Here is a 120,515-nt window from a genome sequence, read left to right as displayed (position 1 = left end):
ACTTTTTTTTTCTTTTCCTTTTTGAGACAAGATTTCACTACATAGCCATGGCCGTCCTATAACCCTCTATTCTATATAGAGCATGCTAGCCTGGAAATTATACCTGCCTGCCTCCATCTCCCAAGTGCTGGGATTAAAGATGTGTGCCCAAAATGTAACTCATACAAATACAAAGTGAGCACCTGCCAAAAATTGTATCCATCATCCAAGCCACATACATATCTGTCATTATCTTAAAAGATTAAAATAATGCCCTTTAAAACAAGATTTATTTATTTATTGTATGTGAGTACTCAGTACACTGTCACTTTCTTCAGCCATACCAAAAGAGGGTGTCGGATCCCGTTACAGATGGTTTTGAGCCACCATGTGGTTGCTGGGAATTGAACTCAAAACCTCTGAAAGAGCAGTCAGTGCTCTTAACCACTGAACCATCTCTCCAGCCCCAAGTACATTTTTTTTTTTTTAACATTGCTAAAGAATTCAGAGATCTGCTTTCCTCTGCTAAGCACACTCAATAAAATAGTTGGGTGGGACCCAACCCTGAAATTACCATCTCTATCACACCTGGGCTAGGACAAGTAGCATGCCAAGCTGGATCTTGAACTTAGGAATCTGCCTGCTTTTGTATCTTTCTGACAAGCTGACTCATTAATGTAGCTGCCTTTGTTCCTTTAGATTTGTGAAGACCCTCGAATAATTCATATTGAATCCTATTTTTGGAGAAATTGTGTACTTTTGAACCCATGTTTTTAGAGTTCTTTTCCATCAGGTTCATTTCAGTTCCTACAAAGACATCAGATATGAGCTGGAGAGATTCAGTGGTTAAGACTTGTTGCAGAGGTGGGCGGTGGTGGCGCATGCCTTTAATCCCAGCACTTGGGAGGCAGAGGCAGGCAGATTTCTGAGTTCCAGGACAGCCAGGGCTACACAGAGAAACCCTGTCTCGAAAAAAAACAAACAAAAAAAAACAAAAAAAAAAAAAACAAAACAAAACAAAAAAATTGTTGCAGGCTGGAGAGATGGCTCAGTGGTTAAGAGCACTGATTGCCCTTCCAGAGATCCTGAATTCAATTCCCATCAACCACATGGTGGCTCAAAACCATCTGCAATGGGGTCTGATGCCCTCTCTGGTGTGTCTGAAGAGAGCAATGGCAAATAAATAATTTTTTTTTGTTTGTTTTGTTTTTCAAGACAGGGTTTCTCTGTGTAGTCCTGGCTGTCCTGGAACTCACTCTGTAGACCAGGCTGGCCTCAAACTCAGAAATCTGCCTGCCTCTGCCTCCCAAGTGCTGGGATTAAAGGCGTGTGCCACCATCGCCTGGCAAATAAAATTTTAAAAAAGAGTACTTGTTGCTATTGCAGAGGACCCAGATTCAATTCCCAGGCTCACAACCATCTTTAATTCCAGTTCTAAATGTGATGCCTTCTGACATCTGCAGTTATCAGGCACTCACATGGCATATAAACATAGATACATGCAAGCAAAACATTCACACACAAACCCTTTGAAAGAACATAACAAAAATAGCCTGCTCCATAAAAAATATACCAGAGGTGTAACCTGGCACTACAATAAACAGTCTTTGCAATCTTCATCTGCTTATTTATAAGCTTTGGACAATTTTTCCAGATATATCTTACCTCAATAGAATGGTTAGAGTTATTATTATGTACTTGTTTTACAATGGGGTTTAGCTATGTAACCCCAGCTGGCTTAAAATTCAGTGTGTAGACAGTCTGGCTCCAACTCACAACAATCTTCCTGTTTTAGCCTTCTGAATGCTCCAAGGGTGATGATGTGGGCCTCATAAAATGGCTCAGTGTGTTTTTACACCTGACAGTCTGAGTGTAAGCCCCAGGACCCACATTGTAGGAGAAAAATAATTCCCAAAGTTGTCCTCTGACCTCCACAGGAATTGCCATGGCCTGAGCCCCTTCCAAAATGCCACCCCCATATTTTTTTTTTTAATTTTAAAAATTAAATGGGAAAGCCAAAGAAGGTTGAACTGCATTCTTGTGGTTTTGGGATCTTTTTGTTAGCTTGTTCTCTCCTGCTGAGCTATATTCAATCTCCTTCCTTCATCCTCTGAATTACTGAAAACTCTCCAAAAGCTTGTCTACTAAAGTGTGATAGACTAGAGGCTGACAAAATTTTGTCATCATATTCATTCATTCATTCATTCATTCATTCATTTGGTTTTACAATACAAGGTTTCTCTGTGTAGCCCTGGCCATCCCAGAACTCATTCTGTAGACCAGGCTGACCTCAAACTCAGAGACTCACCTGCCCTCTATCTCCTGGGAGCTGGTATTAAGGTGTGAGTCACCCCTGCCCAGCTGTTGTTTTATTTTTCATTTTATTTTACTAAGACCCAGTCTCACTTAAATGCTCACTTAGAACTGGGGAGATGGCTCAGTAAAGTGCATACTATGCAATTATGAGACCTGGGTTCTGATCCCAGCACCTTATAAAAAGTATGGTACTTCCAACCTCAGGGCATGTGGAAGCATGTCCTTGGGACATGCTGGTCCGCCAGTCTAGCCAATCAGCATGCTCTAAGTTCACTGAGAGATTCTGTCTGGAAAAAAATAAGATAGAGAGCAACTGAAACAGACACCTAATATGAACCATTAGCCTCATGCACACCTGTATACACAGGCACACATACATAAATAAAATAATTAGTCCATAATGTATTAAGTATTTTTATGAAAAATTGCCAAATTTTCCAAAATTTTGGAAATTTTATATTGAGTAGTGGTTTTTGGCTTTGTGGTTTTTGTTCACAAGTCTTTTGCTAACGGAAGTGGGGAAATGCCTTATCGCTTAGTAGTGCCTTTTATTCCTACAGAGAAACTGATTTTAGTCCCCAACACCCACCATAGGTAGAATACAACCACCTGTAACTCTGGCTCCAGAGGATGAGACATGGCTCATCTGACCTCTCTAGATACTACACACATGCCCCTATACATATTCTTAAAAAACAAAAAATAGACTGTTAAAAAGAAACAATTTTTTTTTGCTGTTTAATAGAGGACAGAGTAACATGCTTGCTTCTTAAATCTGTTGAGGTATTAATACCTAAATTTTATTCTGTTTCCTCAAAGGTTAGTGACAGAAGATTCTGAGTTATATCAAGAAATTTCATTAAAATTGAGTTAGCCCGTACTTGGAATAAATCTCTTGCCTATACAGTGGGTTATTTGTAAAATACTGGCACATTGAACTATGCAGATCTTCCAAATGCTTCACATTCGTTAGATCAAAAACAAATTAATGGGACATGTATTGTGAGACTTTTCCTAGGGAGATATAAGAATCTGTTTGCTCCACACAGGGCACCAATAAAAGGTCAGAATAATTCCACACAAGTCTAGCTTGGTGAGCCAATGGTTTAGTTAGGCTACTTGCAAGAGCATGAATAAAGGACTAGTGACAGGCCAATGAACAAATTAAAGGCCATTCATATTGAATTGGTATTATTTCTTATTCCTTGTGTGTGTAGTCTATGTGCATTCCAAAGGCCAGGAGAGGACAGCTAGTGTCCTGTTCTGTCATGCTCTATGTCACAGGATCTCTCACTGAGCCTGGAGCTACTTGCTCATATGTCACCCTATTATGGTTTTTGAAGCAGGGTCTTGCTTTGTAACCCACCTTGGCCTCAAATCCCTAATCTTCCTGCTTTTAAGCCTGTTTAGAAGTCAGATTACAAAATGCAACACTACACCCTACATGGTTTTTGTTGTTTTGTTTTGTCTGAATCAGGACTTCTCTATAACAGCCAGCTCTGATAGTCCAAGAGCTGACTGTAGACCAGGCTGGCCTCGAACTTAGAGATCTACCTGCCTCTGTCTTCCAAGTGCTGAGACTTAAAGGCGTGCGCCACCACGTCCTACAACTAGTGGTTCTTAATTAGAGGTGATTTTGTCTACCCATCAGGGAACATTTGGTAACATCTGAAGACAGTTTAGATTGCTACAACTTCTTCTGTTTCTTTTATCTCGTAAAGGGATGTTGCTAAGCACATGGGTAACAAGACAGCCTTTCCCAACCATAAAAGAATTATCAGATCCAAAATACCAATGATGCTGAGACTGAGAAATAATATGGATAAACTGGAGAAATGTCTCAGAAATTAAGAATATGAAGTATTGTTCAAAGACTTTGAATTCACTCCCTAGCACCTACATCAGGCAGATCAAAAACCTCTTGTAACACCTCCTCCAGAGAGACTTCGATCAATGCCTTGTGTGTGTAGCGTATGGACACATTTCTGCAGGCACCTGCAATAATATGCACATACCACATAAAGTACAAATTAACTAAGATAATTTAAAAATGAATTATGTTTGGCATGGTGATGTACACCTTTAATTCTAGCACTTTGGAGATAAAGCAGAAAGAGATGGATCTCTGAGTGAGGCCAGCCTGGTCCACAAAGAGAGTTCCAGGATATAATGAGATCCTGTCTTAAATTAGATAATCAATCCTAAGGAAAATGGGGGGGCTATTTGAATGTTCTGATACTTCCACCAGCCTTATTGGTTTGTTTTTGCTTTTTAAAATTCAAGTTATTATTTAGGTGAATATGGGTACATACATGTATAGTAAGTAGTCTCCAGTGGGTTCTGGAGATTGAACTTGGGTCACCAGGCATGGGTGACCTCTACCCACGAAGCCATTTCATAGGCCCTACTTTTGGTTTTATGAGGCAGGATCTTGTGTAGTTCAGGCTGGCCTCAAATGCACTATGTAACTCAGCAAGACCTGATCCCCCTTCACATTCCACGTACTAGGGTTACAAGCATGAGCTACCATGTCTGGCTTCCTGGAATATTGTTGAGTCCTTTAAAGAACTGGTGAGAACCACCAGGTACACAGGATACAGCAAAATAGAGAAATCAATGGGTTCCAGATGCTATGTGATAACATTCTCAGTTTTTAAATTGGTGGAAGCTAAGGGTCTGTGAAGACCTCCCAAAAGGCTTTACATATACTCACAGGAATGTGAGGTGTTACAGAAGTGGGCAGTGAATGACTATTGAAGGGACTAAAGATGGCCCAAAGTCATCTGTCTCTAGATGGGCAACATTATGACTCTTTAATCGGTCTAGCCTTATAGAATCTTTAAATGGGACATGTTTCTTGTTTGTTTTCTGGGAACTTTTTAATCACAGCATAAAGTTCAACAAGAGTGTTTCACAAGACTCGACTACAACTCAAATATGCCCAGTCCTGCTAAGTGTAGGAACTGTTCAGTTTACAGCTGTCCAGCAGTGCCCAGTCCTGCTAAGTGTAAGAACTGTTCAGTTTACAGCTGTCCAGCAGTTTTTGCCTCGCTTCAGGGAGCTTTGCCGTACTCATCTGTAGTTTTGAATTTAGCAAGACTCAAGTACCCTCTAAGCAAAAGTCTGGGTAGTTTCCTCCTTTGAATAACACAAGTATAATAGTTTAATAATACTAAAATCTGGGTGATGGCATAGGGGGAGTGAAGTGTTAACTTAAGGGTTTTTTAGAAAGTTATGTTGGATGATGTTTTGCTGGGGCCAACAAGTGAAGGAGTGTTTTCCCAAAGTGGACACATGTGCAAAGACTAAGGCAGATTCATGAAGGAACATTTTACTGCTTGCTGAAACAGACACAGGAGAGAGGATGTTCAGCTAAAATAAGCATGAGAGGACCCGTGATGAAAGTCTTTGCTAACAACACACTTACATTGGTCCGCCTTACATTGAGTGGCTGAGCTCCATTTGTCAGGACTCCATAGGGAAAAACGCAACAAAACCTTCTGGTGGTGTGCTGCAGTTTCTTGCCACTTCCTAGGACTTGGACAGAGTGATGTCAGCTGAGACAGATGCGAGTGCTGAGACCCGTAGAGAGAAAGTATAAAGTCCCACAGGCAGTGACAGGCTGAGCTTGGCTTGCTTATAGAGCTGCTGCTTTGGCATCTTTGCTGATCTTCTGCTTGGCTGAGAGGAGTACAGCTGAGAACGTCTCCTGGCATTCTCACTGGTCCCTCCTGCTGACTCGTGCTGAGGCTGAGGCCTGGTTGTCTCTACTGGATAATATCTCTGCTGCTGATTCGTGTGTACTATCCCGACTCTACCAAACTAGACAACTGATTTATCCATAAAATATTTATGAGTAAATCAAGCTGCCACTACTGACTCTTATAAACTAAACTACAGATTCCTGACAACACAGATGAGAGTTGCTCCAAAGAACCATTTCTACACAGGTCCACTTTTCCTGTTATCCTTTCTTTCCCACTACTTCTAGTAGGTGTTGGACTAAGAGGTTAAAATGTTTAAAAACCATCATTAAGAATAGGTTTTAGGGCTGGTGAGATGGCTCAGTGGTTAAGAGCACTGACTGCTCTTCCAGAAGTCAGGAGTTCAATTCCCAGCAACCACATGGTGGTTCACACTATCCGTAATGAGATCTGATGCCCTCTTATGGGGTGTCTGACGATAGCTACAGTGTACTTACATATAATAAATAAATTTTTAAAACTTAAAAAAATAGGTTTAAAAGAAATTAAAGTTACAGGGGAGGTACACTATAAGGTTCCAACTTTGCTGTACATTTGAATTCTTTTAATTTATTTTATGTGTATGAGTACACCATTACTCTCTTCAGACACACCAGAAGAGGGCATCAGATCCCATTACAGATGGTTATGAGCCACCATGTGGTTGCTGGGAATTGAACTCAATCAAGTCCTCTGGAAGAATAGCCAGTGCTCTTAACCACTAGAGAGATGCTCCAGCCCCAAATTTAAATACTCTTAAACAAAGACCATGAAAGGGGTCTTGGTTTTGGTCGAAGCGCTGGCTGGAAAGCCTGGAGACCCAACAGGTGTCCATTGCCTAAAACACAAAATCCCAACCAAACAAAAAAAGACAAAAGATATTTTTGAGATGAGAAACTAGGTATTAAGCAATTACTTTTACCTTTATGTATAATTATATATACATATACAAATATATACACTCATCCTATTACTAGAGATTATTTACTTGCTAGGTAACAGGAATTAGTTACATTCTATCCTTTACATGTTTGAAAAATAACATTTTCTGGGAGGTGGGATAGGGATTGTTAAGAATTCGGTTAAGGGCTGGAGAGATGGCTCAGCCTTTAAGAGCACTCACTGACTGCTCTTCCAGAGGTCCCAAGTTCAGTTCCTAGCAACCACATGGTGGATCACAACCATTTGTAATGGGATCCGATGCACTTTTCTGGTGTGGTCCGAAGACAGCTGCAGTGTACTCATATAAATAAAATAAATAAATCTTTAAAATGAATTCAGTTAAACTTAAAAATTAACTGCCCCAGGAGACATCCTGGGAGGAGCACATTCCTTAGTTCAAGAACACCTGCTGGATTAACATTCAGAGGAAGAAGGGATGAACATTCCTCAGAACACAGGGAAGAGAACCCACCTGTGTGTGAGGATTGCCCAGAGCAGGTAGATACATTCTGCAGGACGGACCAACCCTTGACACTTACAGACAAGGGAGGTCCTTGCTACCTCATTCCCCAAAGACCAGGACCAACCCTTGACACTTACAGACAAGGGAGGTCCTTGCTACCTCATTCCCCAAAGACCAATCAGTTTAAAAGTCACACTGTTCTGCCAATCATATTGTGCCTAGTCACTGTTTCTGTAGTACAACCCTTAAACTGTACAAAAACTGCTCTTAACCTCAACTCGGGGTTCTCTTGCCTACAATGCAAGGGAGCCCTGGTGCACCAGAATCATTAAACCTCATGTTGTTACAGCAAATCCTGTCCGTGAGTTTCTGGGGGAGCGCATCCTCTGGTTTTGGATTTTACAGTCCAACAGGATGGGTCTCTTCATATAGCTTAGGTGGGCTTTGAACTCATCCTACTCCAGGATCCCTATTGCTGAGGAGATTACAGACATGCATAATCACACCCTGTACAAAGTTCAACCCTGGATCCAATTCCTATAACAAAAAAAAAGAAAGAAAGAAAGAAAAATAAACAAAAAGAAAGAAAGAAAGAAAGAAAGAAAGAAAGAAACAAAGAAACAAAGAAAGAAAGAGAGAGAAGAAAAACAGAGGGGAGGGGTTAGGGAGGAATCTCAAAGGAACAGAGTTTGTGTTACCTACCTTTAATATGAAAATCAGGAGGCTGAGGCAGAAGGATTAAAAATTTGAGACCCAGCAAGTGCAATAATTTTGCAAGACTTACAAATAAAACAAGGGTGAGATGCAGTTTAGTAGTAAGGTACTTACATACCATGTACAATACTGTGTGTTCAATTTTATGGAGAAAAAAATTTTTCAACATTTAAAATATAATAAAATAATAAAGTAAGGGCATGACAAGGGAAGGACAAATAGCAAGTCTGTAGATCAGTTTATTAAGATAGAATCACTGCTAATTACACAGAAGAGAAGCTTCTTGCCAAAATCAATGAGATTCTCAAGAACTTACTGAACACATTAGAAACAAATGTTCAAAACCACATCAAGGACTGTTCCTGATTCCCAGTGACAAGGCTGAGGCAAACAAATCTGCACATTTACTTCAAGTTTTTAAAGAGTTTGTGGGCCACCTAGACAAGAAAAAGAAAATAACATTATCACTTAGCTTTAATGTCACAGCTCACAGGTCCTTCATGGCCTGAACAGTAGAGCTCCTGTCTTGACACTCATTCTCATCACCCCATCCATATGCAGGCCCTAGGAACTCCTTCAGGAACCTGACTGTCTTGTCTGAAACTCTGAAGTTTTTATCTTTTACTTCTTTTAGAAGTTGCATGTAGGGGCTGGAGAGATGGCTCAGAGGTTAAGAGCGCCAATTGCTCTTTCAGAGGTCCTGAGTTCAATTCCCAAGCAACTATACGGTGGCTCACAACCATCTATAATGAGATCTGGTGCCCTCTTCTGGCCTGCAGGCATATAAGCAGGCAGACCACTGTATACATAATAAATAAATCTTAAAAAAAAGTTGGGAGTTTTGTGGGTGGGTGAGCACCCTCATAGAGGCAGGAGGAGAGGGGATGGAATGGGGGGGGGGGGTTCTGGAGGGGAGACCTATAAAGAAAATATCCAATAAAAGAAAACAAAGTTGCATATAATCTCTTGCAAGCTTCTACTACATCATCACACAAATCTGTTTTTGCAATTACGTTAGCAGGAATGTGCCACCATCCTACTAGAAATCTAAAACTTTTTGTATTTCTCTTGATATGTATGTAGGAATGGAATTGCTGCTCAGTGTTAACTATGGTCATATGGTAGAGCCCTGCTTAATGTTTACCCTAAAAAGAAAGATCTCCCTGGTTAGACCAGGCTTGGTTCAAATAACTGGCCTCCTGTGACCCTCCTGCCTCAGACTCATAAGTAGTTGGGACTACAAATGTGCGTTACCACAGTCACTCTATGTTTGCCTTTCTAAGGAACTGCCAAGCTATTTAACATATTGGCTGAGCCAATATGAATATAAAATATAAATATGAATATAAAATCTGAGCCTAGAAAGATGATCACTCAGTGGTTAAGAACACTAGCTGCTGCAGGGCAGTGTTGGCGCATGCCTTTAATCCCAGCACTTGGGAGGCAGAAGCAGGTGGATTTCTGAGTTCGAGGTCAGCCTGGTCTACAGAGTGAGTTCCAGGACAGCCAGGGCTATACAAAGAAACCCTGTCTTGAAAAACAAAAACAAACAACAACAAAGAAAGAACACTAGGTGCTCTTACAGAGGACCTGGGTTCAGTTTCCAGCACCCATATATCAAGTCAGAACTGTCCACAAATCCAGTTACAGACATCTCTGACTCTCAGTACATACATGATAACTAATTTTAAAATAACAACTTCTTTTTAAGTTAGTAGTTTGTTTGTTTGTTTGTTTTTTAAATATACAACCCAGGGCTGGGCGTGCATCTCAGTGGATAGAGCCTTTGCCTAGCATGCATAAGGCCTGTGCTTTATCTCCAGTACTAAAAGAAAACAATGTATAAAATCCAGCTTCCTTAGTATTTAACAGTGCATGTTAGAAGGTCATTTTCTCCCGTCTCAGTCTGTTTCAATTTGTACAATGGAGACAGTGATACCTACCTCCAGCATATGCAGTAAGGACTAGGGATACCTATGTATATAAAATGCTTGTCACAAAACCCAACATAAAGCATCAAGGGCCTATAGTAAATGGTTAGATGTGTCTACTTGGAGCATACAGACCATTCAAACTGATAGCTACTGCTTATCTTTGTCCTTCCTATTTTCAGACTGACTTACACAGTGGTCCCGTGCATGTAAGAAGTCAAAGAGCTCCTCTGTACAATCCTCTTCTGTCTGTGATCGGGAAGACACGCGCTTATCACACAACTCTAGTCGTTCCCGGGCTTTTACGCACTTCTCCAACTGCTCACAGTGCTCTCTCACTGTTGTTAGGGGGTCCTGATGAAGAATTGGGGGGGGGGGATCAAAATGGAAGCTTCAGGAAACATCTACCAAATATAAACACTTTGGTCTTTGGGCAATATAATCAACAAATAAAGGTGCTATCTCTGAGTTAGCACACAGGCCAGCAGGCAGAGCCATACAATAGCCAGAAATGGCACCTATTTAACCCTTTAATGCTTAAGCAGCAGGGAAGCTTCAAATGTCTGCCTTCCAAGGTTGCCAGTATACACCAAAAGCCTCAGTCCTATCTGAGAAACAAGACAGTAAAGGAAACCTTGTCCAACAGGAAGTAGATCTACCAGAGGCATTATTTGTTAACCCAGCATTTAGGATTCACTTTCTCTTATGTAAGAATCAGGCCTAGCTCCCTACTTGCAAAGTCAGAAAAATGCAAACATGGAGAACTAAGAAAATTTCCTCCTAGAGTTCTTTATTAAACACAAACAGCAGATGAATGCCAGGCCTTCAGGATGCTGTCTGATTCCTGAAAGGACCAAAGAAGCCCCAGACCGAGAAGAGGCAGATTTCTAAGACATACTCCCACATACTCCACTGCACAGGAGGTGGTAAAAGCTTACTTATCCATCATTTCCCAAGCTGTCACAGATTCCTTAAAATACCCTGAAGTTTCAATACAGCTCAACCTTCCAATTCTAAGTAAGGTAGTCCCAAACTGGAGGCCGCTCTTACCACTAATTCTTCCTCCTCTTCTTCCTACAAAAGGGAAAGAAAATTAAGTCAGCAGCAGTCTTACAACATGCATTTCCCCAATCACACTTATACCATAATTATAAAGAAGAGACTGAATCAGTCATATTATTTTACGATGATGTTTTTTTAATCCTAGCTTCAATCTCAGTGCTAAATCTTGCCTTCCCAGAACTAGCTAATTTTTAGAGATAAAATACAGTTTGCCTGGGAACACACCTTTCATGCACCAATCTAAAACCCATATACCCAATCACTTTCTTAGGCAAATCTCACACACCAACGTTGTATTGCCCCTATCCAGAGCCAAAGGTCAACAAGGGATCAGCGCCATAGTTTAGAACTCACCAAAATTATTCAAAACTATCCAATCCTTAATTTGAGCCTTGTTTATCTTGCCTCTATCATTCCTCCCCATAGGAACCAAGGCTCTGAACCTTGTTTTCCTGTGATTCTTTATTTGTGCTTGATAAGGTCTCACTGTAGCCCAGAGTTGCTCCCTACCTCTCCTTCCCAAGTATTGAAATCATATACATGAGTCACCATATCCAGTTCCCTTCCCAAAATTTATAAAAATACTTTCTGTGTGTGTGTGTGTGTAGCATCTGCACATGTGTGTGCAGGTGTAAGTGTATATATCATTGTGCATGGAGGCCAATAGTGGGTGGGACATCAGGCATCTGTCTACAAAACAACAATAACCTGCCTTCATTTGACCAGGTGTGGGGTCCTCTCCTGTAAACCCAGCACTTAAAAAGGCAGAGACCAGGAGTCCAAGTTTGAGTCCAGCCTGGATGATATAAGACCCTGTCTCAAAACCATAGAAACTAAAAATTAGCTAAACTTTGTTTTATATCCCAAATCAAGTTTAGAGAAAAACCAACTTAAAAATATTTTCACTATTTTTTTTAACTACAGGTACGTGTGTGTGCACGCGTGCGTGCGTGTGCACACATGAGAGTGCAGGTGCCTGTAGAAGCCAAAGACATAAGATTCCTTGGAACCAAAGTTACAGGCAATTGTGAGCCACCTGGTGTAAGTGCTGGGAATTCCACTCAGATTCTCTGCAAGAGCAGCACTGGAGCTTCACCACTGCACTATATATCGCTCCAGCACTTTAGACTAGACTAAAACTTGACTCTTAACTTGAATTTGGAATATAAATATGGCCAAACCTAAATCCTTCTTTAGCCAACTTAAAGTTACAATCACTGCTTTTTAACTTGCAAATAAATATAACAGGAGGGAACACCTTAGAAACACCAGGCCCCCACATTACCAATTTCTGATTCCAGTGTATAACTTTTAATTAGTTTCCTTTCTTTCCCTAATTGTAAAAATTACCTATTGGTGCACAGGTACTAAATCTGGCGCAGCATGGCACCATGATTTGCCTGCCTATATATACAGGTATCCACATTTGGGAGAAGATAAAGGAAAGGCACACAGGGAAATAAAAAGATGGGCTCAACAATTAGGTTTCCCAAATCCTAACACAAGACAGTACCTAGAAGTGGAGGACAGGAGGTCCAACTGTAACCTCTGTTCTTTACTCTTTACATGATTGGCAAGGTTTCTCCTAAATGTAAAGATGTTATGTAGAATGTAAATTCTAGTTTTTCATCAAGTAAAGTTTCTTAAAAAGCCTTTCAAAAATTTATTTAAGGGCTGGAGAGATGGCTTTGTAGCTAAGAGAACTTGCTGTTCTTGCAAAAGAGCCAGGTTTGACTCTCTTTTTAAAAGATTTATTTACTTTATGTATATAAGTGCTTTATCTGCATGTACACCTGCATGCCAGACAGAAGGCATTAGATCACATTATAGATGGTTGTGAGCCACCATGTGCTTGCTGGGAATTGAAGAACAGCCAGTGCTCTTTACCACTGAGCCATCACTCCAGCCCCAGCAGATTTGACTCTTAACACCCACATGTCATCTCAAGACCATCTCTCATTCCAGTCCAAGGGGATCCAACACTATCTTCCAGTCACATATATGTAGGTAAAACAGTAGTATGCATAAAAATAAATTATTTTTAAAAATTCATAAAGAAAGAGTATCCCCCCTAAAAAGAGCCCTTGACTTCAGAGCTCAGTGGTAAAGAGCATGCTTAGAAAACTCGAGGCCCTGGGTCCAAGCCCTAAAACCATCAGAGAAAACTGCCTGCTACCAAGCCTGACAAGCTGAGTTTGATCCCAGGAGCCCATGTGAAAGAACCTACAGACAGATGCATACACACACCCACATCTATACATGCTCACAAAGGAGACTCAGCAGTTAAGAGCACCTGTCTCTCTTCCAAAGAACCCTGGCTCTTCCCACCATCTACATGGTTGCTCACAAACATAACTCCAGTTCCAGAGGATCTAGTGCCCTCTTATGGTCTCAGAGGGCACCAGGCATGCAAGTGGTGCAAAGGTATACATGTAAGTAAAACACAAATATTCACTTAAAGTAAAAATAAAATTGGGGGGGAAACCCCTGAAATTAGCATTCTAGAAGCAAGACAGCTTATCATTTCCCAAATAGCATCACTCCAACACCAATGTGTTAAAAATACCATTAAACAAATCGAAATGCAGGACTAATTATGGACTGTTTCCACCAATGAGAAAAACCAAAGTCACACTGAATAAAAGGATTTAATCTCCATTCATTATGGATCGTTCATAAAATTAATTCAACTTTCTTCATTTTATTATTTAATTGGTTTGTTGATTTATTGGCTTTTTGAGACAGGATCTCTATAGTTCTGGCTGTCATGGAGCTTGATATGAAGACCAGGATGGCTTTGAACTCACAGAGACCCTCCTGCCTTTGCCTCCAGAGTGCTGGGATTAAAGGCATGAACCATCACGCCCAACTTTCTTCATTTTAAAATTTACATTCTGCTGGGGTGTCCTGTTAAATTTTCTGAGCCTGGCTCCAGCACTTTCTGAAAATTAAAACTAGAAAAAATTAAGGAATAAACAATTTTCCAACTAATTCCAAATCCATTAGCCCCGATGGCTTGTCCTGAAGTAGACAGAGGACAAAAGCACAGGAAATGGAAGCAAAGTGAGTCGCTGGTTAGAACTCTGACTCTCAAGCCAGGACGTCTGGGTTGTCGTCCCAGTTGCATTGTCTTGCTAGTTGTGTGCCCTCAGACAAGATAATTTCCTTGCTTGCTGCCTCATCTAATAAAAATGACAAAAATAATGTACCTGATATTTACCTCACGGGAGACTGTGCAAGCCTTAGTACATATAAAGCACTCAGAACATAAGCAGTCAATATTTATCACATTGATACTCAATGTGGGAAAGAGCTCCCTCTTTCACCACAGAATTACACTACACCTTCTTACACTGCCCCCAAAGACACAAGTCCTCGGTCATCTCCATCCCAAAAGATAAAGAACCGCTTTTGGTTGGAGATGCTGGGGAGTGAACACGGGGCTTCTTTATGCTAGGTGAGCGTTTTATTGTCAAATTACACCCCAACTCCTGAAACCACTTTTCACAATGTGTTAGTATTACTGAGACTAGGGTCCCCAAAACCTCCATAAATAGAAATTCCTGACCTAAGCTAGGTTAAAGACTAACGCTGGTCTTTTGCTTCACACACTTCTCAAATGAGAACCTCAAAAAAAGGTGTTTTTTTTTTGTTGTTGTTGTTTCCTTACACAAGTTTAATAGCACAGCATTATAAACTCCAGTTACAACTTCACATTCGTGGGATAGGGAAGCCAGCCCCGAGAAACACTAGCTATTAATTTATCCAAGATCAATCAAAGAATTCTGAAGTAGCGGAAACCATCTCTCTGGACCTCACAAACCCTAGGACATAAACCCGGACTAAGAGAGCCTCGGAAGGTGCTTTGATGAGCTAGGACCCGGGCCTCCCAACCTCAGCCTTACCTCTTTGGGGTCTCCGGACCCAGTGAGCATCTTTCGTTCGTCCTCTAGTCCCATGTCGAGAGGCGTTTTGTGATTCAACACCAAGAGCAACAAGGGTAGCTACTCCACTTCAGGTTTAAGAAGGACTTGCAAGGGTCACTCGACGGATATCCGGCGACCTGGCCGGAAGTGCGGCATACTCATCGTAGTCTCGAACACACGCACAAATTGGCCTGTACTACTCGCTAGCTGCAAGACATAGGGGGAGCTGGTATATATGCTTGCAAAGAATTTGCTAAGAAACATTATTTTGGTCACTTCCTACCCAAATGTATTGATCTACAATAGTTTCCCAAGTACTGCTTCCTAAGATACTTGAAATATCTGTTAATTTGTTTGACAGTTTTTTAATGTAGTTCCTACTCTTACCCATATCACTTATGGAGCTGTCCTAAAAGCTGACCTCTTCAAGATGGCGGTCTGCGGGTGTCATTCTCGGGCTCGCGCACCTCCCCAAGATGGCGGCGCCCGAGGCCTGGCGCGCCCGGAGTTGCTGGTTCTGTGAGGTAGCGGCAGCAACGACCATGGAGGCCACGTCCCGGGAGGCGGCGCCAGCGAAGAGCTCGGCCTCGGGCCCCAGCGCTCCCCCCGCCCTGTTCGAGCTGTGCGGGCGGGCAGTGAGCGCCCATATGGGGGTTCTGGAGAGCGGGGTGTGGGGTAAGTCGCGGAGTGAGGGGCTACCTCCAGCAACGAGCGGGGGCGGCCCAGCGGCTAGGGGGCGCGGGGGGCGAGGCCGAGAGGCCCGGGGCAAGGCCCAGCCCGGAGCCCCGGGAGTTAGATTATTGAGTCGGAACATGAATTCCGTGACTGACAGGGCTGGACAGAGTGAAGACTGAGACCAGATTAGCCAGTGGACCCGAACCATGGCTTGCCCGGGGGGCGCAGGGGGCGAGGCCAGAAGGCCCGGTGTGGGGCAGAGCTGGCAGGGCCCTAGCGACGGGGGCTGGAGTGACAGGCCAGAGCCACAGGCTCGGAACTGACACTGTGCTGGACCGGACTGCACTGAGGAGTCTCGGATATCGAACCGACGGGCAGGGATGGCCGGGCTGCCTCGGGGCAGGGGCCGAAATTGGCAGGCCCGACATAAGGCGAGGAGGCCAGGCCCGGAGCCACCTGTACTGACGGCCCAGGGCCTCCGCTGTCTGCCGGGCACACCACCGGTAGCTAGACTCCCGAAGCCCAGCGGATGGGCGGGGTGAGACAGCCGAGCGGAGGGGAGCGAGGGACTGGAGTTGGGGGAGAAGCCGAAAGGCTGGGGGCGCCGTGGCCTGTTTGACGGCCCGAGGGCTGAAAGGAGCTCACGGACGCCCTAGACCTCACTGCTAAACCGAGCTGCTGATCCGCCCCCAGAGCAGGTAGCGCCGGAGGCCTCTTGGATGGGCCAGGGTGGTGAAGAAGGGTGGAAAGTGAGCGGAGGGGTCCGGGAGAGGTTCTGTAAGCACGGACAGGCTCCAAAGACCGGCCGGCGGGAAGGGCCGAGGAGGCCTCAGGCGGGGCAGGGGCCAGTGTATTCCGGGCTTCGGAGCCGGAGTGGGATAAGACGCGTCAAGGGGAAGAGGCCTTGGTCGGAATAGGAGGGAACCGAGGCCTCAGGTCTGAGAGCGGCCGGTACCAAAGGGCTGGACCCGTCTGGACGGTCCGACCTGAGCTAAGGCCTGCAGCGCCCGGGCCAGATGGTCTCTGGAAGGCCCTGCTGTAGGAGGACACCGCAGGCCAGCAGCCTGGCAACTTAAGAGGGGAAAGGGCCCACTATGTGAAAAGTGATAGTAGAGAGTTAAAGAAAGTTAGAGCCTTCTGAGGCAGTCCGGGCTTCAGGAGAGACAAGGGAGGCCATGGGCCTGACAGAATGGTGGTGGTGGAGTCTCTACTCTGAAGTTGGAGAAAATCACAGGTCATGCCAAATGGAAGGTGGAGGAGGAGAGGGTAACATCAGAGGAGGCTCCTGGCCTTGGAGTGTACAGGGGATGTTCCACCAGGAGGCCCCAGGGTGGTGGTGATATCTTTGCCAGAAGGAAGGCCCTGGTCAGTTAAGAAGTGAGAGTGCGGGTTTTGTTAAACCATGAGGAGGTGGGTTTGAAGGGTTGCTGCTGCTCCAGAATATGCTGTAAGGCCCTAGAGTGGCCAGGTAGGCCTTTGTGGTTGGAGTTGGCCACCACTGCTGAAAAGGCCCAAGCGCCTTCCTATAGGTGGGGGTTGGGGAGAAGAGAGGAGTAAGAAGTCCTCAGGCCCTGTGTGAGCAGAGGAGATTGTGGAGGCCCTGTGCCAAGCTGAGCAGATAAAGGTCAGGCTGACCCTATGGTGAATGGGAGAAAGGCCTCAGTGGAGCTAAGCAGGGGCTCAAAGAAGTCCTGGAAATGTGGCAGCCTGTTATCAGCCTGGAGATTCTTTAGGTGCTAATCTTGGCTAGAAGAGGAGGTGAGTATTAATGGAGGCCCTGGCTTTCAAAGAGGAAGCATTTAAAAGAAAAAAAAAGTATGGCTAGAAGGAAGCTACGAACCTGTCTTAAGAATAGAGAGGAACAGTAGAGTTTGTAGACAGAAGAGATGAGAATTCCTGTGAGAGGTGTGAGGGGACTGCTAAGCAGAAGGGAGCAGAGTCCAAAGGGAATGGGGGAAGCTCTGAAGGCAAGGCTTTTCTGTGTCCTCATCACTACTTCATTATTCCCACTTGACAAGAGACAGGAGAGCCTGTGGTAGGCTAGATCCAGTAAGAACTTTTAGAAGTGCCAAGAAAAAGGCCTGTCAAGCGCTGCTATTTTGGAGGGAAGTCTCAGGGTGAGCTAGGAAACAGTCAGGAAAGGTTTCTTGGAGTTAGTGGACTAGCAGTGATGAGAGGGGAAGTAAATAGAGGCAACACAAGAGTGTAGTGAAAAACAAAAACAAACAATGGGCCAGTGAGATGGCTCAGCAGGTCAGACACTGCTGTCAACCCTGACAACGATGTAAAGTCAGTTTCTGGGACCCAACTAGGAGAACTGACTCCTGCAGGTTGTCCTCTGACCTCATACCTGCTGTGTGTGCCACATCTCTTAAGAGTATGATGAGACAAGTTCAGTAGAGTAAGGTATGTGAGATTTGAAGTTTATCTTGAATGCAGTGGAGAGCTTTTGAAAGGGTTTGAGCAGAGTATGTCATCAGGAAGAGCAAGATTGAGAGAAAAAATATAAAGACCTACATAACTGTAATAACACAGGGAGTCAGTGTTCTCATTCAACAGGCACAGTGAACAGTAATGAGTACTTAATAGATACAAAAGAGTACACTAGGTTCTTGGACCTCATTCAGTGATTTCTCAAGTAAAGAAAAACATACACTGAGGAAAAGCTGTGTGTGCTGATTCACACCTGTAATCCTAGTTCTCAGGAGGCTAAGACAGAAGGATTGCCTCAAGTTACAAGGCAGCTAGGAGTAAGACCCTGTCTTTTAAAAACAGGGGTGTCCTTTTACACAGGACAGGACAGTTCAGTTCCTAGCACCCATATCAGATCAAAACTGTGTATAACAACTCCAGTTCCAGTGGATCCAGCACCTTTCGTCGGCCCCTACAGGCACCTGTGCTTTCTGCACATACCTCCACATACATACACACACAATTTTAAAATAAAATATTTTTTAAAAAGTAGATTAAGGAATGAAAGTTTTGGTATACTACAAGATCTTAAGCTTAATAGAACATCGATGCAAAGACAGAATGTATACAATATAGCCAGTGTTCAGTGATCTCATTATGGGCAGGTATTGTGTTAAACAAATTACAAGCATGATCTCTCATGTTTTGAGGTAGTCATTTCTAATCTATTCCCTCTTCACACAACCCCCAGTACACACATCCCTATTTTGTTTTATTGAGTCAGGATTTTGCTGTATTATCCCTGGTTGTCCTAGTACTCATTATGTAGCTCCAGCTAGCTTGAACTTGGAACATTTCTCTTGCCTCAGCTTCCTAAATGCGGGAGTAAAAATTTTCCCAACTTCTCTCTCTCTCTTTTTTTTTTTTTTAAGATTAGCACTACTTGTAATGAGGCCAAGGGAGAAGAATAAAAGGCAACTCAAAAGACTAGAATTAGGAAACTTTCATAATCAGGGTTAGCCTTGAATTCCTGATCCTCTTGCTTCCAGGGAAACACTGTTTTTTTTGTTTTTTTTTTTTTTTTTGGTTTTTTTTTGTTTTGTTTTGTTTTTTTAGGTATAATGAATTTAGAGAACAGTTATCTTTAATTTTCATAGGTATTTATTACCTTCATAAAAAGGTAGTAGCTCAGAGTATACTCATAGCCCAATGTTCCTTGGGCAGAAGTATACTGACCTCAGTGAGCAAGCAGGTCAGTTTGTTTAACTCATCCTTTCCTCTGAATTTCCAGCTGCCTTAAGATAGATAATGTTTAGAACCCAAAAAGGGAAAAAGTAAACTTTGTGTTTTGGTTTTTGTAGCCCTCCCAGGCCCAATACTTCAAAGCATCTTACCTCTGCTCAATATATATTACTTGGAGAGGATTGAGGAGACTGCTCTCAAGAAAGGTAAGTGTTATTCTTACTCTGTCAGTCAGTGATTGTGAACAAGGCACCATGGTATTCCTCAGGTAACTGATAAGCAATGAGAACTTCATGCTTTTCAAAAAAGTACCTTAGCTGGGTGTGGTCATACTTTTTTTTTTTTTTTTCCCCATTAAACTTGGGCAGAGTCACACGGGAAAGCAGGGCTTGAACCCGCCCTCTGCAGGCAGTTACCTTAGCCACTGCGCCACCGCTGGCTTGCTGGTGTTACATACCTTTAATCCCAGAATTTAGGAGGCAGAGGCAGGTTTATCTCTATGAGTTTGAGGCTAGCCTGGTCTATAGACTCAATTCTAGGCCAGCCAAGGCTACATAGTGAGATCCTGTCTCAACAAAAGATAGAAACACCTACATAGTACTGGAGAGAAGGCTTAGTGTTTTAAGGGCACTTGCTGCTTTTAGGAAGAACCTGGATTTGGGTACCACCACCATATGGCAGCTGACAACTACACAACTCCTGTTGCAGCAATCTCACATCCTCTCTGGCCTCTGTGGGCATCAGACATGTAATATACAATATACTTGAAGGTAAAACATACCACACAAATAAAAGAAATACATTTCTTATAAAAAGTAACTTCACATCTATTTTTCTTATATGTTTTCCTATAGTGTCCTATAACACATGTATACCATCACTTTTGTGCTGATAAAACACAAACAAGCTATAACTAGCACTTTTGGACATTAGTTTTTCTATTTTAACAAGCTGTTTCTCATTGGCTAATATTCATGTAATCTTGATTGGCAAGCAGTTCTAGGTACTTAATCCAGAGAAATTCATTTACTCACTTGATTCTTTTTCAACAGCCCTATGAAATATAATTGTATTTTATAGATGAGGAAATAAGTAGCTTTCCCATGATCATATAGCTTTAGAATACTTTATTAATATTCAAGCCTCTATCATCTGTCCTTAGAGTCAGTCTTAGCTACTCAGGTAGTTATATTGCTCCTCTATAGTCAGAGAACAATATGAAAGGCTGATATACTTCATTCATGGTTGGGCAGCAGGCAGCCAACTGTTAATAACTCTTTCTACAGGTCTCTCTACTCAAGCCATCTGGCGCCGACTCTGGGATGAGCTGATGAAGACAAGGCCTTCCAGTTTGGAGGTAAGTTCAGGTACCAGGAAGAACTCCAGCCTAACCTTGCATAGTAAGAGCAAGTAGAACATACGTACACAAACTGGAAACTACTGAAGTACAGGGAGTGGGTTTGGGAGCTGAGCTCAGGTGATTGTCACACGGGGTTTGGCTCATTCGGCTTTTAGCATTTACTTGTTCACCATGATTACAAGGTGCACAAAACAGAAAAGGAACCCCATGGAATGCAGACCCATGATTCCTTGAGCTTTTGACAGAGTTAATGCAAAAAACTAGCAAAGAACTAAAATAACAGAACAAACCAACTCATCTTTGCTAAGTCCAAAAATTCAGTTTGCAAGACCCTGGCACATTCATCTAGCTTAGGAGAAGCTATATAAAAAGGATTAAATGGGGATTGTCTGGAGAGACGTGGTTCAGCAGTCAAGAGCATTGGCTGCTTTTACAGATATCCTAGGTGCAGTTCCCAGCACCTTCATGGCACCTCACAACTGTCTATAACTTTACTTCCAAGAAGTCCAGTGCCCTTTTCTGGTCTCACTGAGTACCAGGCTTGTACATGATACATAGATATACATGTAGGCAAAACAACCATACATATAAAATTAAAATCAGTGGTTAAAGCTACTCATTGTGTAGTGTACCCTGATCTGTGTGAACTTTGGTGAGTGTATAGGACAAGAGAAAGGATAGTCCTGTCTGGTTTTGTGGTAGTCAGCCTGTCTGTTCCTAGAATATGGAGAAGAAAAGTTGATCAGAAGTTCAAGATTATCCTTAGCTACATATTAAGTTTCAAGCCTTCACTGTGTAAGACTGAGACGCTGACTTTAAAAAAACTTCTGTGAAGTAAAAAACATTCAATGTCATAATAATATGTGGAAAAGTAGAATTTTACCTCATGTTAGTAAACCTTCTTTTGGTTACAGAATGTCATTCAGATATCAAACAGATGCCTGAAACTTGTGCCTTAATGCTTTATTGATTGGAACAAATTGTCACAATATTTATTATTCATTCATCCATCCATCCATTTATTTATCTGTTGAGGCAGGATCTTAACTATATAGTACTGGACCAGGCTGGCCCCACCAGGCTTGCAGAGATCCTGTCTCTGCTTCCCACGTTGTGGGATTAAAGGTTTGTTCCAGCACACCTGGCTCCATTATAACTCTTTAGTAGGCAGTCTAGTTATGCAAGTCAGGAACCTTCGAAATATTCAGGAGCAGCTAGATCTCTGAATTCAAGGCCAGCCTGGTTCACAAGGCTAGTTGTGGGATAGCCAAGGCTATACAGAGATGCCCTGTCTCAAGAAGAGACAGAAGAAAAGAAAGAAAAAAATTGTTCCCTTCAGAGCTTGTTTTTCTGAGACAGGGTAAATATTGGGTGGGCATGACACCTGCCTATAATTCCAACACAGAAACAGCATTCCCAAATTAAGGTGGCTAAAGTAGTCAAATCAGCTCTGGGTTTAAGTGAGACCCTACCTTAAAAAAAGTGAAGGAAGCAAAGTGTCAAAGGCACCCAGTACTGACTTTGGCAGCCACAGGGACACATATGTATGAACACATACATGCACACAAAGATAGCTCCTTGGAACCAGATTTCTTGGGTCCAAGTCTTGATTGCTAACTTTCCTGCACAGTAACTGGTAATAACTTCTGCACTCTCTCCAGGTTTAGGTTTTTATTTCAGCTGGGGAAAGTCAGTAGTACAGTAAGGAACTGGCATGTGCAGATCCCTGGGTTTGGTTCCCAGCACTGCCTCCTAAAAAAGCTCACAGACCCTAACTCCCTCTTTGGAACTGTCCAGACACTCATTCTAACCTGTATATAAACATTAGAAGTGTCCTATAGCAAGTTTTACTTAATATGTATACAATAGACAAAGAAAACTGATAAGCTTAGGGGATACCTTAATCAGTAGTGTCTGATTCCCTGAGCTCCCTTAAAAGTGTGTGCTCACTAAATAAGTCTGATGGCCTGTTTGGATCCCCAGAACCCACATAAAGGCCAAACAACATAGCTGTTATACTAGGGGTCCCAGTACACGCCTAGTGAGAGTCTCATAGGACAGCTACCCTCAAATAATTAGTCCTTTGACATCAGTGTACATGAACACAAAAGCTAGGTATAGCGGTGCCCTTAAAAAGTTTGACTGTTTTACTTGCATGTATTTATTATGTATGTGTACATGAGCCTTGTTTCCACAGGAATCTTGGATCCCCTGAAACAGCAGTCATAGATGCTTCGAGCTAATATGTAGGTGCTGGGAACTGAATCTGAGTCCTCTGCAGGAGCCAGCTAAATGTTCCCAACTGCTCAACCACTCAACCATCCCTCTGCTTTTTTTTTTTTTTTTTTTTTTAAGGCAGTGTTTCTCTACAGTCCTGCAACTATGTAGATCAGGCTTTCTGGCTCACAACTGTGACCATTAAAGGCATTAGCCACCTTTTCCCAAGGCAATGTTTTTCTATGTGGCCCTGGCTGTCCTCAAACTCAGATCTGCCTTCTTCTGCCTCCCAAGTGGTGAATACTTTTAATCCCAGCGGTAGATCCTTTCAGCTTGCTGGCCTGGTAGCCTAACATATTTGCCAAGTCTCAACCCAGTAAGAACGTCTTACCCAAAAAATGTGGACAGCACCTGAGGAGCAGTGCTGGACGGCTGGCTACCTCTGGCCTCTCTACCTGTATATACAGCCACAAGTGACAAAAATTATCACTTGTCAGACAAGGAAAACATACATTCGCCCTACAGAAAGAACCAAACTATGTTCCTTCCTCTGTTTATAGCCCTTGCTTATAGGTAAACTGGGGCCACTAGTAATGCACCTCAAAGGTGTGAACACTAAACCAATTTGTAAATTTGTGTTACTTAGACTGAAGCCTGTCTCAGTGAGTACTCAGAAATGTTTGCTACAGGAAAGAAACTTAGAGGGCATTTGACAAATTTTTGGTGTTTTCTTTGCTCTTTAGAGTGTGACTTGCTGGCGAGCCAAGTTTATGGAGGCCTTTTTTTCCCATGTTCTACGTGGAACTATTGACGTGTCTTCTGATAAGCGTCTTTGTGATCAACGCTTCTCACCTCTCCTGCATAGCTCCCGTCATGTCCGACAGCTAACCATCTGTAATATGCTGCAGGGAGCAACTGAGCTAGTGGCAGAGCCCAACCGCAGGGTTCTGGAGACCCTGGCCAGTTCTCTGCACACCCTCAAGTTCCGCCACCTGCTGTTCTCTGATGTGGCTGCTCAGCAGTCACTTCGACAGCTGTTGCATCAGCTCATCCACCATGGGGCAGTTAGTCAAGTGTCGCTGTACTCCTGGCCTGTGCCCGAGTCAGCCCTTTTCATCCTTATCCTTACCATGAGTGCTGGCTTTTGGCAGCCAGGCCCTGGTAGCTTGCCTTGCCGCCTCTGTGGTGAAGCCTCCCGAGGCCGGGCCCCATCTAGAGATGAAGGGTCTTTATTGCTAGGCTCTCGCCGGCCTCGGCGTGATGCGGCAGAGCGATGTGCTGCAGCACTAATGGCCACCCGGCGGAAGAGTGAAGTCAAGCAGATGCCTAGGGCTGCACCTACCACTCGTGTAACACGCCGCAGCACACAAGAGAGCCTGACAATAGGTGGAACAGACTCTAAGTTTTACCTCCCAGCCACCTCTTATGAGGCTTCTGGCACTAAGCAGCCATCCTCTGCTCCAGCTGCAGCCTCCTCTGCCTCCTCTTCCACATCATCCAAACGGGCTCCAGCTAGCTCAGCCTCACAGCCTAAGCCCTTAAAGCGTTTCAAACGAGCTGCAGGGAAGAAAGGTCCCCGCACCCGTCAGGGGTCTGGTGCAGAGTCTGAAGACCTGTATGACTTTGTTTTTATTGTGGCTGGTGAGAAAGAGGATGGTGAAGAGATGGAGATTGGGGAAGTAGCTTGCAGAGCTCTAGATGGATCAGATCCCAGCTGCTTGGGGCTCCCAGCACTAGAGGCATCCCAGCGATTCCGCAGCATTTCCACCTTGGAGCTGTTCACAGTGCCTCTCTCCACAGAGGCAGCTCTAACATTGTGCCATCTGCTGAGTTCCTGGGTATCACTGGAGAGCCTTACACTTTCCTACAATGGTGAGCACCTGAAGGAACAGGGTTGGGCTTGCATCTCTCAAAAGCACTGTGCCTAATCAATAGTGGGGAGTATGATCAAGGAGGTGGAAATGTGGTTCTTTGTGTCTTGTGGAGGCAAAGAGAAACACAAAAGACACTGGCACACAGTGTTAGGAAAGGGAAATGAGTCTGTAGTCTGGACTTACCATTAGAAGAAAGGCTGAGGGGCTGAGGAGTCAGAGACAGAGGGCAGGCAATCTAAACACAGACGGGGCTCTGGATTTGTATCACGCCAGTCAAATTAAAGCAACTGACCAAGGTTTTTTTTGTTTTGTTTTGTTTTTTCTTTTTTTTTTAAGGAAGGAAAAAGACAAAGAACCAGATCAACCACCTATAAGATATGATAGTCTTCTGTCCTTATCCACTTAATAAGACACTGTCAGCAAAATTTACAATGACTAAAACTACCTAAATTGCTAAATACTACTACAGAAACCACATGATGTGCCATTCATGCCTAATATCCGTCATTGTATCTGCAACATTCTCCATTCCAGTCTGCCAGTTCCAAACTGGCACAAGTCATACATGCATCTCTTTAACTAGCCTACTTCTGAGTTCCTCCTTTTCTTCTTCACCACAGTGAAAGACACCTTATCTGAAGCTAATTCCTCATATTCTAGATCTATATTTCCTCCTCCTCTAGAGAGGCATGCTTCTCAAATGCTTTAGCAGTTTTCATATACTTGGGCTCTATCTAACATTAAATATTCTCAAAATACTAACTAATCTAATTTTTAACATTGACCTTATGAAGTGGCTTGCCCCAATAACCCTGCTTAGCAAACTGTAGAGCCAGTATTCAAGCCCAGATAACTTGACTTCAAAATCCATTCTGTTAAATCACGATATTCCCTTCTTTCTACTGCTTCTTCCACCACCAGAACATTAAGTCCTGGTCTCCACCAACATTCTATTTCCTTCCCTTCCTTCTTCAAGAAGTAGTTTTCTCTACTATCTGCACCTTCACCAGCACACAAAGTAAGGTGTCCTTCTTGCTGCTAGATTTCACATGCACTGATGTAGTGGTACATGTTTATTACAAACTTGGAAGGCTGAGGTAGACAGATCTCTGTGAATTCAAGGCCAGCTTGATCTACATGGTGAGTTTAGTGACAGCCAGAGCTACAGAGATAATCCCCCTAAAACAACAAAGCCCTATTTTTTTCCTGAAATATTTCCATTATCTCAATGGTTCTCCTCCTAATTATCAGTTTCTCAGAACTCTCCCACTTTATCTCCTTTTCTAAACAATTGTATCCATTCCCGTAGCTTCAACGGCCACTGATACTAATTCCCTTCACGTAGCTGAAGACATTAGCCCTGTCTTTTTTCCTGAACGTCCAGATCCATTTACTCAGCTTACTAACAGGGATCACCCTTCCAACTCACTTCCAACCTGGATATACTATCATTATCCTCCTTCATACAATCCATTGTTTATACTGTACAAGTATTTTTTTAAACACATAGTTTGACCCATTTATTCCTTCACAGGCCAAGCATGGTAGTACTAGGAAAGTGGAGGCAGGAAGATAATGGAGGTAAGGCTATCATTGGCAACATATTTAGTTTGGAAAAACATGAGACACACATTGTCTTCTATATAATGTAGGCTGCCATTAAACTCAATCCTTCTGCCTCCATCTCACACATGGAATTACAGGCATGCACCACCTCCAGATTTTATTGGATTGTTTTGCTCATGTTCACTCCTGCTTGCTCTTCATGCTTTACATACTGGTGTATTCCAGATTACAACCTGTTGCTCAGACAATGTCAAGTTTTTTCTACTGACACTTTCTTTTCCCTTGTAGTTTATTTAAAGCTGAATTGGGAAGCCTTCCTGAGAAACCCCAGTGTTCAGTATGCATCCTTCACACATTCACTGTGCTCCTTCTTACCAGGCTATATGGACAAGAGGAACACTATGTACTCCTTGTGTCTAGGAGAGGGGAAAAAAATGCTGGTTAAAGTTTACCTCAATGAGTACATTAATAGCAGCATACAATATAAAGAAAGAGGCACTGGCTTCCAAAGTTACTTTAGATTATTAAGCATGCTACCATACCTTTGAAAATTCTTGGTATTCATTCTTTGGAAGATGCTTTGGTTCTTTCTTTTTTTTCCTTTTCTGTTATATCAAACCCAACAACTCATGCATATTAGGCATATACTCTACCACTGACCTAATGTGTATCCAGTCTACAAATTTTTTTCCTGCCATTCCTATAGTTCACTGAGTTGGACCATCATTACTTCTCAGTTTACAAGTATATTCTATGACCTATGAGATCAAGTTCTTTACAGCTTAGCTTTCGAGACTTTCCACAGAGTTGGATCCAGTACCTCATTCTGTAGAGCTGTGTCTAGACACCCAATCTAGTATCCCTCTCATAACTTGCTTACTCCTGGATAGGACCTGATTACCCAAAATCCTCTCCCCGTTCAAGGCCATGCATCTTTATCCAGCTTAGAGTCTATACATCTACATACCTGTACAGCTCTCAGGATCTACTATTACTGGCACAACCATATCCTGATGTTTCTAGAGTATAGTATAGCCGATAGTAGTTTGCTAGTTACCCGAGGAAAAGGTAAGAATGGATGAATAATTTAGAATTTCTTAAAGATATGACGTACAGCCAGGCATGGTGGTGCATACCTATGATCATAGCCCTGGAGAAGCAAAGGGAGGAAGTGTTAAGGTCTGGAGCTTTGTTTTAAAACTAAAAACATGGCATCTTATTAAAAGCTCAAGATTTGGTAGTACTCAATAGAAATATTTATGGACTTCTCACTGAATATTCTGCTTAAATTTCCCACAGCTGTAACCTAATCTCTTTTGCCATAGGTCTGGGCTCCAATATCTTCCGCCTCTTGGACAGCCTACGGGCCCTATCAGGCCAGGCTGGATGTCGCCTCCGTGCCCTGCATCTCAGTGACCTTTTCTCACCACTGCCCATCCTGGAATTGACCCGTGCCATTGTGCGAGCCTTGCCCCTGTTGCGGGTCCTGTCTATTCGTGTTGACCACCCAAGCCAGAGGGACAACCCTGCTGTACCAGAAAATGCTGGGCCCCCTGGACACATAATTGGGGATGAAGAAATACCAGGTGAAGCAGTGTGTATGCACATACACATATCTCTAGTTATATGTACAGCTGCATTTGGGTGGGTAGATGAAGGGAACCTCAACTGCACATCCATTTCCTCTTAACCCTGCCGTCATGTTGTTTCCCACTTTACAAGACGCCATTCCTTAAAATAATCTGTTAGGTTAAGCAGATACTGAGACTGCTGTGAGCATGACCAGGACAGCTATCTCTAGACAGGGGATCTAAACTGATAACTCTTAATCTAGATTTGGTGGTCCTTCATTATTATTCATTTCTATTTCCTTTTATGTCTCCTCTTGTGTACTATGCATTTGCTATCTGTATGTATGTGTGTGCATGTGTCTGTATGGGGAGGGGTCTTCCTCTAGTTTTTCGTTGTTATTGTGTGTGCGCACATATATACTACTACAGAAATCAGGGGACAACTTTTGGGTTTCAGGACTGTGCTCCACTGTGGAATGCAGAGACTAAATCTAGAATTGTGTAGCAAACACTTTTGCCTCCTGAATTTTTGGAGGTTTTGTTTGTAATTCTGGGAATTGAACTTAGGACTTCACACATGCTAGGCAAACATCTTACAGTTAAGCTATATTTCTAGTCCTCTATTTTATGCTTTTGAAAATGTGTCTCTTTCTGAACCTGGGAGCTCACAATTTTGGGTAGACGAGCTCACCAGTCAATCCAAGACCTGCCTTACTCCACTTTTCCAGTGCTGGAATTTCAGGTGTAGGCCACAACAGGCCTGCCATTTATGTAAGTTCTAAAAATCCAAACTCAGGGATTCACACTTAACTTACACAGCAAACAACCCCTGAGGTGTCCATCCAAGTCCCTGCATATTCTATAGTTCCATCTCTGAATACAAAGACAAGATTTTATGTTTAGTGGTCCATTTCTAGAACTTACATACAATAACATATGACACATAGCAGGAGTAGGATAAGATAATAATAGATAAACCATTTTTTTATGAGTCTACTACATGTAGTCCAGGGCTAGTGAGAGAACTCAGCATGAAGAGGCGAAAACGCACCTGCACAAGCGACACTCGCAAGTTGTTCTCTGAACCCCCGCATGAGCGCTGTAGTACACACATGCCACACGTAAAATACATGGTTTGGTTTTTTTTATTTTTTTGGAGATAGGCTTTCTGTGTAGCCCTGGCTGTCTTAGAACTTACTCTGTAGACTAGGCCAGCCTTGAACTCATATAGATCTACCCATCTCTGCCTCTTGAGTTCTGGAACCAAAGGTGTGTTACCACACCTAAAACATGTGTATTTTTAAGTGAAGTAGAGAAAGCTAACTGGAATGTCCTCTTCCTCTCACATACAGAAAACTGCCTAGAGCAGTTGGAAATGGGATTTCCACGCGGAGCCCAGCCAGCCCCACTGCTCTGCTCTGTTCTCAAGGCCTCAGGTTCTCTACAGCAACTCTCACTGGACAGTGCCACCTTTGCCTCTCCTCAAGACTTTGGGCTTGTGTTGCAAACACTCAAAGGTAGGAATGGTGCAGATGGGTAGGTAGTGACCTAACATTGTTCCCTGGGAAAACTAGGCCCCATCACCCATGGCTTATGTCTCCTATCCAGAATACAACCTATCCCTGAAGAGGCTGAGTTTCCATGATATGAATCTTGCAGACTGTCAGAGTGAGGTGCTCTTTTTGCTAAAGAATCTGACCCTTCAAGGTAAGATCCTAACCCAGAAACTGAGCATCCTGCATTCTCATTGTAGCTTTGTCATTATCTTAGTCTGCAAACCACTGTTCTCCTAGTCGTTTATCTTCCTTGACTATAAAGGATATAGAACCTGCATGACCTTCCTCCTAACATCGCAGATTTTACTACCTCACCCAGTTTAGTTTTTTGTTTTTAAAGGGGCTGTCAGAAATGGTGATAGCACCTGGGTGGGTTCAATTAAAAAAAATAAGATAATGGAGAGAAATAAACATGCCACTGTGTGTGGATATTCCCTTCAGATAATCTCCACCCCTGCAAATGCATCAGTTACTATAGAGGGGGAAGTGGATTAAAAAATTATCCATGCAGAGATGTTCCTCAGACAGGCTCAATATCCTATTTGAATTGAGTTCCAATATTGCTCAAATCATTATAGATTATCAGGCCAAGCTGGGACAGGAGGGACAGCACCACCCCCCGTTTCAGTCATCTGAATATTCTACTTTCTCTTGACAGAGATTACCTTCTCCTTCTGTCGGCTGTTTGAGAAGTGCCCAGCCCAATTTCTTCCCGAGATGGTTGCTGCTATGAAGGGCAACTCTACACTGAAGGGCCTTCGACTACCAGGGAACCGCCTGGGTAGGGACCATACCCTGGAGAGAAGGGAAGGAGGAAGGGAAGAAAGAACTAGGCCAAAGGACCTAGAAACTTTTGGGGTAAAGGAACTGACCAGTCCACTGAGAAGGCTGAGGTTGCAATTTGAGTACTAGGTCATCAGAACTGTTAGGACTAGGGTTCTCCCACGTGGGAGCTGAGATAGGATCCCCCATTTTCCTGCCCGTGGATAGAGTAATGAGCACTCCTCCCTCTCTCCAGGGAACGCCGGCCTGTTAGCCCTAGCAGACGTTTTCTCAGAGGATTCTTCCTCTTCTCTCTGTCAGCTGGACATCAGGTATTCTAGGGACAGGGAGAAAGGGGTTTACTATGGACAAAAGCCTAGTTGCTTCCTGGATATCTAATTCATCTCATCCCTACCAGTTCCAACTGCATCAAGCCAGATGGGCTTTTGGAGTTTGCTAAACGACTGGAGCGCTGGGGCCGAGGAGCCTTTGGTCACCTACGCCTCTTCCAGAACTGGCTGGACCAGGATGCAGTCACAGCAAGAGAAGCAATCCGGCGACTCCGGGCTACCTGCCACGTGGTTAGCGACTCATGGGACTCAACCCAGGCCTTTGCAGATTATGTCAGCACTATGTGATGGGGCCCATACCTCACAGGCCCACCCTCAGTACCATCAGCTTGCAGGGACTGAGCCATGGGCTGCCCAGAATCCCCAACCACTGATTCTGTCATCCTCCTTCTGCCACTCTATTTCTGTTTTGTTTTCATCTTTCCTTGCACTGAGGTCCTGGAGGCCTTGATGAGTCCCAACAAAGGCATTCCTACAGCTGAGTTCAGAGGCTTTGGGCCACTTACTCATTTCTCTGGGAACCCCAGGCCAGGAGGTTATGGGTCTCTGTCTTCACTGAGGAAAGAGCCCCCTACCCTGCTCTGAGGTTTCCTGCTTTATTCCTTGAGCAGGCACCCAGGCTTTAGAGAAGTATAGGAATGCCTACCACCAGGACTCTTCCCTCTTGGGCTTACCAATCTGTTCCCAGGCCTCAGTCCCTTTCATGCCTTTATTCCTTTCTTTTTTTTTTTTTTTTAAACCAAAAAAGTTTTTCTTATAAAATAAATTTTGGGCAAACATCATGCAGCCCTTCTTGATGATTTTCTCCCAGAGAACAAAACTGGGCAGAACCTCATGAGGCAGACAACCCCCTTTTCCCTGTATCCTTTCCCAAACTACTACATCCAGACCAGCTGGTTATCAGTGAAGACCCCGCTGCTCCTCATGAGAACGCTGGTGGAAGACGAAGGTGATGGCTGTAGATGAAGCATCCCAGGCAGCTTGGAGTACCTCATCCTGGAGCCCTCGTTTATCTGTACTGTGGTTCCACTGAGCCAGGTCTGAAGTGCAGTCAGAACCATCAGGGGGTGGCCAGACCTGGCGGCTGTTTACACAACGGCGGCAATGCAGTCTAGGGTCAGGGGACAGAGTTGTGGTCACTACAGATTCTGTGCTGTTCAGGTAGCAAAGAGGTAATGACAAGGCACTCCACATACCTGTCATGTGTGTCACTGAGGCTGGCTTCATCAAGGGTAAACAGCTCTTTGAGCTCACCAAGAGAGAAGTGGCGCTCCACATCCTGCTCTTCATCTACCACACAGCTGCTTAGAGCCTTCTTGTGGCTCTGCCTCTGAAAGATCTTCTCCTCAATTGTTCCTGCCTAGAAATGGGATGAAATGTAGGACTCAACTGTTCCTGAGGGAGCAGGAAAACCCAGGAGTTAAAAACATCTTGAGAAAGGGCAATTATCTGTCTCAGCAGAGATCCATTTTCCTAGTTCTAGAGTCAAATCTGTCCTGGCCATTTGCTGCATCAGTGGAGAGTGTCAGGGCCTGGCTAAATCCGTTTAGGGTAAACAGGTTATCTGTATCAAAGTGCCCTTCACACCAAGCCCAACTCTCATTATTCAGTATCATTTGAATATTTTATGTCATATACTAGTAATAGGATGCAAGAAAGAATGAACTATGATTGCCATCAGAGGTCACAGAACACTTCGATAGACAGGCTCTATAAACAGACTTGTACAATGGCAGAAAGCTGTAATACTCAGGGTCTCATGAAAGGAATGATCAAAGAGTCAAGAAGTTCAGAAAACGATGAAAACAGATTCTCTTCAAGCTGACTCCAAGAAAAAAAAAAAAAAAAAAAAAAGGTAGATCAGAACCCAAGAGCAAAGTCAAATCGGGCACAATGGGGTGAGAAATAAAGAAGGTCAGTTGTTCAGGAGGCTGAGGACAGGAAGATTTCTTGGACAAGGTGGAAGGTTCTAGAAACATTAGGGTAAAGTAAATATGTGAGTATAAGAAAGCTAGAAAGGATGAAAGAGTAAGATGATCTCTATTAAAGCCTTGAAAACCAGCTGAAGAGATGGCTCAGCAGTTAAAGAACACTGACTGTTCTTCCAGAGGTCCTGAGTTCAATTCCCAGCAACCACATGGTAGCTCACAACCATCTGTAATGAGATCTGATATCCTCTTCTGGTGTGTCTGAAGACAGCAACAATGTACTCATATACATAAAATAAAAAAAAAAGCTTTGAAAACAAATAAGGACCACACCTTAAGAGTAAGTAGAACATCATCTACCACTTCTTAGCCCAATTGGACATGGAATATGAGACAATTTTAAAGCAAATCACACAGTATGAAAGAAAATAGTGCCCTATGAAAAATATGTACTGACCAAGCATCCAAAGAATACAGCAAGAAGCATCTGGAGGATAGGGAGAGAAAAGAGAAGGGAAGAGAACAGAAGAATAAAGGTGTCAGGGTTAGGTCCATAGGGTAGCCAGAAAAAGGCAAGAGGACTAAAAAGAGACACTGATAAACAGTTAAGATGGTCTTGTTTCATGATCCACCCCTACACTGACCACCATCACCATTCTTACAGATAGCAGTCGGTAGATATAGCAGATCTTCTTTTGACCATCACGCCAGACTCGGGCCATAGCTTGTTCATCATTGGCTGGATTCCAGTCAGGATCAAACATGACCAGCCGGTTAGCACCAATGAGGTTAAGACCACAGCCCCCAGCTTTGCTGCTCAGCATGAAAACAAAATCAGGGCTCTGGGAAGAAAAGAGGGGGTAGGGTGCACACACTTGGAACCTAAGCTAGGATCTTTCTCAGCTCAGCCAACTTGTCTCCCACTCTTCTATACTCACACTTAGGACCACAGGTTGGTCTGCCTACCATTCAATTCCCCAACTCACAAAATCAGTTTCTAAGCCAGTCATCAACGATCAGCTTCATCTTACCACACCCACCAGAACACAAAACAAAACTAAAACAGTGAAGCACAACCACCACACAGCTTCTCTGTCAATACTTTATCACTGTTACTGCACAGCTGTACTTACTGATGGGTTATTGAAGCGCTCCACAACCTTGGCTCGCTTCTTAATGGACATCGTGCCATCCAGGCGAACATACAAGTACCTTGAGGGAGATCCAAGACCCAAGAAGCATAAATCAATTGGAACTATGGTTACCAAGAGGACTAGATTAACCATACTTGAGGCTGTTCGTGCATAGTCTGGGGCTTCCCTAAGAGAAGGACACAGAAGGGCAGGAATTCTCATCTGTGGGAGTACTTGAAGGACTCCTTGTGTAAAGATGGAACTACTGCCATCACAGCCAAAAGGTAAGAGAAAAGCCTCATATAGCCACACCTTAATAAACATCCAATAATCAGAAACTCTTGTCCTCCTAGAGTGTCAGTGAGAAGACACATCCCTTTGCTAGCTGACCTGATTAAGCTCTTCCCTACCTTCGAACCCGGCACAGCTTTTCAAAGAGATCCAATGTCTGAGTATAATTAGACACCAGCACGACTTTGTCACTGCTACGGCTTCGAGTCATGGCCAGAATGTAGTCAAGGACCAGCATCTTACCTGGAAGAGTAGCTATTATCAGTCCTCACAGTTGATCATCCAGTGCCACAGGGCTGTTATACTTGATATCCTGCCTTCAGATAGGCAAGCTTCAGCACAGAGGGAATTTCCTAGCCTTCTCATATAGTTCCTCCTCCAAGGAAACTGGCTGCTGATTGGGAGGGCTCACCTGACAACTGTGGCTCTACAGCTTTAGAATTATAACCAGGTGGGAAGATACCCAAAGCGCCTTCAAAGCCATCCTCCTCTGCCACACACTTGTCATAGATTAGAGCTGGATCTGGAAAAAAAAAAATCCATATAAAACTGCTAGCCGGGACTAGAGAGTTGCCTCAGTGGTTAAGAGCACTGGCTCTTTTTCCAGAGGTCCTGAGTTCAATTCCCAGCAACCACATGATGGCTTACAACCATCTGCAATGGGATCCTATGCCTTCTTCTAGTGTGAAGACAGGTACAGTTTACTCATATAAAAAAAAAATGCTAGCACCTCTGATTGAAGCTTGTACTTCGGTGCTCACCTTCTGGATATCTGGCGCTGACATAAGGCCTCATTTACACTAGACTAGCTTGGTGTACACTCTCCCAAGTTCCCACGGGGTGTAGCCAGTATCATCTGAAAGCCTCTCCATCACTCACTTATATGTGCTCCCAAAAACAAAAGAAGCATCATGTTGTTCAAGAGAATGAGTGCATACAAGCACTCACATACACAGCCCAGCACATCTCAAGCTTCAAGGATCGACTGGGCAGAAGACAATGGAAAGGTCTCAAAGTAAAGGTGTAACTCAGAAGAGTCCAGATGTGGCCTCCATGGGGTCTCTAGAGAAGTTTTGGTGAAGGTCACTAGCCTAGTCACAGAAACTTCCACTCCCCTGCTCACTCACAGAGAAGATACTGGGTATGGATGCACTCACGATTACACAGCTTCTTTAGAGAGGTGATAGAAGACAAGGAAGACACACTCATCTTGCCCTCACGCAATTCTTCTTCAGGCTTAGCCTGTCTCAGAAATCTCTTGTATAACTCAGTTTGAAGAGGTGTCAGCCTGAAAATAAAAGGGTGGGTAGCTTAATAGAAAAGCCTGGAGCACACACACAGCTACCCAGAGAACACTGAAATTCAACCACACTTCAGAAGCTAAGCTTTAACCCACTTTTAACCCATTCACCATCTACCTTTCAAGCAAGTTCAGTACCTACAACAAACCACCTGCTCAATCTTCACTGGCAGATACTTAGAGAGGATATCAGATGTTCTCCGTATCAGGCACCTAGGGGAGGGGAAAAGGCGAGAGGAGGTGAAACTGGTGCACTGGAATAAGAGCTAAAGGACAAAAGACTCACTATCTTGTAGTAGGTCAGACCTATCATTTCTGAGATATATCAGCCTCATCATTTCACAAGAGATTTATTCATTTGTTTATTTCAGGGTTTCAATCTTGGGAACAAAGACCTTTAAAATTGCCTAGCTTAAACAGACAATGCCTTTTGTTTCTTCCATTCAGCTTGTTGGCTGGTCTTTAAAAGTAAACTAGGGTTTCACATTCACTATGCAACTGTCAAAAAAAGTGGATCACAAACTTTGCCCCACCCCCCCTCTTTTTTTATGTGCATGAGTATTCACTCTGCATGTATGTCTATGCACTATGTTCATCTTTGGTGCCCTCAGATAGAGGAAGAGGGTACCAGTTCTCCTGGAACAGGAGTTACAGATGCTACCATGTAGGTGTTGGAAATCCTCTGCAAGAACAACCCTTGTACTTAACCACTAAGCCAACTCAACTCTCCAGTGCCTAAATTATAGGTCTTTATTGGGAGGCTTCTATCTGTATCTGCACAGGCATCAGCTGTCACATAACTCCAGAGTCAGCAAGCCCTTATTTCCTGAGCAGACTAGGAAGAATAGAAAGGCATCTTCTGTGCACCTACCTGGTCAGACACACTAACGCATGCCTATAATCCCATATCTGGGAGGTAGCCTGGGATGCATGAAATACAATCACAAAAAAAGAGACAGGGGGAAAGGGGGATAGCAGCTTGATAGGACACAATAACTCTGCTATCTAAAATTGGTAGAAAGAGGTAGCCATGAAGTTGGGAGGGCAGAACATTCATAATAAAATTTATCAGCAGTTCATACCAATAACAGGAGTCCAGAAAGTACCTGCCCTTGGTTCATTTGAAACCCACTGGGAAAAAAATAAGCACTCTTCGCCTAGGAGCCACACAAAAATTCTTCAGCTCTTTAACCCAACACACAACTAGTCTACACATAAAAAGCCTGGTGCTTTGGGCTAAAGCAACTGTCAAGAAGCTTCTGAAGCCCTAACAAGGATACTTGTTCAGGAAGGCTGACTGAACCACAGAAGAGCTTCTTCAGGAAGTTGACAGAACAAAACCAGGCCACAGGGAGAACTCTACTCAAAGAAGAACTTACCCTGTACAACTATGTTATTTATACAGTGACAATTTGTGGCACAGATCCCATTCCTACCCTCAAACACCAGTCCTTAAAGGCTCCAGACAGCAGTTCTCAGATGGCATGGAAGGCAATTTGGACAGCCAGAGTTGAGGCTAGTACCTATTCACAATACTGATGAGCTCCCGCAAACGTTCCTCACCAAGCTGCCTATCTGCCTCACTGGCAGCTGCATCTCGACTCTTCAAAATTGGCAACTCAAAATGCTTCTTGAATTCATGGGCAGTTCCTAAACAGAGAAGAGAATTGAATATTAAAACATGTAAAAGTAGAATGATTTTCTCACTGCTAATGGCAGACCACCTTGTTAGTCACCTTCCCCGCTGAGAACAAAGCTGAACAAAATGCAGGCAATTTTGATTCAATGAATCAGGCAGTAAAGCAGGGAAGACTTGAGTAGTTAAATATAATTGGATGGGAATGCTCCAATAAAAAACCTTATAGTAACTGTAAATGGACTAAAATTCCAACAATAAGATAAAGACACAGGCTGAGGATATGGTCCAGTGGGTAAAAAGCTCTAGCAGCACAAATTGCACAATCTAAATTCCATCTCTAGAACCCATGACAAAAGCTACATGTACTGACACACATCTGTAATTCCAGCATTGCTAAGGGGAGCTGGGAGGCAGGAGAAAGGAGAATCACCTAAAAGCTTGAGAACACAGGAACACCAGAAACAAGGAAGTCCTTGCCTTAACAAGAATCAATCCCTAAAAGTTGTCCTTTGACCTCCAGATGCGTGATATGATACACTCATCCATATACAATCACATCCATACACACATACTATACATTTAAAAAACAGCCAGGCAGTGGTGGCACATCTCTTTAATCCCAGCACTCAGGAGGCAGAGGCAGGAAGATCTCTGTGAAATAAAAGCCAGCCTGCTCTACGGATTGAGTTCCAGGATGGCCAGGGCTACACACAGAAACCATGTATTAAAAAAAATAAATACAAAACAAACAAGAAACCCAAAGAAGCTGGGTGTGGTGGTACTTAGTTAATCCCAACAGAGGCAGGTGGATCTCTGTTTAGTTCAAAGCCATCTTGGTCAACATAGGAGAACCCTAGCCAACCAGGGCTACAGAGTGAGACCATGTAATGTTATGTCATAAAATAAGATAAAATATGCTGGCAGTATGGGGTACAAAGAGAGCACTCAGTAGCCACTCTCCCAGAGAACCCCAGGATCAATTCTCAGCACTCACAGGGTGGCTCATAACTATCTGTAACTCTAACCCTAAGAGATCATATGCCGTCTTCTGCCTCTGTGGGTAACAGGCACACACATGGTATATAGCCATACATGTAAGCAAAGCATATATATAAATATAAAATAAACATAGTTGTTTTTTAAAAAAAGATATTGGCCATATTACATATCTGTCAGTCTAGAAATCAGGAAAGCAAGACCCTATCTCAAAAAAGTAGGTTATCTGGCAAGATGGTTCAGTGGCGCTTGCTGCTAACCTGACTACCTGAGTTTGATCCATAGGACCTACATGACGAATGGAGGGAACTGACTTCCTATAAGCAAGCAGCTCTCTGATATCCTACACAGTTAGTTTAAAATGGAAAACAAAAAAAAAGTTTAGAGCCAGGAGTGGTGGAGTACTTGGGAGGCAGAGGCAGTCAGATCTCTGTGAGTTCAAGGCCAGCCTAGTCTACAGAGAGAGTTCCAGGACAGCCAGAGCTACACAGAAAAACTCTGTCTCAACAAAACAAAACAAAACAAAACAAAACAAAAAACATTTTAAAACTTTTTTTTTTTTTTTTTTTTTTTTTAGTTTTAGTTTTAAGAAAAGGTTAGGTCAGGCACATAGTAACACTTATTGTTTAAATTCAGAAATCTGGAGTCTGAGGCAAGATCTCAAGTTAGTTCACCTGAGCTACATAGCAAGACCCGGTAGGCAGATTTTGTCATTTTTGAGACAGGAAATTGTTATGGAAGCTTTGAACAAGTTACCTGCCTCAGCACTTATAGTAACTGGGCTTAAATCTCTAGGTTACTGTGTATGATACATAAATTCTGAAGAACAATTATAATTGTCCCAATATGACTTTAAGGAAAACTAAAAAAAAAAAAAATTTGTCTGCTGTTTTGTTGAAATAAAATACTTAAGAAAAGGTAGAAAGGACTGGTGAGATGGCTCAGCGGTTAAGAGCACACTGGTTGTTGCCCCAGGGTCTTGAATTCAATTCCCAACAACCACTTAGTGGTTCATAACCATCTGTAAGGGCATCTGTTGCCCTCTTCTGGCATGTAGATATACCATACCACATAATAAATAAATAAACAAATGAACAAATAAAGGGAAATATTTTTAAAAAGGTAAAAAGAAAGAGCTAGAGAGATGGCTTAGCAGTTAAGAGCACTTGTTATTCTAGATTCAGTTCCCAGCACCCACACAGTTGCTCTAATTCCATAAAATCTGATGCTGTCTTATGATCTCCACAAGCACTACAGACATGTAGTTCATGTGCATATACAAAGACAAAACACTCATACACACGCCTTTAATCTCAGCACTCAGGAGGCAGAGACAAGCAGATCTCTGTGAGTCTGATGCCAGTCTACAGAGTGAGTAGCAGGACAGCCAGGGCTACACAAAGAAACCCCGTCTCAAAAACAAAACAAAACAAAACAAATGAACAACAACAACAACAAAAAAGGTAGAAAGAAAAGACAAAGTCCTGAACCTTTCAAAGTGAAGCTTAATTAGAACTTAGATATACTCCTATTACCTATTGCTGACACACTTTGTATTAATGAACAAAGCCACTTTTTTATGCAAAAGAAAAAATAAATAGTATTTATACAGGAATGCAAAGAGCTAAGAGTATTAATGACAATGGGTGGGAATTTTGGAAGATTCACCTTCATATCAGGACATATTATTAAACTGAATATGATAGTACACGCCTCAAGTTCCACTTAGCTCGGTCTGCCAATTACTATGATTGCAGGTGTAACATGAAGTCGCCATGCCTGGCCTTTCCCTTTTCTTTCTCATTTTATCTGCTCATTTGTTTATGGGTAAGCGTTCCCTGTGTAGCCCTGCTACCTCTTGAGTGTCTGGATTACAGATATGTCCCAACATACTTGACCTCTGACAAGAGAAGCCTTTCTACAAGAGTGTCTAGTGATTCACACCTAATTGATAATGCCTCCTTAATCTTCTTAGCTGAATTACATCTTCAAAGATGTAAGGACAAAGCAGACAGAGTTGCTTACCCAAAATGCCTGAATTAACAAAGTGCACCAAGCTGAAATATTCAAGCAAATCATTTTGGATGGGGGTACCAGAGATGAGAACCCGCCGGCTGGTATTCAAGCTGTCCAGAGCCTGATAAGTCTGATTCTCAGAGTTCTTTAGCCTGTGGCCCTGCAAGATAATTAATTCTCACTTAGGATGATTTCATATTCTTAAATGATAAAATTAAATGATAACAAAGTCTGCAGATAGAGTCACAAACATTACAGGTCTTAAAGTTGCAGGAACTAAGCATGCCAGCATAAGGTTCTTCACCTAATGAGTTAAAGAGAGGCATTAGGCTCACAACGTAGACCAATGCTACATCCAAAAGAGCAAGGATTCGCTCTATCCCCTCCTATTCTTCCATGTCCAAACTACTACTCACCCAATCTCTCATGGACATTCAGGGAATCTTACCCCTCCCCACCAGTCCAACTAACCCAGAGCTTTCAGAGTCATGTGACTAAATGTCTTGTTTGAGCCACGGATGCTAAGAGAACTCAGGGGCACTCCACCTTCAGGCAGAGTTCAAATAACTCATATATATCTATTTTAATATATTATAACATATTAATATATACAATATTTATATAACTATTATATATAATTATATAATTATATATTATATAATATATATTTATATAATTATTATATATAATATACTTATATAATATATATAATTATTATATACTATATTATATGTAATATATAAGTATATTATATATAATAATTATATACTATATTATATGTAATTAATACATTATATAATAACTACATAATATACATGTTATCTAATATCTAATATACTAATAGTATACTATATGTGTGTGTGCATATATATACACATAAAGAGCTTCCCTTCACAGTTCTACAGCTATTTCCTAACCTGTCCCCCCTGCAGCCATCTCTAACTTCTCTTGAAACCACTTATTTTCAAGAAGATAAAAAGACTTTTTTTTCTCAGAACCATGTGGCCAAGAGCAAGCCAATGGTCTCTGTAAACACAGCCTCCTCTCAGTTCCATGCTGGGAAAGTCGCACACTCCCACACACACTCACTCACAAAACAAAAACAAGATAAAAACAACCTCAACTACCAGTGAAAAATTAAATGAACAATTTAGACATGTTCTATTCAGTCTGCCTTTGATGATGGTATTAAACGACTCTTCCCTGACTCCCTCATAATCCATACAACAAATGAAAATTATACAGTTTAAAAATGAAAAAAATTCAAGTTCAGTTTTTAGGTAAACAGTCCCCTCCCCTCCAAATCACACTATGGAAGTTAACAAAACTAAAACTGAAACCCAAGTCTGTTAACTCCAAAGTCTGTGCACTGTGTATTCTGCCTTTCAACCACTGTCATGTACAAAGCCTCAACTAGACATAAACTTCTTCTTTTTTTTTCAAAAAAATTTATTTATTTTATGTATATGAGTACACTGTAGCTGTCTTCAGACACACCAGAAGAGGGCATCTGATCTCATTACAAATGGTAATGAGCCATCATGTGGTTGCTGGGAACTGAACTCAGGACCTCAGGAAGAACAAGCCAGTGTGCTCTTAACCACTGAGCCATCTCTCCAGCCTCTGACATGAACTTCTTAAAGCAGATCCACATATTTGATTTTACAATATTTTCACTGCACAGAATACAGTGATGCACAAAATACTACTCAGCAACTATTAGTTGAATGTAAGATAAATTAAGGTTCTTCTAAGAAATAATTAAACATAAAATTTTAACTTTTAGCAGGCATCAACAATTTAGCTTTCTCAAAAAAAATGGCATCATAGAATCCCAAGGGCTTGGCCCATACCAGGTACTTAGATGAAATCTAATGAATGGACACTAGTCTGTGGGTCTCTGTGGAAGAAACAGACAACTCTAGCTCCTACTGGACTAGCCACTGAGGCTCCAGATAGGCACTATCATTAGCATCAGATTAAAAAGGGAAAAAAAAAGAGAGAGAGAGAGAGAGAAAAAGAGAAGAGGAATAAAAACAAAAACAAACAAAACAAAAAAAAAAACAGCTTCTGAGTTTGGTGACCCCAGCATTTCAGAGGCTGAGGAAAGAAGACTGCTCCAAGTATGAGCCCAGCCTGGACTAAATGAGGCCCTATCTATGGGAAAATAATTAAACCTAGAGACTCCCAGGGAACAAGGGTTTCAGTTTGCTTTCTCTAATACAATCCTTTGACCTAGACCAGGACCCCAGCAGTCGCCCTACGTGGTGACAAAGCAGCTTACTTTTGTACTTTTGTACTTTTGGAGACCATGCTTGCTAGTTGTGAGCTATTATTACCCAGTTGGCCTTTTATCTTTATGAAAAGACTATTATTGATTTTCTGGTGAGTTTTCGGATACCCTGATAGGCAGTCCCTCCTAATAAAGTATATAGCAGCTAAGGTAGGAGATACGTGACTGCTGTGTATACCTGACCCTGAGCACACAACAGTCATTCGGAGTGAGCACTCCGCTCCTGAGCATCTCCCAAGCCCCTGACATGAACTCTTGATCCTCCCCCTCAACCTCTTGAGTTTCTAGAACTCTAGGCTTGCCACCATACTATGTAAAACATCAGACTTTCTTTTCTGTGCTTCTAATCATCCAAACATTCTAATCTACAATAAAGACCAGCTTTACTAAGGCTTAGAAGACACTGGGCACTGGGATGAGAGTTTCCCCAATCAATTTACTAAATCCCCACAATAATCCTATGAGGCAGGTATAATCACTATTTTCCTGATGCAGAAAAAGCATCTCACATAGTTAAATGACTTGAGTATAAGGTCACACTACTGTTAAGTGACAGAGGCAGGATATGAATAAAAGATAACTCTGTTCCCTTAAACACTGTGCCATCCATCTCTTACATCTTAATCCCTCCCAATCTTCCCAAAGTCCTTCTTTAGTTTAATATCACTATTTAGACGGAGAAAAATACCAATTGGCCCACAGTACCTAAACTCTCCTTAGTGTTTTGTTTGTCTGAGATAGGGTCAGGTTAGACTTGGCTAGCCTAGAACTCACTACAGTAAACCAAGCCACAAAATCAGAGATCCAGCTGTCTCTGCTACCGAGTGCTGGAATTCGAAGGGATACACTGTCTCATCCCTCTTTTGGCAAACTGGTGTCACAGACTCTCCACTCACTTGTCCCCTCCAGTGCGGCATAACTGGTGGAGTCCTGGGACAATAATAGTCAAGACTGGCATCCTGATTGTCTCCCACCCAGACTATAAAGTGTTAAGTACCTCGTCACATATGACCAGTCCAACATTTCCTTTTTTAAGAACTCCAACATGCAGGCGGAAAGTCTCATAGGAAATGATGAGGATGGGGGAAGGCACTCTAGCTCCACGCTGGTTCATGAATCCTTCTACAACAGAGAGGTAGCAGAGAACACATCAGAGGATCTCAAAGAAAAACAGACTGATGGCTGTTTAACACAGCCTAGAGAGAACTGTCCTTTATCTGTTTTCCAATGGCAATTTCCCCACTTGTCCCCACACTGCCATCAATGCTGCCAGCAAGTGAACACACCAGTAAAAAGCCCAGGTGGAAGAGCACAGCCATGCACGTTAAGGTTCCATACCCAGTTTTTGGTCTATCTCGTCCTTCGAGCCACCATCAATGGCCAGAGGTTGGATCCTCCCTCCAAGCCATTTCTCAACCTCATTGTACCAGTTCTTCACCAGGCTGGAAGGTGACACCACCACTGCTTTCTCGATTTCTGGCTTGCACTCTGGGCTCTGGCGTAAAAGTGTCCACATCAGTGTGATGCACTGTAGTGTCTTTCCCAGGCCCATCTCGTCGGCCATGATGCAGCCGTGGCTTCCAGGAATTCGACGACTGGTGACACACTCCCATAGGAACTTCACCCCCTGATGAGTAACACCATTAGTCCACATTGGCACCTACTTACTCCCCAGCCCCCCAACATCTGTCCTCTGACTTTCATTTACCTCTCTCTGATGAGGCCGCAACACCTTACTGAGAATAGGATCAACAACTACATGAACAGGGAGTTTTTCCCTGAGAAATGCAGCAGAAAAAAAAAAAAATGTTGATCAGACCCAGGCAAGGTCAACCCTCAGTAAGCAGTATCCTCTACTGACCCAGAGAGCCCAGATAGCACCTCTCCATCAGGTGATAAACCACAGTGAGGTCCTGCTCTAGGAGTCAGGAAGTTCAGAACGGGTGAGACTCCTGCCCTTACCTCATCACTTGCTCCTCCCAGTGAGCATGACAGAAGGTAGTGAGGAACCCCATAAGCTGACGACAACCACACACTCTCCTACAGACAACTGCCTTCCCAGTCACTTGCTCTCAGTATAGTGCGTTGTCATGGGAGCCCTGACAATCTATGTCAATCTCGAAGGAAAAATAAATCAAGCCATCCTCCTAGGCACAGACACTTACAGTGGGCCAGAACTACTCAAAAAATACCAATGTGCATACTTGTCAAGCTTCAGTTGGTCATGGACGCTTAGTGGGGGTGGCTCATAGAGAACCAAGGCACCTTCTTCCAGAGGGTCATGAAGGGCACGACGAACTCCAGCCCTTTTCAGGCCCAATGCACGAGAGCCCAGGGGACCTAGAAATCAGCAACAACCCGTAAGGCAACCTTTTCTATTCAGCCTCCCTAGCAGGACCAACTCAAAGGTGAACCCTCCTTCATGTACCTTTTCAGGATACCCCACCTCTTTCCCAGAGCTTCTTCACACTATGCAGACACCTTTATCTAAGCATTATTTCTTCAACCCTCAAGCGCTTTTCCCACTTTATTTCTCCCAATCAACTACTAACTTGTGTGGAGGGATTTATCAAGTTCATCGAAAGCCAAAAGTATAAAACTCAACAGAGACTTTTCATGTATGAAAGCTGGTCATCCCTCCCCAGTCCCAGTTCAGGCACAATGCAACCTCTTAAACAAGACAAAGGAAAACTGTGGGAAGGAGACCTCCCACAGTCAATGTTATAAAGGAGCTAACACTGAACATGCTCAATTGAATGAAGGACCATTAGCCACTGGGCCCACCAAAAGCCTTCTGAGCAATGACATGCCCCCGCTAAGAAAATAAAGGGCAATTAGTCTTGGCAGTCCTGGCCAAATGCAGTATAGCCTTCACACAGGCCTCAAGAGGCAGACATCAAACACATTCACCAATGGACTGACATCTTTAATTCCCAAACTAGTGTGTGTGTGTGTGTGTGTGTGTGTGTGTGTGTGTGTGTGTGTGTGTGTGATGTGTGTGTGTGTGAGAGAGAGAGAGAGAGAGAGAGAGAGAGAGAGAGAGAGAGAGAGAGAATAAAATCTTCAATCTATTCAGGCACAAATGACCAAAAAACAAAAACAACCCCCCCAAAAAAAACCAAACTAAACAAACAAAAAAACAGATAAACAAAACACAAACAAACAAACAATCCCTGAACCTGAAATGGTGATGTGCCAGGCACAGTGGTGCATACTTGTAATCCCATTACTTAGAATCCTGAGGCAGAAGAATTGCAGTGATTGAGGCCACTCTGGGTTATATAATAAAAGCCTGCATTAAACAAATGGATGCTAGGGATGTCTCAGCAATTAAGAGCATGCATTGCTCTTACAAAGAATCTTTGTGTAATTCCCAGAACCCAAGTCAGTCACAATTTCATGTAACTCCAGCTTCAGGGATCCAATGCCTTGGACCTCAGGTGGAGAGACAAACAGACAAATCACACACACACACACACACACACACACACACACACACACACACCCAATGCCTTGGACCTCAGGTGGAGAGACAAACAGACAAATGACACACACATACACGGCCACATGACATATACTCACACTTAGCAGGCAGATCTCTTTAAGTTCAAAGCCAGTCAGCCTAGTCTACAAAGCAAGTTCCAGGCCATCCAGGGTTACACACAGAGACCCTCTTTCAACCAAAACATACAATAAACTTGGAAAAAAATCACAAATAAACAACTAATCAAATAAGAAAACCCTAAAGTCTCCTTTTTACCTTGATAATTTGGAATGGGGACCTTGAAAGGCTTTGACAAAATACTTCGAATAAATGCTTCCTAAAAAGAAAAGGAAAAACAGAAATTCAAGACTGTTGAAGATGTTATAAACCAACGATCTTACATGTTCCACTTCAGAGGTTTTTTTTTAATTTTATTAATTTATAAATGTCATGTGTATGGATGTTGGTCACTATGATACCAAACTAGCCTTGCAGTCCCAAATACATCTGTTGCTGCATTATCTCTGCTAACTCTTTACTTCTCATAAACCCATATCAGCTTCCTTGAAAATGAAACAGCCCAAGATTAGAAGTAATATAGCAGTAACATCAGTAAAATAGTAACAGAGAAACATGACAATGATGGCTGAGAGCCAAGTCTATCATCACAGCACAATTTGGAAGGCAGGGCCAAAACAATCTTACTTATGCTCGCCAGTCAGGCTGACCTCAAACTTTCACTCCTCCTTCCTCTGCTTCCTGAATACCAAGATTAAGCATGGACTACATCTAGTTTCCTATTATTACTTAATCCTCACCAAGCCCCCTATGAGTTCCACAGGCTGCTGTTATTCAAGGCAAGCAGTGACACAAACCTATAATCCTAGTACCCAGGTGTTGCGGTAAATCTCTTGCCCATAGGAAGTCCATAGAAGAAAAGACACAAGTCAATAAATATCAAATGAATGCTGCATGCCTAGATTGGGCAGATTTACCATTAAACTACACTGTTCCCCGGCTAAGAGAGCTCTTAACAACTAGCAGTTTCCTAGGTCAGGGTCTTCTTCGTCTTCTCTCCTTCCACCAACTCCCTCTGCTTCCACCAACTGCCAAGAGAAGATGAAGAAGACCTTGACCTAGGAAACCGCAAGTTGTTAAGAGCTCTCTTAGCCGGGGAATAGTGTAGTTTAATGGTAAATCTGCCCAATCTAGGCATGCAGCATTCATTTGATATTTATTGACTTGTGTCTTTTCTTCTATGGACTTCCTATGGGCAAGAGATTTACCGCAACACCCAGGAGACTAGCCAAGGACAATGCTGAGACTGAAGCCAGCCTGAGTAAAACCTTGTCCCAAAAAGAAAGTTAAGCCACATATAGTAGCTCATACCTATTCCCAGAATTCGAGAGGAAGAGGTAAGAAGATTAGGAGCTCAAGATCACCCTTAGCTACACAATGGGTTTTGAGGCCAGCCTGGGCTACATGAGACCTGTTTCAAAAAGGGCAGTAGGGGATAGGATGCCTAGAGAAACAGCACAACAGTTAAAAGCAGTTAAGAGTGCTTTCTGCTTTTCTGGGACTCAGGTTCAGTTTGGGAAGGTTTACAACTATCAGTAACTGAAGTTCTAGCTCCAACCCGCCTCATGTGGCCTCTGATGGCAACCACACACACATCGCATACATTCATTCACACATACATACACAGAGAGAGAGAGAGAGAGAAAGAGAGAGAGAGAAAGAGAGAGGGAGGGAGGGAGAGAGGGAGAAAGAGAGAAATAAATAAATAAATAAATAAATAAATAAATAAAATAAACAAGCAAGCAATTAAATACAGGTACTTGCTATAACACACTCAACAAATTGAGTTAGCCCCCAGGATCCACGATGAGAGAACAAATCCCCACAAGTTGTCCTTTGACTTCCACAAGTGCCACACACACACACACACACCTGCACTCACACGTATACATGCACACACAATACACAGCTATGATAAATGGACAATCTTCCTGACTCTACAGCCTCTACTTGTGACCTCTTACTCAACCTTTTACTTAAGGCTATGCATAACAGCCCAGAGCCAGTGAGTGAGTGCTTCCCGCCATGGAAGCACTGTCCAAGACAGAGAACAACGTGTTAAAAGGTCATGAAGAGACTCAAGCCCATTAGTAACCCCCCCCCCCAAAAAAAAGTTTTCTGCACCTTTATGGTCCTAACTGGACCCTAAAAAGGAAAACCGAGTGTGGGCTAGCCTGAAATCAAGACTACTCAACAGACCATGAGGCAAAGCTGAGGGAAGAAGGGGGAGGGGGCTCTCAGACAAGAGAATTAATGATGAATTAAATGTCAACTCCCAATAAAGTTTGATCTTTATCTGTACACACCCGGATTATTCAGGGAATTACAATTGCTTGTCACCCTGGGCAATACCAAAGGAGAAATCAAAGCAAACAAGCTAAAGGTATGGGTCTATGTGTGCTATGGAGGACAACACACTCTGTGCAGTCTCTTCTTCAACCACATGGGTCCATCAGGCTTGGTGCTAGGTATTAAACACACTAACACATCTTGGCAGCCTTGGTTTTATTGCATGTTTGGAGAAAGGGTCTCACTCTGTAGTCCAGGCTGGCCTGAAACTCGCAGCACTCCTGCTTCCACCTCCTGAGCAATCAGCATCCAGACACGAACCACCGTGTTTGCTAATCGGGCTACATTACAGGAAAAAGCAGTACTGAAAACTCCTTTCTGCTAAGATCTAATGTAACAGAGACAAAGGCAAGCCTATCTTGCCGTGACACGTTTACCTTTACATTCTAACTTACTTCTTTACATATGCAGATTTACACATATGTTCTAACTTATTTCTAGAAGCTCAGTGTTTTCACACACACACCCCAAAATGTATTTTTTGTGGTCTAATGAAGAATGAGTAAGTGCTTTCACCATCACTAAATAATGTGACAAAAAAAGAAATCTCATTTATTTGCATCTGAAGAAAACTTTTGTTTTTTGAAACAGTGGCACTAACTACTTTGATGCTAGCCTAGTGATCCATATATAGTCCAGTTTGGCCTTAAACTCACAATCCTCCTGCATCAGCTTCTAGACTACTGAGATTTTAGGTGTATGCAGACATGCCTGGCTCTGACTAAATCTGGGGCTTTCTTTTTTTTGGTTTTTCAAGACAGGGTTTCTCTGTGTATCCCTGGCTGTCCTGGAACTCACTCTATAGACCAGGCTGGCCTTGAACTTACAAAGATCCACCTACCTCTGCTTCCAGAGTAGTCAGATTAAAGGCATTCAACACAACCACCTGGCTTTGATTTCTTTCTTTCTTTTTTTTTTTTTTTTTTGGTTTTTTGAGACAGGGTTTCTCTGTGTATCCCTGGCTGTCCTGGAACTCACTCTGTAGACCAGGCTGGCCTCGAACTCAGAAATCCGCCTGCCTCTGCCTCCCAAGTGCTGGGATTAAAGGTGTGCTCCATCACTGCCCAGTCTGGCTTTGATTTCTTAATTAGCATGAATACTGTAGTTATGAACAGCAATAATAATCATTAATAAAAACAGTAACAAAAGAAAGTCTACACTACAAGCCTTTAATCCCAGCACTTGGGAAGCAGAGGCTAGTGGGTTTCTCTGAGTTTGAGGCCCAGCCTGGTCTACAGGGCAAGTTCTAAGACAGCTAGGGTCACACAGAAAAACCCTGTCTTGAAAAAGAAAAAAAAAAAAAAAAAGAAAGAAAGAAAAAAGGAAGGAACAAACAAAGAAGGAAAAAAAAGAGAAAGAAAGGAAAGAAGAAAAGTGCTAACAAGTGAGGCTTCAAGTGAATGCCTTAACACCAGCATTTACAAGGCACAAGCGGGAGGGCCCAGAGTTCAAGGGTATCCAAGGCAGTAAAATCAAGGCTAGCCTGCTTACATGAGACAGTATCTTTAGAAAAAAATGTTAATATTACAGGAATATTGGTGTGTCTTGAGTGCCATTTCAAAGCCTTTCTCAGCTCTTAGTGAGCTTTGCTTGAAGGACTAGTGTCCCAGAGAACCTGAACCTGGCAACCACCAAGACACCCTGAGACAGTAGTTTTTAGGATGTCTTGAAAATTCAAACAATTAAATTCTCAGACATAGAGGGTGAGGATTTTTTTAAGACCTATTTATGTTTATGTGTAAGAGTGTTGTGCCTGAATATATTTAAGTGCACTGTGAGGATGCCTGTTGCCCATGGTGGCCAGAAAGGAGTGCTAGATCCCCTTGAGTTGGAGTGATAGATGGCTGAGCTGCCTCATGAATTCTGGGAACCAAATTCGGGTTTTTTTCAGTTCTCTTAACTGCTGAGCCATCTCTTCAGCCCCAGAGGGTGAGTTTAGAGGGAAATTTAACATAGGTTCATGGTGGGGAGCCTAAGGATGAGAGAGAGGGAGGGGAAGGGAGAGGGAGTGGCAGAGATCCTATAGAGCAGGAGGGTCTCAGGATATAGGGGACCACTGAAGCCCCTAGGCTGAAAGTATCTTAAAGAATTTATGGCAGAAATGGGGGTGAGGCATGGGATAGGGGATGAACTTGTCAATCTAGATGCCTCTTCTAGTTCAGTCACAGAGATCTCCAGCCTGAAGGCAGATGTGCAGGAAGGTGACAGCAAATAGGAACCACAACTCCTTTGCCACGTCTGGCCTCTAGCAGGGAATGGAACTGCTGCTTTGGCGTCTCTTCCCTACCTGACCAGTTTCTATCTCCTGCCATAATTATTAAGTCCAGAGCAGTAGTTTACACCTGTAACTATAATCTAGGCTCTTACAAAGACAACAAAAAGATGAAACTTCCTTAGGCAGAAGCAGACAAATCTCTGAGTTTGAGGCCAGTCTCATCTAGGGCTACAAAGAGCTGTTTCCCTCCATCCCCAAAAAGGGGGAAGGGAGGTGCAGGGGATGCTGAAGCAATGGCTCAGAGTTGAAGAGTACTGGCTGCTCAAGCCTTTAACCCCAGCACTCAAGAGGTAGAGGCAGGAGAATCTCTGAATTTGAGGACAGCCTGGTTCAGGACAGCCAGGACTACAGAGAAACCCAGTCTCAAAACAAACAAACAACAAAAAGAATACTTGTTGCTCTTGCACAGCACCAGGTTCAAGTCCCAGCACCACATCATGGCTCACAACCATCCTTAACTCCAGCTCTAGAGGATCTCTTGCCTCTTCTGACCCCTGCAGGCACTAGGCACACAGGTGGTGCACAGACATACATGCAAGTAAAACATCCACACATAAAATAAAATAGCAATATATATATATTATAAATATAATATATAATGTATATTATATATATATAATCTCTAAATCAAATCACAAAAATGAATTCTATTAGCATTTGACATCAATTCTAATACAGAAAAATTATTTTCAAGATTATTGGCATGAGATATGGTAGCATATTCCTAGTACTTGAGAGATAGGCAGCTCTGAGTTCAAGCCTGCCTAGTCTACACAGTTCCAGGCCAATCCCCTTGAGACTCAGTAAGTCTCATAGTAACATAAATCAGGATAAGAGGTTAGATTTAAGTAACATAAATCAGGATAAGAGGTTAGATTTAAGGTTTGAGTAGCCAAGAATTAACACTCCAAATTTCAGAAAAAAAAAATTCCAATAGAACTCAGAAGCCATAGGATCTGTAGGGCAAAGAGCAGGCTGTATTAATGTTTGGGGCATCCATATTTATGAAGCCAAAAACATCAGCTAGCTAGTGGCAGCAGGACTTGAAAAGACTAGGCTATGGGGATCTGATCTACAACACAGATATGGCACAAGAATGCCCTCCTTCTCTTATTCTACTAGCTGCAGATAATTCATATCATATATTCTGCAAATTCCTTCCCTGGGGAGCAATGTCTACTCCCTCCTCACAACCAACCAAATTCCACTAAAGCTCACCCTGGGAAACCAATGAGCGTATCTGGTTTACTTACAGGGCACATAGGATGGGCTACTGGCAGGAGCATGAGTGCCGCCAAAGCAACGACACTGGAAAGTCCTCACCCGCATGGCATGGAGCCATTCTCCATTCACTCTTCCCCAGCCTAAATAAATACTCTAGGGCACCCCAGAACACAGACAACTAGAGAACTGCATACAAATGGTGTGGCCAATTCCTGTCACCCAACCCACCCCCCTCCTCTTTACCAGTGCCCAAGCCCTATCTACTGCAAGGTTATCTGCAGCAGATTGTGAGTGGCTATTTTGCTTGGAGGATAGTGCTCTGATGTCCTTTCCTTCTGATGGGTGGAGGACAACACATCCCCCACAGCCCCCAGTTTTCCATGTCAGCAGATTCAAGGGCAGGTATACCCATCTCTCCATCTTCACTGCTCCACCCCTGCTAGTTCTTTCTCACCAGCCTGCTTAGTACTCTGCTACCTGGACAACAAAAATGCCTTTCATCATTTACCTCTCCCTTCCACAGGCAAACTTCTAGAAAGAATTTAATGTCTTTCTCTCTTATCTCCCACTCCAATCTGTATTACACTCTTCATACGTGACTCTGCACAAGGGCATGTCAGCATGCTTCTAATTCCAATGAACAAGTTTCCATTCTTATCTTAACAAAGCCAACCATTCTTTCCTCTCAAATATGCTTCCCTGACCACTCTCCCACTATTGCACTTCTCATGAATCTCATGCTCAGCCTGGTGGGTGTTTCCATCTCTGCCTAAACCACCTAAACACCCTTAAAGCTCAGTGTTCCTCAGGAACCAGGACTGAATCTCAAATCTCTTCCAACTGATAATGCAATTCACTCTGATAATGCAAAAACACTTTGAGATAACAAATATCCCTGTACCAACAATCACCTAATATATTTTTTGTTCTATTTGTTTTCTTCCAAGACAGGATTTCTCTGTGAAGTGCTGGCTGGCCTGGAGCCATTCTGTAGACTAGGCTGGCCTCTGTCTCCCAAGTGCTAATATTGGCATGTGCCACCACTGCCCAGTGTACCTAATCTACCCCATACTCCTAGGCTACACACACACATTTGCATAGTCTCTAAATGTATGTATGGTAGGTAATACAGGCCCTTTAACCTCATACCCAAAGCTAAAGTCTTCACTTATAAGACCACATTAAGGATTTTGTGAGTCACAGACAATTTTACCTTGAATCACTTTCTCCATTTAAAAAAAAAAATTGTGTGTGTGTGTGTGTGTGTGTGTGTGTGTGTTAGAGACAAATTTATTAAAGACTAGGATAGGTCTGAAACAAAAAAGCCAAGAGAATATTTCCATGCCTTTATTGGTAAATAGACTAATGTAGCATGGCCTGTACATATGCCTGTATAATTCTTTTCCTTCTTATTTTAAAAGGAATTGAAGTCAGCCTGGGCTACACAATGAGAGTTTGCCTTAGTCAATCAATGGAATTAAGGCCATCACTGCTAAACGGTGTTATGTTAGAGGGACTGCTACAAAGCAAAATGCCTGCATCCACTACCAGTAGGGAAACACGCTCGAGGTAAATGATTACAAAAGATCCTTGACACAGCACATCCTCAACTGGAAGGTGAAGAAACCTCATCATGATAATCCTGAGACATTATCAGAAGTCCAGCAAATTTCCCTGTTCGTATCTGGTCTGCTATGAAAAACTGCTGAGACCTTCAAAACAGACTTATATCTCAGAACACAAGTGTAGGCTTTATGAGGTGCTGTTTCAAAGCAAGCAAGCAAACAAACAAACAAACAAAAAGCCTAAAAACAAAGTAAATGGGTTGGGAGGGGGGAATGGTGAAAGGGGATGCCATCTGAAGTGTAAATAAAATATCTAATAAAAAAATACAAAAAAAAAAAATTTAAATTATAAATAAAGCTCTTCTCTCTGTAATTGGTAGTTCTGAATTTTCTCCATGGAGTCAGAAGATACCTAAGTATATGATTATAAGCAGAAAAATACGGGCTAGGAATCAGATATATCAGCAGTTTTCCATTCTCATTTATGAGAGAATTTTAATACAGAAGCAAAAAATACTTAATGCAAATCAAAGTATTTTAGTAAAGCTGAGTGTGGTAGCACCACACACCTTTAATCCCAGCACTCAGGAGGCAGAGGCAGGTGGATCTCAGGAATCAAATTTCAGAACTCTGCAACAGTGAGAAACAACCTGTTAGATATTTCTGAATACAGCCATCACCATTCTTATTTTCTCAAACCAAGAAAACTTCTTAATGACAGCAATTAAATGGTGTTTGTAGGGGCTGGAGAGATGGCTCAGTGGTTAAGAGCACTGGCTGCTCTTCCAGAGGTCCTGAGTTCAATTCCTAGCAACCACATGATGGCTCACAGCCATCTGTAATGGGATCTGATGCTCTCTTCTGGTGTGTCTAAGGACAGCGACAGTGTACTCATATACATTAAATAAATGTTAAAAAAATGAAAAAAAAAAGTTTTAAATGGTGCTTGTAGGTGCTATCCATGCAATTTTTTGAAACTGACATATATATACACACACACATATATACACGTTATTTACTGCTGTGACTTCTGTTGTACTTCTAAAAGAGCACTGTTAAAATACACACACTGAGCTGGGCCAGTAAGATGACTAACAGGTAAAAGGCTCTTGCTTCCAAGCCTGATGAGCTGAATTTGGTCCTCAAAACCAGTATGGTAGACTCCAACAAGATGTTCTGACCTCTACATGTATACTAGGCACAAGTGCACAAGTATGAACAGACACGTGCATGCATGCATGCACACAAAAGCATACAAACAAAATAAATGTTTAAAAAAGTACACTGAGCTACTTTCACTAAATCAATAGCTTTGTTATGTTTAAGGTCATTGTATGTTCACATGCTTCAATCTGGAGAGCATAACTTGGGCAATTATTGTAGTGTATAAATATCTCCTTACTATACAGATTAGAAAACAAAAACAACAAAACCAATAATCTACTTTGAAAAGAAGCTAAAGAATCCTGTGGGCCCTTAGTATTCTCACAAGCCCTGTGACTAAGATGCCTGCCTGTTTATGTCCCCCTTCCAATGCCTTTCTTCTTTCTACTTCCTACCTCAGTAAAGGGTATCATCTCCTCTGTCTGTCTGAAATCCCAATTTCAAGGGTCTCTCTCCTGACCTGTTAATCCAAAAAGACTTCTATATATCTTCATATACAGAAATATAACTAAATATATTAATATTCAATATTATCTTAATATATTTCCCCTATTTCCTACTTTTTTCCTATCTCCACTCTCCTAACACCCAAGTCCAGGCCACATCCTTTGTTGTCTTCCTACTTGTACCTTCTCACTGCCTTTCCCACCTCCATTTCCCAACCACGTGGATTTCCTGTACCACTGTATACCTCTTACCCCTAAAGCACTTCAAAGGGCTGGAGAGATGGCTCAGTAGTGAAGAGCAGAGTTCAATTGCCATCACCCACATCAGGTAGCACAGGGCTGCCTATAACTCTATTTACACACACACACACACACGTATGCACACACCACAAACATATACATAAATAAAAAATAACCCTCAGCAGCTCACACGTGTCTTATAAGAGGCCTTTCATTTCAGCCTCTACATAGCCATCCTCTTGCTTTCCCCCTCCAACTGCCAACAGAACCAACTCAGCAAACACTTTCCAGGAGCTGCCTCAGTCTGCTGCCAGGCCAGGCTCTCTTACAGGCCATGCAACTGAAATCTCTTACTCCTTCCACAGGGACAACCTTTCAAAACTATCAGAAGTTAACTTCAAATTTAGGCCTTTCTCAACTTCTAAGTGTGAAGCCACTGAAGGCACTCATGAGGCAACTTGAACAAAGCCTAATGACAACTGCCCCAGAGGATTAGAGATCACCTACCAGGATTTAAAAAAAAAAAAAAAAAAAAAAAAAAAAAGGCTCTAGAGATGGCTCAGTGGTTAAGAGCACTGACTGCTCTTCCAAAAGTACTGAGTTCAATTTCCAGCAACCACATGGTGGCTCACAACCATCTGTAATGGGATCTGATACCCTCTTCTGGTGTGTCTGAAGATATCGATATTGTACTCACATACATAAAATAAATAAATAAATCTTTAAAAAAAAGAAAGAAAGAAAAAACACACAAGCAAACATCCAATAAAAAAAAGGAAAGGGTCAGTGCCGGAGAGATGGCTCAGCAGTTAGGAGCACCTACTGCTCTTACAGAGGACCCGGGTTCTGTTTCCAATGCTCACTATCATACAAAATTACTTTTGAATGTTTACTGAATATACAAATGGCTAAATTCAGTTACATATTCCCATTCTCCTTCCAAGCATTTCTCAGAAAGTTTGATGAGAAAACCTTGGTCTGGTCAGCACTTGTCACTAAATTTGGTAATCTAAATTCAATCCCTGGAACCACGTGGTAAAATGAGAGACATCAATCTGACCCCCACACATAGATGATGCCCATACATATACTTACATACATAGAGAGAGACAAATAAGAACATATGTGCAACAATTTAAAAAAAAAAAAAAAAAAAAAAAAAAAAAAAAAGCCGGGCGGTGGTGGCGCACGCCTTTAATCCCAGCACTTGGGAGGCAGAGGCAGGTGGATTTCTGAGTTCAAGGCCAGCCTGGTCTACAGAGTGAGTGCCAGGACAGCCAGGGCTACACAGAGAAACCCTGTTTCGAAAAACCAAAAAACTCAGGTGTGGTAGAGCACACCTTTAATCCCACCACTGAGGAGGTAGAGGCAGGTAAATCTCTTTCAATGCCAGCCTGGTCCACAAAGTATGTTCCAGAAACAAAAAAAACAAAAACAAAAGAAAAAAAAAGAGGAGAAAGGAGGAGAAGGAGGAGGAAGAGAAAGAGAAAAAAGAGGAGGAAGAGGAAGAAGGAAGAGGAAGAAGAGGAGGAAGAATGAAGAAGGAGGAGGAGGAGGAGGAGGAGAAGACAACGATGACGACCACAATTCCAGGGGATCTGATACTCTTCTAGCCTCTCTCTGTAGGCACCAGAGACACATGATGCAGACATACATTCAGGCAAAATGCATATGTGTGTATGTGTACATATATACACACATACATACATAAATGTGTGTATATATGTGTATATATGTGTGTATATATACACATATATGGAGATATATGTGTGTATACATATATTCATACATACATATATACATACATACATACACACACACACATATATATATATGGAAAAGAAAGTTTGGACAGGTCAAGGCCACCCTGGGCCTACATGAAACAATTTCAGAAAAAAAGAAACAAACAAAACATAAAGCTATATGCAGTACCTGCTCAATGCCATACCTTCCTCCTTGACTCTCTTTAGGAAGTTGAGCCAAGCCACTTTAGATCGGGTACCCACACAATTATAAACAAGGGAAAACTCAAGTCAAGCAGACTCCCAGCAGATCAAACAGAAACTATGGACAGGCTGATCACACTACTGCAAAGGAATCTAATGAGGCAAAGAACTGGGCACATACACACACAGAACCAGGCCGGTTGTACTTGTGACTTACATGTTGACTGCTATCCAGACAAGGCGGTCGGTTGAGTAACTGAGTCAAGGGCTTCCGAAAAGGAGACAGGAAACACTCCTGGACCTGGGTCTCATTACTGGATTTTCGTTTCTTAGGAGTCTAGGAGAGAAATGGGAAAGCTATATTGTAATACCTGGACAACCCCAGAGACCACCCTAATGGCAACCAGCATTTAAAGAACTTAAAACTTAAAAACTGCCTAAAGAGGCAGGAGTGATGCTGAGCACCTGTAGTCCCAGGTTCCTGAGAGGTTGAGGCAAGCTGACAATATTACTCTGTTGTTGAGTTTTGTCTAGCAAATATAAAACCAATACTAGAGGGCATGACAAAAAAAAAAAAAAAAAGTGCCAGCCCTGAGTGCTGGGGGCTGAAGGTTGCCCTCTGGCTGAGAGCTGGCCCCACCCTCAATGGCTGCAGCACTCAGGAGAGCAGACCCCACACTTCCCATGGACAGCACAGTCCAGCTGGCCCTGGTTGAGGGGGCTCAGGTATGCCAGCTCTGAGGATGACTGGGAGAGCTGGCCCCATCACTCCTCTGGCATGAGGAGGCATGAGTGAAGGGGTGATGCCCCCCTTCACCACCTGCGGTACTGGGAGAGCTGACCTTGGGGGTCATGAGAAAAGCTAGAGAGATATCCCTGCCTGTCATTGGCTGTAGCACTTGGAAGAGTGGGCTAGGCACTTCAGCTGGGCAACACAGAGGAGCTGGCCCTAATAAAGAAGGCACAGGTGAACCAGCCCTGAAAATGTGAGATAGGGAGAGTTGGCCCAGACCCTCACAGGCTGCATCATTTGGGAATAGACCAGCAACCTTGCCTGGGCAGCATAGTGAAGCTGGCTCTAGAGGTGTGGGGACGGGTGAGCCAGCCCTGAGGGCATGAGAGCAGAAGAGCTGACCCTGCCTCCTACTGATGGCAGCATTGGGTGGCCTAGCCAGAGCAGTGCTGGAGAGCTTGCCCTGGTAATACAGTGAGAGGTGTCAAGCTGACCAGCTTAGCTGTCACCCAGGCCCAGATCTAGGACTCTGAATTGGCCCACCCTGAATGCTATATTATCTGCAAATAACTGGGATGCATGAAATGGCTGGTCCTGCTGTTCCAAAGCTGCAGGATCTCCATGACATGGGCAACAGGATAACTGGGAGGAGTCCCAGTGAGGATCTAATATTAATGGTGTCACAGAAGCCAAAGATCTCAAACCAGACCAATGACTCCTTTGCAAGGGAAGTTGTGTGGACAGAAGGACACACTGTTGGACACACTGTGACACACTTCAGCTTCCATAAGGAGATGTTTTCTTTCTTTCTTCCTTTCTTTCTTTTTTTCTTTCTTATTATGTTTGTGTGTTTTATTTTGGAAGGGGACAGGAAGATGAGCGGGAATAGGGTGCACGATGTGAAACTCACAAAGAATCAATAAAGTTTTTAAAAACTATGCCAACAAGATATGATGGCACACATCTGTAATCGCAGCATTGGGCAATGGGGGCAGGAGGATCCATCGTTGGCCACATAGCAAGTTTGAGGTCAATCTGTGCTACATGGCCCCGTCTCAACAAAAACAAAAGTACTTATTGTCAGGCACCACACTAAACTCTTTTTTTTGTTTGTTTTTTTTTTGTTGTTGTTGTTGGTTTTTTTTTTGGTTTTTCGAGACAGGGTTTCTCTGTGTAGCCCTGGCTGTCCTGGAGCTCACTCTGTAGACCAGGCTGGCCTCGAACTCAGAAATCCGCCTGTCTCTGCCTCCCAAGTGCTGGGATTAAAGGTGTGCGCCACCACCACCCGGCCACACTAAACTCTTAACATCTATTATTATATATGACTATCTCAGCAACTCCAAGATACCATGTTTACTAGGCTCATCTACCAAGTCAGAAAACTGAAACTTGCTGGGACACACCTTTAACCCCAGCACTCAGTTGGATCTGTGTGAGTTTGAGCTAGCCTGGATTTAAAATTTTGATCCTGGGGGCTGGAGAGATGGCTCAGAGGCCACTGACAAGCTCTTCCAGGGGTCCTGAGTTCAATTTCTAGCAAAAACTTGGTGGCTCACAATCATCTGTAATGGGATCTGATGTCCTCTTCTGGTGTGTCTGAAGACAGCGACAGTGTACACATATGCATAAAATAAATAATTCTTTAAAAAAGATTGATCCCCCAAAAAACAAACAAAACAAAAAGATTGATCCTGTCTCAAAATAATAACAACAAACAAACAAACCCATTCTTTTAGGAGTAACCACCCAAATCCAGCTCCACTCATGACTCACTGGCAGAGAATGCTGCCCCAAGTTCAACTCTGAGACTTTTATAAATGGTGACAGAAAGCCATTGTTCTTCCCTTACAGGTTAAAAACTCCCTGCAAAGCAGCAATGCTAAGGAGCCCCACCCCAGGCCAGGCGTGTCGGTTTGCTCTGAAGGTGGAAAGTTTAAAATCACTGTTAGCTATACCATGAGTTTGAGGCCAGCCTAAGAAACATGAGAGAAGCTGTCTCAAAAGGCAGTAGAGAGGGTGCTGTGAAACAGCTAAGCAGTGTGGACCGTTGCTTTCAAGCCCGATGACCTCTGAGTTTGATTTCCAAACCTAGTGCCATGGTATATACATACTCCCCACAAAATAAGTTTTTAAAAAAAAAGTGAACACCAAGCCATCAGGCAAGAGCACACTTGTACCAACTTGTCAAGCTATCTGAATCTCCTGAAACAGTTACCAGGCCCTTCTCTTCACAGGCCTATACTCATATACAGACACTAACAAGAAGTACCTTCTAAGGACAGATATGGTGGCACATGCCATTAATCCCGAACTCATCAGGCAGAGAGGCAGGTGGATCTGTCTGGTCTACACAGTGAGTTCCAAGTCAGTCAGAGAGCTACATAAAAGAATTCCTGCCTCAAAATAGACAAAATAAACAAACAAACAAACAAACAAACAAAAACACTTGCCAGGCATGGTGACAAATGAATCCCTGATCTTGGAAACCAAAGGCAGGTCTCTAAATTCTGAGGCTAGCCTGATCTATATAGAGCAAGTTCAGGGGTAGCCAGGGCTATCAGAGAAACCCTAAAGTTCTCACATGCCAAAACTCCTATTTTTTTTTTTTAAATGCAGGGTTTCGTGTATTCCAGGCTGGCCTGAATATACTATGTACTTAGGGAAGCACACAGAACATAGAAGTGCACCACCACACCCACTTTTGGCAGTACTGGAGCCCAACATAACCATTCCTCGGTTTTGATATACTCCTCCCACCAAGAAAACTGAGTCGGTATTAATTTCTAGTGAACCTACCTGGAAGATAACTTTGTTAATCTTCTTCAATGCCTAATACACTGTAAATTTTCACTAAAAATTTACTTAAGCAGGACAGTAGTAGCACACGCCTTTAATTTCAGCACTGGGGAGTAGAGGCAAGAGGATCTCTGTGAGTTCAAGGCTAGCGAGTACCAGAACATCCAGGGCTACACAGAGAAACCCTGTTTCAAGAAACCTTAAGTGCCAGGTGTGCTGGTACACGCCTATGACCACACACAGCACTTGGGAAGCTGACCATAGTCTACAGACCGGGGAAGAACCTCGTCTAAAAAAGAAAAAAAGCTTCAAAATGTATGAAAGATACTTTTTTTTTTTTTTTTTTTTTTTTTTTTTTTTTTTTTTTTTTGGTTTTTGGCTTTTTGGTTTTTCGAGACAGGGTTTCTCTGTATAGCCCTGGCTGTCCTGGAACTCACTCTGTAGACCAGGCTGGGCTCGAACTCAGAAATCCGCCTGCCTCTGCCTAGAAAGATACTTCCTAAAGATGACTCCGAACCCCATTTTCCCTATTCCCCTAAATACTCACTACTGTCCTAGGCTGCCAGTCTTCATCATCAGATGATCTGTCCTCTGGTTTCCTCCTGGCCAACTGGCTGGGAGCTAAGCTCCTCCTCTGTAAGGGAGAACAGAAAGTGAGTTCCTGCAGAGATCCCGCCGCAGCCAGGCCCCTTAAATCAGCTCGGCCACACTTACCATCCTGGACCCATCAGCTAAGTTAAAAGCACTCAGCAACAGAGAATGCAGAACCAGGGGATGCTATAAAAGCAAGTTGCTATATCATTAAATATCGTCTGAAGAGTCGGTATGAGTGGTGGGGACGCAACCAGAGGATGAGGCTTGGGTCCAAACCCGCAATGTCGGTCCCCAAGTTAGTTAAGGTCAAAAAATCCAAAGCCAAGACCAGGCGGAGCAGGGTCTAAATCTAGGATGGGAGAAAAGAAAGATGAAGTTGCAGATGAGCAAAGTGGAGTCGGAATAACGTCCCTAGCTGGGCTGCTTCCCTGAGAGTATCGCTAACTATAAAAAAAGTACGAAGGCAATACGCCTGAATTCTTAGGAGGGGGATGGGAATTTACCAGAGCTGGCCTGATATCAAACCTCAGTCTGAGGGACGTCAAGCAGAGACTCAGGAAAGTCTTGTGGGAAGTTAAGCAGGAACCCGGGGAGGACCAGTAAAAGATCCAAGTTGGGAGGAGGAGAATCTCAGAAGAAGTTGAAGAGAGGCAAAGAGCGACTCCAGTATCTTTCCCCTTATTCTTCCTCTTTCCAAAGCGCGCGTTAACAGCCTCCAGGCAGTGTCAATCGAACCTCCCGCCACTCTGCCGCCACATTCCCCTATTGGCTGCGTTCAGTGAACTTGATGCTCGACACTCCTGCCTAGGAAGGGGCGGGCCCAGGGTTGAGGTTGCTAAGGGACTTGGATTTCCGCCTAGAGGCTTAACAGACCAGCTGGAGCTGGAGCTTAACCTGGTGGGTGCCACCGGCAGGTGCTTGCAGACAGTCCCTCCTTCCTGTCTCCTGCCTTTGACCCAAGCAAGTAAACCAAATAGATGTTTTGCACCGAAGTGGCGTGCGGTGGAGTCGCTACTGGACTAAATTAGAAAAGGCAGCACATCTCTGGGAATTCGGTTCGGGCTCTTTAGAGCCTTGAGTATCTTTACTGTGCCAGACCTGGAGCAAAAATCTGAGCTGGAGGCAGGCAAGACCAGTGGCCAGTCAAAAGGTGAGCGGAGGCGTTGGTGTTGCACTGCCAAGTGGTCTGAGATGTCTTGAAATAAGCTGCCTTTTCCTGGGGTGGAGTTGTGATTTTCTAATCAGACACAATCACCCATTCTCTAAAACCCGTTTCCCTTCTAAGTGATATTATAGTACCTCCTCTAAGGGGTTATTCTCAGGGGCGAATTAAAGTGAGCACAGTAGCTAAGCCTGGTGGCGCCAGCCTTTAATCCTAGTGCTCACTAGGCAAGAAGATCTCTGTGAGGCTAGCCTGGTCTACATAGTGAGTTCCAGGACATCGAGCGTTCTGTAGAAAGACCCTATCTCCAAGAACAGGGAAAAAAAGTGTTCAAAGTATTTAACATAGCCCATAACACGCATTACCTAAGTGCTAACTAATGCATACCATGACACTTAACCACTATCTACTTAAAAGAGTCTCCTTAGCTATTATTAATATCCTCAACTATAAGGTATGTTTATTGTCCCCATTTTTTTGTTTGGTAGTCTAGTGTGGCAGCTAGGAGTATAGCAGAGTGGTAGAGCTTCGTGAGGCCATAGACTCCATTTCTATCACTGCTGAGGTTTGTTATTTGAGACAAGGTAGCTGTGTGGCTCAGCCTTAAACTTAGGATCCTCTGTCAGCAGCCCACCTGGCAGAAATGAGGATGTACTAAAGAGATACTTACGTCCTTTCCTTGCCTTTTAGACTGTGGGAACAATGAACCCAAGAAATCTGAATTTCCCTAGGAATCTCTTGCTGGGAGACAAGAAGGCTTGTGAGCAGCTTAATGAAAAACAAAACATATACACAAAAAGGAAGTTAATGTCATTGCCACGCATATGAGGCCAGCCTGGGCTACATAGTCAGCATCTGTCTCAAAATGAGGGGATGGGAGATGTACAGATGTGGATAAAAGCATGTCACACAGCCTAATGACATGGGTTCAGTGCCCACAACCCACACAAAGGTGGAAGGAGAGAACTGATTCCACAAACTTGTCCTTTGACCTCCACATGTAGAACATGACACATGCGCACCCTCATAGAACCATCATGCGCGCACACACACTCTAATAACAGAAAAATATTTTTAAAGGAAAGAAACTCTACCTAATTCTAGAAAATGTATAAATATTTCTATTTTGTAGGTTTCTTTTGTTTTGCTTCTTTTGAGACTGGATCTCATGTATCCAATGCTAGCCTCAAACCACTGATCCTCCTGTTTCTACTTCCTAGTACTAAAATTATACCCCAATGCCACCAGGCTCAACTTCCCTAATTTTTAACCCTATATCTGTGAGTTACCCCCCACCCCCATCAATGGTGAGCCATTGCACACCAGTGACCATCAGGATGCAGAGGAGCAGGGAAGCAGGGTCTCGGTGGTGAAAGGCAAGTATGAACCAACCCAGGAGACTGTTTCAGAGGACAGCTCATTCACTGGACTATTGGAACTAGCTTATGTAGTCAGAGGGAGGGGAGGAAAGAGGACCAGGGAGGAAATGTTGCAGTAGGATCTGGGCCTTCCAAGTATATCAGCTAAGTTAGCAGACTGATGGATGGTCACATGATTTCTGAAAAACCAGTCCTCTAGCAGAGAAACCGAAGCCTAACTGGCTTTATCATGACATGGCCTTTGTCTTTATGGAGCAGGCTAAGGCCTGATTTGGGTAGGGAGTGGCCCCGCACCTGATGTGCTTTCTGAGAGATGGGGGTGGTGGGAGTATGAACAATGCTCTACTGTCGCTTAATCTGGCTTGGAAACTGACGTATATCTATGACTTTTCTACCCCTAAAGGTTAAAGAAGTTGATAGAATCTGGTTTTTCCATTCTTTGGCCATTGAATTAACTTGTGCTGTTTGTATTCCACCTGTTAAGTCTTTTACTTCATGAAAAAGATAACCCTTTGGGGTGGGGTCTCTCTCAGGAGAGGCCCCCAAGATGTGTGGCTAACATTAGTGGCAACATCTTTTTCACAGGGCCTTTTCAAAGGTTTGGGGTTTGTTGGTTTTGTGATGTTGTTCTGGTTTAGGTTGGGTTTTAGTTTTGTTCTTTGTTGAGCCATATGCAGACATCTCACTATGTAGCCTAGTCTGGTCTAGAACTCATTTGAGATCCTCCTGCCTCAACTTCCTGAAAGCTAGGATTACAGGCCTTCAACATCTTGTCTAGCTATGGAAGAGGCAAACTAGAAAGACAGGAAAATAATGGAAACACTGGAGAAAGGAAAGAAGCCCCACCCCCTGGGATCTGTGAAGTTTATCACCAGCCAAGAATCAAATATTCCAGCCAGGAGTGGGTGTGGTGGTGTACACCTTTAATCCCAGCACTTGGAAGGCAGAGGCAGGCAAATATCTCTGAGTTTGAGGCCAGCCTGGTCCACAGAGCTAGTTCCAGGAGAGCCAGGCTACACAGAGAAACCCTGTCTCTGAAATATAAAAAATTTAAAAATCCATATAGGAGGCTGGAGAGATGGCTCAGAGATAAGATTGGTGCCTGCTTTTCCAGAGGACCAAATTCAATTCTAAGCACCCAAATGGTGTCTCACAACTGTCTGTAACTCTAGTTCCAAGGGACCCAATACCTTTGTTTGGCTTCTGTTGGCACTAGGCACAAATGTGGTACACAGATGTCTATACATGCAGGCAAAACATAAAATTTGAAATAAAAGTTTTAAGATTTTTTTAAAAAATTACAGCTAGCTCAGTCAGTAGGGTTTGCCATACAAAAAACGAGGGCCTGAGGCTGAAAGGATAGTACAGTGGTTCATTGCACTTCCTGCTATTCTAGAAGACCTGGGTTTGGTTCTTACTGTATACCTCTGCAGAGCCTGGAACTCACAGAGATTTCTGTGCCTCTGCCTCCAAAGTGACTAGGATTAAAGGCAGGCACTACTATGCCTTGATAACTAGTTTTTTTTTTAAGTTTGATATATTGTTTAGTTTATCTCTGACAGTATGAACAATCTTTTAAGTAATAGTAAAAACTACCCAAGGTTCTCAATTTGTATACTTATTCTTTTAGTAACAATTTTATATATTGATAACTTGAGTTTCAAATATTTCTGGAAATATCCCCTATGTTCAAATATTTGTCATCTTTTCTTTCTCCTTCCTTTATTATTTTTTTTTCTTTCTTTATACACAAGATTCACAAAGATCTGCCTGCCTCTGCCCCTCATGCTGGGATTAAAGGGGTACACCACTAGGTAGAAAGGCTATTATTAGGTGTGGGAAAATCACACAAACAAACAAAAGGCACACAGAAACAAAGACTCACACAGAAACAAAGACTCCTTGCAAAGGGGAGAGGAGGACTGTCTGAAGAAGCTTTGTCTCTCCTTGAGAAGTTTTAAGGTTTTAACAAAGACTAGAAGCCTGATAGGTCCAGAACTTTGAGGTAAACACACTCTGGTCTGGCCTTGAATTTGTCAGACCCATCCACAAGCAGGGGAGTCTTACAATCAGAGAAAAGGCCTGCCAAGCCTTTGTTTTCAGATGCTATGCTTTTGTCTTGTCAGGAGGATGAAGAAGCAACTGGCCGTCTTGAAAATTCACTATCTTTCTTTATCTAGTCATGGGCCTTATAGACAATGTCCCAAGAGGAGGCTTGTCAGTGTCTGTGAGGTGAGGAGGCCTGAGGAGAGTTTAAATGCTAACATTTTTTAAAGGTATATATATATATATTTAGAATTATGCACTCCAGTAAGTTACTAGGAGTTAGATTATATGGTAGGCAGCGGGGGGGGGGGGGGGGTATATAGCACCCACATGATGGTACTCACAGCAAGCATGCATACATAAACATAAAATCTTAAAATTTACAAAAAGAAAATGAGGCTCCCTCCTCTGCTGTGTTGCTCTGATTGTGTTCAGAGATCCCACCATGCCCCTGGTGCTGAGGCCTGCATTCTCCTACATCATGCTATTGTCCCACTGTCTGTCTACAGTGTTGTTATTTCCAAAGATTTGAGGAGAAAGACTGACCCAAATCATCATGGCAAAATTAATTGAAGCAAACAATTAATTTAAAGCAAGATTTTTTTATTTGTATACAAGTGTGGCCATGTTTTTATGCACTGTGTGAAGGTTATCCTTGTATTATTCAAATGCTGATTTCTCTGCCCCCATATGTTATTTCAATCTGGACATGGCATTGTTGTGTTTATTCTTAGATGTGAGGCTCAAGTTTGTACAAACAGTGCTTCTTATTCGTTCTCTGCCTTGTCAGTAAAAACCACCAAGCCAATGCAGAGCTTTAGAGAGAATAAGGTGGGACTTCTGATTCTAAGAGGGAAGAAAAAGAGACAGCAAATGAAGGAGGGAGCCATGAGGAGAGGTTGAAGAGGCTTGAGGAGAAAAAAGCTGGATCAAGAAAGGACAGAAAGATGCAAGTAATGTGAGAATGTTGTCTGGGAGGAAGCCTGACTAGTATGGAGGTTTAGAAAGGAGAAATAACTGCTAAGTATTTGGCTCAAGGAAATTTTAATAAATCTTAGTCTCTTTGTGTGGTTATTGGGGAATTATCTAGTTAAGGAATAACATCCTAATTTTATGAATCTAGATTCAGAAACAATAATTTTACAAACAAGGCTGTCTCTTTCTAAAAGCAGGGTTCAAGAGATGATGAGTCTTAGAAGTGGAGAAGACAAGGCTTTTATAGCTGAGTGGTAGGGTGTCCCAATGGGGGATTTGGCAGGCAGGTGGAGTTCAGGAAAATAACATAAGTATAACAAGTTACTCATAGCAGCATCCTGAAACAAAGACATGGTTGCAAAGTGGTCATAAAAAGTTGTCATAAAGCCGGGCGGTGGTGGCGCACGCCTTTAATCCCAGCACTTGGGAGGCAGAGGCAGGCGGATTTCTGAGTTCGAGGCCAGCCTGGTCTACAGAGTGAGTGCCAGGACAGCCAGAGCTACACAGAGAAACCCTGTCTCAAAAAAAAAACCAAAAAAAAAAAAAAAAAAAAGTTGTCATAACAATCTTTTGAAACAAAGGCAGGGCTGCAAGATAGTTATAATAACTTTTGAAACAAAGATGTGTTTGCTTTTTCCTGGAACAGGCAGTACAGACCATTTGCAGTTAAGGTTACAGGTTAGGCTTAGCCCAATTCTTGAGAAATAGAGATTTAACATAAACAGGAATGTGCCTAATTTTGTCTTCACTATAAGATGGCTGTCAAGCCCAAGATGGAGGCAGGCTGGTTCATCAGTATTAATAACCCTTTTAATAAATCCTTCAGGGGTTGCTTAAGAACACTGGCTGCTGTTGCAGAGGACCTTAGTTTGACTCCTGGCTACCACGTGACAACTAACAGTTCCAAGGTATCTAATGCTTCTGGTTTTTGTAGGGACCAGGCATATGCATAGTATATAGACATGCATACATGCAGGCAAAACACACATAAAATAATTTTAAAAAATAAAAATAATTCCTTAGTCTCTGGTAATCTTGTGTGGTATCTCTTAGAATTCCATCTACCCTTTCCCCCCAATCCCTACCACATTCAAAACCTCCTTGCACTGTGTGGATCCTGGAGATCAGACTTGGACTTAGCAGCAAGTCTCTTTACCTGCCTGTTACCGTGTTGTTTTTACTTTTTTTTGTTTTGTTTTGTTTTGTTTTGCTTTGTTATTATTGTTGTTTTTCAAGACAGGGTTTCTCCTTGTAGATTAGGCTGGCCTCGAACTCAGAGATGACCCTATCTCTGCCTTCTACGCACTAGGATTAAAGGCAGGCTCTATCACTGCCCAGCCTTGTTTCTTTTTCAGTGCTGAGTTTTGAATGTTCTTGTGTGTGTGCAGGTACACATATATGTGTAACTATGTAGACATGCATGTGTACAGGTGTCTAGGAGGCAGAGGACAACACTGGGTATTGTTTATTGTCAGGAGCCATAATAGGACAAGCTAATAATTAGCAGGTGATCATCCTGAAATGCTTGTCTTGGATTATTATATATAATCTGCGGTGGGCGCTGGGACTGGAATTTCCTCCCTTGTCCTCTCCAACCACTACTACTCTGAGCTTAGTGCCACCATTGATCAAGATGTTAGAGAGCGACAGCAGAGCATCAAAGCCCTTAGTGAGCCACTTTCCTCTTAGCTAAAGTTGTCCTCTACATCTCTTGCTCCTCCAACAGGAAGGACTGCACCGCTTTAAAGGAAAAGTGCTGCTTCTTTGCAGATAAATCAGGGGTGGTAAAAGATAGCATGCGCAGAGTTCAGGAGGGCTTAGAGAAGAGAGAGAGAGAGGGGGAGAGAGAAGAGCAAGAGCTGGTATAAGAACTGGTTCTCTACCTCGCCTTGGCTTTCTACCTCGCTCCCTTCTATCCTTGGGCCTCTCATTGGCCTTTTCTTGCTCATTTCTCTTGGCCCCTGGGCCTTCTCTCGCTTTACTACTCTCATAAAGACCCTGGTAGATAACCTGGTGGCCAAGCCACTCCAGGTCCATTACCTAAAATTGGACTCTGATGATGAACTCACTCCAGAAGTTGCCAACCCGGACACAGTGCTTCAAAGTTCAAACCCCCCCAGAATTCCCTAGCCTTAAAGGTGCCACTGATAGCATTGATCCTTCTCTGTAAAGGGGGATGCTGGAGGGTGCGAGACAAAGTACTGCAGGGATACCTCTTTCTTTGCACTCAAAGATGGGCTCCTAAGAAGCATGCCTGATGGCATAGGGGTTGGCGTAGGTCACTCTTCCTGTCCCCTTGGGCTCAGCCTCCCAAACCAAGGAGTGCTTAGCCCTTCAGCACAACGCCCGAAACTTATAGGGGATCAGGCCTCTACTTCCCCCTCCATGCTTCCAGCGCTCTATTTTATAGGGAAGGGAGAGATGTGGGAAGCCATGGCAAGGCCTTACTCTTGGCAAACACTCATTCTTGGCTCTTCTATCTACTATTCTTTCTGTTTACGTTCCATGATTTACTTGCTATATTTTCAGTTCTCAGAGCTTCAAACAAGGCCTCATAGCAAACACCCTGGTAACCCTTCCTTCTGATCTTTAGATTTAGCCAGTATCCTGGAAGATAGATGTTTTTAGAACCCCTGGTGATGGCAAGGTTTTGTGAGAACAACAGGTATAACCTAGTTAGGCCCCACAGCTGCAGCTAGTTTCCTCCACCTGCAAAGCCCCCTTTCCCTTCCTGCCCCTCCCCATATCCTGTTTTTAGAGTGTATAACCAGTGTGAACAATAAAATCTTTGCCAGCTTGATCTGACTTCTTGACTTGCTATGCTTTTTTATTTTCTCGTGCATCTCAGTCCTCTCCACAGGGTCTGGGGGTCCCACTTGATTGTCCAGCTGGACTGGACAAACCCTGAGCATCTCTTCAGTTCCCCCATGTTTAATATTTTATATATTTAAAACAAACCAAAAAAAACCCAAACCTGCATGATTGAAAGACATTTACAATGACTACAGATTCATTCCAGTAAGTTTAAAAGAGAATAAACAAGAACAAAAGCATGGGACACTATTACTACTTCCAAAATGATATGGAAAACTAGGTGTGGTAGGGAACACATGGAATCTGAGTCTCAGGAGCCTGAGGCTGGAGCATCCCTGGGGCCAGGCTAACCTGAACTGCAAAGTGAGACCCTGGTTCAGTTGAGTTTGTTTCTGTAAAGCCAGGTAAAGTGGTGTAGACCTGTAATCTTAGTACTTGGAAGATGGAAGCAAGATCAGGAGTTCAAAGTCAGCCTCTGGTACATAGTGAGTTGAAGGCCAGTGTGGACAATATGAGACTGTCAAGAGAAAAAGGAGAGGAGGATAGAAGACACTTAAGCATTTGTCACACTTATCATTGGTATGAACTTTATTTTCAGATTATCTAAATGGTCCTCTGAGGCGTGAAGTTTTTCTGTACAGAATTAGACTTATAAATGAAAGTGTACTAATAGTGTCAGGAAATCATATTTTTGTAATCCCAGTGAATAGAGGGATCATCAGTGGACAGTAAGGTGAAAAGTTGGTAGGAAAGTTTATGGCTATCACACCTAAAATTGGGAGGAGGCTGGCGCCTGCCATGTGCAAGGGAGGATGGTGCCCAGAAATACTGTACTCTGTAGAATAAGTGAAAAACAAGCCTTCCATTGTGTTGTCACTGAAACAGGAGAGCAGCTCATTAGAGAAGTTAGTTTACCATCAAATAACCATTTATACACTTTAAAACACATAAAAACACAGAATCATATATCCATGCACATGTGCACAAACACATACACAAATTAAAGATGCGTTTCCAAACATTGATACGTTTGAGTGAATACCTCTGTCCAAGAGAAAACTGAGACTAGGGATCAGGAACCAAAAGAAAAAAAACTGAGTCTAGTATCAATGATAATTAACCACTAAGGAATAAAAACCATTTAAAAAGAGACATGTCTGCTTCCCAGGGAGAGCCCGAGTTAGTCTGCTGGGAGTGTAATTACCTATGCCTGGAGGAATAGGCAAACACAATGGTACTGAAAAGGAGAAACTGCCAAGAACCCAGCCTGCAGAAACCCTTGGTCACAAGAACTACAAGTTTTAAAAATCCTAAGGATTTTCTCCCAAGTCTGAATCCTTTCCTGAGGCCACCCTCAAACTTGCAATCTGCCTGCCCCAGCCTCCTGAGAGCTGGGATTGCCAGCATGTGCCAGCATGTGCCAGCATGTGCCAGCATGCCCAGCCTAACTGATTTTTAAGCCACTGAGTTTATAGTAATTCATTACATCAGCAACAACAAACCAGTATACTGCCTGTTCTCCTAGGAGGAATAGGAAAGAGTGACAGGGGTGGGGGGAAGCTAGGAGCCATGGCTTTCCTGGAAGGCCTTACGGTCACATTGACTTCATCCTACTCTGGCTTATTGTTACCTATCTGAAATTAGCAAATTTCTAAGCAACATCATGTTGGTAACAACGAGTTGTTTCTAGGATTAAGAATTAATGTTTTTAAATGCTTAATGTGTAAGCCAGGTTAATTTTCTTTTTCTATCTTACATTTCCTTGTGGATATCTACACAGTATTCTTTGAGCGTGTGTAACTAAATACTCAACATGGACCTGGCACTGTACCCACAATGAGCTCATGTTCACTGTAACCCCAAATATTTCTAACTGGAACTGCCACTAAGCTTTCATTCAACCACCACCACTCCCCACTTCTACCAAGAATACACCTAACACCTGACCTCTCCCACAGTCTCATGTTGCCTAGACAGATGAAATCAGGGTGGCCAGACCCATCTTACCCTTCCCAGGTCCTGTTTCCAAAGCTGCCATCTTGGAATTATGAGTTCTGAGGAAGACCCCAACATAAGTGGAGAGCAATGTGCTTCCTCTGCTCAGACCCCGTCCTGCTTTCGTCTCTCTTCTCTCTCTTTGCATCTCTAACCTCTGCTGAGCTCGCAAACAGCTCCTACCTGTAACTCTTAAAGGTTCATGCTAACATGACACCCCACCCAGGTCTCAACCAGGCAGTCTAGAGGCAGCTAGGATGGACCCAGGATATATCTGCTCATGGTCTCCTCAGATGATGAAGTCTAAAATTAAGACAGGATACCCAAAGCCAAGTGGGGTAGCTCACACTTGTAATTCCAACACTCAGGAAGCTGAGGCAGGAGGATTGCTCATGTGTTCAAGACAAGACTGGGCTACATAGTGAGTGTCATGCCAACACTGGCTACAATATAGATGCTTTCTAAAAGAAAAACTTTAAAGACAATAATAACTCTGGATACAGTGGTACACACCTTCAATCCTAGCACTTGGTAGGGAGAGGCAGGCAGATCTTTGTGAGTTTGAGGCTAGCCTGGCCTACAATGTTGAGTTCTAGGACAGCCAGTGCTATGTATTGAGATCCTGTCTCAAAACAAGGTAAACACTGGAATCTCAAAAATCACTCACGCATGTCCTGTCCAACGTTTTCAAATCATTTCTGAACTGTGGTTCACCTTCACCTTTACAAGATCAGTTTGGCTTTCCTAATTTCACCCAACCCATCTTCTAAGCTCCAGCTCCAGAGTGCTAACCTCTCCCCCATACCTGAGCCATTTCACCTTTCTTCCCCAGAAAAAAATTATTAGTCTGGGTTTGCCTATCTGATGTCCAGACCAGCATGCCTTTTACCTAGTCAGGTCGGAATCCCTGTCCTTCTTCTAAAGACTCAATTGACTCTTTAGAGGTAGGGTGTGTGTGTTTGTGTGTGAGAGACAGACAGAGACACGACGGACAGTGGGTCTCATATAGTCAATACAGTCAGGCCGACCTTGAACTTGCTGTGCAGCTGAAGATGACTTTGAACCCCTGCTCTGTATCCAGTGCTAGGATTACATGCCAGGTGTGTGCCACTATACCCAGATAGCTCTCAAGTCTTACAACCAGAAAAAGAGTTTCCAAATCTTTTGGGCTTTGGGGGGTTGACTGGGTAATAGGTATGCTGTGGGTTTGCAAGCAGACAGTAAGGTCTGTAACACAGTTACACTTTCACAACAGGTACAGTTAGGCAAATCTATCCCATCTCTCGGCCTAATCCTCTCTGTGCTTAAAGGCTAGTCTGAATTACATTTAAACTTGGAGATTTCACTCAGCAACTCAGTGTTGCATAATTGGCCACAAGGAGGCAGGCAATCTCTTCAGTGAGCTCAGTTTAAAGCCGAAGAAATGAGCCTCAGAAAATGGAAGGCAATAGATTCAAAGAGGAAAGAGAGCAGTCAGAGATGAGCTCAGAGTATGGACTGGGATACGGCATTCAAAATTCCAGTCTGAGGGTAAGAAAGCAGGAGTCACAGAGCTATGGGCACAGTAAGGAGAGGTCTGAGTCCCAGAGCTATAGGCATAGTAAGGAGATCTGGCAACAGCAGAGGCTGAGTCACTTTAGGAATGTGATCATTTAGAGGCAGGGGAGGAGAGGGACTTTAAAGAGCCAGAGACTGTACTGCTGTTGGATTTGGTGGTTGCAAAATAACTATTGAGGCATTGGAGCTTGGAGACAGGAGAGTAGACACAGTCAACTTGGCTACCTCCCCTTCCCCAACATGAGATGGGGAAGACAGGGCAGTTACCTGGGGCTCAAAGGGTTAATCGCCAAGAAGACATTCTGGTTTCTTTGATTGTTTTTTGAGACTGGGTCTCACTATGTATTATAGCCTTGGCTGGCCTGGAACTCATGGAGATGCATCCAACTCTGCCTCCTGAGTGCCCAGATGAAATGCATACACCAGCATACCTTGCTTATTTGTCCAGGTATTAACCACATTCTTTGTCCCCTACTCTGCCCATACCCCATCCCCTTTCTCTGGGCCTGAACCCAAAATAGCAATTTCTCTGAATTTCTTCTCTGGTATAATTAGCTAGGGCCTTGGAATCCAACCCTAGAGCCAGTCCTGATTATCCATCAAGTTCAGGAGTCATGAGCTTGTCCTAAAGAAGGACTTTGCATAGTCTCTTCTCCTTGATGAGGCCCAGGGACCAAAGGGCCTCTGTGTTTTCCTGTACACTCCCACACTGTCCCTCAGACAAAAAGATTCCTTGTGTCTCAATTTCAGGCAAGCATCCTTGTGACCAAATTGTGGAAGGCTGGCCAGAATGAGGGAAGGGTAAGTGAGCACAGAGTCAGAGATGACAAGATCATCCCACTATCCAAGAGCGTCTCCAGAACCCTGAGACCTTCATTTTCCTTATTCCCAAGCAACAGTGGGATAAGAGACAAAATGTAGAGGTCTAGCTAGGCGGCAGTAGCACACACTTTTAACTCCAGCACCCAGGAGGCTGAGGTAATCAGATCTCTGAGTTCCAGGCTAGCCTGATCTACAGACTGAGTTCCAGGACATACACAGAAAAACCCTGTCTCCAAAAACAAAACAAAAAACCTGCAGAGGCCTAAAAAGGAAACTAAGAAGGTGTGAAGACACTCAGACTGAACTCCTGGCTGACAGATCTGGAGGCAGGAATCAGGGATGAGGGCAGCCCAGGGCCAGAGAAGAGTCTGCAGTAAAGTGAGCCAGGCAGATTTGGGAGCCTAGGTGGAGGCCGAGTTTCTTACTGGATCAGAGTATCCTGACAGTCCTGAACAGAGATGTAGCCAAAGAAGTGAAGTCCTTGGGTGCAACATGAAAACACCATGTTTGAAAAGTAAAAACTTGAGGAAAGCAGCACACACATTCGGCAGGAAAAGCAATATGTTCCCTCTCACAAGAGGCAGTGGCAGGGACATTAAGTGCCACACCCACCAGTAACTGGTATAGAGGAAGCACTCTTTATGTATCATAACAAGCAATGACATCACCCAGCAGGCATGAAGGGTTGGTCCCTCAACTCCAAAGGTATCTGGAAGGGCCGTTCCATGGAGGTCTGAGCATGTGAGACAGGGTTGATTCTCCACTTTTTTATAAGAAGCATCCTGGCTCCTAGGCTCTGGGTGAGGTAATTACTCCCCCATCTCTTCTTCAGTGATCTCTTAGAGGCCCTACATTCCATAAAACTCACCTTACTGGGGAGAGGCATGGAGATACCCTTACATCAGGAGCCACAGGCTAGGCCTCTAGAGTCAGTATCTCTATAGAAATAGCTCTAGGGACCCAATAATTGAGGGATAAGTACAGAGGTTCCCCAGGAACCAGAGAGATAAGCCAGGCTTCCACGGTAACCAATTGTAGTACAGCCTCCGTCTAGTTGGAGGTGGAGGGAAAATTGAGGGAGACTTGGGCCAAAAGAACCACAAAGTACAAATGGGTAGGAAAGTTTTTACAAGAAGGTCACATCATCCTGGCACTGTCCCCAGTACCAATGAGCCTCAAAGCCCTGCTTAGCATTGTCATCTTCTGATGGCTCAGGTGGTCCACACTGGAGCCCATCCCCTGGGAGCTTCCATGTCGCTGTTAAGCTCCCTAGCTTGGTGGATGTCATGTCCACCTCAATCCTGGCCCTGTCCTCACTGGGAATAACCTTTGCCCAGTCAATCTCAGGACAGGAAGGCCCAGGGAGTCCTTGTTCATCCAGCTCCCTGGGGGTCACAGTGTCCAAGAAGCTGCCAATAGAGACACTGTCCAGCCGGTCAGTTGAACTGGTGTCTGGCAGGCTGTCCCAACTGCCCCGCCTTGAGCGTTCTGGGCTTCCCCCTGTCAGACTATACTGACTGCTGGTGAGACTGCTGCAGTGGCTGGTCAGTGTGCCCCTCTCCTCCAGCAGCCAACGCACTGCCTCAATGCCCTCGTTCAAGGTCACCAGCTGCTGCAGGATCTTCACGTCGATAGCTCGAAGGTAAGCCTGAAGAAATGAGAAAAGAGATTAGTTCCATTTTGGGCTGAATTTCCCAGATGTTTTCCTAAACCTTGCAGTCCAGCCAGCTACACTTCACTTTAAAAAACATGGAAAGAGATAAAGGCTTTAGAGCAAAGAAACTCCTGTTTAAATTTTCAGATGGAGCTAGGCTGGAGATACAGCTCAGTGGAGATCATCTTGCCTCCATAGCATGTGTGAAATCCTGGGTGCTATCATGCCTTACACCAAACAAAAAAGCAACTTCCCAGCCGGGCGGTGGTGGCGCACACCTTTAATCCCAGCACTTGGGAGGCAGAGGCAGGCGGATTTCTGAGTTCAAGAGTTAGTTCTAGGACAGCCAGGGCTACACAGAGAAACCCTGTCTCGAAAAACCAAAAAAAAAAAAAAAGAAAAAGAAAAAAGAAAAACCAAAAGCAACTTCCCAACCAGGCAGTGGTGGTGCATGCCTTTAATCCCAGCACTTGGGGGCAAAAAGCAGGTTGATATCTGTGTTTGGGGCCAGCCTGGTCTACAGAGCTTACACAGAGAAGCTCTAGCTCAAAAAACAAAACAAAACAAAAAAACCACAACAAAACAACTTTCCTATTAGCTACACGATTCTGAGTAGCTATCTTATTTTCTTTAGCCTCAGTTTCCTTGATGGAAAAACAAGGCTAAATAATTCACTTTATAGCATGGGACCAAGGATTTTGAAATGCTATCAGGTGTGCACTTTCTGCAGTGGAGTCTTTGTAGATGTTAAATATTAAAATATGAGGCTAGGGGGTTTGGATGTGGCTCAGTGGGAGGAACACTTGCCTAGCATGCACTAAGCCCTGGGTTCTATCCCTAGCACTGGATAAACAACTGTGGTGATGCACACTTATAATCTAGGCATTCTGGGGGTGGAAGGAAGAGGAATCAGAAGTTCAAGGCCATTCTCAGCTATGTTGGCAGCTCGTAGCCAGCCAGAGCTTCATGAGACCCTGTTTCAAAATTAATTAAATAAAATAATAAAATAAAATGAGGCTTTTTAAAAATGTGGCTTGTGCATAAAACTTTAGCACTTAAAAAGCTGAGGAAACACTTGTGAGACAGAGGCAGAAAGATCTCTATGAGTTCAAGACCAGCCTAGTCTACAAAGTAAGTTCTAGGTCAGCTAAGACTACATAGTAAGACACTGTCTGAAAAATCAAACAAGCAAACAGAAAAAGAGGCTGAGGTAGGAGTCAAGAATTTGAGGCCAGGGCTTAGGAGATGGCTCATCGGTGACATGTTGATGCTCCTGGTGAGGACTGGAGTTTGGTTCCTGCCATGAGAATTCTGGTTTCCTTTAAAAAACAGAACCAGGGGGCTAGAGAGATGGCTCGGTGATTATTAAGGGCACGGACTGCTCTTCCACAAGTCCTGAGTTCAATTCCCAGCAACCACATGGTGGCTCACAACCATCTGTAATGAGTTCTGATGCCCTCTTCTGGCATGTAGGTATACATGCAGATAGAGCAGAAAATAAACCTTGAAATTTTTTTAAAAGCCTAACAAATTCAGAGTTAGGGTTAATACAGAGTCCCTGCCCAGCATATCCAATCAATCCCCAGCACACATGTGCAGGTACACACACACACAAATCCAAAATCCATTCTGACTGGGTGTGGTGGTTTGAATAGGAATGTCCCTCAATAGACTCATGTGTTTAAATGCTTGGCCTATAGAGAGTGGCACTATTAGGAGGTGTGGCCTTGTTGGAGTAGGTGTGGCCTTGTTGGAGGTAGTATGTCATTAGTGGTCGAGCTTTGAGGTCTCATATGCTCAAGTTATACCCAGTGTGCCTCAGTCTCCTTCTTCAGCTGAGGATCAAGATGTGGAATTCTCACCTACCTCTCCAGCACCATGTCTGCCTGCATGCCACCATGTTTCAAACCTCTGAACTCTAAGCCAGTCCCAAATAAATATGTTCCCTTATAAGAATTGCTGTGGCCATGGTGTCTCTTCACAGCAATAGGAAACCCTAACTAAGACATTGGGCTTCAAACTTTCTATTCAAGGTAAACTATTAGACCAATCCAGACTCAGCAATATGACTTAGAAACCAAAGGATAGCTAGTAAGGTATTAGCTGGGGAGCAGTCTGGGCCAAAAGGATGTGGGAGCTGAGGAATCAAGTGGGTGCTAGCTTGATTCCCTGTTCCCTGAAGACTGCGTAACAAGGCTTGAGGGAAGTAGAGCTGAGCAAAGCTCAGGGTCAGAATCCCAATACTTGGGATTTGGGGCCATTGGTCTCCATTTAGTCTCCTGGAAGTAAGAGATCTGTTTGCCCTTGTCTTCTGAGTCCTGGGATTAAAGGAGTGAGCCAGTACATTATGTACCTGGTACATTATTATTACTTTTAAGTTTTGATTTAATTTTTAACCAATTTAACCTATTCATATAGAAATGGGCCTGGAGGCACAAGTTGGTAATCCCAGCTACTGAAGAGGCAGAGGCAAGACTTCAAATTCAAGGTCATTCTAGACAACTACCTCAAAATAGAAAGGTATTTTTAAAAAGGACTTGGAGGGCCCGGCGTGGTGGCGCAAGCCTTTAATCCCAGCACTTGGGAGGCAGAGGCAGGCAGATTTCTGAGTTGAGGCCAGCCTGGTCTACAGAGTGAGTTCCAGGACAGCCAGGACTACACAGAGAAACCCTGTCTCGAAAAACCAAAAAAAAAAAAAAAAAAAAAAAAAAAAAGGACTTGGAGGGCCAGCAAGGCGGCTTAGCAGGTAAGGGCACCTGCCTCTGCCTCCCATATGATTAAAAGTGTATGCCACAATGTCTGACTTCACTTGCGGTTTTTGAAGACCTGAGTTCAGTTCCCAGCCCCCTCATAACAATCCTTACCTCCAGTTCTAGGAGACATAAAGCCCTCTCATGACCTCTGCAGGCCCCAGTCATATATGTGGCCAACGCATATGCATAATTTTTAAATCCCATGTGACAAATGGTAGAGAAAACAACTGCTACAGAGAAGTGTGCTTTCCTGGAGGGCCATAACCCAAACCTGGATGAAAGACATGAGCTGAGACTGGTTAGGCTGGACTTGACCAGACAGTAGGGAGAAACATTACAACTAAAGGATGTACCCTCCTCCAGTTCTAAATGGCAAACACCGGACACCACATGACTCCAGGTCAGATCTTCTGGGAGGCAGGCCCTCATTCCAGCATTTTTTTTCTTGAACTTCTGATTCTGCTGCCTAACCTCCAGAGTACTGGGATTACAGGCATGCCCTGCCACACCCAGTTGTCTGTAGTGCTGAGGATTCAACTCAGGGCTTTCAGTATGAAAGACAAGCAAGCACTCAATATCTGAGCACATCCCCTAGCCCCCAACAACATTTCTCTTCCTGTCAAGCCTCAGTCTGTCTCCTTCCCTATGCTAAGTCAGCAGCTCCTTGAGAGCAGTTCCTGCCCAGCTTGTTTGAGGTTCTCTGCCTAAGGTTGCACAGAGTACCTTTTGTCCAATTTTGTGATTCTCTCCCCTTCATTATCTGATCTCTCTGTTGGTCCCCAAGACTCAAGAGGCTGAGTTGTACTGTGTTGCTTAGGAAACCAATCTGAGCACCAGATTCTTTAATCCTGCGACAGTGGGATTCCCTGACTGTGACAGCATCACCTCCCAGAATAGAAGCAGAAGGCTTTCTCGATAGAAAAAGAAACACTCATTTCATGCCATCTCTTTGGAAACAGCAGAAGATTAATAAAGGCCACCCAATGCCCCGGAGGCCCTTTCTCTTTCTTCCCCATAAGTAGATCAGACTCTGCCAGCCCAGGTGTCCACAGCAGGGCCCCCTCTGTGCTCAACTCAAATCAGGCCTCAGGTTAAAAGCCTGAAGACCAATTTCTAGATCCATGATAACTGACTGCTGGCATTAAATATTGTCACTAAAATAAAAGCTCTTAACAGGTATCTAGTTCCACAGTTACTCTTTTATTTCTTCTACCAAAGGGTAAAAGAGCCCTAAAGATAAGGAAGAGACAGGGCCTTCCTTAGGACAACAAAACACATCAGAAGCAGAGACAAGATTGAAAGTCACAAATCTTTCCTTCATTCCTTGCCTAATGCATTTTCACAAACTGCTCTGTGGAGGTGGCTTCTCATAGCAACAGCTCTTTGGCTGGACTGGGAGTTTGCCACTGTTTGCCATTCCCACACATCTCAGAATCAGGCTCTTTACTCAACTAGGGAAACAAAGTAAGAGTGGGAAGCCAAAAGCAAGGCTGACCTTAGCCTGAAGGGCAAGCCTCTGCTCCTACACAAGGGGAGCAGGGCGAGGGATATCTATCTGAAGGATATTAGAGGACTTGGGTCAGCTCTGCCTTCCTGGCCTCAAACCTCCTGCCCTACCCTGTGTATCAGTAAACCAGAGGGTAGAGCAGAGTACAAGAAGAAATTAATGCTATCCTAGCCTGAGGGAGAAAGGAGCCTGGCAGGAGACCTTCTCCCTCTTCTGGTACACCTCATGGGAAACCTCAGACCCCAGGCCTGATGGGCCAAAAGTTAAGAGATGAAACCAGAAGTTAAATGTACTTCCTGAAAGTTTATAAAGAGTGAGAGTCAGAGGTTAGGCTGGCCTCTGGGTTCCCTGTATGGAAAGCAAGTCCATGGGCATTTGAAAGTTTTCTCTTTGCAATGACATGAAGTGTGCTTATCGTATCTGACACAAAGCATTCATGATGAATGTGGTAAGATGATCTGGGCTCAAATCTTCACTTTTTTGAGTGACCTTGGGCAACTGCTTAACCTCTCTGTACCTCATTCTTTCATCTATGAAATACCATGAATGGAGCCAAGCATGAAGGGGACATCACTTAGCATTAGTGGTACAGCTGGATGGCAGAGCACTCCCCTAGCATGTGAAAGGCCCTAGGCTTAATCTCAGCACCTCCAAGGAGAAGAACGGTTGGAGAGAGAGTTCAGCAGCCAACAGCACTTGTTCTCACAGTGCACCCAGGTTAGGTTCCCAGCACCCACATAGTGGCTCATGACCATCCACAACTCCAGTTCCAGTTGATTTGATGCTCTTTCTGACATCCATGGGCAACAGGCAGGCATGTGGTACACACAAACACCAGCAAAATGCTCCTACACATAGTTTCTTAAAATTCTTTAAAAAGAAAAACACCTTGTATCATTCTGGACATTAATATGTGGCTTATATTCTAACTAATTTCCAGCTGGGTATGGTAGCACATGCCCATAATCCCAGCACCCAAGAGGCTGAGATAAGGAGCATATGAATTGGGACCAGCCTGAGCTACAGAGTGAGCCCACATCTACAAAACAAAACACCTTAGTTTTCAAAGGACAAACTAGGAAAACTCTATGCCTTGAGCAATTTGCACAAAGAGGCAAATCAGACCTCTTTCAGAGGTGAATGCAGCCACAGCCCAGCTCTGCAGAATTTGGCACTCAGCTTCAACCTTCAAGGCCAAATACACACTTGGCATTGAGATCCTGCCCACAGGGATCCTCTCTGACCACTCAGCCCAGAAGACTCTTACCATAGAATGAGAGCCCTGGACTGGCCTTCGCGGTCACATGTCTTTCCTTCCACCCTTCCAAATCTCCTTGACACAGGTTGTGCACACAGTGGGACCCCAGGAAGACTTGTTAACTGACTAGTCAGTGTGGGCTTCTGGTTCTGAGCCAATGAGTAGCTGGCAATTCCTCAGTTCTCCAGAACTGGCTGCAAAGTGGTGGCAGGTGTAATTCATCTCTTTCACCGGAACCAGGGCCCCAGGGGAGCCCGCTGGGACCCGGCTGCCCATTTGGCTCAGAATCTAGACCAACAGCTCCAGGGAAGGGGGTGGGGAGGTGTGGTTGTTTCCTCCCCTTTCCCCAAGAAGGTACAGAGACACCCTGGGAGTCTATAAACTGAGTCCCAGGTGAAGGATCAACTTCTACTGTGAAGCTACTATGTTTCTATTAAGGTCTTAGAAAGTCTAATACCTTGATGGCGGAATGCTTAGGAAAAGGACCGTTTTTTTAGTGTGCCCCAGTGCAGACAGTTTCCAGCAGGTATTATTATCTCATCAAAGCTCTTTTTTGCTGAATCCTGACATGCACAACCTGGGGCCTTAGGAACAAACCTAAGAGAAAGGGGATGAAAACGGTTGCCTATATCTGAGGAAACTGGTTGCCCCGCTGCCGATTGGAAAGAATTTGCGCTGTACTAAGTTTTTTTGTGCTACTTAGCCCTCGCCTCTCTCCTCCCGATTATTGGGCAGGGAAAACTTCCAAGAGCTGTGCCTCCTACTCCCAGTTCTCAGGACCTATCAACCCTCCATTCACCCTTGGGAGACAAATAATGAGACGTCACTTTACTCGGCTTTCAACCCAGGATGTATGGATTGACCCGGGAAGGACGCTCTTCTCCAGCCCAACTCCGGGAACCTGAGCCTGCCCCTACAAATGTCCCCGTCCCCGTGGCCTGTAGCACCCACACTCACCAGCTCCATCCTCAGCGCCATGATCTTGTCCCCTAGGCCGTGGCCGGTGCTGGGCGCCCCCGGGAGCAGCACATCCCCAGAGGTTCCCAGCTCGCACTCGCCTCGAAGCCCGCGGAGCAGTCCTTCGGGGGTCTTCCTGCCCACCTTGCCCTCCACGTCTCGCAAGTCAGGCGTCTGGGGCTCCGCGATCTCCTCCATGTGGGCCCAAGCTAGAACAGGACCGGGCGACCAGGGTCCGGTTCCCAAGGGTCCTCCCTTCTCTGCTACGAACGCGGAGCGAAACCCGTGGATCCCCGCCCGCCCCGCGCGGGGGGTGGGGTGGGGGAACAGGAGGAGGGCGCCGTAACGCTCAGAAAAGCCGCGCAGTTGGGGGAGCGAGGTACCGAGTGGTGCGCACACAACTTCTAACCCTGAAGGCGTGCAAATAGTTGATCCTGGATATGGAGCTGAAGATCCTCCTGACTCTGCTGGGATTTAAAGGTGCCACCACAGCCAGCCCCCCCCCCTTTTTTTTTTCTTCCAGAAAGGGTCTCTGTGTGGTTCTGGCTAGCCTAGAACTTGCTGTGAACTCACAGAGCTCCACCTGCCACTGCCTTAGGAATTAATATTCTTTTTAAAGACTAATTTTTTATTTATTTTTTGTTTTGTTTTGTTTTTCGAGACAGGGTTTCTCTGTATAGCCCTGGCTGTCCTGGAACTCACTCTGTAGACCAGGCTGGCCTCGAACTCAGAAATCCACCTGCCTCTGCCTCCCAAGTGCTGGGATTAAAGGCATGCGCCACCACTGCCCGGCAGCATACCACTTTCAGTTTGTTATTTTTGTAGTTTTTTGTTTGTTTGAGTATGTGAGTATTTAACTACTCATAATTCTAGATTTCTATTTATTAATTTCCTACATGTGTATCTATGTGTCTTTGTGTGGAAATATATATGTAAGTACAAGTGCCCCTAGAGGTCAGAAGCGGGTCTCAGATCTCCTAGAATTGGAGTTACTAGAAATCGTGAACCATCTGCTATAGCTGTTGGGAACTGAACTCAGGTCCCACTTGTAAGAGCAATATGTGTCCTTAACTGCTAAGCCATCTTTCCAATCCAACCATTCATAATACTAAACAATCTTCTACCACTCCTTCTAAATTTAAATACTACACACTGACTTTCTATAAATATATGGGTGATTTTTTTTTTTTTTTTTTTTTTTTTTTTTTTTTGGAGCCAGGGTTTCTTGATGGCCTCGACTTAGAGATGCATTTGCCTCCCTGGTGCTGGGATTACAGGTCTGTGCCACAGACTCAGGCTCAAATATATGCACTTTGTTTTCCTTTGAGACACACTTTCACATAGCCCAGGTTGGCCTCAGTTGTGTAGCTGAGGATGGCCTAGAACTTCTGATCCTGCCTTTTTCCAAGTGTTGGGTTCACAAGTGTGCACTGTCATACCTTAGCTCTCCTTTGCATTACTTGACCCACAGTTATTGTGGTAGTTTAAATGAGAATGAAATATAGGCTCATATATTTGGATGCTTGGTTCTCAGCTAATGGAACTGTTTGGGAAGGGCTAAGAGGTGTGGCCTTATTGGAGGAGGTGTGTTATTGGGAGTAAGCTTTGAGGTTTCAAAATGCCCAAACCATTCCTGGTTAGTTCTCTCTGCTTTGTGCTTGTAGATGGAGATGAGATTTGAGCTCTCAGCTATCAGCCCAGCACAATGCCTGCCTGCCTACCTAATGCCATCACCCACCCCTGTGGTGGTCATAGATTCTAACCCTCTGAAACCCATTAACCTCAATTTTAAATACTTTTCCTTATAAGCCACCTTGGTCAGGATGTTTTGTCAGAGCAACTGTAAAGTAACTATGGTTTTTTCCCATTATTTATTTATTTATTTATTTATTCACTTTACATCCTGATCAAAGCCCCCCCTGAAAAAGTTAGTAACTAAGTTTTTAGCTAGAGATTAATAAAATATTTGCCTTTGTGAAATTTTTCCCTGGATTTTTCTTTTCTTTTTTTGAGAGAGGGTTTCTCTGTATAGCCCTGGCTGTCCTGGAACTCACTCTGTAGACCAGGCTAACTTCCAGCTAAGAGATCTGCCTGCCTCTGCCTCCCAAGTGCTGAGATTAAAAGTGTATGCCACCACTATCCTGCCTTACTCTGGACTTTTCAAGGATCAAGGAAGATTGAAGAAGCAAAGCAAAACTCTGAGTCAAGGAGATTAACTAAAAACCAAAACCAACTAAAAGTGCCTGGGATGGCTAGTTGGAGAGAATTTGAGGCACAAGCAAAAGAATCAGGCAACATATTAGTTCATTTGTTTCAAATGGTATTCAATATTATTCAAAAAAAGCAAATTATTTCAACTATCATACAATTGATTTCAACTATCATGACAGTTAATTTTTAACTAACATCACTGGGAAAAGACAAAGGGAGTCCTAGCTATATGGCCTGATACAATTTTTTTTTAAAAAGATTTATTATTTATTATGTACAGTGTTCTCCCTGCATATATACCTGCATGCCAGAAGAGGGCACCAGATCTCATTACAGATGGTTGTGAGCCACCATATGGTTTCTGGGAATTGAACTCAAGACCTCTGGAAGAGCAGTCAGTGCTCTCAACCTTCTCTGAGCCATCTCTCCAGCTCCACTTGATACAATTTCTTAAGCAAAGGAATTCAGAAGAGATCTGACAGCAGGTAGAGATGACACCAGTAGCTGCAAAATTGTGGGTCCTGTGGAGAGACGCAGCAGGCAGGGAGACATAGGAGAGCCTGAAGCTCAGGAGAGAACTGAAGACTGCACATGCAAGTTAGAGAATCTGGACATTAATAAGGATCATGAGAAGACAAGATCTTCATGGAGAGTAAACGAGGACAGAAGAGGGTCAGAGACTAATGTGAGAACTTCTGCTGACTTGATTTTTAAATTAAAAAAAAAAAAAAAAACCCTTCAGTATAAAAACCTTGCAAAAAAACAAAACTTTTTTTTGTTTTTGTTTCTGAGAGCAGGTTGCACTTAATAATCTTGGCTGTCCTAGAACTCATGTTGTAGACCAAGCTGGCCTTGAATCTGTGGCTATCCTCCTTTCTCAGTTCCTAAGGGCTGGGAACCCAGAAGTGAGCTACCATGGGTCTCAGCATCTTGCTATGAAAATGGACTTTCCGCAAACAGATGGTTCTTCCCTCACCTCTGTAGGAATGAAATACCACTCCCAACCTGGCAAGCACAGTTACCATACTGAAAGATACCAACACTTCTGGAGTCCTCAAAAAAAGAAAAAAAAAGAAAAAACCAAAACAACAACAACAACAAAAAAACACCAAGTGTGAAAGAAAGAAAGAAAGAAAGAAAGAAAGAAAGAAAGAAAGAAAGAAAGAAAGAAAAGAAAAGAAAAGAAGGAAGAAAGATAGAGTTGCTGGGCATGTTGTACACTCCTTTAATTCTAGCATTTAGGAGGCAGAGGCAGGTGGATCTCTGTGAGTTCAAGTTCAGCTGGGTCTACATAGGGAGTTCCAGGATAGCCAGAGCTATATGGAGATAGGTAAGCTTCTGTTTCCTCAAAAAAGAACTAACCAGGGGCTGGAGATGGCTCAGTGGTTAAGCACTCCTGGTGCTCTTCTAGAGGACTGGTTATATTCACAACTTCATTTAACTTCTGTTCCAGGGGTATCAGACCGAGGTTCTGGTCTCTTCAAGGAGCACCCGCACTACCTGCACATGCACATAATCAAAGAGAATTTTTGGTTTTCTTTAAAGAATGAGGTAATCATGGTGCCTATCAATCATGGTTTATGAAATCGAGTTAATGTAAGCGCTCAAAATAGTAGCAGGTTTCTAATCCTCTCCTCCCCGGCCTGGAAACAGCCTTGCATGGCTGAGCCAGGCCTCGAGCTGCAGCCCTCTGATCCTGGAGTGCCCAGTGAGCTGGCCCGAGGTCCCGGAAAGACGCTTGCTCCCGGCTCCGCGGTGCGGGGATGTGCTCTCGCCCGAGGTCTACTGGTGCCGTTGCAACCCTGCAGGAGAGGCAGAGCACGCCGGCTCCCCTCACGCTGCAGACGCCCGGCCCGGGCCGCCGCCCTAAGCGCCGCCCGCCGCCCTCTCACCCCGCGGCAGCGGCGGCGGCGGCGGCGGCGGCGGCGGCGGAAGCGGCGGGGCGGGCCGGCCGGGGCGGGGCGGGGCGCGAGAGGCATGGAGGAGGCGGAGGCCGTGGAGGCCGCGGCGCGCGGGGCCGAGCAGTGCGGGCCCGAGCGCGGCCCGAGCGGGGCCCGGGCCCCCTGAGCCGTAAGTGCCTGCCAGTGCGGGTCTCAGAGGGGTGATGCGGCCTGGGTGGGTCTTCTGATCCTTGCGGCGTCTCTGAGCCCTGAGAGGAGAGGAGCTGAGCCAGATGGGATGGGGCGAGGGTAGAGGATTGGGGCGCGGGAGGTCGCTGTTACTGTTCCAGCCCAGGACTGAGAAGGACTGGGATTAGGATCTTTTAAGGACTGAATCGTTAAGAGTTGATTGAGTTACTGGCCTCCTCCACAGAGGCCCTGAGCCTGGACACAGTTCCTCTAGCCCCAGGGAATTTTCAGGTGATCCAACTCCTTTAAAGATTTTTCTGGCCATACCCAGAGAAGTTGAGCCACGTTGCCTAGGGCACACAGCTCAGCAGTTTGCTGAGAGAAGTCATTCCAGAAGGCATTAGGTTTTAGGACAAACATCTTACTCTATGTGACTCTATAGTCCCCTCAGATTCCTGAAGTCATGGACTGGCCGGGACAGGGGTGATTCCCTAATCCAGTATGGATGACTGGAAGCCTAGTCCCCTCATCAAGCCCTTTGGGGCTAGGAAGAAGCGGAGCTGGTACCTTACCTGGAAGTATAAACTGACAAACCAGCGGGCCCTGCGGAGATTCTGTCAGGTAAATGAGGTCCTATGTCTCCCAAAAGCTCGCTTCCTAACTTTACCCTAACATAAATAAACTATGAACTAACTAACTACCTTGGCTACTAAGAAGAGGCAGCAAATTCGTGGAGGGGAACCCTCTGTGTGTTATGGCCTTCTCAGGCAGTGGTTTAGACCCAGGATTCTGGAATCAGAACCCAAGTCTGACCTCCTAGGCTTCCAACAGAAACCAGAAGTCTGGTCAAGCAGGCTTTGCCCCTGACACCCAACTGTCAGGCAGTGTGGCCTACATTCTTCTGTGTCTTCTGATTCTCCGCTGTGGTTCTCGGATCCTAAATCCATCTCAAGGAACTAGTTATGGAGGAGACCAAGGAGGTTAAGGACTCAAATGGGAAAATACAAGACCACGGGGTTGGAAGGGCCTGGTTGGAGGAGGAAGACCTGTCAGGGGACATTCTCTGGGAGATGGCCATAAACCCATGTCCTGATTGAGAACCAGAAAGAGGAGAAACAGGTCCCTGTGTCCTCTCTAGCCAAGGTCACACTTTCAGAAGGGCTCTGTGTTCTGGAGAGTCATCCCCATTTTTCTACTCAGACAGGGGCTGTGCTTTTCCTGCTGGTGACTGTCATTGTCAACATCAAGTTGATCCTAGACACTCGGAGAGCAATCAGCGAGGCCAATGAAGACCCAGAACCAGAGCAAGACTATGGTGGGGGCCGGCTGAGGGTGGGGTAGGGAGAGAACTGGGATCTCATGGCAGGAATGGCATGCAGACCCCACAGGGTATGACTCTGCTAGTGAGTCATTATCCATGCCTGTTTTAACAATTCCCTCTCCAGATGAGGCCCTAGGACGTTTGGAGTCCCCTCGGCACAGAGGCAGCAGTCCCCGACGTGTGCTGGATGTAGAAGTATACTCCAGTAGAAGCAAAGTGTATGTGGCAGTGGATGGCACCACGGTGAGTGGACCAGCATCTTCAGTCCGTTCAGAACATGGTGGGAACTGCAGCCCTCTGCCTATGGGCTTGGGCTTATAGGATTAGTGAACGGTATATGAAATGTCTGTGTGACAAAGGCTCGGCAGTGATCAGGGCATTAGCGGGCAGCTAACTCCCTTATTTACTTATTATGTAGCCACTTCCTAGAACCTTTGGCTTCAGCCTTGGGCCAGGCATTGGGGTCCTAGAGGTAATGGACCTGCTCTTCCTGAGAGGCGCACTGGAAGAGGATTAGGAGATCCACAGCGTTAAGCGAAGACAGTTCAGGGCTCTTGGTGCCAGGAAAGTGTTAAAAGGTAGATTGTAGCGGGATGAAATCTTTTCTGATGAGGATACCATGGGGGCTTTCTGGGAGAGTCAGCCTTTAGTCTGAGTTAGAACTGTAAACAGTGATAACACACCAGGCTGGTGTGGTTCATGCTTCTAAGACCAAGTCACCGTGAACACCAGGGTGAATAGCTGGACTTTGTTTCTGCCGATATGTAGGTGCTAGAGGATGAGGCCCGAGAGCAGGGCCGAGGCATCCATGTCATCGTCCTCAACCAGGCCACGGTGAGCTTAAGGATGGGTGATCAGAGGGCTGAAGCTGGACCCTCCTTGCTGGTGACCCTATCTCATTAGAGGTTTGCTCTTGCCAGGGCCATGTGATGGCAAAGCGTGTATTTGACACATACTCTCCTCATGAGGATGAGGCCATGGTGCTGTTCCTCAACATGGTGGCACCCGGCCGTGTGTTGATCTGCACAGTTAAGGTCAGTTGTGTCTCCTTAGCTCTATTCTCCGTACCCCCAACTCTGACTTTGCTCAGGGAATGGAATGAACTTCTAGAGAAAGGTGGCTCAAGTTCCGGGCTGAGTTCTAGGTTTTTGTTTTGTTTTTCATCAGTTCAGCAGTTACTAAGCATCTACTATATACCAGGTACTGCATTAGATGCTGAAGATACAATACAAAACAGATTTCCCACCTCCCCGGAGCTCATATCGCAGTGATAGCAATAAAACAGCTCAGCCAGTAGTGTCAGGAAATGATGGGTGAAGAAAAAAGTAAAGAGGCAGAATAATGTGGCTGCATTTTAGGGAGAGAATACCTATTTTGGGAAAAGAGGTGAGCAGAAGACTGGAGGAAGAGAGAAGTAAGCTAGGTGGTTGTCTAGAAGAATAATTATCCTAGGAAGAAACTTCTGGAACAATCAACACAAAAGGCCCGGAGGTGGGGAAGTACCTGACAAGCTTGAGGGACAGCAAGGATGCTAACAGAGTTGGACAAGAAAAGAGGGTTGGTAAAAGAGTGTGAAGAGGTGGCAGGATGCAGGTGCCGGTCACATGGGTAAAGGACTTACTTTTAGTATCTAAGGAACTTAGAATGAGTCTTAGATTCTTAAGCCTTTCATACCTTTTTGTCTGTGAAAGAGAGTAACCAAAGAGTATTGTTAGAGTCAGTGAGTCAACTTACGTAAAAGATTTTATATGTAGTGCTTGAAACGTAGCCAATACTGAGTGAGGCCAGGTCTCCTGGAGCCTCACAAGTCATGGTGACTGTCTGTTTTGGTCTTCCAGGATGAGGGCTCCTTCCACCTCAAGGACACAGCAAAGGCTCTGCTGAGGAGCCTGGGAAGCCAGGCAGGTCCTGCCCTTGGCTGGAGGGACACCTGGGCCTTCGTGGGACGAAAAGGAGGTATGGGGACCAAGGCTGTCCACCCTGTAGTATCAAAGGAGGAGAATGATAGGAGAGAGGGTGGTATAAGAAGGGTGTAGACTGAGTCAGTAAAGTAGGCAAAAAGAAGCCCCATTCTTGAGTCTGAGCCTTCATTGTCCCTCATTCCTACCTTTGGCCAGGTCCTGTACTTGGTGAGAAACATTCTAAATCTCCTGCCCTCTCCTCCTGGGGTGACCCGGTCCTGCTGAAGACAGATGTGCCACTGAGCTCAGCTGAAGGTGAGATTAGTGGGCGTAGGGTTTGGGCAATGTTTGAGCAGAGAATGGGCATTTGGATTCTCAGTGAGGCTGTTTTTTTCCTTGACTATGTGCTTGGGGCTTCTCCAATGTAGCTGCTAAGATTCCGGCATCCTGTTAACTTCCTCCCTTAGAGGCAGAGTGTCACTGGGCAGATACGGAGTTGAACCGTCGCCGCCGGCGCTTCTGCAGCAAAGTCGAGGGCTACGGGAGTGTGTGCAGCTGCAAGGACCCGACCCCTATTGAGTTCAGCCCTGACCCCGTAAGTGGGGCCAGAGCAGTGAGGCTTGGACTCCTTTCCAGCTTAGCAGAAGGCCTTGGGAACAATCCACAGCTTAGGTTTTCTCTACCTTGATCTGGTAGGGGCTGAGGATGTGTGTACACTGAACTCTAAAGACAGGTTGGGGGTGGGACAGGCTGTGTTCCCAGGGCTGGGTGAGGTGGACTGTGTGTATGGAAAGACAAGAACAAGGAGGACCCTTGGCCCTTCACTGCATTAGGACTTCTTCCCTAAATGAAGATCCTAGTTGGAAGTGGGAATAAGGGAAGCTAAAAGCTGTTTCTTACACAGCTTCCAGACAATAAGGTCCTCAATGTGCCTGTGGCTGTCATTGCAGGGAACCGGCCCAATTACCTGTACAGGTGAGCCTGGGTGTGGGCCGTACTCAGCACTGAACAGGGGGTGCTCAGGAAGTGGGTGGTGCTTTAGCTCAACTTCTTGTACAAGAAACTCTTGAAGGAGGCAAAAGGCAGCAGATGCTAGGCCTGTTCTACATGTTAAACATCTGTGTTTATATGTTTATAAATATATGGGCCTGTTTATAAACACGGAGTTGTGAGTTGGGAAGAGAAAGAGCCCTAATCTACTTTCCTGGGCTCCTCAGGATGCTGCGCTCTCTACTCTCAGCCCAAGGGGTATCTCCACAGATGATAACAGTCTTCATTGATGGCTACTATGAGGTGAGTGGGGTTGGAGGCTCAGGCAGAGCAGGACAGCAGACTATGGGTGCTAAAAAGCAGTGATCAGTGAGGGCTGTGAAATATGAGAGGGTTGACCTGTTGGGGCCTGCAGAGGTAGGGAAGGTAATACGGTGACTGGTGATCGTACCCCCAGGAGCCAATGGATGTGGTGGCGCTGTTTGGTCTGAGAGGCATCCAACACACTCCTATCAGCATCAAGAACGCCCGTGTGTCTCAGGTATTCCTTGGCAAGGGTGGAGGGGCAGACACCTGGTCCCACCTCTGCCTCAGATCTTACGTGCCCAATTCCCCACCCAGCATTACAAGGCCAGCCTCACTGCCACTTTCAACTTGTTCCCGGTGAGTACCACCCACCCATAAATCCCCGGGTCTCTGGAGAGAAGTTATGTCATGAAAACTCTTCCCTCACCCAGCCTTGCACTTCTGATCTGAAGGATAGGGTGGGTAGTGCCTGAACACTAGGTCTGAAGACAAATCCATGGGATGAGAGCAGCCTCCTTGGAACCATGACGTTCCCTCCCATCCCTGTAGGAGGCCAAGTTTGCTGTGGTTCTGGAAGAGGACCTGGACATCGCTGTGGATTTTTTCAGGTGATGGGGGTAGCCCACAATTGAAGTGCTTATAAGCTACATGGGACTTCTGTACTTGACTGGGTCTCAGGGAAGGATGTGGTGAGGTGCCTTGGAGAGCTTTGAATGAGCTAAGAAGTTGGGGGAGAGCTTACAGAGCTGGGAGGGCAGGTGCTGGATTTGTATATAAGGTGGAAAGGGTGAACGGAAACAGTGGGACTACCAGCCCTGCACTTCCAACATCATGGTGTATCTGGGATTGTCTCTCTGAACTCTTGAACTCTGGCTTTCTCAGTTTCCTGAGCCAGTCCATCCACTTGCTGGAGGAAGATGACAGCCTGTATTGCATCTCTGCTTGGAATGACCAGGTAGGCTGGGTGGCCAGGGCTTAACCAGCATGGGAATCTGTCAAGGGCTGGAGCTAATGCCTCCTATGTTGCCCCTGTCCTTAGGGGTATGAACACACAGCTGAGGATCCAGCACTACTGTACCGTGTGGAGACCATGCCTGGGTTAGGATGGGTGCTCAGGAAATCTTTATACAAGGAGGAGCTTGAGCCCAAGTGGCCCACACCAGAAAAGGTACCCAGCAGGATGAATGGTACCCAGCAGGATGAATGGACTGGAATCCCTATTAATTCCAAACTTGTCACCTTCATAATGTTCTGTGACCGTAGCTGTGGGATTGGGACATGTGGATGCGGATGCCGGAGCAGCGCCGGGGCAGAGAGTGCATCATCCCGGATGTTTCCCGATCCTACCACTTTGGCATCGTCGGCCTCAACATGAACGGCTACTTTCATGTGAGCAGGCTATTGGGAAATAGGGTACTGTATGGCTTAGTTGTCAAGGACGTGGACTCAGAGCCTAGCCTCAGCACATCAGCTGAGGGAGGTGATTCTGTTTCTGCCAGTTTCTCTATCTATGAGGTGAGGATTAAAAATGCTGCCTGCCAAGGGCCCAACAGATCACAGATCACAGATCACAGCCTTGTGATTCCAGCACTTGAGACACTGAGACAGGAAGAGCATTAGTCTGAGGCATTGTCTCAGAAAACAAAACTAGCAACAGCAAAGTGAGCTGGGCCTAATCCCAGTCCTTAGGAGCCTGAGCCAAGAGGGTTACTCTGAGTTTGAGGATACAGACTAACAAACAAAAACTCAGAAAGAATTACTTCTCTCATTATAAGGTTTGATCTGAAGTTAAAAAAAAAAAAAAAATTAGAGGTGATGGTAATAAAGATTAAAACGCCTTTATTCTCAGTACTTGGAAGGCAGAGGTAGGCAGATCTCTGAGTTCAACACCAGCCTGGACTACCTGTCTTGAAAAACAAACTAACAAAAAATTAGATTTATTTTTTATTTTATGTCTATGACCATTTGTCTTGGTGTATGTAAGTGTACTATGTGTGTACCTGGTACCTGAGGAATTCAGAAGAGAGCCTTAGCATCCCTGGAACTGGAGTTACATGGTTGTGAGCCACCTTGTAGGTGCTGGGTACTGGAACTCTGATCTTCTGCAAAAATATCAAGTGATCTTAACCACTGAATCATCTCTCCAGCCCCTGAATATGTTTTTAAATGATTTATTTTATACATATGAGTGTTTTGCCTGCATGTGTGTACATGGATCATGTTTGTGTCCGATGGCTAAGGAATCTAGAAGAGGATAGAGTCTCCTGGAACTGGAGTTACAGATAGTTGTCACCCACCATCTGGGTCCTGAGAACAGAACTTGGGACCTCCATAAGAGCATCAAGCCAAGTAGTGGTGGCACACATCTTTAATCCCAATATTTGGAATGAGACAGAGGCAGGTGGATCTCTGAGTTTGAAGCCAGCCTGGGTTACACAGCCAGGGCTACACAGAGAAACCCTGTCTCAAATAAACAAAGAGAAAGAGAGAGAGAGAGAAATAGTGCATTTGAAACAAAAAAAGAGTGCATTTGAAACAGTACAGCTAAAAGGGATATACTTAATTTAGAACCTCCTAGAAGCCAGAAAGACCCCAGAGGAAGCTAATAAAAGCCTTATGGTAGAGTCTCTTGTAGCTCAACCTGAGACTGGTCTTGAACTTCTGATCCTCCTGCCTCCATATTTCTTTACTTCTAAGTCTCTATAGCAAATCTGGGGAAAACAAGGGGGAACAGGACTAGTTCATGGGTCAGTAGCTTGAGCCAAGGGACCAGACCAAATTAAAGCTAGTAAGAGCTTGCCAAAGATGGCAAATCAGAGGGCCCTGGATCTTGTAGATCTTTAGTAGGTCAGTGAGCAAGTGTGGGCCAGACTAAGAAAGTCTTGCCTTCTATCCTCATTCCTGTTTCAGGAGGCCTACTTCAAGAAGCACAAGTTCAACACAGTTCCAGGTGTCCAGCTCAGGAATGTAGACAGGTAGAGACTGGCAACAGGTTAGGGGGGGGTGGATATCTAAGGCTTGATGGCCAGTCCTTGCTGGTTCTTTCCTGTCTGGAGCCTTGGGTATTTGCCTCGGCCCTGCTGTACTCTTTCCCCATGTGACCCTTTGCCCTGCCCGTTCCTTTCCATGGACCTGAGGGCCTCTCCTTCTCTTGATTCGTTTCTCCCTCCCCTTCAGTCTGAAGAAAGAAGCTTATGAAGTGGAAATTCACAGGCTGCTCAGGTATGGCCTAGGGCAATTGGGATGCTTGGCAGGGAGTAAGGAATCAAATCCTGGCTTTCTTGGTGCCACAATTTATGGGCACTATAGAAAATGAAAACCAGAGTTCTCTAGTACACACATTATTAAGAACTTCAAGAACGTGGCAGCAGAGCATTAAATCAAGCCCAGGGCCCTGTGTGTCCCATCTAGGAAGTGTGCCCTGTTTTGGCCTTAACTTTTCTATTCCCAATGCAGTGAGGCGGAGATTTTGGACCACAGCAAGAACCCTTGTGAAGACTCCTTCCTGCCAGATACAGAGGGCCATACCTATGTGGCTTTTATCCGAATGGAGAAAGATGATGACTTCACCACCTGGACTCAGCTTGCCAAGGTGCCTCAGGCTGCACCTCCCTCAGTAGTACCCTCATCAGCAAGCAAGCCCTGCCCCAGCTAGCAAGAGTCTTTGGTCTTTGTTGTAGAATTTTCTTTTTTTTTTTTTTTTTTTTTTTTTTTTTTTTTTTTTTTTTTTTTGGTTTTTCGAGACAGGGTTTCTCTGTGTAGCCTTGGCTGTCCTGGAACTCACTCGGTAGACCAGGCTGGCCTCGAACTGTGAAATCCACTTGCCTCTGCCTCCCAAGTGCTGGGATTAAAGGCGTGCGCCACCACCGCCTGGCTGTTACAGAATTTTCAACCTCAGAACCTTCTCATGCACTCGAGAACCTCACTTCCTGGCCAGGTGTAGTGCAGGCCTTTAATCCCAGCACTTGGGAGGCAAAGGCAGGCAAATCTCTGAGTTCAAAGCCAGCCTTGGTCTACAGAATGAGTTCAGGATAGCTGATGATTATACAGAGAAACCCTGTCTCAAAAAACAAAAAAGAGAACCTCTCTTTTAACCCCTTGCTCAATTCCGTACTCCAGACAATGCCTCCTCTTGAAGAGTGAGGCAGCTGCAAGGCCTTCAGAGAGTCATCTGCACCACTTCCTGACCATGTCTTTCTCCTACTCTGTCCTTGCTAGTGCCTCCATATTTGGGACCTGGATGTTCGTGGCAACCACCGGGGCCTGTGGAGATTATTTCGGAAGAAGAACCACTTTTTGGTGGTGGGGGTCCCAGCCTCCCCTTACTCGTGAGTCACCCTTTCTGCCCTAAGAAATGTCCTCCTGGGACTGAAGCATGTCCTCTCTCCTATGTACCATTCATCTGTTATGTTTCAGAGTGAAGAAGCCACCATCAGTCACCCCTATTTTCCTGGAGCCACCCCCAAAGGAAGAAGGAGCCCCAGGGGCTGCCGAGCAAACATGAAGCCTCCTCCAGGACCCTGCAGGGCTGGGTACTGTGTACCCCCAGACAGGCTAGCCCATTGCCCTATCCTGTAGGATTTTGTAGATGTTGGTAGGGGTTAGGGCTGGTTTGTTTTTAACATGGGATTTAATTACTAACCTAAGGGGAAGGATCCCCTGCTCCAACACCCCTATTCCTGAGTTTAAGGTCTATTTATTTACTTCCTTGTTGAAGAAGAGCAGGAGAGTTCCTAGGACCTCTTTGGACCCTGGGTAGCTGATCCACTCTTTACACCCCGTCCTCCCAGGCCTGGCTCAGAACTTATTTATTGACTGTCCTGAGGGCCTTGGGAATAGGTCCAGTCTGGGGCCTTTATTCCTCTCTGGACCAGGATGCTGCCCTGAGGGTGGGACTGGCTCATACTCAGGAAAATTGCTGTGCCCAACTGATGGACAGGCCCGTTTGGGGTCCGAATCCTGACAGACTCACTCAGAGACCTTTAGACACTGGACCAGGCCTCCTCTTAGCCTTCTCTTTGTCCAGATTTCCAAAGCTGGATAAAGATGGTCATTGATTAAAAAAGAAGAAAATCTCTGGGGATGTATTCTGTAGTAGTTTTGTGGGGAGGATGGTGTGGTGGTGAGGGGGAGAGAATCACTGGATGAATGATGGAGTGTTTGAGGTTGGTTTTTTTTTTGGGGGGGGGTGTTTTGTTTTGTTTTTTGTTTTTTTAAACTGTCTGCCATAGTTTATCTTCTGTGTGAAGCCATTTGGCCACCAGGGGATGCCCAAGTCTCAAGCTTCAAGTCTTTTGTTTTAGAAGGGTTCCTCCATGGACCCAGCTGACTTTATATGTCTCTCCTACTTGGTCCTCAACTCCAAGCAGCCATCTCACACCCCTTCCTCACTGTTGTACCATTCAGCTAGTTCCGTCCTTGTTTGTCTGGGCCCAGCACCTGTCCCTAGAAACAGAGTAGGTAGGAGAAACCCGAGTGGGGGTGGGTGAGGGAAATGCTCCAGAGGTAACTATAGTGGAGACAGGAAGTGACTGGGCCAGAAACAGTGGCAGCCACAGTGTGGGAGATGATTTTGAGAGATGATACTGTGCAGGCAGATACAGGAGCAAGGGTTTCTGTGGCCTGGATTGGTTGTGTGCAGAATTCCATATAGGGGTGTTTTTCTCCATAAAAGGTCCATGGTTTTCATCAGATTCTCAAGAGGCTAGTAACTCAAAGAAGCCTAGGAAAGTCTGAGTTAATCAAAAAAAAAAAAAAAAAAAACCAGATAGTATAGTCCTTTGGGAGTCAGATAGCCCACGGCAGGGGAACATGACCTTTAAGGCTCTGAAGGACCTGAGTAGATCAGATTGTAAGAAAGGGTATAACTCTCGCCAAGCAGTTGGGAACTTACTGGAATTTCTGCCCTTTATCTTTGCTGTCCTGGTGCCCCTTGCTGGTGCCCAGGACTCAGCAGTAGTATCAGTACACTATGGCTTTCACAACGGTCACCACCCTGACCCCTTCAGTGTTTGCTAGAGCTAGAGATGGTGTTTCAGGTGGCAAAGTAGGCACAGGAGAAACAATTAGACCATGGTGAAGGACCGCCCTCCCTGGACAAACAACTCCCCCTCCTCCTGCTGCCACACAGGCACCTGTGGAGGAACAGTTTGTGTGTCAGATACAGTACGCTGGCAAAGGGTGAAGGCCGTCAAGTTCTCTACTAGAATCCTAGGAGGTTCTTGGTCAGCCTCCCTGAAGCTCTATGGCTCTGGCCAAGTCTCTGGTTTTCTTGGGGGTGGGGGGCAGCAAGTGGGTGGGTGATAGCTGTGGGCTGTTCTGGAAAAGTCTAGAGAGACAGATGGGGGTGGGGGTGTCAAAGGGAGGGGAGGAGGAAAGATAGTCAAACCGCTTTGCTTGGTGGTAGCAGCCACTGTCCTGTGGCAACAGCATTTTCCTTGTGCTGCCACTTGAAGTTCAGAGGCATTCATTTTTTTTTTTTTTCTTTTCTGAAACAGGGTTTCCCCTGGACTTGGCTGTCTTGGAACTCACTATGTAAACCAGGCTGTCCTCAAACTCAGAGATGAGCCTGCTTCTGCCTCCTAGGTGCTGCAGTTAAAGACATGTGCCACCAAAGTCCTGCATTTTTTTAAAAAAGACATTTAGATTTTTTTTCAGGGACATTCTGTTTAGGTTCTTCAGGTTGGACTGTCAATGTGTCAAGCCAGGTCCACCCAGTTACAAGAGCCAGTCTGGTGGAGACTCTGGCAGTTAAGGACTAAGTAAAGACTGGGGATGTATAGTGGTGTGCTTGCCTGGCACACATGAAGCTGGGTGTGATCCCCAATACCTCTTAAAACCAGGTGTGATGATGGATACATATCTGTAAACCCAGCACTTAGGAGATGGAGGCAGGAATTCAACATCATTCTCAGCTATATAGAAAGTTCAAAGTCAGTCTAGACTACATGAGACCCCTCTATCTCAAAGCAAAAACAACAAAAAAGTGAGATCTTGGCCAGGTAAAATGGTGTACAACTTTAATCCCAGCATTCAAGAGGCAGAGGCCTCTGAGGCAGATCTCCGAGTTTGAGACCTTCTTGGCCTATTAAACAGGATCTAGAATGACCAGGACCACATTAAAAGACCTTTTTCTCAGAAACAAAGGAAAAAGAATGCTTGGGTGAAGGAGCCAGTGGCAGCGGTGGCCATTGTGCTATAATTATATTCTCAGGCCCTACACTATGCCACCATGATCAACCAGGCCACACCCTTCAGCTGCCCAGTTCCTGTTGAAGGTGATGGGAACATACCCATACCAATGTGTCCAGCTACTCTCAGGACCCTCAGGGCACAAGTCTGGAATTACTGAAGAACTTATGAATACTTCTGTTAGTGGGAGACGCCCCCTCTTCTGTTGTCCCCAAATAAAATGTGCCCCCCCCCAAAGTATACAGATCTTTAGAGCAATGGATAGGCCAACACCAGAGAATAAGTGATTTTGAGATTCCCCATGAGGCACACAGCTTAGACCTACTTATCTAAGTTCCTGGAGGGTGCCTACGAGTGACTCCACCCACACAGCCTGACAATAACTCTGTTCTCCCCTCCTGGACTTGGCACAAGCTTGTTATTTTCATAGCTTTCCAGTCCAGTGCCCTTCATCAGGAGGGAGGACTTTCACGGCAAAGTCCTCTCATGGTACATAAACGCAGACCAATGCAGATCCCACTTCTTCAGTGTACTCTTGGACACTCTTACTCTTCCTCCCAGGCCTGGAACCCAAATAGCTACTTCCCTTCCCTTCCACCCTGCTGAGTCTCCAGCTTCACAGAAGTCAATGCAACGTAGGCAATTCGGACCCATCTCTCCAAGTATACACAGGCCAATTAGAAATATTTTCATTGGTTTATAGGTTCCAAAATGCCTTTCTATACATTTCCTTCTATGACTTTGCAGTGCTAGAATATGCCCAGGCTATAAGTGCCTTCATCCACTATTGGAGTTCTGGGATCATCAAGGGTCTCAGGAGATGGGCAGACATGGCTGCCTCAGAGACTGGGACCAATTTCCCCCTCACCCCACCAGTGGAAGAATAAGGCAGACACAGCCCAAGAGGTGGTCCCTATTTAGCCCGAAGTCCAGAACAGCAAAGGCAAATCCACTCCAGCCCAAATGACATTTCATCTCCACCCATTGCTGCTGCTTGGCTGTGCCAAGTGCCTCTTCCTGGTTTCCATGTGACGGCAGCAAGTCAGGAGGAAGAAGCAGTCTTATTTCAGATTGCAGTATAGATACATGGATACAACCATGGCAGCCAGCTGATGGAGGAACAGGGAGACATGAAAAGACATGACTGAGATCCTCAAGGATTGGTTTCTTGCCTGCCCTGAACAGCCTACACAAAGCACTGTTTTCTCAATGGTAGAACACATGCTTGGCATCCATAGGCCCCTGGGTTCAGTCCTTAGCTCCAGAAATGAAAACACTAGAATTCTTTTTCCTCTAGAGAAGCCTCAGAGACGGGCTAATCTGTACAGGTCTGGTGGAAACTCATCAATAGCCAGTTCCAGTCTACGTACTGACTTACCTCTAGGGCTGCAACTCCAACTGCCACACCACCCACAGTGACTGCATTGGCTCTGATTTTATGCAGAATCTGTTTGAAACAACCCTTGGGAGAGAGGAGAAAGTATTTATAGCTGGCAATGCCCTACCTCCAACCTATTTACTACTTACTGTAAAGCCATTAAAGCAATCGCATTGGTGCTGGGTGGTGGCACACGCCTTTAATCCCAGCACTTGGGAAGCAGAGGCAAGTAGGTCTCTGTTAGTTCAAGCCCAGGCTGGTCTACATATCAAGTTCCAGGACAGCCAAGGCTACACAGAGAAAACCTGTCTCACACAAAAAAGATAATTCCATGCCAGCACATACCTGTACATTCATACTTTTGGCCTTATCCTCGGTGCATATTTCCTCAATTGTGCCATTGCCAGGGTTGGCACAACAGTATGGGGGAAAGAGATGGTTCTCTTTGACAAAACGTGAGGCGTTAAAATCTGTGTAGTTGTTGAAGCCACAGCAATGCAGCTGCAGACAAAATGAGATTGGGTGATTGGTGGTACTTTGCTTTGTCCCTCTCCGTTCCCAAATCCTCCCAGCCCACCTTACCCCTTCCATTGTAGAGTTCCACACTTGGGTGAAATCAGACTGGTAACCATAGTCTTTTTCTATAGCAGGCACCACCAGCATTGTCAGGAATTGTTCAGCCTGGATGGGTCAGGCCAGTGTTAAGAGACTGGTGGGGAAAGTAGCCATTCACAAGCCACCGCCGATTCTCAGAGCTTTGCTCCGTTTTTCCTCCCTTGCCCCATCCCAGTACCTCACCATTGTAGTGTACACCAAAGCAACCACAGCACCCGCAATCTCAGCAATGAAGATGAGGAGGAGGATGGAAAAGAACTGAGTGGAAAGAAAACACATTTTAGGGAGACACACCTCCATTGCCCTACCCACGATCATAAGAGGCAGGGGGTTCCCACAGTGGGGCTCCCACAATCCAGGAGGGTTTTGGGGTCCCAGAGGCTGGTGTCAGGGATGAAGGGGGAACCCTTGGTTGTGGGCCTGGGGAGCTGGGTCCAACACACCATCATGAGCACACACTTGTTCTCAGAGTGAGCACCATAGCAGCCCAGGAAACCAAGAATAAAGAGCACAGCACCAGCAGCGATGAGGAAGTAGCCCACGTTGACAAACTGCATGGCACTCGATGATAGTGATCCAAAGGCCTTCAGGAAAGATGTCCCATCGACAGACACCCAGATTCCCACAGCCAACAGGGCTGCGCCACAGAGCTAAGGACAGAAGTCAGGCTTTGAAACATTGCTAGAAAATGGTTTCCCTTTATGCCATCAAATCAGGAAACTTTACCTTTCCTTGACTTTGGAATCTAACAACCTACTGTGCATGAAGGGAAACATTAACTAGTACCAGAGAGATGAAGCTAGGATACATAACGAATTCACCTAGGACGATAAACATAACATTGGGGGTTCTAGAAATATCCACAGACCAGGAGGAGGCACAACACTTTCCTTTTAGTGTTGTCAGGGTCCTGCCACATAAGTAGGGATGGAAATGGGTCCAGTCTCTCATTCTTGGGCTGTGAGTGCCTAGAATGACCGTTTGTCCTTTACATGGAAGCAGTCAACGTAGTGTTGGGCAGGCTCAACAGTCACTATAGCAACAGCAGGGTGAGGCTTACACCTGCTTGCAACCTTGAAACCGGGCTGAGGTTGAGAGGTTCATTCACTCAGAGGCCCTATTCGATCCCCTTCAGGGTAGAATCAGCTGTCAGACCCCTTTTTCACCCAGACCCACTGCCTGATGTAGAAACAGAGGTAGAACACAACTACAGCTTCTCTGAGAGACATGGGCTCAAACTAAGGTTTCAGAGGTGATCTGGAAGCTCTGAGGGGGTTCTGATGGAGGCCCTGGTCCTAGCAAACCTTTGCTGACCCAAGGTCTTTGGAAGATGAATCAGCCTGACACTGACTTGCGTCCAGCTCCCACTGAGCTAAAGAAACCAGTCTGGCATGGGCATAAAAAGATATAGATTGTGGCTATATCCCAGGATGTTTGCTTAATGACAAAAGACCGAGGCTGCTAGCCTCCAGGGTCAAATTTCAAGTGGCCTGGCTTTCCTACTTTGTTCTGCCCAGTCTGGCAAGGCCTAGGCAACAGAGGACAGAAACCAAACTGGATTTGCCTTTAACCCTATCAGGCCAGAGTCCTGGCTCTCCCAATTACTGAAATCCTAGCATTTCCTTCAGTTATCTGAATGAAACCGAGTTCTTGGCAGCCAAAGGAAGCCCAAGGTGCAGACCATACTGGAGTCAAAGAGACTACCTACCCTTTGCCTAGTTTCTCTAAACTGGCACACAGGTCATGTCTCTATTCTCTCCCCTCCCACTTGTTGTTCTCTGGTGACATCGGCCCCTGACCACTGTTTTTAAACAACCCTTCCTTTCCTCCTTTTCTTCCTGCTGTTCCTCACCTCCTTCATGGTAGCTATTTTTATGTTCATCTCTAAGACTTCCAGTTCCCAAGAACTGACTTTCTTTGAGACCAGGGGTTCTATAATATTCACAGGCTACAGCGAGGCTGGAAGGCAGACTTTCCCTTACTGTTGCCAGAGTCCCGTCCCACCCCTATAACTTCACTGGAAGCTCACAGGCTCAAGACTTTCAAGAGACCCATGCACCTCTATTGGATAAACATGAGTGTGGCAGACGACCCCTTCTTTCCCCCTACATTACTCAAGCCATTTCTAAGATGTCTTTGTCTGTTTTACTTCTCCTCTGCAACCTTTGTTTACTGTGTCCCTTTCTTCTTATCTCTGTAACTATCTCCAGGGTTTGGGCTTCATGGCTCACCTTCTCAAACAAGCCCTATGTAATCTGTTCCTGGTTTTCTAGACAATATCAAATTTCATTACCTCTGGACCTTCCTACGAAGTTTACAGCTCCCCCACCCAATGCAAATGTCCAGCTTCAGCTACTTCCTCCAGAAAGCATTTCCCTACTCGGCTGGATTCAAACCCCTCCAGGGTCTCCCTTAGCTTTGATGGTAAATCTAAAAGTACCACTTTGCAATTATCAGTGTATATAGCAATTATCAGACTATTTGACAATTATCACCCTATCTGATTTACTGGACCTGAGTTTCTCAAGGGCAGTGAATGGCCGGGCTCTATCCTAGCACATAGCGTTGAGTCTTAGTCAGTGAATATGTTTTCCTTTTTGTTCATGGACTCATGCATGCTAAGCAAATGCTCTACCACTGAACAACAATCCCAGCCCCTTAAATGCCAGCCCAGTCAATGGGTACTTATTGAGTCAACTCTAAGAGGCTTGGACTCTCAGTTTTTTAATGCATGGTGGTCACTGAATTGCTTTTTGCACTATAAACTTAAGCAGAGCCCTTTCCTCTCTGAACAGTGAATGCCTATTTTAAAAAAGAGAGGGTGGGGCAATCATTCCTGCTAGCCTATTCTGCCCCAGAAAGATCCTTCCTGGAAGGGAGGTGAGAACCTTAAGCTTCTCCATCCCTAACCTCCCCGATCTTCACCCAAACTTCTGTGTGGCAGCCAGGTTGTTAGTGGGATCAGGGATCAGCATTTGGGAAGACCCTCTGCTTCCTTCTCATACAGGAAACTTTACAGGGCAGAGTCTGGGTACATAGTTTCCCATTCTCCAGCCTGGGCTCTGTTCAGACTGGAACCCCGAGAAACCCCACAACCTCCATACGTACAAAGATGAGTAGATTGAAGAGGATCATCATGACCTTAATGAATTTGAAGCACTGCATGGTGGGTCCTGGGAAACAGACATGTACAAATTAGGGTCTTACCTCCCACTTGCCCTGGACTGGCTTTGCTTTTTGGAGTCCAACATCCTGTTATTTCTCATCAAATTTCCCCTGCATCTGGACTCTAATATCTCAGAACTTTTTCCAGTTCTTATGCTGACAAATATGCCCACCTGTACTAATTCTCAGATCTAAATATACCCCAGATTCCCACACAGGTATTACAAGCCTGATCCCACACTGCAGACCACTCAACACCTTTCCTGACACCTGTCTTTCCTGGTCCTCTTTTTAAACCAATCTCAGATTCTTCAGTACCAACCCGATGTTTTTTTCTAGCACCCCAAACCTGTTTCCAGATTGGTATCTATTCATAGGTTAATCCCTGGCCTATGCCATCACCTGCTCAGAGCTCTTGGCAATAGATTCTGAACGGGCTCTGCTGCACTCCCGAAGGAACAGAACAGCTCCAGGAAACTGCCACTCAGTGTGCTGGCCGAACGTAGTCCTCACACAACACTGCTCACCTACAGGTGGGGCAGGTGCTTTAAAAGCCTCCTGCCTGCCGCCCGCCCGCCCGCTGGCCCCACCCAAGGCTGATTAACCTTCTTTGCCCCTGCTGCCCCCTACTGCCTGGAGATAAGTTCCCAACAGTAAAAGCAATAAGCAAATCTCCACCTGGAAATGTCACCATAAACTCTGCCTCTTCTGAAAAGGGGTGTGTGGGGCAGCAGTGTCAGGAATTGGACACGTAGCTTTCCAGAACTTCAGGGTGCCCTGCTCACAACAGCATGATATGATTCTTACCTCGAATCTATGTGATCACTGGCACCCGCATCTGCTCAAGCTGCCATCCATATGTTTACATACGAAACTCACAGACATGTATATAACATAGAGTGGTACTCCTGAATGTTCAGGAACACATCTCACACACTTTTGAGTGTGCACACACACACATAAGTATATGCACACATTCGTGAGCACACATCCTCATGCACACACTTATACACATATGCACACACAGACAAATGCACATTCATGTGCACACACTTATGAGAACACACACATGTTCATACACATGCACAGACATACACATGCATGCATGCACATGCGCGCTCACACACATATACTTTCAAGGAAATGATCATGGTCCTCTGTTCTCATCTCAGAACAGGAAATGGTTATTTTTCCTCTTCCCTTCACAAAACCCACAAGACCTCGAGGTCCCCACTCTTCTTCTCCTTCTCCTTCCTTCCTTCTCTCTCCTTCTCCTCCTCTTCCTCTTCATCCTCTTCCTCCTCCTCTTTCTCTTTCTCCTTCTCCTTCTTCCTGTGTATCTCTGATGTGTGAGCCTGGTTCTTACAGAGTTCAGAGCAGAACATCAGATCCCCTGGAGTCCTGGAACTAAAATTATAGAAGGCTCTAAGTGCTGGAGATCAAACCAGGGTCCTTTGCAACCTCAACCGTTATGTCATCTCTCCAGCCCCTTACTTCATGCTTTGCTTCTCACCTTTTCTTCTTTTCCCTTCTCCATGTTCTGGAATCCAGTGTATGGCCCTGGTCATTCTGCCAGTAGGTGGCACTGTAGGCCTACGAAGGAGACACTATCATCCCAAGGTTCTGTAACCCTTTTTGGGGGGTCCCTCTTTGTTTCCCCATTCTATGCTTCCTGATTGAGGGGTTCTTTACAAGTCCTTGCTCCCCAGTCATTCAGACCAGAGGCTCAAATTCTGGTTTTGTCATTTCCTAGCTATATAGGCCCTAGGAATGTTTTATTTGTTTATTTGTTTTTGTTTTGTTTTGTTTCAAGACAGGGTCTCACTTTGTACCTCTGGCTATCCTGGAACTATGTACACTAGGCTGGCTCAAATCTACAGAGATCTGCCTGCCTCTGACTCCCAAATGCTGGGATTAAAGACGTGTGTCACTATGCCTGGCTATTTTATTCATTTTTAAATTTAAATTTGATTTAATATGTATGAATGTTTTGTGTGTATGTGTGTCTTTATACCCTGTCCAGAGGCTAGAAAAGAGGAGATCCCCTAGAATTGGAGTTACAGACAGGAATCCCCATGTTCCCATGTTGGGAATCAAACTGGGTCCTCTGGAAGAACAGCAAGTGCTCTTAATGGTTGAGCCATCTCTCCAGCCCTTATTTATTTATTTATTTATTCATTTATTCATTTATTTATTTTTGTGACAGGGTCTATATAGACCTGGCTGTCCTGGAGTTTCTGCTGTGGACCAGGCTGGCCTTGAACTCAGAAATCTACCTAAGAGTGCTGGAATCATAGGTGTGAGCCACCAATCTGGCTTTACTTCTTTTGGGAAGAGGTCTCACTCTGTAGACCAGACTAGCCTCAGACTTGGAGGACTGAAGCAGAAGGACTGTGCTGTGTCAGGTGCTAGGATTGCAGGTGTGAAGCACCACACCCAACTAACTCGAATTCTTGGTGGTCCTGCCTCAGCCTCCCTAATGCTAGACTTCCAGGCATGTACCATCCCACTCTGCTACTTGACCGAGGTTTGTTTTTCAGTCTCCATTTCCTGGTCTGTTTAAGAGAATAGTTGACTCAGGGCAAGGAGCACCAAAAGGTCAGAACATCGAGCACTCCTAGCATGATTATGGGATGGATTTAAGGGAGGGATGGTGGGGGAGCATGTGTATGTGTGTGTGCTTCTGGGGACTGGACCCAAGGCTTTGCACACCAAAGACAAATGTTCTGTCACTTGAGCTACATTCCCTGACTTGAGGAAGTGGATTGATTTTTATGACTACTTTTGTTTTCTTGAGAAACAGTGTGACTATGTAACCCTGGCTTGTGTACGGCTCACTGTTTAGCCTCAGCTGTCCTCGAACTTGCAACAATCTTCCTTTTAACTCCACCTCACAAACGAGGGATTTCTGGCTTGTGTCCCACTACACCCAAGGAAGTGGGGTTTTATTTGTGTGTGTGTGTGTGTGTGTGTGTGTGTGTGTGTAGTGTGTGTGTATTCACATGTATGCAGGTGCCTACAGAGGTCAAAAGAAAGTATCACCTGGAGCTGGAGTCACAGGTGATTGGGATCCAGCCAGTGAGGTTGCTGGGTGTCTTCTGCAAGAGCAGTAAGCATTCCTAACTGCTGAGCCGTCTCTCCAGCCTGGAAGTGGATTTTTCTAGTTTGTTAGTTTTGAGTGGAAGGAGGCAGCTGTAGAGACAGAGAGAAGGTAGATAATAATATTACAGGTAAGAAGCCAGTGGAACATGCCTGTATTCGCAGCTACTCTGGATGCTAAGGCAAGAAGATCATTTGAGTCTACAAGTTTAAAACCCTTCTGGCCAACAGGTAGTAAGATCCCATCTTGAAATCGAAACAAATGGGCTGAGCTTGGTGGTCAATGCCCATTATCCCAGCACTCAGGAGGCAAAGGCGTGTGGATCTCTGAGTTCCAGGCCAGCTAGAGCTATTCCAGACTATTTTATAAAACATGCCTTAAATGTGCAACATGCTTTGGATTTTTTGTTTTGTTTTTCTGTACAACAAACCTATAAAATAGACTTTTTGTTTGTTTGTTTGTTTGTTAGCTCTAAGTTGTTTTGTCTGTTTATTTGGATAGATTGTTTTTTTGCTGTTGTAGGTCTCGAGTTGTCCAGCATGGCCACTATGAAGCTAAAGATGACCTCGAACTCCTGATGCTGCTAGCTCCCACCTCTGGGTGGGTTTTAGGTGAGATTATAGGTGTGCGGTGCCACACCCATTTTAGGCTTTCTTTTTAATCCATATTTTATTTAATTAAAAAAAAATTATGGTGGGCAGTGGTGGCACATACATTTAATCCCAGCACTTGGGAGGCAGAGGCAGGCAGATTTTTGAGTTTGAGGCCAGCCTGGTCTATAGAGTGAGTTCCAGGACAGCTGGGGCTACATAGAGAAACCCTGTCTCAAAAAAACCAAAAAAAAAAAAACAAAAAAAAAATTTTATTATTTTTATGTATATAAGTATACTGTTGCTGTCTTCAGACACACCAGAAGAGGGCATCAGACCCCATTACAGGTGGTTGTGAGCCACCATGTGGTTGCTGGGAATTGAACTCAGGACCTCTGGAAGAGTAGTGCTCTTAACCACTGAGCCATCTCTCCAGTTCTTAATACATATTTTAAAAATGGTGGAAAAAACGGAAGCCCAGAAAGCTGAAGGACTTGTTGGGGTCACATAACTCAACCTGCCAGTCTACCTTAAACATTAATAGAGTCTCTAAGGAGACAGGCAAGTGACGTCCATGAAGAACCAGGGAGGAGACTCTGGCACAGAGCCTGAATAAGGACAGAGGCTCCCGGGTACAGTGGCTAAAAGTTAAGGAGGTCAAAGTAGGGGATGGTAAGGCCCCAAGGTTCAGGAAGGATGACAGAAGGGAGGGAGACAGAGGGCTTAGGTGTGGAGAAATGAGCAAATCCAAAGTTCTTCAGCTTCTAAGAGGGCAGGGTAGACACCACTATTCCTGTCTGCTTCTTACAAGACTGGGGAAGCCAGGGTTAGAGCCTCTTCCCCTTTATCCACAGGGCTTTCTCTTTCATCTCAGGAAGAACCCTGGATGTTCACACTCTTTGGGAATATCCTGAATAAACAAATAAATGAGCCTAGAACAGCAAAAAATGAACATGGCCACTTTGGCCTTTGGACCCTCCACTGCCTCTAATTCTGTGACTCCACCTCATTGAGGTGGTTTCCTTACACTGTCAAGCTTCGTTATTCAGATTCCACATGCCTGAATTCATCTAGTCGCTACATTCATCTGTAACCACAAGACCAAGTCTTGTGTCACTTTTGCAATTACTCACAGAGGATGTACACAGAAGTAAAGGTTCTGAGTGCCTAACATACATTTCCAGCTGAGGTCTGTGGAATAGGACTTTCTGCCCTCAGAAACATGTTTTAGCTCTTATAAACCAATGCTTTCCAGGCAGTCTGATTACAATCAATATTTTGCATTCAAATTTTTTAGGGTTTTTTTTGGTTTGTTTTGGTTTTGTTGGTGGTGGTGTTGGTGGTGTGGAGATGATGATGGTGATGGTGATGATGATGATGATGACCCAAGTAGCCCCAACTGTGCTGAATACTATCTAATTCGCTATGTAAAACTGTGACACACTTAGAGGAAGTGTTTGTGTTAAATACCCCAATTTCCCTTGGCATTTCTGCCCCCTTTTCGTTTCTTTGTTTTGTTTTGTTTTATTGAGGCAGGGTTTCTCTGTGTAGCTTTGGCTGTCCTGGAACTCGATTTGTAGACTAAGATGGCCTTGAACTCAGAAATCCACCTGCCTCTGCCTCCCAAGTGCTGGGATTAGTACTGTGCTACTATACCTTGCTTTAGTATTTGCTAACTCAGTGTTTAGGGTGACTTTGTAAACGTCCAACTACAGACTGAGAATTGACTTCTATAAATAAGATTAATATTAGAATCTCTGCATAGGTCTATAGTGGGATTCAATGAAATCATATTTGTGAAGTACTAAGCTTAGTGTCTGGCACACAGTAGGTGCTCAGTAAACATTCTTAGTATTGTTAATGCGGATGAATTTAAAACAAAACAAGTGATTTGTTTCCACCTACCAAAGTTCCTTTCACCAAGGGACCACAATGGTTGCTGGGCTCTTGGGCTAGCCTTCATGAAGAGATTGTGAGGAAATCCAGGCTATGGCTGGGTGGGGGATGGGACAACCCTGTAACAAAGAGTACCACCCTTAGGCAGGCTTCATATGTCATAGAGATCTCAGTTGCTTGGCCAGCAGAACCCCTCAGGAGCTCTCTGCAGTCATGGGGCCTTCTCAGCTTGTTCGTGCCCCTCGGCCTCGGGGGATGAGTTCTCCCTACCGAAGGCCAGGTATGGGTGGGCCTAGGCGCCGGTGTCCCAAGATGTTCAAGTGTAGCCGCAGAACCTACCGGCAGAAACCTCGAGGCCCAACTGCCACCGATCCTGCCTCTGTGGCCACAAACATCAGTGACACGGACACTACCACCAGTGTGTGGATCCTGTCACCTCAAGGTTAGCGGGGGAGTATGGAGGTGGAGAATCTGTGACTTAGGGTGGGGATTTGAAGAATAGAAGGATTCTGTCCTGCTTATGGACACTAAAGGACAAACTGTGAAACTCCACCCCAACAGCACAGCCAGGGTTTCAAGGTACACGCCATCAGACGATGAGAGCTTTAGTGGACAGTCTCAGGACTGGGACTGAGATAGAGGGCCTGAGGGAGATGGTGAGTCCAAGGGCCAGTGGGGTTTTCACGAATGCCTATATATGCATGTGTGCATGCATGTGTAAGCCAAAGGACATCCGCCTTTTTTTGGAGACATTAGCCTAGACTTTGTCAAGTAGGTCAGGCTGGCTGACTAACAGACAGAAGGGGTCCATGTGTCTCTGCCTCCACAGTGCTGGCATTGATCAGCGTGTACTATCATGCCCAGCTGTCACACCTGGGTTCTGGACTGACCTCAGATCCTTAAAAGACTAACACTTTACTGGGTCATCTGTCAGCCTTCACATATGCCCCCCCACCTCTTTTTTTTAATACTCTTCCTTCTTTTTTCTGTCTCTAGTTCTCAGACACCTCTGTCAACCTAGGGGCTTTCTGATCCTCTAGAAATGCCCAGAAGCTTGGCCTGAACTTGACCTGCTGCTCCAGAGGGCTGCTGGTGGTGGACAACAAATACAGCCATTCTGCTTAAGCTGTCTTCCCCCGTTCTGAAGTGTTCCAACTATGTGGGACATGAGGGTAGGGTTGGGGTGGGTCTGTGTTGGGATAAACTTAAGAGACAGCAGCAAGGATCGCTGTGGACCACAATGAAGTAGAGGAACAGGACAAGGTCAGTCAGACAAACCCATCTTTGTCCTCAGCATTTTGATCTGCCCTGTGATAAGGGGCTCTCCTGCCTTACACTCCCATGGGCAGGAGGCTTCTTGGGAAGAATAAGAAGGCACAGATAAGAGAGTGGATGAAAGACAGAACCCCACGAGTGCTCTAGAATGAGGTACGCTGGTGCTGATCAGTGAGTAGGTGTGGCTGCTTACTGTGACAGAATGGGAACATTATGGCACATGTGGCTCGTGTGCCTTTATGATCTAATGTGCTTCAGCTGTCAGCTGTGAAGTTGAGGAGTGCTCCAGAGGGCAGAGGCAAACCGTAATGGCATTAGCTCAGCTGAGAATGAAGGTCAGGAGGGGGAGGGGGCAGCCTACAGGAAAAGGGGTGTTCAGAATGGTTAGTGTATGAGGAGGACATGTCACCTTCAGCCCCCCAGCCATCCTCTGAGGTCAGCATTTTCCAGGACTGCCAGCTGAGCTGGGGCACTTGGGGGTGGGGCAAGACTGAGTTTGAGCCCAGGAAAAAGGGAGGGTGTTGCATTCTGTCAGGCCTGGGGATTTTCCATTTGGATTTCTGAATGCATGCCCATGTGTCATCGGGTTTAAATAGGTTTCCATGAGGTTGTGTCTAGTGGTAGTAACATTGTGAGGGTCTTTGTCTCTAATGTGTTGATTAGTTTATGGGCTAGTGTGAGGGGGGGAATGGGGGTAATCCCTAAGACCTTTGGTGGCCTATCCTCTGGGGTTTAAGAAGTCTGGCTAACATCATTTGCCTCTTGTGAGAGGAAAACTGAGTTAAGTACATCTACTCTAAGATTGCCAGAGTGGGAGATCCTTGGGCGGGGGGCTGGGGCAGACGATTCACAGTTACACTGGTTCTCCAGTGTGCCGGGCTCCTCCAGAACAACTTGGACAACAAGCTACTGGACATTACTATCAGCTAGACAGTGGCTGGACTGGTATCCAAGGTCCACAAGGGGTTCTGTACGTACAAACACATGACATAGTCCACAAACAAATATAGAAATGTAATATATAAGTAACTCACAGGTATACAACATAAAAAGCAAATAAATGTGTGAATCCAGGTACATGGATTTATAAGCAGAGATCACCACTAACGAGAATCCAATAGACACCCAGCCACCCCTTTGCAGGAAACATGACCCTACACAGACATAAACATACATACACCACAGACAAGTTCACAAGTATACAGACATAGACACATGAAATCTTACTCATGCAAACTCAGACACACATAGACACACTCACCAGACTTCCCTGCCTTTTAGCTCTGAGGCCCAGATTCCTCCCTCCCCAATATCACTGTATGCACTGTGTGCATACATGCCTTTGCTTATGTCTCTGTGTATCTGTATCTTTGAGAGAGTGTGTGTTCCTATGTATGTGTATGAGGGGGTTGATAAGCAGAGGGAACTCGATGACATCATCTCTTCTAGCTATTTTTAGCTCTATCTGCAATGACTTCTCCTCCATTGCCCCTCCTCCTCCAGGTTCCCAATTCTCCTCCCCCTCCAGGCTCTCAGAGATAGCAACAGCCAGAGAGTACCCACTCCTTCAGTTTAGGTGGTCTGCTGCGTGATTGGATACAAGTCACCCAACCAGAGTTCTTTCGAGGCTGAGGACGGAGCTGATTCTCAGAGTTGGAGGAGGGGGTTTGAGTTGAGGGGCTACCAGAGCAGGTGCCTGGGTTAGATGAATGGACCTGGCTGGCCTGCCACTCTTCAGTGCCTGTGCTTCTCAGTCTGTAGCATCAGTGCTTGCTGTGTTTAAGGGAAGTGTTCATGTTGGAGATAAGACAGGTGAAGACAAAATGAGACGTCTTCCTCAATGGGACACAGAACACTGGGAACCTGGCAGCTTCAAGGATGACGTCTGTCTCTCTCTCTCTTCTCTTCCATCTCCCAAAGGTCAGATGACATAAGGAATCCAGAGGGAGCACACACCCCCACCCCCTTCACTCCAGCTATTCTACCTAGAGATTTCGAGAAGCAGTGCTTCCTTCTCATTCCCTAGCTGTGCTCCCAACCCACCCAGTAAACCATGGGCCCTCTGCTAGTCACTTCCACTTTTAGACCCCTTCCCTGAGTCTGCTCTGTGGAAAGGCCACTGCTCTCCATCTGGAGACTGAGAAGACAATCCTAGAGGGGTTAGCACTGGCCCACACCTTATGGTGCCAGGGGAAGCAGCCCAGGGGAGATGGTAAGCAGGTGGAGGAGGAAGTGGTGGCACACGGGACAGCTGGCACAGGTGCAGAAGGCACAGCCCAGGCAGGGAATCAGGTGAGGGGGAGGAGACCGGTAGCCTGAGGGGTCCATGCCAGGAGGAGGGCTTCCTGTTCTAGCCAGCCTTGGGCAGCCACTGGAAAATCGGGTTTGGCAGCTTCAGCCTTGTGCTGTGCAGAACTGTTCTGCCGGAAGGGCTGGAGGAGGGGGTCCAGATTGCTCCTGGGAGGTGGCCTGGGGCACGTCATCCTCTTCAGGAACGATGAAGTTCAGAGAACATTCTGAGATCTGGACTGGGGTCACCCCTGTTTTACCCTAAACCCTAGTGTGATGCTTTAATAGTCCTGGTTTCTTTCTTTCTTGGCCAGAGATTTCCCCCACAGGAAGGGGCTTTTTGAAATCAGTTTTTCTGGGAGTCTGACTCAGGCTGGAGGACAAACAGTCAAAGGATAAGGGTCTGGCTGAACCAGACAGTCCCTGGGGCAGGAGGCTGGAGTTCCCTTGTCACTAATGGTCAATCACCGGAAAACTAGCTCCAGGCCCACAATGCAATTCTGGTCACTCCACCCTTACCAGTGCTCTTACCCACACCCCCACTTCCGGCCTCTGTTCCTTCCTCATCTCTGGGGAAGGCTACAGAACTCCCTAGAGAATCTCTGTGTTCCCTCCCCTGGCTCCTTGCCCTCCAGTTACCCATTCAGCAACACCAGTCTCCCACTAAACACTCTTCCACTGGACTCTGAGGCAAATAGGAAGAAAGGACTGGAAAGAAGATGACTTTTCCTGCTGCCCTCAGGTTCTGGAGCTTAAATGGAGCTTGGGTAGATTGAGTGCTGGGGTGTAGTCCCGGGAAGAATGGAAATCTCTGTTTCCCCTAGCTCTCTCCTCCTCCTTCTTTTAGTGGAACCCACAGAAGATGGCCCAGAGTTGAGATCTGCAACTTGTAGAAAATAAACACAAAAACCAAGGCCAAGTGGGTACTGGTTGTTGTTACCATATCGGCAACAACACTCATTAAACACAAAAAAAGATCATGAAATTCTGGATTCATAAATTACAGAGTTTTACTATAAGATGTTAGAGGCTGGATAATTTACTGAATCACAGACACTCTCCTCCCCCCCTCCCCAAGTTAGAATATGCTTAAATTAGAAGTTTAAGGTGTCAATGAAGTCCCACAGTCATGTGGATGCCTAAGCCATATTTTCTGCTGCAGATGCAAGAAGCAGCTCACCCATGTGTTCAGTGGGAGAGGCAGACAGCCCTGGTTGCATGAGGTTAGACTGAAATAATAACCCTGCAATAAATGGGACAGAGACAGACTTTGTCCATGAAGACAGGGAAGGGAGTTGCAGGTGGAGACAGAGTGGAACTGTAAAAACAATGGAACAGCCTAAAGAAGGAATCATGCTTGGGTGTGGTGGCACACAGCTGGAGTCCCGGGACCCAGGAGGCTTGATGGGAAAATCACTTGAATTCATGAGTCTAACACCAGCCTGAGCTACACAGCAAGACACTCATCTCAAAAAAGGAAAAAGAAAAAAGAAAAGGAAAAACAAAAAAGGAAAAAGGTGTGGGGATATCAAGGAACTTAACACATCTGACCACCTCAAGTATTTTCAGCTTTCCCATGACTGTGGTTAACCTCAGCCAAGGACCTTTCTGAAGGTTAGCTCGGTGCAGTGAATTAGGAGCTCAAGGCCAGCCTCAGCTACAGAGTGAGACAAGCTTGGGCTATATGAGACCCTGTCTCGAAACAAAAGAAGCCTGGTGTGGTGGCACAATCCTCAAGTCTATGTAGCAAGTTCCAAGCCTGCCAGGGCTACATAGTGAGAATCCTGTCTCAAAATAAATCCATCAAAATCAAAACCTAACCTAAAATCCTTTCCTAACATTAGTGGAGACCCTTGAGCACGCTGCAGGTCAACAACCATGTCAGACTATTTCCTTTGAAAAGACACCAAACAGAACATACTTCAGGCTTTTCTTAGGGTCTTAAGTGCAGACTGTACCCTAGGGGTACAGTGGGGTTACAAATCCACAACAAGGTCTTGAGAGAGAATCTTGCTGAGGGCATCTATCTATCTGAGGTGGTTCTTGGAGGAGCTGGGCATCGAAAGGAGCCAGCCAACCTGAGGCTTGGGATGCAAACAGCTCACGTGCTTCAATGGTTGACCCTCAGAACCACAAAAGATAATAAAATAAATTGATGTTCAACAACAAAGGAGACTTTCATGCGTTTGTTTGGTTTCTGAGACAAGTTCTCACTATGGAGCCCCCATTCAGCCTGGAACTTGCTGCGTAGATCAGGCTGGCCTCAGAATCACTATTATGAAACAAAATGAGGTGAGAGGATACCTGGTGGGCCCATGCCAAGGTGTCCCCTAAGAAATCACACCATGCAACAGATCTGGTATAAAGGGAGTTTATTTGGGGGAAGGGATGGGAGTGAGGGGCTGGAGATGGGGTAGAGGCAGACGGTCAGGAGCAGAGCCATGAGGCAGAGAAGGACAGAAAATGGGAGAGAGACACCAGCCAGGTATACATGGGAAGAGAGAGAACAGGAGTGATGAGCAGCCTTGCTATATGCTGTCTGCATCTGGAGGTGACTGACTGGTAATGGCAGCCGATGTAAGCCATTGCTGGTCCCTGGGAAGAGCCTAGCAGAATTGACTATAAGCTAAGACTTACTGACATCTACCTGCCTCTGCCTCTGCCTCTCAAATGCTGGGTTAAAGGCATGTGTCGTCACACTGTTAATCTTGAGGGAGAAGTTGTATGGGGACCCTTGCAGAGCTCTGGGGCTGGTTGCTAGTTAACAGTAGACATATTTACTGGTGTTTCTGGGAAGCTACTGCAAACTCAAGAACCCAGGAGGAACAGTTCCAAAGACAGGCAGATGCCAAGCCCTTACTGGGCACAGGAAACGGGGCAATGTAAGCTGAAGGTCCTCATATTCAGTCGCCTGTCTGTGGATTTAGCTTAATGTCTCTACTCTGACCTCTACTCACACTCTTATTTCTTTCTTTCTTTTTTTTTTTTTTTTTTTTTTTGGTTTTTTGAGACAGGGTTTCGCTGTGTAGTCCTGGCTATCTTGGGACTCACTCTGTAGACCAGGCTGGCCTGGAACTCAGAAATCCGCCTGTCTCTGCCTCCCAAGTGCTGGGATTAAAGGTGTGTGCCACCACTGCCTGGCCACACTCTTATTTCATACGCTGCCCTTGCTTATCTGCCATTCTACATATTTAGACCTGCTGTGTGACCTTTGGCAAAGCATGTCACCTCTCTGGGCCTCAAACTTTCTTTAATTGAAGTCTATAATTGGGTCCTTAGGGCAACATTTATAAAATGATGATGAGATGATTATATATACACATAAATTTTATATATATATATATATATATATATATATATATATATATATATATATATATTTTTTTTTTTTTTACTATGTGGCTTTGGCTGGCCTGGATCTCACGATGTAGACTAGGCTAGCCTTGAACTCACAGAGAACCTCTGTCTCCTGAGTGTTGGGATCAAAAGTATGACCTCACTACACCTGGCTGCATTTAACATTATTTAGAGAAATTCTGCCTCAGATATCTCTGTACCTAGCTTCCAAAGAACCCATTACATAGTTTCTTGAGAGAGCAAAGGCAAACAGCAAACAGAAATAATGCTTACAATTTGACATTCTTGCATTGATATGTGTTTTCATAAATCTTATAAAATGTCTACAACTGTCACACTGGTGTTTAGTTTTGTTCTACAGACTGAACCCAGGACCTCTTGACTATTCTAAGTGTGCACTTTTACAGGAAGATGCACCTCCCCGATCACGTCCTCATTGCTGTTAATAGATTAATGGACTGAAGCTCCAGGAGGGTAAATAGCATGTCTAAGATTACCTGCCTAGGGTGTAACAGAACTGGAATGGCAAGTCAGATTCTGTCTGAATCTGAGGGCCTTGGCTTCAGATTAGCCTTAATTCTGTGTGGCTTCAGGAGGTAATGAGAGCCCATGGACGGAACCGTGGTCCAAGTGGCCAGCTTGAAAGGCTGAAAAGCTTAAGTTGGGTATGTGGTAGGTACTGAGGCTGGGGTAGAGGGAATGGACTGTTTATTGGAGATGGCTGGAGACTGGAGTAGTAACCAGGTGACCCTGACTTGGTCCTTTGTTGTTCATAAGACAGAGTGTACGTGTGAAAAGAGGTTGTAAAGGAGACTTCCAGGCTTTCTGAGTGAGTCTGGTTCTCAGTAGCCTGGGGCAGTAGGGATTTTACTACTGGGATAGTATCCTGTTGTAGAGCTGAGCGATCCAAGAAATCACCAGTTGTACAGGGCTGGGGCTGGAGGCAGCCCCAAGGGTCATCTCACCCAATTCCCTCTAAGAGTGAGAGAGGAGTCCAAGATCTACAGAGTGGATATGATGTTTGACAAACGTCACTATCTCTTTGACAACAGCCACTATCTCTTCCCATCACCTGCTAGGTGGATTCTGGAGTAGATTCTGGTCTTGATTCAGGTGGTTTTGTTTTGTTTTGTTTTTTCCTCCCTTGGAGACACGGAGGTCATGGCTGGCCTGGAACTTGCCAGGTTGGCCAGGTTGGTCTTGAATGTAAATCCTACCTCACTCTCCCAAGAATTAGGATTACAGGTTTGTGCCACCAAACCCAGAGCAGAGGCATCTTTTAGGATGGGTTTAAAGAACTGGCAAAAGTTTAGCTGATGCAGCATGAGAAAGAGTTTTCTAAGAAACAGCATGAGTAGAGTGGAATTCTGAGACAGGCATGAAGACAGACAAGTCTGCACCTTCTGTGCTTAGTGGGCATAGTGGGTGCCACTAAGATGCATCCCCCACCCCCAGGGTTGCTAGGAGGACCTGAGAGGACCTCACATTTAGTACTCAGTTTTCTTTTCTTTTCTTTCTTTCTTTCTTTCTTTCTTTCTTTCTTTCTTTCTTTCTTTTTCTTTCTTTCTTTCCTCTTTTTGTTTTTTTGGGAAACAGGGTTTCTCTGTGTAGTTGTCCTGAACTCTCACCCTATAAACCAGGCTGGCCTGAAACTCGGAAATTTGCCTATCTCTGCCTCCCAAGTGCTGGAATTAAAGCTGTGAACCACTACTCACTAGAAGATTCTTAATTGTAGGTGTGGGGCGTGCTGGACTGATATTCTCTCTCTCTCTCTCTCTCTCTCTCTCTCTCTCTCTCTCTCTCTCTTCCACCCCCAACCTCTCTCCTCTCATCTCTCATCTCTCATCTCTCATCTCTCATCTCTCATCTCTCATCTCTCTCCTCCCCTAAGCCCAACCTAAAGACTTGAAGTCTGGCTCAAACACAGGCAGAGGACTAGCAACCACCACAGCCCAGGTTTCAAGGGCAGTGTGCACGTGTCACTTTCAGCAGCTCTGGCAGTTCTGGTGTTGGGGTGGGATGGACGCACCCTTAGCTCAACGCTGGAGCTTTATGAGATCCTTGAGCCCTTCCCTTGCTGCAGTGATGCAAATCCGTTCCGGATTTAGCAAAGGCATTCTTTCCGTGAAGGAGGCGCGCAGGCGCCGGTGCCTGGCTGGAAATGCGTCTCCCTACCGGCCCTGACATAAAGGCGTCAGAGCCTGAGATGGGATGGGAATTCCCTCCTGGTTAGGGATCCCTTGGCTCCAGCCAGGCTCTGAGGGTAGAAGATGGAGTTCCTTGGCGGGATAATTAACGTGGGCACTGGGCTGGGAGAAAACTAACGTCTAGCAAACCCTTCGGACTCAGACTGCCAATGAGCAGGCGGGACACTGGTCTAGAGGTCTGTGGCAGGTTTTTGGTAGGGAAAATTTGAAGGTTTTTGGATTGGTGAGCATAGTGGGGGTTGAGGATTCTGGAATCAGACCGCTGAGGGGCTGCCCCAAACACAAGTTTGGTTACAGAGAACGAATCCGACCTATCCCTGTCCTGAGGATTTCTCTCACAGGGGACCTGCTAGGAGCAAGAAGAAGGGAACTCCAATTTCAGGCAACAGAGCTGCCAGAACTGTGTGAGTCTGTGGTGAAGAGTGCTTATATGTATAAGCATGGAAACGCATGTGTTGACTACAGCATGCCAGAGTGAGCTTTGTAGCCAAGGGCACATCAGGTGAGAAGTGGTGTTCACCCTACTCACAGCTACTCTGGAGTCAGAGGCTAAGGACAGATTATTTGAGCCCAGGAGTTTAAGGGCCAGCCTGAACCAACATGGGAAACTCCTTTGCAAGCAAACAAGAGACAAAGAAAAGAAAGAGTTGGAGAGACAGCAGTTAGGAACACTGGCTGTTCTTACAGTGGAGCCAGGTTCAATTCCCAGCACCCACACAGCACCACACAATCATCTGTATTTCCACTTCCAGGGAGTCCAATGCTCTCTTCTGTCCCTTAATGTCTGGTGGACAGACATACAGGCAAGTAAAACATTCATACACAGCAAATAAAACAAATTTAAAACAATACAGTTCTTTTCATTAACAAACATACAAACCAACTTGGCTTTCAGGTCTGCCGGAGCCATTTACTGCTCAGCCTTGGACACTTCTTCAACTTTGACAAATCTCATTTTTCTTATCATAAAATTGTAATCAGAATAGGCAGAGACAAGGTTTGTAGTGAAAGAGAAGGGAGTTTAAGAACAGTATTTAGAACCATTCTTCCAAAGTGGTAATGAGAACCCTTAGCCTCTTTTGGGGGAAATGGTAGAGCCAAACCCCTGGCAGGGTAGAAATCCCAGCCAAGCCTGAACATATGGTTAGATGCTAGTCTGGGAAATGGGGGAGGAAAAGAAGGATGTTAGTGACAGGGAACAGCATGGCCGAGAAAGAGGACGCAGCTACATGTGAGGCGTGGCATGAGAGATGAAGTTATACAGTCAAGCAGGGACAGTAAGATGGCGTCTGAGTTTTTCATTCTGACAGCCTCTGAGGGTTTTTCAGTAAAAGTAGGAGTTGGGTTCCCAGAGACCATGTGAAGTCAGGGAGAGCGGTAAAGTCAGATGGTGTGGCAGTGTCACAGGGAAGGGGACTGGCAGAAAGAACTACAGTGGAGGCCTCTGGATGAAAAGAAATGGATAGCTCTGAGACCGGAGCGGCAGCTCTTAGTGATGGATTGAGTGGAAGACATGAGTGAGAAGACATGTTAGTCAGCTTTCTGTTGCTGTGACAAAATACCCAGGGCAATAACCTTAAAAGGAGGGGAGATCTGGATCACGCAGCTTCAAAGTTTTCTGTGCACAGGGCTTGGTCCTGCTGCATTGTATTTATCATCGTCTGTTTACCTAAAGGCTGCCAGAAGCAAGTGTGAGAATGGGCTTGGGGACGGAGGTCCTGATACCTCTTTAAGAGTGTGCCATCAGTGATGTCCCTTCATTCCCAGTAGTGCCAGAGGCTGGGAACCAAACCTTCAACACATGGACCTTTGGGGGACCTTGAAGACCCCAAACTCTAGTGGGAAGCGTGAGAGTGTTGTGCTTACTTCCAGCTTGGGTCTTCAGTGGTGTTATTTTCAGAGATAGAAGGAAGAGTAACATATTTGTTGAGAAGCTGAATTGAGTTTTGAACATGTCAGTGGCCATACCAGTAGATAAGTCCTTAATAATCAGGGTCTTTTAATCTTAGCTGGCAATTATTGTATCCAGAGACAGGATGGAGTATGATTACCTATTGCTGACTGGCTGCTCCCTGGCTTGGGCTGATTGGAATCTGAAAAGGGAATGCTATCTGGGGGAGGCTGATGTCACCATGGTGCAGGGCCAGATAGGTGTGTCTCCCTGTATTGTGTTTGAATGCCAGGCTGTTTCTTTGGCTGCGGTCATACTTGTGTTAGCTCAAGGATTGTCGAGAGAGGGTGATGATACTCTATGCCACCTCATAGCTGAGAAAGCTGAGGCTCAGACTTCAGTACAGAGCTGATATGTGGATAAAGGTCTGTGTGTAATATACTCTCACAGTAGTAACTGACATTTGCTCTGTGAGGACAGGGAAAGTACTAGGACCAAAGTTCCTATGTGGAGCAACGAGGTTGGTAAGGTCAGTGAAGACCAGAGAAGGAAACAGAGAAAGCTTCCTGGAGGTGATGCCATTTGTATAAACCTAGAAGCATAGTCTCATTCTGAACTCCTGGCCAGCAATAACTGGCAATCAGCCACTGCCTGCAGTAAGGAAGATCAAGTCATCTAAGGGGCATGCAGGCAGAATGTGTCCACAGACCTCCACAGGGCAGGCTGGGCTTCC

General features: G+C 44.8%; 7 protein-coding genes across 10 annotated transcripts; 3 read left to right on the top strand and 4 right to left on the bottom strand.

The window, feature by feature from the left end:
• Window positions 1-8,378: 8,378 nt before the first annotated feature.
• On the bottom strand, window positions 8,379-15,221 carry Uqcrh (ubiquinol-cytochrome c reductase hinge protein). Its single transcript, XM_034502741.2, has 4 exons — window positions 15,056-15,221; window positions 11,139-11,162; window positions 10,281-10,442; window positions 8,379-8,594 (listed from the first exon to the last, which is right to left on the bottom strand). The coding sequence occupies exons 1-4, from the start codon at window positions 15,107-15,109 to the stop codon at window positions 8,562-8,564; spliced, it is 273 nt and encodes a 90-aa protein (XP_034358632.1). The 5' UTR covers window positions 15,110-15,221; the 3' UTR covers window positions 8,379-8,561.
• A 278-nt stretch (window positions 15,222-15,499) lies between these two features.
• Lrrc41 (leucine rich repeat containing 41) lies at window positions 15,500-31,443 on the top strand. 2 transcript variants are annotated; one of them, XM_034502132.2, is made up of 10 exons: window positions 15,500-15,751; window positions 19,525-19,611; window positions 20,692-20,762; window positions 23,726-24,854; window positions 27,748-28,008; window positions 29,346-29,510; window positions 29,602-29,700; window positions 30,208-30,330; window positions 30,568-30,643; window positions 30,730-31,443. In XM_034502132.2, the coding sequence occupies exons 1-10, from the start codon at window positions 15,553-15,555 to the stop codon at window positions 30,947-30,949; spliced, it is 2,430 nt and encodes an 809-aa protein (XP_034358023.1). In that variant the 5' UTR covers window positions 15,500-15,552; the 3' UTR covers window positions 30,950-31,443. The 2 variants fall into 2 exon arrangements, with proteins under 2 accessions (XP_034358023.1, XP_034358024.1); XM_034502133.2 differs by lacking the exon at window positions 15,500-15,751 and adding an exon at window positions 16,030-16,449.
• Window positions 31,379-61,858, bottom strand: Rad54l (RAD54 like). 3 transcript variants are annotated; one of them, XM_034502135.2, is made up of 19 exons: window positions 61,655-61,858; window positions 61,272-61,500; window positions 61,105-61,191; window positions 57,246-57,365; window positions 46,018-46,078; window positions 44,462-44,597; window positions 43,966-44,035; window positions 43,596-43,884; window positions 43,255-43,379; window positions 39,974-40,124; window positions 36,837-36,963; window positions 35,452-35,526; window positions 35,171-35,301; window positions 34,426-34,536; window positions 34,133-34,256; window positions 33,723-33,801; window positions 33,252-33,431; window positions 31,858-32,021; window positions 31,379-31,772 (listed from the first exon to the last, which is right to left on the bottom strand). In XM_034502135.2, exons 2-19 carry the CDS (start codon window positions 61,272-61,274, stop codon window positions 31,562-31,564), a joined length of 2,244 nt encoding a protein of 747 aa, XP_034358026.1. In that variant the 5' UTR covers window positions 61,275-61,500; window positions 61,655-61,858; the 3' UTR covers window positions 31,379-31,561. The 3 variants fall into 3 exon arrangements, with proteins under 3 accessions (XP_034358026.1, XP_034358025.1, XP_076790517.1); XM_034502134.2 differs by having other exon boundaries at window positions 61,677-61,851; XM_076934402.1 differs by lacking the exons at window positions 43,966-44,035; window positions 46,018-46,078; window positions 57,246-57,365; ... (1 more) ...; window positions 61,272-61,500; window positions 61,655-61,858 and having other exon boundaries at window positions 44,462-44,577.
• An 8,239-nt stretch (window positions 61,859-70,097) lies between these two features.
• On the bottom strand, window positions 70,098-82,410 carry Lurap1 (leucine rich adaptor protein 1). The gene is made up of 2 exons (XM_034501716.2): window positions 82,031-82,410; window positions 70,098-75,549 (listed from the first exon to the last, which is right to left on the bottom strand). Exons 1-2 carry the CDS (start codon window positions 82,226-82,228, stop codon window positions 75,028-75,030), a joined length of 720 nt encoding a protein of 239 aa, XP_034357607.1. The 5' UTR covers window positions 82,229-82,410; the 3' UTR covers window positions 70,098-75,027.
• Window positions 82,411-86,182: 3,772 nt separating this feature from the next.
• Pomgnt1 (protein O-linked mannose N-acetylglucosaminyltransferase 1 (beta 1,2-)) lies at window positions 86,183-95,905 on the top strand. Its single transcript, XM_034501715.2, has 22 exons — window positions 86,183-86,311; window positions 86,753-86,931; window positions 87,511-87,625; window positions 87,756-87,874; window positions 88,400-88,465; window positions 88,552-88,665; window positions 89,470-89,587; window positions 89,749-89,847; window positions 90,000-90,127; window positions 90,437-90,507; window positions 90,750-90,825; window positions 90,980-91,063; window positions 91,144-91,185; window positions 91,378-91,436; window positions 91,711-91,783; window positions 91,868-91,996; window positions 92,092-92,217; window positions 93,739-93,803; window positions 94,006-94,050; window positions 94,285-94,420; window positions 95,047-95,156; window positions 95,245-95,905. Exons 2-22 carry the CDS (start codon window positions 86,812-86,814, stop codon window positions 95,330-95,332), a joined length of 1,983 nt encoding a protein of 660 aa, XP_034357606.1. The 5' UTR covers window positions 86,183-86,311; window positions 86,753-86,811; the 3' UTR covers window positions 95,333-95,905.
• Window positions 95,906-98,696: 2,791 nt separating this feature from the next.
• Window positions 98,697-103,726, bottom strand: Tspan1 (tetraspanin 1). Its single transcript, XM_034502874.2, has 8 exons — window positions 103,580-103,726; window positions 103,121-103,185; window positions 100,456-100,662; window positions 100,196-100,270; window positions 99,980-100,078; window positions 99,743-99,898; window positions 99,398-99,481; window positions 98,697-99,128 (listed from the first exon to the last, which is right to left on the bottom strand). Exons 2-8 carry the CDS (start codon window positions 103,175-103,177, stop codon window positions 99,081-99,083), a joined length of 726 nt encoding a protein of 241 aa, XP_034358765.1. The 5' UTR covers window positions 103,178-103,185; window positions 103,580-103,726; the 3' UTR covers window positions 98,697-99,080.
• A 5,207-nt stretch (window positions 103,727-108,933) lies between these two features.
• Window positions 108,934-109,894, top strand: P3r3urf (PIK3R3 upstream open reading frame). Its single transcript, XM_034502983.2, has 2 exons — window positions 108,934-109,205; window positions 109,760-109,894. The coding sequence occupies exons 1-2, from the start codon at window positions 108,977-108,979 to the stop codon at window positions 109,801-109,803; spliced, it is 273 nt and encodes a 90-aa protein (XP_034358874.1). The 5' UTR covers window positions 108,934-108,976; the 3' UTR covers window positions 109,804-109,894.
• Window positions 109,895-120,515: the final 10,621 nt, after the last annotated feature.

The sequence above is a fragment of the Arvicanthis niloticus genome, chromosome 5, assembly GCF_011762505.2.
Source record: "Arvicanthis niloticus isolate mArvNil1 chromosome 5, mArvNil1.pat.X, whole genome shotgun sequence".
In the NCBI taxonomy this organism is placed as follows: domain Eukaryota; kingdom Metazoa; phylum Chordata; class Mammalia; order Rodentia; family Muridae; genus Arvicanthis; species Arvicanthis niloticus.
Note: the sequence above shows the minus strand (reverse complement) of the source record. Positions and strands in the feature narration are given on the sequence as shown.

Coding starts and splice junctions, on each gene's coding strand:
- Uqcrh (XM_034502741.2), bottom strand. CDS start 15,109: ATGGGACTAGAGGACGAACGAAAGATGCTCACTGGGTCCGGAGACCCC. Junction 10,443..11,138: donor AAGAGGAGGAAGAATTAGTG/GTAAGAGCGGCC, acceptor ATTCTTCATCAG/GACCCCCTAACAACAGTGAG. Junction 8,595..10,280: donor TACATGCACGGGACCACTGT/GTAAGTCAGTCT, acceptor TTTCTTGTCTAG/GTGGCCCACAAACTCTTTAA.
- Lrrc41 (XM_034502132.2), top strand. CDS start 15,553: ATGGCGGCGCCCGAGGCCTGGCGCGCCCGGAGTTGCTGGTTCTGTGAG. Junction 29,511..29,601: donor TGTGTTGCAAACACTCAAAG/GTAGGAATGGTG, acceptor TCTCCTATCCAG/AATACAACCTATCCCTGAAG. Junction 30,331..30,567: donor ACTACCAGGGAACCGCCTGG/GTAGGGACCATA, acceptor CCCTCTCTCCAG/GGAACGCCGGCCTGTTAGCC.
- Rad54l (XM_034502135.2), bottom strand. Junction 40,125..43,254: donor GACTGGTCATATGTGACGAG/GTACTTAACACT, acceptor ATTATCTTGCAG/GGCCACAGGCTAAAGAACTC. Junction 32,022..33,251: donor ATATCTACCGACTGCTATCT/GTAAGAATGGTG, acceptor TCCCATTTCTAG/GCAGGAACAATTGAGGAGAA.
- Lurap1 (XM_034501716.2), bottom strand. CDS start 82,228: ATGGAGGAGATCGCGGAGCCCCAGACGCCTGACTTGCGAGACGTGGAG. Junction 75,550..82,030: donor TGGCGCTGAGGATGGAGCTG/GTGAGTGTGGGT, acceptor TCATTTCTTCAG/GCTTACCTTCGAGCTATCGA.
- Pomgnt1 (XM_034501715.2), top strand. CDS start 86,812: ATGGATGACTGGAAGCCTAGTCCCCTCATCAAGCCCTTTGGGGCTAGG. Junction 87,626..87,755: donor AGAACCAGAGCAAGACTATG/GTGGGGGCCGGC, acceptor TTCCCTCTCCAG/ATGAGGCCCTAGGACGTTTG. Junction 90,128..90,436: donor TTGAGTTCAGCCCTGACCCC/GTAAGTGGGGCC, acceptor TTTCTTACACAG/CTTCCAGACAATAAGGTCCT.
- Tspan1 (XM_034502874.2), bottom strand. CDS start 103,177: ATGCAGTGCTTCAAATTCATTAAGGTCATGATGATCCTCTTCAATCTA. Junction 100,271..100,455: donor ACAAGTGTGTGCTCATGATG/GTGTGTTGGACC, acceptor CTTTCCACTCAG/TTCTTTTCCATCCTCCTCCT. Junction 99,482..99,742: donor CCAAAAGTATGAATGTACAG/GTATGTGCTGGC, acceptor CTCTCTCCCAAG/GGTTGTTTCAAACAGATTCT.
- P3r3urf (XM_034502983.2), top strand. CDS start 108,977: ATGGGGCCTTCTCAGCTTGTTCGTGCCCCTCGGCCTCGGGGGATGAGT. Junction 109,206..109,759: donor GTGGATCCTGTCACCTCAAG/GTTAGCGGGGGA, acceptor TTCTGTCTCTAG/TTCTCAGACACCTCTGTCAA.